The sequence below is a fragment of the Scomber scombrus genome, chromosome 11 (genome assembly GCF_963691925.1).
Source record: "Scomber scombrus chromosome 11, fScoSco1.1, whole genome shotgun sequence".
In the NCBI taxonomy this organism is placed as follows: domain Eukaryota; kingdom Metazoa; phylum Chordata; class Actinopteri; order Scombriformes; family Scombridae; genus Scomber; species Scomber scombrus.
The window spans coordinates 13,441,399-13,585,577 of NC_084980.1; the positions used below are offsets into that span (position 1 = coordinate 13,441,399).

The window sequence follows — 144,179 nt, forward strand, 5'->3', positions numbered from 1 at the left end:
CAGCTCGTGTTCCTCAAGGAGGAACATAGTGTGTATATATGATGTGTGTGTGCTTGTAGGTTCAGTGGTGCTTGGTCTGCTCGAGGGGGAGAGATGGGGAGGGGGTGAGTGACTCAGCACGTTGATTCATTTGTAATTCGAGGCAGTGCTTCAAGAGCACACGCACATATGCGCACACACACATTTCTTAAGGGTGGGTGCCCTTGTCAGAGATGATGGGACTGATTGAGTGAGCCTGATCATTAAGATCTGCTGCCTGCTAAAGAGGCAGAGAGGGAGAAAGAGAAAGAGAGGGAGATGGAGGAGGAGAAATCACAGCATGTGGACTGAGAAAGATCAATTGAACTAAACAGAGGCAGAACAAATGAGGAGTCATTGCACTTAAGCATGCTCGCTTCAACATTATGTACAAGTGCTGGAGGCATGCAGGGAGGCAGTGCATTAAGTAAAAGAAGGGTACCAGTTGGTAAAACACATGCATGTTTCTGCCCTAAATAGTGAGCTTGAGGAAGCACCTGGTACCATGTGGGGGAAGCAGGTCGGATCTTCCCCCCACAGCCTCAATCTCTTTTGCTGACTGATGACAACATGTGAAATCCCTGGCCCTGGCCTGAACCTTCTGCATGAATCGAGTGCTATGCTTGTTGACAGCTGGAGGTTGAAGTTTATTGGGCGGGAGGAGCTTTGTGTGCCATCCTTGGGGGAATTACTTTGGGATACAGTGGCAGATTTACAATCTCTAGTACATTGTGTAACCTTTCACATTTTGGAATTTTAAAGCCTGACTTTGGAACCGTGTTTCAGTAAATATGAAAAAAAAACTCACAATTAGAGAAAAGCTAATTACTAGCACTTGTCTGATCAAATGTGACCCTCTCATCTTGGTTAAATTCGTTGATTAGACTGTTGCATAGATTATGGAAATTGACATTTGAGTTGTTTTTATTCCTTTAAAAATGTTGGCTGCATGTTTTCTAACAGAAATGCTCTCTGAACTCAGTAACATGTTTTACAGAGGGGTATATATATGGGCCAAATTTCTGTGGGCAGCCAGACCTCACAGCCAGCCAACAGGCAGGACCTCACTTTGACTCTGCAGCCGCTCCTCATCTTATCCCTGCAGGAAATCCAAGAGCCTTTCCAATGCTACTGATCTCAAGAGTGTCAGCTGGTCCGAGTTGTTAAAACAGGTTTGGTCCAATAATAGGCTTTCTGTCAGTGCATTATTTTAGCTTTTTTTGAGACATCATATGCTGTGTAGACAGATGTAGCACAGGCTGTGACAAAAAGAAAGCAGTGAAGAATTGCATAATTTAGCTAATGTAGAAATAATGGTGGTGCTGTCCTTGGTGCTGAAATTATCTGATATACTGTATATATATTTCTGTTTATTTTGTGTATTTTTTAGGAAGTCTATGATGTATAAATACATCATGTAAAATGAATTAGGTTTGTTTTTATGTGTATGTTTATGTTCTTATTATACATGGTAGATATTCATAATGTATAGACTAAATGAAAGAGTTAATTATTTTAGTGTTTCCAGGTTTTTGGACTACTTTATGACTTTTGGGTCAATCTTTAAAAAAAACCATAGATCCTGTATTTCCCATAATGCACTGAATTACTTTGTTTTTTTTTAGATTCTTTCTGGCTGGTAAAGGCCTGCATCTTTCCTCACTCCTTGTCTTTTTTGCCACAGATGATTATACAACTGTTTTACAGGATGAATAGTAGTAAATTGACCTTTATGGTGTGTGCATAATCAGTGGACTGTCCCTTTAATGTCCCTGCATGATATGATTTAAATGTTATCAGCTTAACTCTCATCTTATTTTATCCTTTCATGTCTCATCTTATAAAATAGATAATAACTGCAGTCTTCGTCCCAGACCCTTTCAGTTATAGTCACGATACTGTGCTACAATGCTAAGAAATGCTTGTTTATGACACTTGCTGCTCTAATGATCCTACAGTGAATCATGGAAGGAGGGAAATAACACCCCGTAATGCAACTATAATGTGCTATACTAAAAAAATATGATGCTGAGGTACATATTCATTTAATTAGACACAGCATATCAGTTATGGTTTTATATACTGAGGTAAAAGTCTACATATCCAAGCCTCAGACCTGCTGCAATCCTCCTCCACTAAAGCAATTACATCTCTCGCCTGTTGATGTCACTCTTGCTCCTCTACCACTCGGAGTCCCCTGCCACACACACACACACACACACACACACACACACACACACACACACACACACACACACACACACACACACACACACACACACACACACACACACACACACACACGCGCGCGCCTCAAACCCGGATGGATGACTTCACCGTTCTGCCTGGGTTTCCTTTATGATCCCGGGATCTCCCACTTCCCTCACCAGACATCAGCCAGCAGCACAGGCGAACACAACTCTCTCTCTCTCTCTCTCTCTCTGTCTCTCTCTCTGTCACACACACAAACACACGCACACTCACGCTCTCTCCCTGCAGCTGCAACGCATCCAGAGACCACAGAGAGACCTCACTAGCTCCTGGACTTTAGACACTGGCCCCTTATCCACATCTACACCCTGAGTTATATATTCTGAAAAGGATCCCAGCAGGAGAAACACACCAACCACCGCAACTTGTGCACAAGGCGGGATCTACGGCTGTATTGAAGATATAGCCACTGAGGAAAACTTTTATCTACTTTTTAAAAACCTCCAGACGCTGGTGTTACTCTAAACCCCGTCGTGCCACAATGTCCGAGGTGCTGCCATACAACGAGGGGAAAATGAGCGGCTATGGGGCGGACAGCGAGGTCAGTCAGATGTCCTTTAGCTGTGGACTGCAGGACACAAGCGCCTTTTTCGCTGCGTCGCAGGCGAAAAGACCCCCAAAGCTTGGACAGATCGGCAGAGCCAAACGAGGTAAATGATGGTTATATATATATATTTTTTTAAACAAAAAAACCCGTCACTATTACATGACCAGAATTGTTTAAACTGTCCACAAATATATACATTTTACAAGCCTGTAGTGTATCCAGGGATTTGACTGCACTCTTAGTATGAGTTCAGTGATTTTACTGTAATCAATGAATTCTCTTTTCATTTATTGTGTCGTCTCTTTAATACTCCTGATATTTGTTGCTTTGAAAAATGCACCACAGGATTAAAATACTTCTTTATTGCATGGCTCTGTGGTTATCGACGACATATAAACTGTTGACATGCAAGCACGAGAAATTATCCTGATGCAAGGACACACCCCATGCTGCACCCGTCAAACATGAGAGTTACACATACTGTACAGGAGAAAGCCTGGCTCGTCGCCATTGACGGGAAATGTGTTGTTTTCGCCAAGTGCGCGCGCGTCGAGGTTGAGCATTTGCAATGGTCCTTTTAATTAATTAATTTATTCACCTGCAACTGCGCTCCACTCGCACTTCCCTCACTGTCTTTGGTTATGAAGTGCGCCATATCCCCCTGTACAGCAGGCCATCAATAATAGTTAATTATGGAGCATCACTGAAATGTGCAATACGTCGTGAGCTGTAAATTAAACACAATAAACCCCAATAGGGATGTTCGGGAAATCTCATCATGTGTCTGAGCTGTCATGGCTTCAGTAAACATCCCCCCCCCCTTTCTTTTTTGTCTCCACAGTGGTCATCGAGGACGACCGAATAGATGAGGTCCTGAAGGGGATGACAGACAAGTCTTCACCTGGCGTGTAAATCATGAAGGATGCCTTGCAGACTTTTTTAATTTAATGATCACCGATTTGAAGCACTTGTCGGCTGTGCATGTTCGAGGATTGCGGGAGAAAACGACGGCACGAAGTGAGGCTGTGGATGAGAAAAGGAAAAGATGAAAAGGCAAAGAAAGGGGGTGTGTGAACGGAGAAGGCTGAAGAAAGAGGTGTAAAGGAAGAGAGAGAGACTCTGGAAAAGACCAAGATTTATCATGGGATTGCTGGCAATTCTCCAAACGAATCCCGATTTTAACTACTGCTGCGCAGCAAGATGTTGAGATGGCGGACACTGCTCTGTATCTCAACCTCTGCTGACTTTAATGATGGATGAACTTGTCATTACTTCACGCTCATCTTTCTTTTTTTTCCTTTCCAAAAGCGCTGTAAGCAACAAAATACTGCAACTGGAGGCTGAAGCTAAATCCCAGCCCTATTTCAATAAGTTGTACAGTAGATAGGCTAAGCTTTCAGACACCCCCCCTCCTTTCTCCTCCTCCTCCCCTCTCCTCCTCTTCCTCCCCTCTTTCCTGTAGGCTTTGCTTTGTTGATTCAGTCAGCGATGGTGCATTCAAGGGAGCTGTCCTTTCAGCACTGGTCCAATGCATTCCTGTTGCTGCTATCGCTTTTTAAAGACAGACCAACCAAACTCTCGAGTCTACTGAATAGAGGAGACCCATTGTATGTAAAAAACAAAAAACTAAATACAAAAAACAAAAAACCATATATCCGAGGACGGTGCAATGTTAATATTTTCTGTATTAGAACCCCTATTTGTTTTGGCCCTACATTTTAAACAGCATTTAGGCTGAACTGAACCACAGGTTACATTCTTCTTGCATTACTCATCAGTGGTTAAAGGTGCAGGTTGGCGCCTTCATGTAGCTGATTTACACCTGCACATATCTTTTTTCCCCCCTTTCTTTTTGTTTTGTTTTGCATTTTTAAATGCTTAAATATCTACAGAGGCCAGCAGAGATGTGGAGATTATAGTAAATATTTAAAATAATAGTCATGAAATTGATGGGAAAAAATATTCTTTCTATGATTTGGGTATTTTAATTTTTTGCGATTATTCGTGTTTCGTCTTCTATACATTTGAAGTTTTTTCTCCATCTATTTGCATGAATTTTCACTCTGGTGCCAACACAGGTGCCACCACTCTTACCCAGGCACGCTTCTTTTTAACAAAAGTCATATTTGTATTTTTATATCTAAATATTTGTTATTTAAATGATATGCTAGTCAATCGTCTTACAATTCATCAACAAAAATATTTCTACTTCAGAGAGGATATACAGAGTGAGACTAAGCTTCATGGAGGAGAACCTAAGATTTTAGTGGACTGGTCTCATTCTATATCAGAGGATGGACGTTTTTTAAAGACTAACTGAATGTGTCTGGGGTTTTTGCACACATCAATGTTAAACTATTATTAAGAAATCGTATACTGTGACTTGAGCTTCGTTGATGAATTTGTTAGAAAATGGCAGTTTTAGAGTATATTGCACTGTTTACGAGTATCCTCAAATAACAAGTTGTTATTTGACTGATTTTGGACATTACAGTTTTGTTTTTTTAATTTTGTTTATTTTGTACCATTATTTTAAAGAAACTGGATATGGTTTGTTGTGCATGAAACCTTAATATTTTCAATAACGAAACATCGTTTTATGAAGCAAAAAAGCAACAAAAATGTCATGACATTCTAAGAATGAGTCATTGTATATTATGATGCCATTTTCACTGTATTTGGTGAATTAATAAATGGTGAAAGAAAACGGAAATGTGATTCTTTGGTATGGCTTTTGTCCCAAGACATTCTTACTAAGCATTCAGTGGAAAATGACAAAGAAAAGTTCAAGTTGTTCTTTATTGAAACATAAGAGCACATGCTCTCACCACATTAACTATGAAACGTAAACTTCAGATCTTATGAAGAGGAGTGCCCTGAGTGGTCACAGTGCATGCTACATGACTGTAACGTTTAGCCTAGTTTGACCCTGGCTTGAGACCCTCGTTGCATGTCATATCCCCCCATCTCTCTCTCCTTCTTTCCTGTATGCCTCTAAGCCTTTATACATTAAAGGCAAAAAATTCCCAAAGACATATCTTTAAGATTTTTTTGGAGAAACAGAATGTTAACATGGCTGCAGTATTGGAAAGCAAAAGGCCTCCTGTGTATTACAGCTTTGGCTGGACTACACTTCCACAGCCTTCACCTCTTTGACAGTAAATACTGATCCTTAATTAAAGAGAGGGGAAAGAACAGTGATACATCTGTTAAGCTGTTTAACAGCTCTGTGCTGGCCTAGAATAGTGAATCCATTAAACCGCAGACCCTTGGGGAGCCACAACTGGCCACATGATCATCTATCAGATTCTGGGCTTATAGTACAGAGGCTCTCACACAAAGTCTAAAACAACATTGCTACAGTTGCTGCTACAAGAAAAACCTAAATCTGTGAAATAAGGTGAAACATTCAGTAAAAGGGGAAGAACACTGTACTACATTGTTTGCAAACATGTCAGTCAGGAAATTGTGTCAGTTGATATCACCCCTTTCTACAGATGTATAGATAGTGGACAGCCTCGATAACTCAGACAAATGACTTGTAATTATGCTACGAATCTTCCTGTAAATCCCGCTGCAGAAGTGACACATTTTTCTCTCTCATTTGTTGTAGCATTTGTAAAAAAAAAAAAACATCTAGAGTACCAGGCTGCGTCTATAAAAAGCCATATGTTCTGACAACAATACATGAACACTGATCCTCACTCTGAGTTGCACTTCACTCTAATAACGAAACATCAACAAAGTGTCATCAGTGTAAGCGACCACATTCCCATCAGTGAGATTATTGACTGTCAGCACATCAGCACTGTGCTGAATGAACACATAGTGCTATCGATCACATTGTTGTTGTTGATGTCGTGTGTGTGTATGTGAGCGTGTGTGTGGCTGTCTGAGGCCATGGACAATTACACTTTTCACAGTAATGTGTATCTCAGGAAGGCCGGAACCGGATTGACATATTTGGGCAGATGTTTTATTGTGTGGGCCCTGCCACACGCCCCCCTCTCTCTGTTATGAGTGTGACTGTGGCTTTTATAGTAATTCATTAAAGTCCAACTAATAAGGTGGCACTATTGTTCTCTTTTTAGTGTTATATACATTTTATGCATTTTTGAGGTTGAAAAATCCTCCAAATATTTTAAGCCTAAATATTTCTGAACTATTTGAGAGACAGTAGACTTAAAGGCTAACACTGATTTTTGGATATAAAAACCAACAATGACTTTATCCCAAAAAACAGTATAGTCTGTGTAACCAAAGTGTGTCTGTGCCATTGTCATCCAAAAACCATTTAAAATTCACAAAATATTGTAGGAATCAGTAGATATTAGTTTATTGCAGATATATCGTCTCTGCTGATACTGTTAGTTGGCTGTAAGTAACATGAAATTGGAGTTCAGAAGTGCCATCGATATGTTTGAGGTAACTTACAAACATCTATTACAGTTTGTCCACCTGAGAGAATGACAAGTTAATTTTTCATCTTAAAATATCCTGCTCAGTTCTTTAACAACCACTGAGGAAAGATTTATATCAAAATTGTTATATTATGCTTTTGTAGAAAAAGTGAAAATCGCAAAAATGAAAACTCTAAAATGTTGATATTGGTTTCTGCCTCAAAATGACAGCATTGGTTTGGCTCTATCTCAATTAAATCCCATCAGTGCATTCTCTGAAGAGTGACTTCTTGGCAGGCTCACCTTTGAGTATGTTCAAGAGCAGAGTTGTATGTTAACACTTTTTTTCCAGTATTTGAAGAGTTATGAAAAAATAAACACTGGCAACAGATGGGTGATATAAATTAGAAGATTAGCAGATTCTCATCTTCTCTTAATTCTTGCTGGGGGAATGAGAGACCATTCTTCTAAAAAGATGTTTCCTGGTTTGGTGTTTTTATTACGGTGGTTGATGTAGTGCTCAGTTGGGTGAGATCTAGTGACAGCAAAGGCCACAGAATATGATTAACATCATTATTCATCCTCCTCACCAAACCCTTCCTGACTGAAAATATCTGCAATTATTTTGTTTCTACACTCATGTATTCAGGCTTGTCTTTTATTTTTCATCTATCAGTACATCAGGCTTTGGCAAGAGACAATTCCTTTTTAGTAGGATGAAATTATTGTTGGTTTAGTCTTTTAATAGGATTTGTTGATAATAATAAAAAGAACACAATGCCAGATTTATCCCTTGAATTGTAAAGTAGGACATCTAAAGCAACAACTAATGAGCTGCTCCCTCTGATGAGGTTTAATTGTAGTCATCATATTTTAGCTGTGAGGGTCAGGGGTTATTTGACTGATAGTTGGAGCAGTAGATGTAACACAGGGTCTTTGTGGCTCCTGTGTCTTGACCTGGCAGATGGGCCGGGAGTTCAGGACATGTTGGGGTCAACACATACATGCTCCAGATGCCTTCCCAATGGACAGACACTGGAAATACAAGCATAACAAACATGCAGACGTTTGAATGTACATAACAAACACAATGCTAAAGCAGCAGCACATGAAGACCACTGTACATTTTGAGTGCCATTGTACCCTCTGTTGCTATCTCACACACAGCTAAGAGCAATTCTGTTTTAGGCTCAAACTGAGCGTGTACTCAGTTTGGACAGAGAGCTTTGATCTGATTCTACTTTTGCCCCATCCTGAGAGGACGTCCATTAATATTGCTCCTCCAGTTACATAAGCCTGCCATACAGTATATTATGCCATTATGCTGCCCCAGGGAAGATGGGCAGATATACAGTGCTGTTGAAAGTAGCAACAGTGCACTCTCTTTGTCCACACTGCATGCAGATTGGTTTCCATTGGTGGTTCCCTCAATCTTATCTACACAAGTCTAAAATGACTGGTTATAATGGCTGTGTTTGGGAAATTCCAGTTTATTACAACTTATCTTCATCTTTATTGTCTTGGTCATAATTATTATCTGTTACAATAAAATTGTACTCACCAAAATAACTCTTGAAACAAAAAAGTCTGACAGGGTAAGAAACATCACGCTGTATCCCTTCTAAGATTGTTTCACTTGAATAACTTTTGGAGGTTTTACAGGATAAAAGATAGTCAATAGGAAAAAGGCAAGTATTAGAAAAAAAATATGATTATAATGTTGTTTTTAAAAAATACATTTGAAATGTTGGTAATAAAACCTCATTACACAGAAAACTGTGTGCGTTCATAGTTTCAGGAGGAATTTTATGGAACTAAATGGAAGTGAAAAAATAAAGAAACACTGCAGATTAATTAGCATTTTCTCTTTGCTGTAGAGTGTTACAAATCTTTCACAGACAGTGGTAGTGTTATGTTCTTCAACACTGATTATGTTCATACAATATAAGCGCACTACCAAGTCTCTAATTTTAGGAATGTTTAGAATGGACAGTTTGGGTTATAATTTAACTATTTACATTTGTTGTATTTTCCAAAGTTTAACTAACTTATTTTTACTCTACCTGACTTGTTTTTAGGGATGCTGCCATATTTCTAGATTTAAGTGGTTAATTTAGTGATTGCAACATTATCATGTAGTTGGAATGATGACCATAATCATCTAAAATTTCCCCTTTAATAATCACCAAAAAAGCTCTGAATTTCAGCTGCATATATTCAGTTCAAACAGGCAGTAGTCCTACAGTGTGTCGTGATTCAGTTGAAACACAAACAGACAAACCGGCAGAGAAAAATCAGAGATGTTTGGTAAAGCATGCAATAGACCTTTTGACTTGCATGAGTTATATCACACACACACACACACACACACACACACCAAAAGCACTCAAGTCAATCTATGCAGGAAGAGAGGGCGGCCTATGCAGACAGAGAGGGCGGTGTGGTGAGAAGAAGAGTGATTGAGAGAGTGAAAGGGAGAGGCAGACAGAGAGACAAGAGAAAGAGAAAAAGGCATTGAGCATGCAGTAGATTAGTGTTGTTGCTGCCCTTGGGCAACAGAGCATGGAGGACAATTAGCAGCAGGAGAGAGAAAAAATTCTGGCTCTTCTATTGTGCACACACATACACACATAAACACAAAGCACTTCATATTAAATCATACCTCAGGTACTTTGATAACAGGTGATCAGCTGAAGAAACGGGACAAAAATTCACAGAAGAGGAAAAGGTTTTGTGTTTAGGAGAAAATGATGACTAAAATTCTCCTGTGTGGGGCCTGTGACCTGCTCTGTGGTTATATAACTTAAGTCCAGTCAAGTTAAATCTCACTGTCGGGGCCTCTGCCATTGCATATCAGTCAGTCCAACAAAGGGAGCAGGGGAAAAAAGTGCTGAATTTCAATATTGACAGAATAGATATTGAAGGCAGAAAGTGTTGGAAATTGCATCACACTTTGGGGGGCGGGGGGCAGAAACCCTGAATGTCTGCATGTTGCAACACATACATCCATCTACACAGACAGCTGAATCCATCAAATGTTGGATATCCCAATGCTGCAGTGTAGCTGACCTCCCGCAACACTGATTGTCAATATCAAACCGACTGCCACTTAAGACTTACATAAGCACCCTCCTGTCATCCTGCCAGGCCGAATAGGTTTTTTAAAAAAAACCCTCCTATTCGGATGGTCAGGGAATTGCACCCATTTCGTCACCACGGAAACCAGACAATAGCCAAACTCTCCAATGGGGTTTACACAGAGACAATACATTGTTGTGATGGAAGATAAAGAGTGTGTGAGATTAAGACCATCGTTGTCTGATAATGATGCATCTTAACATGTGACTGTGCATAACATGAGAATAGGCCAATGTAATTTAAGGGAATGAGAGTGTAGTCATGTCACATTATTGTTTTGTTAGTAGGCAGCTCAAGAATAAAGGACACAAAAAGACTAAAATTCAGAGGATTTTATTCCTTCCAAACACAGAACAAGGGACTCAAGTGCAACCAAAATAACTGTGAATTTTGAGATTGAAATGAAAGTCTTCACCTGAAAAACTATAGTCGACAAAACTTTTTTAAATGGTCGGCACAGAGATCTAGTAAAAGAGATACTCAGAATTTAAAGATTGTGGAGGGCGGTGTCTCTATTATCTTTTCTTTCCAAGAAAAGCATAACAACAAAAGTGTAAGTATTGGATTAGATTAAATTAAATTAAATGTTTATCTGTGCTACCTATGTATGTAGTATTTTTTGTCTGTGTGGGAGCAGGATGCTGTCAGGGTTTAATGATAACATTTGTTTTGACTGGGGGAAGTTTACACTCCAGCAAACCTCAAAAAACGTTATCCAAATTAGCGTTACATTTGCCAAACACATCAGTCAGTCCTCATCCTGAAGGTTTTTTGTCTTCAAATGTTAGTCAAAGATACTTTTTGAAAATATGAACAAGTATGTAGTAAAGCTAAGCAGCCAAACATGGTTTTTAATAAAACAAAAAGACAAGTCTGATCTTACATTTCTCCTTGTCATACTTCTACTATGTAATGCTAGTCCTAATTGGCTCTATAATGCCATAAAAAAGAAGTTTTGTCTTATTGAAGTTTGTTTTATTTCCCTGTGTTTGTCATCACTCAACTGATGAGAATCCTGAATGCCTTCATGTGTATATATATATATCATGTGCATATGAGCCCCTTTTAAGTTTAAGTTTCTTTTTTTAAAACAAGTCAGCTGGGAACATTAAAAAGTCAATAGGAGACAGACATTTCAACCAACTCATGAAGGTAACATTAGCTGAATTATCTAACTAGAGCACTGGTTGCCAAAGTGGAGTGTGGGCACACCCAGGGGTCCTTGGGAGAGTTAAAGGGGGTCCCCACAAAAAAGGAGTTTCATTTATTTTCACTGTAATTGCATACATAAGTAACACAGTGACAGTAGTATGAATATTTTGGTAATGGGTTTCTTATGCTTTCTGTAATAAAACATCTAAAAGCAAAAAATCTCATCAGATGGGGGTCTGTGGTCTACTTGTGTCAGTTTAGGGGTCCTTGACATGAAAAAGTTTGAGAACCAAAGACCACTGGCTGTTGTTATTTCAACCAACAAAATCACAGTTCATCAGCTAGACGTCTGCTTTCGTCTTATTCAGTCTGAAATCAAGAACACTTCGCTGTTTAAAAGATTTCAGTTTTGAGAGATATTTGGCACTATTAACACTGTAAACTGTACAGGAAAGGAAAGACTGAAAGGCATAACAACAGTAACTATGGGGGGGGGGGGGGGGTGATTTTCACACCAGCAGAAAATCATGGAGAAGAAAGAAGAGCCATCTGAAAAATCACACACCTTTTTTCTCCCCCCCAAGTCTTAAAAATAGGCGGTAATTAGATCTCAGTGGAGAATTAAAAATAAATGATTTCTACTTTATTAATGTGGTCCCCCCTCCAGTCACCAGCCTTCCTGCCTGTCTGCACGGCTGAATCGTTCTCCCTTTCTGGTCTATATTTAAGCAGCAGAGAGCACAGCACCCAAGACTCATCTCGTTTCCTCAACAAATAACACGCAGGGTAAACTGCTACTTCTGTGTACGTGTGTATGTGCCCACATGCAGCGTCAGTGTGCTTGACAGGTGTGTCCAACGCAGCATACCTCCATTAGCAGCTTTTGTCTGCAGACATGGGAAAGATGCAGACAAAACCAACAGAAGGGGAGACTGACTGACATTTTAATAGACTTGACACTGACTTCACATGCAGGCCAGAGCTGCTGTTATGTATAGTGTCTAGACATGCTGGTTTGTCTTGCAAATTGCACAACACTGACAGGCTTGTGCTGCACTACAGAGTGAGACACTGCACAATCTTTTTAATATATAGTGAGACAGAAGCGTTAAGGACACTGCAATATATAATTGTCTTATTACTGATAAAAGTTTCTATCAGGAACTAAACAAGATAAAAAGAAAAAGAGCATCATGGCACAGCAACAAATCATAACACTGGCCATCAGAATACACAGAGACAGTAAAATCTATTAAGTCACAAATATTTAAAACATCACATATATAAAAAGTTTTATAAAAATGTCCATTATATAAGGTGATATGGCAACATATATTGTAAATACTGTGGCTGTAGGCAATGCAGGCAAAATGGTTTCTCATTTGAGTTTCTCAAAAGGTTTTTAAGTACAGCCTCATTATTTTCACATCTCTTCATCGTCAGGGGTAGGATAAGATAAAGATGTGTTGTAATTGTGTTCAACACAATAATTGCCAACTGAGGGGTCAGGCCCCTCAAATGAAACAATCCTCTATACAAAAAAAATAAATGTGCTGTAATACAAAATGTAAGTCTTTCTGTTTTTCTTGATCATACTTCATGCATAAAATGACACCTGAAACAAATAATTATGCCAGCCATAGACACTGTAAATATAACCATGTTGCTAAAATACCTCATCTTACAAGTTAATATTAGACAAGAAGTCTTCCTTATCTTCTGTCTGTGTTGTGGTGATTCTTGGAGGTTGGGATTTGCTGTCCTCCAGTAACTTCTTCTCCAGAGCTGCATCTTCTGGGCTCAGCTTCTCTCCTTTGGTCAACACATACACAAAGTATTCAAAGCCTTCACCATAACTGTACTGTTTAATAGACCAGTTGTACTCAGCGCGAGCATAGAGACATTTCCTGAAGAAAGGCTGGGCAAAGGTAACGGAAACAAACAGTCCACCAGGTTTCAAGCAGCGGCTGATCTGAGAGAAAAACAAATAAATTAAAGAAAAGTATTACAAAACATTACTAAGGACCCACATCATTACAATTCCTACAACCACCATCATTACCTGCAACCTGAGCAGCCAAAATCAGTGAAACATTTGATACTAAGCGTTGTGAAGCTATATTTTGGGAACCAAAACTGCTTCATTATAATTTGAGTTTTAGCATTTGTGGCTGTATTGGCTCTGTCGGTTATGATAAAATTGTTCTTATGGAGTTAATTGCTGACATCTCGAAATGTGGCAACAATATTAAGAACAGGCCTAACGGGGCAACAAGCACCAACAGTCAAGACTATTATTATTATTATTATTATTATTAAGGTTTGGAAGAGCAGACTAAGACCAACCTAGGGGTTTGTTTAAAACCTATATAACAGAATGACCATGCTTTTATGCTCCATCTGTTATGAAACAGATGGGGTTACTTAGGAAAGTAAATTATCATAACCAAAGAAAAAGTTGTGATTAATCTTAGTTTTCCCTAAAGAAAGGCAATTTTGTCTGGGAAGCTTCTAAAATAAATCCAAATCCGAGTCACAAAAAAAAAGTCGTTTTTCATTAAATACCTTTAGATTAAATTCCATTTACGTCATAGCTGGACATTTGTGTTCATCTGTCAAAAACCTAAATCCCACAACTCTGCATCTCTACACACAGGCACATATGCATGGCATTGCTGTTAGTTGGAGCAGACCATAAGCACCAAGCTTTTCAGTCCACAGTACTGTCTGTTCATCCATGCAGTCTGCTAACATGGTGTGACAGCACGAAAACGCTGAGGCTCCCTCCATATGAATAATTGTTGTCCTGGGTCCATCAACATGCATAGTGTGTTGATTGTTTGTGTGAGATACAGAACATCAAGCAAACAAGAGTACACACACACACACACACACACACACACACACACACACACACACACACACACACACACACACACACACACACACACACACACACACACACACACACACACGAGAATTGAAACAAATACAGGCATGAACAGACACATTCTGGCCACACAGACGTGTGGGAGTGAAGAGAGATTCTGCAGAAGTGAGCAGTGAGCAACAAACCTTTTGACTCTTTGATACAACAAGCATGAAACGGGGTCAACACACATTGTACGAATACATTACTAGATAGTAATTACAAGGATACAGTAGATTAAAGGGAAGAAGTTGGTATAAACATGCTAATAACTCATTTTTAGAGGTGTGGACTTGAGTCACATGACATAGAATTATGTCAGCCTCAAAGCAAGCATCTGGTGACTTTAGAAAAATATTTGAAATTTGACTTCAACACTGATTTTGACATCACTTGAGGACCTGATATCCTTGATGCCAAAATATTAAAAATAATTTTATAGAGCTGCAATGATTAGTCGATTAATCAATTAGTTGCCAACTATTCAATTAAACACAATCGATTAATTGTTTTAATTATTTTTTTAGAAAACAAGTCAAGGAACAAGTCCAGAACAAATAAATAAATAAACTGAACATTTTCAGGTTTCTGTAATCCTCTGTGAAGACATTTGAAGATGTCACCTTGGGCTTTGGAAAACAGTGATCAACATTTTTCACCATTTTCACTGTATAGACCAAATAACTAGTCTGTTGTCCAATGACCAATGGCATGCTGTGTACAAAAAACTTCTTCAACAACTTCTTCTGACATTTGAGGAACAGTAAATTGAAACTAATGATGTTCTTTGACAGCTGTGGATTAAGCTAACATAAGCTACAAGCTAAAATGTTAAGCCATTCACTGATGAAGACCATTAGCATGTTAGCTCTTGAAAAAGCTTGAAGAATAATAATTTAAATTAAAATAACCAAGTATACTAAGTATATAAATAATCAAGTATTTTAAGGCATTTTAAGGCAACTATAAACATTTACAAAACTGATCTCGAGACATACAGAATTGACAAAATCATTATTAATGTAATACTCTTTCGCTTGGCTGATTCATGAAGCTGTATGTCATTTACCATATATAAACACAGTACATGGATGCACAGTGAGAAGCTTTTGCATGGTCTCTGTGGATGGATCCATGCCCTGGATTTGAAGGCATATAGGAGCTAATGCAGGCTCACGTGTGACTGTGGTGAAAGCTTGGATGGTAATGTCATGCAGCCAGGCCGGAGTAGTTGTGGTCTCTAAAGTAAGCTGTGACAGAACACTGTGGCTCCCCCCTCACACTGTCCTGGGGTCCTTGGAGAGAAGAGTCGCTCTGAGAAGAGCACGTGTATCCTGCTCTTCTAACATGATTCATCTCCACCAGCAAGCAGCCTGAACATGAATTATTCACTCTCCACTGTGACATGGAGAAAAAGCGAGAGGAAGGCTGGATGGGTCGTTCCATATGGGTTCAAATTAGTGATATAATGCAGAGATAAGAGAGCGAGAAGGGAAAGGGGGACGTAGTTTAGGAAGGACCTGATAGAAAATGTCAGAGAGGACACATTAAAGACACAGGAGAATATTTTTTTTTCAAAACCTTGCTTTTTTAAATGTTGTATGTACAGTATATACTGTACTGTACATACAACATGAACAAACTGATTCCTGCATTTGCCCGTCTTGGATGCTGTGTGAAAACAAACAGTTACTGGGAAGAAATGTAATATTAAATACTGTATTTCTTCAGACCAACATTGCTTATGTACATGTGATGAGTGCAGAAGTACATTTGCAAATCGGCTATTTTATGGATCACTCAATATGCTAAGACGACATATTTCCAAAAATACTGAAGATGTTGTGTCCAGTGCAGAGATTCAGTCCACAATATGTTTGCAGGCAAATGTCCCGTGCTACATGGGACTCTGTAGTACCACTGGGTAAGACTGCAAAGGCGTGCAATCTTTCTCAAAATATTACAATGTTCATAAAAGCTGCATACATTTTCCCTGGCTTGTAAAGCTGTTACAGCAACCAGCAGACATGGAGCGACATTATCATTCATTTGGAAGCGTGTTTCTGGCCACCTGATGAAAGTACACCCAGGAATCACTCTGTTAGTTCTGGTTAGGTCTAAACAATTTCTTGAGAAAAATGTTGGAGTCTTACGGTGCTAGTCACTCCACATTTTCCATCAGCGACTTGCTAATGTCATCTGCCAGTCCTGTGCCACTCCCCAGTAAATATGTGAAGCGAAGCAGAGATGGGTCTTAATTCTCTGTTATTTCTGTGCTATACGTGTTAAGGTAATATCAAAAATATTGGCTGGTGCAGGTTAGAAACTAGCATAGCAATTATGTAAAAGGTGACATATTCTGTACCAGTCAGATTACTGGAACTGAAAGTTGAAGTTCAGGTGAAGCCCTCCAGAGCCTTTAGAGGATGAGTCAACTTCCTGACCTCACCCCTTCAGCCATTATTCATGACACTGAGATGTATGGGTGCACACCCTGTGCCTCAGCTGTGTAACCCCAGAGCCTTATGTCACAGGTGACTGGAGGACTGACGTCATTGCAACCCAAGACGACATTCAACTACTGTATAGCAAATGAGTCACTTATAACCATGACTCGCTTGACACCTTTGTTGGCAGTTGGAGGATGGGTTGAATGATAAATAAATTCAGAGATGTTTTGGGTCATTTTATACAAATCGACACATAATCACACATCGTATTACCCCCACCCACTGTATGTGTTTAGAGGATACATTACTGACCCAGATTATCACACTCAGCATGGGGATGTTTGCATAGACAGGAAATCCTTATGAGGAGGAGGATGATATAGTGAGTATGGTGAGTCATATTTTTACACATTCTGTACGTATAACAACACGTGCACAATGACAACCACTCTGGCAGTATACGCTGTAAATCATCCACCCACACATCAGTAGTGGTATTATTATGATAAAGGCTCAACAGTGGCAGGTCTGTTCAGATGTGATGTGGTGCTCAGGACTCTACAGATAAACAAGTGTATTAGTTAAAAAATACAGACGTCATTTATCAGGACATGCAGACATGCTGCAATACAGCCACACATAATACAGTCACATTATGTTTGTGGTTATCTTCTGAAGCAACAGGTGGGTGAGAGCTCACTCACTGGATGTTACACCCAAACACTGGAGTAAGGAACCAGCATCCTTGAAAACACTGAGTCAGTTTTCAGCCCAACCAGTCGCAGTCAGACATCTGTAAGCTGATCCTAAGTGGGCCAGAGGGCTTCTCCAGGAAGAGAGAGGAAACCACTCTCTTGGCACCCATCTTCGCACTCTATCTCAACTGAAACGATTCCCCAACATACACACACACACACACACACACACACACACACACACACACACACACACACACACACACACACACACACACACACACACACACACACACACACACACACACACACACACACACACACACACACACACACACACAGCATCACGGCCTCTCCTGAATTATTTAGTGTGATGGTAGAAGCTTGTGACACTGACCTGACCTGAGTGTAATGCAACAATGAGGTAATATGATGCCTGGAGTTAAATTCCCCATGAGGAATCCTATGTAAAGATGTTGTAACATCAATCATAATACAACTATTCAAGAATTATTATACTGGGGGAAATCTTTCTTTCCCTAATTTCTCTCTACAGGGAGATAAAGCAGCAGTCCAATATCAGATATACAGTTTTATCATTGGTTTCAGTGGCTTGTTCAAACAAAACTCCACAGGGTGAATGCACTGCTAACACAGAGACTTGAACCTGCGTCCCATGACTGACCAGTGTTCCTCCTTTCAATTTACTGTGTTCACCAGAAACACTGACTACACTGAAAATGTGTAATTTCACTCAACACATCAAATTTACAAGCTTTATGACAGACTGCATTTGGTATTTTTGGCTTTAAGTGCAGCTAAATAAACATGTAGAGTAGTGGTTCCTAACTTGTCTATCCTCATGGTCCAAATCTCCCTCAGACATTAGTTATTCACTTATTCAGTTAATGTCCATCGATCTATTCCACCTGCCACTGGATTCAAATTTAGGAAGAGGAGGAAACGGTGCCTACTGTGGCACCATTCAATTTTATTACACAAAATGAACATTTTTAAAAAGTGCAAAGGGGTCTTAAAAAAAACTAAAATTAGAAAACACTTTTTTGCACTTCCACTGAAGTTAATCTAGGCTTACTATTTATATTAAAACTCTGTTGGGAACCATTTATCTAAAGTTTTAACTTTTTACCTTTCTCCATGCAGCTTTTCTGAGAATGATCAGAACACTGTCTGGCCCTTATGTGATCACGTCAATAAGACTTAGTTTGGTAGACCTGCCCCAAACAATCTTGTCTGAACCTTTGAAATATTAACTTTGTATATGTCAATTCAGGTCCCTGCCTGACCTTTCCGCATTAGCCTGTGAGAAGATAAGCTGTCGATCCAAGAAGAATGACATTTCATCTACTGTGTAGCCTCCCTTTTGTCCAGGTGTGTATCCTCAATTTCTCCCATTCATTGCTTTGTCTTCCTGTCCTCACTGAGCCCCAATATTACAGCTCATCCTTTGTTATATCCATTCATTCCTTCATCTCTGAGCTCTGGGTTGCCTAAAGATACTGTACATGAGATAACGGATTCTCTGTGGTGGTCAGATGAGGACAGGGTGGCGTGTGGCCAGATCATCTGCCACTGTGATTTCACTCTGCAGGACCTTCAGGTTACATAATTGGGCTTCATCTGAGATTGAAAAGGTATGTCTGTGGCTCCTGAGGCACTGAGCACAATCACTGTCATCTTTATCAATTCTCTTATATCAAAACCAATCTGTCAGATGATTCATGATTGTTTTTCCACTGTCTTAGACAGTTTAGAGTTGAAATGTCCAAACTACAAAAACCCAATAAATGATGAATTATCTAAGTAGGAGAAACAAAACTGTAACAAAACCACAAACAAGGCACAGGAGTTGAGTTGTGTGTGGTTGCAGTTGTGAAATTATCTTTATCTTGTACCTCCTTGTCTGTTATAAGCAAACTTCACAACTATATTTGAGTTGCTTATTGTTATTTTATGATAAATCTAATTTTGTAGATTAAGGTATGTGTAGGAACGGATTGGAGGGTCAGCAATAATGTCACATAGGTGTATAATGGTCTCACTTATTGGCCAAGTTAAGCCAAGATGATCCCAGAAGCTGCAATTTAGTTACAAAAAGGCACAAATCTAGAGGACAAAAACAAATTACATTCAAACGCATCAGTTGATCAGACCACACAATATTAACCTAATCTGACACATCTCAAACAACAACAAAAAAAAGTATTGTGTAGTGTGATCCTGGCATTAAATGCAGTCAATCCAAAACTTGGTGGACACAAAAGGATCACCTACTAAAAAGTTTTAAATGTCTTTGTTTGTCTACTCTGAACTGATGAAGGAGGCTGTGGTACAGGGGAGGATTAGTGAGGGGCAAGCAGAGATGGATCCTCAGAGTGCATTTGTGTATCTATGTGTGTGTGTGTGTGTGTGTGCGTGTGTGTGCGTGTGTGTGTGTGTTTGCATGCACTCCCCTCTGTGGGTTAAGCACAGGTGATCAGTGGGTGAGACAACAACAGAGTACTATCTCTGGACAACAGACCTTCACGGACAAAACGCTACTGTCTCTTTTTGAGATACTGCAAGCACACACACACACAAACACAGACACACAGACAAAACATACATGCACCAACACTTCAGCATACAAATGGGCACGCATGGGAAGGTAGGTATGTCCATACAGCTCTCCATCGTGCACAGACACGTACATACTTGAACTGGGACAGAGAGAAAAGCAGGGAGGAGGTGCACGTTTTATTTAGGTCATATTTTCATATCATATTTTATAAATTCCCTCCCATCCTCTCTGTGGTTGTTTACTGGTCTCATGTAGCTCCGCAGACCCCCACCTTCCCTGAAGGAATGTGCATTTGAAATCCACAGCCTCTCTTCCTTTGCATTTTACCTCACCCATAGCCTGCAGCCAGGCATGTGGATGGCAAAAACGTGTAAACGACTTGAGGAAAAAAAAAGAGAGTGGGTATGAGGAATGTGGTGGGATAGAGGAGAGGGGAGAGAGAATAAAGATCGGGGGAGGGAGGGGGGTGAGCGAATGAGGTCTCAACGTTGGTCTCCTTACAAAGCAGATCTGCTCTTCCCTCCAGGGGTGCAACAGCCTGCTTTGTTGACTTCATCCTTCCATCCCTGTTTTATCTCCTGTCTTTCTTTTCTTATTTCTCGAAGCTTCTGCCTCGAAGAGCAAGACGCACAAGCTATAGGGCACCATCTGCCTTGAAGACGCTTGATTTTGTGCATGCGCAAGTATGAATTTGCCCTTAGTGACTGGGCTGTTGCTGCACAAGCGAGGCATCTTCCTCAGGATCAAGGGAAATTTAAAAGTGACACAAAAACTAAAATTTGTTCCAAAATTGATTTCAGATAATAGCAGGCTTTTTTATATGATGATGTGCACCATATGCAAAATAACAAAACAAAACCATATGCATGCATCATTTTGATAGCACATATTAATTTATTCAGACCCACAGTGATGGTTAATGGTGGGAACGTGAAAGGAGCGCAGTGCCTCCTCCACTCTGCCCACCCACCTTTCTCCCCCGAATTTCCTCTCCACTGCCCTCCTGTCCTCCCTTCTCCTCACCCAGCTCACACCCCATCTCCTCCGCCCACCCACTGCACGGATAAATTATACATCAGAGACCTTCCCTCCTTTTCTCTCTGCTCCCTCAACATCTATGCACCCTTGCTTTTCTAGGACAAAAATATTGCTTGTACGTGTGTGTGTGTGTACATGTAGATTGTGATCATCTCTGCATTGCTAAAAAGCTGACACTGATTTTAAAAATCAAGATTTCTAGTCTCCTTCCCATTTGTTCTGATGTAAATCTGAGTGCAACTTATGTAAGCTTTTCTGTAATGTGTGCTGTGAAAGAATCGGGTAGCTGTGGGAAGACAACAATATCCAGCCTTTCAAGTTGCATCTCTCCCTCTTGCACTGCATGTTGCCATGGAGACAAAAGTTAAGCAGTGGTCACGGTAACGTATGTAGGTCAGAACGGGACACCGCTCAAAACAAAAACACCAGGCAGCAGAGCAGTGAAACGTGTGCCTTTCTTTGGCAAGGAGACCCAAGAAAGTTTGCAACCAGCAATGCTGACGTGCAAAACAGCTCAAACAACACTGAATGTTCACAGTGCACTGGGATTTGAGGCTTTTTCAGTGTGGCCAGAGTGCCAGAAAAGTCTTTCTCAGCAGCCTAATTAATAGGTTGACTTGAGGTGAAGGTAAGAGTTCAGTGAAGAACATGAGTGACTACTTTTTGACATTAAATGCACCTCAGAAGTGCGTCACTGTGGATGCATTTACAAAGAGTTTTTTCCAACATAAAGAAAACTGAAAGCTTTGGCTTGGACATTTCCCTTAAAATGAGGGAAACTATTGTCTTGAGGCAAATTTTCAAAAGCGTGCCAATACTGTCAGAAGTAATGTTAGCATGTTAGTGTGTGTGCTGTGTGCCCATGCAAGTGCGTGAATCCCTGTCAAACCGATCAGCATCTTCGCATACAGCCACCACATTCTCCCCTCATGGCAATCTGGCACGCCGAGCTAAAATTAAAACCTCCCTTTCTTCTCTTTTCAACAAAAATAACCGTCTCTGGCTTTTATCTCTCCTTTCTTCTTTATCTTTCCACTCCCCCTTACTGCCTACTCACCCTCTCTGCCTTCCCTTTCCATTGGGGACCAGGGTGAGGTTTGCTTTAACTACTGAACTACTTTTCATACCAGCACAGAAAGACAGACACACTTCAGACATACACACCCGCCCACTGTCACGCTCCCAGAATCCCTGCACTGCCTTTCAAGCCTGTACTCCCAAGCATGTGTGTGTGTGTGTGTGTGTGTGTGTGTGTGTGTGTGTATGTGCGTTAATTCGTGTTTAATTCTGTAAAGAGTTCTCTAAATGTGTGTGCGTATCCATGGACAATACTTAATAGTAGTCAAAGACATAAACCAGTGTGCAACTTTGGTAAAAAAAAATGCAAAATGAATTAAGCTACATTTGCTATTCTTGATGCAGTATGATGAAAAAATGATGCAGTCTTTGTGAAAAACTTGGTTGGGAAGGCACAGAGTCAGCGAATGTGTAATTAATAAACTCATCTGGCGTTCAAAAAATCGTTAAAACTCAGAGGAATATAAGCCGTGGAGAAACTAGAGCAAAATGTGAGCGGCTGGTACAGTGACACGTTTGGCTTAGAAGCAGGCAGAATAAAAAGGAGGGACGGTGTTTCCCTCTTTGTGGCTCACACCCTTTCTCTCATTCTGAGCGTCTGTTTTCTCAGTCTGTAAATCTGACGCTACATTTTAAAGCCTGGGACACTTATTACACTTATCAAGCCCTCACTTGCACTTATATGTAATTATCCATTAAGTTCTTGTGGGTAGACTTGCATCAGCAGTGACTGGGTAATTAGTTTATTGTAGCCATTCTCTTTTTAGCAACACTTGCAGCTTATTATCTAAACAGCAGCTAATGTATTAGGTTACTACAGCATAAACTGTCACACATCTTCTCCTTTCTCCGTGGACATGAATTAAAAAGTAATCAATTTAGCACACCAATCAACAGAGAGAGATATCAAAAGCCAAAACAGAAACAACTACCTCAATTAGGTCTTATAATTTCAAGTGTGTTTCTGTCTTTTTAATGGTGAGCCACAGATAAAGAGTTTGGCAGCAACAGGAGAGGAAGGGAGACGCAGCAAGAGAGGCAGAAAAGTAAAATGGGCCAGTGTGTCTGGCTGCTGAAGGGGTCTCCCACAGGACAGGGAAGGGGGGGACAGGACAGCCCGGTGGAGGTTCCAGCAGCACAGTAACATAGTCCAGCCCGTTCAGTAGGCCAGTAGCACAGAAAAGCTATTAAAAAAGCGATTTAAAACAATTTTGGCACCCACAAACAACCAATGCTTACTCTGATGGTGCTTGATGGCCTATATTAATATCTCTTTAGCTTTTTAGCCTACACTTTGTTTTCTGCATCAGTAAACTATACATGAAAACTCCCACCCTTGTTATATTATTGATTCTAATGGCACCCAGGGCTTGAATAAAATTATAACTATACATGTTTCCACAGTGAAATGATCATTTCAACTTGGGGGCAAAAAATACATTGTTCTGTAAGCATCTGTTCAAATTAAACATTATCGTTCATCTGTTTGACAACCTTGTAAAACAAGTTTCAGTTTTCTATCCCTCCCGGTCACTTTGGTGCTACTTGGTGATAGAAAATGTATCAGCCAATATTCTTGGCCCTTAAAGGCTCTTCCCCCAAAGGTGTGACCCCACTAGAAAACTCTTAGTGAATCACCCTACCAAAAAGTAAAGTACATCTTTTTGCTTTTCCTCTCTGACTTGACTAATCAAAAAATAACTTAGAAGCTTTTGATCCAGTGTGGCATTATGGAGAAGCACATTTACTCATGAGTGCAGCCAATAAATTGTAGTTACATCTGATCAGGGGAGAGACTGGAAGAGCAATAGCTGACTCTGATCCAATGAGCACGCTGAGGGAAACCAATTCATTTAACATGGTGCTTGTCAGAGAAATAACAGTTATGGGTCAATTTATCTAGAGGACAGTGGTGCATTTACTCTGTCCTACACTGGTTCACGCACAGTACCGTTGTCATTTTAAACCTCACGGAGCACAATGTGAATCCTCAAGATGAAAAGAGAGAGTAGACAGATGGTTCGTTCTTTAGTGTCAGTTTGTTTGCTGTATGCAAGTTGTACAGTCAGTGATTGTACAGTCAGAAGCAATAGGTAGAAAACACTTGTGTACAGCACAGGAATGCTGCAGACATAGGCAGGCCGGTTTTCATAACAACCCAAAAAAAGAAAAGAAAAGAAATTAAATGATTTTAAAATATATACATGAAAAACCCTGACACAACTTTGTTCAATTTATTCTTGAAGTTTGGGAGTCTGCTCATGTCTTTGAGCTATTGATATACATAACACATATCTACAGCATAAGTTAATTGTTTCTAAAGCAGCAAGAAATGTTGCTAACTCTTGTCACTATCTGCATGTTCACACAATGACTTAAATTTGTTGCCTCTTCATCAGTACTGTTAAAGTAAAGAGTTTGTGGACAGCTCCTCCATTCACAAGTATAGTAACATCAGCTGTCTGCTACAAAATCAGGACCAAAGAAATAAACACTCAAACCTTTGACCACATTAATCTGGGTAGTTTGAGTCCTCTTTGGGAACTTAAACCCTAAATGTTTGGAGCAGACCCCAAATATTTTTTAACAGTGCATATTTCTGTGGCAGGGACCTGTGTGCGTTGGAAGACAGAAGGAGGCAATTAGTGTCAAGCTTTTCTTTGAACAGCACGGAGTCATTTGGGACTTACTGTACCACAGGCTCTATTCATAACATAATGATAAAGGCAGTGACCTGTGCAATTTTCTGTAAACTAAACTTTAAGAAATAAATGTTTCAGTGCTTGATGACTTGTTGTGTACAGAAAACTACATGACAAGAGATGGTCGTACTTACAAGGACTATTTGCTAGTGGCTGTGACTATTTTTCATGACATTTGACATTTACAGCAATGAGAACTTGACAAATTTTGATCAATAACTATAATTGAAGTAATTGTTTAAATATTTAAGCATTAAAACAAAAATCATTATCATTAATTGGTCATACAGGAAGAACCATATCTGTGGCTTTAATATGCCATAATAGCAGTTCAATTTCATGTGGGTTCGATTTCTGATGTTTTCCTTTACTGTTGCATGATAATGCAGCTGAAAGGGCAGACCGATTTTAAAAGTCTCAATTTGATTTTGATGCTGAACTGAAATAAATGGAAAGCAGTGATTACTTGAAGTGGAAAATACATTGTAACATCTAAAACACTACAATATAGTTGGCAAGACAGTTATGTAAAATATTCATGATTTATAGTGAGTAATTTAAAACAAGCAAGTCGCTGGTATCTCTCAGTTAAGGAAACATGTACATTCAATTGTTAACATTTAGCAATACCATAGAATATACCCTAACCTCCCAAACTGTACAACGGTCTGGGGTAAGTCTCAGGTTGTCTTTAAATCTTAAAATTGTCCCTGACACTGCAATAATGTCTCAACTCTGTGTGGACCAAGAAAAAGACAGCAGTGCTTTTTTAATGCAACAACTGACAAAATTATATTTAAAAAAAAAAACTTATTCTAGAGCTAGCAGCTCTTCACACAAAGCCAGACCAAGACTCATTAAATACCTGATCATAAGACTGTTCTTTAACTACGCTGCTACCATCTCATTATACAGTAAGAACACCAGGCAAGTGTTAGAGCCTTCACAGTCAGGCAGTCATAGCTGCAGACTCAGGGGAACAAGTGATGAGTTCGAGCCCAGTGTAGTGTGACTGTACTGTGTGTGAGGGAGGAGAGGAACTACTGGATCCACATTAAAGCTTTGATGACTGCAGAGGGAGGGAAGCAGAAAATGGTGGTTGGCATAGGTGGAGAGTTTTAACTGTGATGTGTGATTATGTTTTTGTGCTCGTCTGTTTAAGTGTATTTTTGTGTATGTTGGAAATAATCTTCTTTAAATGTAGAGCTGAAGAGATAGGGCCACTGATTATATCTTAAATGTTACTTTGCACTGCACCCACACAGTTGTTTCTATTTGTTCCCTCATTAGACCTCTTCCCTCTCTCTCTCTCGCCTTTTACTTCTTTTAAACTTGCTATGGCAGGACAACTGCTATATTATCATTCTTATTGGTATATGAGTTTTTTTGACATCACTTAATTGTCAGCAGAGTTCCACCCAACTTCAACCTATGTGGAGCTCTAATCAGTCAGCTGAAAATGGGTGTGTTATTTAATATTTCACTTATTTTCCTCACAGTGATTATTTCCTTGTAGTTTGTCCAAGTGAAAATAAACGTTTTGTTTACCACAGCATACGAACTACGCTATAAATCACGTTTCTTGTGTTCTCATATGAGAAAAAGAAGAAGTCCATTTTGGATGTCATGATGGTGCCCCTTAGTTTACATTATTTTGTTTAAATATTGTTCCGCAATCCACTGCAAGCGGGAGTCTTTATTTCAATACAGCAAATCAAATCTTGCATACAGCAATAACGTGGCATTTGTTAATAGGCAGAGCAGATGATCACACTGAGCCTGATAACATCCTGCTAACGCAAGAGCCAGAGACTCTGAACAACAACATAGATTAGTCTCATTCTTATCTAACCTACAACCATGAATGCCTGTCTTGTCCTGCATCTTAGCTTGTTGAATGAGCCACCAAACGAACATTCATCGGGGAAAAGTGTAGTGCTAACATCAGGCTAGATAGCTAGCACTTTATGTAACAGCAAATGTCACTTTGGTTCTATTAGATGCTGGTTTGGTCATTGCTCTTCAAAATCACTGTTAACAACACATCACCTGTCTTGTAGCCAAAACAGTTTGCTTAAATTGTTTCTGTTCTGTACAATGGTAGCCTGTCAGCTACCTGACATCTCCCATTCCTTTTTTTTTTCTTTTTATCATTATGATTGTTCAAAAATGTTAACAATGTCTTTAAAAACATTTTGATGTTATTTTTGACTGCAAACAAGAATGCTTATTATGTGATTTAAATTAGACTTTAAGATATGTACCCCATTTTACACACTAGTTCACAGGCTATAGAAATAGCCTGTGAACCCCCCCCCCCCCCCCCCCCCCCCCCCCCCCCCCCCCCCCCGGACAATACAAAAGCCAACAAAACCATATAATACCAATTAGCAGGTACTCTCTGTCAATACTTCCGTTGTAGTGAGATGTACTGTACCTGGCGTGTGGCCAATGAGCGAGTCAGCAAACAGCTTCTGCCCCGAGGCAAACAACATTTCCTGGAGGATGAGAGACTCCAAAAGAGAGTTGGCTCCATTCTGACACCTCTTACTGATAGCTCTCCTGGCAATGTCAAACCATACAGTACAACCCAAGTTCTTATGGTTCAAGGGACAGCGGGCAGCTTCAGTACAAATCACACTGTGCTGGTGTCATTGAAAAAGTCTGGGATGATTATTCATATCGTGCTATATCAAGCATGGCAGAGCGGGGTTGAATGCCTACACTGATCGACTGACAGACTGTTGGGCTATCACAGCTCTGAAGTGTTTTCTTACGTCCACCTGGTTTGACTGGACTCCCACAGTGAGGAGAGTAGCAGTAACTGTAGGAGTTGATGTTGAAGTGACTGAAGTGGGACTCAGTCACCAGCAATGAGGCTTTAATCCAAATTTAACAGAAAGAGGAATTCCTCAACTGTTGTTCAGCATCAGGACTGACGGTGCAAGATGTTGGTTGATTTGAGTTAGGTGCGCAATGTTTTTGAGAACAAGTATTCTGATTAGGTACAGGTGATGGGACTTGTCTCAGAGTATAATGTGATAACAGAGATTATATTGCATTAGCTCCCACCTCTACTACCATCTAATGACTACTTCTGTCTGTCTGGCCATCCAGTGTGTTACAGCTTATCTTGAAGTCAGCACTATGCAAACACTATCAAAAGATGTTTTGGTTTTAAATTTTGCAAATGTTAATAAAAGGGGCTGTATCATGCGCATTTCCACGTCTATATTTATAATCTGGGGCTCTACTGGTATATCTTTGCATGATTAACAGTTCAAAAAACAAATTACTTATCTTATACTAGTCCTTCATGCAGCCTCAGTCTGAAACAGGCTGTTTTAACATTTCAAACGAAGTGTTCAGATTGGGCTGAATCCCTGGATTTTTTACTCTCAGGGAGCATTTTTACATTTGTTCGGTACTTAAAATTTAGGAACTTTGGCCTAAAACTGACATAACAGAAAATCAAACGCATGTTTCTTTCTATATGTGAGGTTGATATTTGATTAATATGAATGGAATTGTGTCTAGAAAGTAAAACAATTAATGATATTACAGTTATATTACACTTTGAGGAACAGCATGAACATAAAGCATACATACACTGCAGTTAACGTGCTTAAACAAAACCACCAGTCAAATCTTTCAGGAGAAGAACGCTTGTATCATGTTGTCATATATATGGTTTTAGTACATTTGACTTCAGTAAAGTTGACTACACATTTTCAAAGTTTGTATGTTAGCCTGATTTCTATGGACAGTAATGACAAACAACATCAAGAGTGCTTTCCCCTGAGCTAATCCCAAAGGGGACTGAACAAATCCCATTGCATCTTGCCACCAGCATCAAACCTCGAGAGTGTAACGTTGCACATCAAAGCCTGTAACTAATCTAAAAATCATCAAGAGCTGACGTGCTGACTGTCTAAAAATGCCTCGAAAAACAAAATCCAACTAATTCTTTTGAGTGTTTCTGGCCCATCCAGTGAATGAACAGTCAAATGCTCACTGCTGTGACCTGCTTTGTCCAACCTTAAAATGTTACATCCAATTCAACTCAATTCAATAGTGTCCTGCATTGCGCTTATTACTGGTGAATGGTTGCTATTATTTGTGAGCTATTTTTGTGGCAGCAGTCGATCCTGCAGGCAGAATGTGCAGCTTTTAGACTGCAATAGCAGCGTCTAATCATGTGCTCCAAACCAGGTCGGCTACAGCATTGGAGTGGGCAGTAGCTCGCCCACTTAGGTCCCCTCAGTTCCTCAAATTAAGTACAACTTTAACTGGGAAAAATTAGATAAACTTTTCATGCTATGTCTTATGCAGTATTTTCATGCAGTTCTGACATGTGTTTGACTGAATAGTCAGGTGACTCATTTGTCAGGATTGGTGTGCAAAATTTTGCAAGATAGTATATTTAAATACATCAACATAAAAACATGATTTTGGTAGTAGCAGCGACTCGTACCACCTCAGCAGCAGGTGTAACATAGTCACTCCATCACTCTGTCACACCTTCTGTTTGCCGTTACTAGCTTATGTGTCATTCCTTCCACACTCTCCATTTCTCTTCATCTGATCGAGTGCTGGATGAGCACTCAAGAAGCTGTGATTGTTTTGTGAAAATTCAACGTGCCCCCAGGCTGTTGTTTTTCATAATTAAGTACTGAAGCAACAATCTGGCAACGAAATAAAACCCACAGACAGACAGAGAGGGACGCTCAAACTGCTGAGATGTTCCAAAATATGCCACATATTCATCTCCATACTGTATGGGACAGAACGAACTGACCACATACAGTATATACGTCCCTCCCTTTACACGTGAGTAGCTTCGTCTTCTGAGCACTCTGTTGTTATCTCTTTCTTCTCGTCTATTTCTAAATTTGAAACGACATAAAAGCCGGGTCCATTTTTTGCTGTTTCTGTATAATTGCATCATTTGGAAAGTGGTACAGTTATTTCAAGCCAGTTGGGGAGAATATCTCTTTGTACACAATGCAAAGGCTCAGGGGGATGTAAAATTGAAGATTTCATAGGATGGGAGAGAGAGACAGAGAGGAGGAAAAAATGAAAATATCAGATTATACACAAACACATCCTCCAAGTGGGTCAATATATAAAGTCAGATATTTGAGTTTCAGGTCAAGCAACACAACTAAATCACGTTACCACTAACACTGTTTTAATCCAGATTTAGGATGTATGTTAAAGCTGCTGCAACCTAAACATGTGAAGCCTCTTAGGAGGCTTCACATGGATGGACGATGGAGGCTGTTTAAAATGTCTGAAATACTCTGTTAAAGCTTACTCAAAAATTGCATGAAAGTAATTAATTAACATATTACACAAAGAGAATAGAGTTAAGTAAGTGGAGAAAGACAGACCAAAAAAAAAAAAAAAAAGCAACTTTCCCATCTCAAACACCTCTCTCCGGCGCTAGGAGGATGGGATGCACTGCACTGTCACCTAGTTTCCATGGTAACTTGTTGCTATGGAAACAGGCCCTGGAACAGACTCAGGAGTTAGGGTAGTGGAGATTTTGTTGCCGGAGAGGCAGAGGGAGGTGAGGATAGAAGGGAGAGGAGTAAAAAATTAAAAAACAGGGGGAAAGAAGAAAGAGAAAATATGAAGAAATTGGAGAGAAAGTAATCAAGAGGGGCTCGAATGTTATTCAAGTGTACCCCTCAAGTCTAAACTACCTCCTCTGATGCTGGCTGGTTAAAGCCTGTATTAAAAGTGTGGGATTTTTGGGCATTCAAGTGTGTTATAATAAAGATGATCATGAACACTGGAAAAAAGGAGGGATCCGCCTCATTGACATTCATCTTCCTTGTTTGTTGGCTGTATATAGCAAACATTACATAACAACTGTAATGGCTGACGGCTGGCACCACAGCCAAACACAGACTTACACTCCCTCTTTGTGTGTGTGCATGTTTTGATGTGTGAATCAAGTGTCAGTTCACAGGTTATATAAATCACCTTTTTCAAGAAAACAACCAATGGTCATTCAAACACAAACACGCACTCAGTCACAAATAATATGAGTAAGAGAAGAAAGTGGCAAACAACTTAATTTGTTTGTTACTGAGAAAATAACCAGGCAGCCCTGGCTGCCGGCAGGTTAATCCAAAGCCTGTAACACACTCATTTGCAGATGTCCGCTCAAAAAGCTGTTTCCCAGAAATTACAGGCTAGCCAGCCTTTGGACTATATTTTATTTCCCGTAATGTCTCCTCACGCACAACCACCCACCCCCTCCTCATCTCCATCTCAGCTCTCTAATCTTTCCCTGGCTGAAGTTGGACTGCAGCCTGCTGGGTTAGTCTATTTAACTGCTGTCACAGAGAGAGCCTTGGAGCATGTTGTGTACTACAGTCACTGACAGACAATATGGGCAGCAACTGGCAGGGAGCACTATAGGACAGATGGATACATGCACACATACACATTCAGATGTATACTTATTCAAAAAGACTCTGTTTTATTCACTTAAACACTCTGACAAACTGCACCACAGAGCTCAGTTAGACTTTCTACATTATGGCTGCTAAACAAACACAAGTGTTGGAAACATAAACAAAGCTGATCGGAAATATGTGCAAACAGGAAGCAAGTAATTCACTTTATACACACAAAGCAGAAACATACACCCCCTCACTTAAAAAACCCAACAAAAAACATTTAATGTTGCCTACTTCATTTTTGCACAGTTGCTATTCATTAAATTTGAAGCAACACATACATATTTAATGTTAAAGCAACAATGCCGTGAGGACAGTTACCTGATGTATCATATTCAAAGCTCATCATGGCAAGTTTATTGATCAATATATATGACTAACAAAAGTTCTGAATGACTGTATCTCAGATTCAATTTAGATCTGCTTTTGGTGCCAGAGAAACTAGACACACTTAAGTTTTTGGTGGCAGCCTAATTAATGTTTACAGCCCATAGATACAACCTGAAAAATGTGACACTGAACAGTTGCAGCCTTTTAACTTTGGAGTTCCTGATTCAGAATAACTGAAGTTTGCAAAATGTGAGATTCTCCTGACATTGACGTGATCAGCGCAGCTGTTTCACTATAGAATACTTATCATTCTGTTGGTCTTGGCCAAACCTGATGAGTAAAAGGGAAATGAGGCAAATGTACTCTATGAATTGTTAAAATTAGTTTTTTTGTAGAAAACTGGATAAAAGGTTTCCAATGACATCAGTCTGACGGTGCAGAAGGAGGCGATTTAATTAACTGATTGTGAGTATTACACAACTCAACTTCTGTTCCATGAAACACACAACCCACAACTACTGTACCCCTGAAACAGAAAACTGGAGTAATACTGAACATCTCTGTGAGCAGGTTATAGCAAACAGATCTATCTTCACCTTTGTGATCTGATGACACCGTGATTTTATACAGTATTCTTATCTACATTAAATGTCCATAAAAAGTTTCATAAAGTAGTGATAACCTCATTAAAGTGAAGTGATTTTTATGATGTAAAAGTGTAAGACAGACATCTGTACAAGGAGACATTGAGATGAGTTAATGACACCTTGGCATACAATAAATTTAAAATATGAAATTAATAGCAAAATAATTTGAATGACCAATACAGATACATCACTTTTCTTTATTCAAATGAAGACTGTTGATGATAGCAGACATTACAACATTTACGCATTTATTCACTGTTGGCAGACAGAAACTATAATAGCATTTTTTTCACATATACAATATGTGTGTGTGAAGTACAGTTTCTGCCAAAAGCCTGCTGACAGCCGCTGGCAGCCACCGTGTTAGGAGGTGTCAGTTAAATAAATGTATAATTATCTGGAGGTTGTCAGGAAGCAGTTTAGTGCAAAGCTGCACTGTCAGACTCAAAGACAAGCTCCTCAGACCAGAGTCCTTTCGACACAAAAAAAACCTGCGGGGACATCCAGCAAACAACTGTCTACACATCTGGAGCTGTGACCCTGGATTGCACAGGGTTACATCTGTGTCATGAGTGTGCCTGAATATGTTCATTTGTGTCTGTGCAATGTTTTAATGTATGTCTGATCAAGCACATGTGGATTTGTGTGCGTGTGTGTGTGTCTCCAGCAGTAGTAGCCAGCTGTTCAGTGGTGGGATGCCTGCACATCTGGCAGTGTGCTTTGGCCTGGAGTGGAGGGTACATGCCATACAGCAATGGTGAGGGAGATGGGAGAAAGAGAAGACAGAAGGGAAGATGGATAAGATTAAAGGCAAATGAGAGGTGATAGAAGGCTTCAAAAGAAGAAAAGATGATGGATTTAACCTCAATAAATGAGATGAAAAATGAAGATACACAGCGAGAAACCTGGGGATGAGCCATGAGCCATGTTTGAAACAGATGAGGAGAGAATTTGAATACACTAACAAGGTCTTGTAATTTTAGCCCACTAATGAGAATGTGGAAAAGTGAAGCAGGTGCTGCACTTATATTAGTAACAATGCCATCATCTGTGAGCAGGCAGTGTTTAGAGGTTAAAGGGTTCAGGTCGGATTATTGGGCCTAAAAGAGCAGAAATCAGTGACACGCTGCTGGAGTGTCGGTCTACACATTTAGGTGAAACAAAAACACATCAAAAGCTTTTCCTGTCTTGCCCAGATAGAGCAAAGGTGAAACAATATGATCATGCATTATATTTAGCCTCATCTTCCCATTGCCACTTCTCTTAAGGTATTAAAGTAGATGTGCACAAACCAATTCTTTTCCCCTTGTTCCCTGGAGCAGATTGCACAGTTTCAGGTTGTGCATACAGGTTGAGATGTAGATTCATAAGTAGAAAGTATAATAAAGATCATAATTCAGGATCCCATGAGGCAGTTCCTAGCACAAAAACAATGTTTTTGCCATATTCACAAAAACATCCTTATGCTAAAAGGAGCTCCTAACTGGCAGAGTCAGGAGAAACTCCTGAAAATAAGGAGTGTGTCAGCCCTGACTTTAGGATTTCTTGAGGAGGACTTTAGTGATAAAAGTAGCTCTTAAGTCTGAGAGAAGTTAGAGGTAGTTCAGAGGACGGCTCTGTAATGGCTTCAGTATTCACTGGAAAGGTTTCAGAGGCAGAGTGTCCGTTATTCAGCAGCCACATTCAGAACATAATTTAGACTTTTCCTGCCAACATTGTTTTTGGGCTCGTAAAGCACAAATACATGTTTATAGCTTGTTAAGATGTGGCGACAGATGTCTGTAACTAAATATGACAACCTTTTGTTGTCTCTAACAATCTCTGTGATTACTCATACTAAATGTCAATAAAGCCAATCGCGAAGCTGTATTCATTTTTATATTGTCTGACGATGTCATGATTGTAAATGATGCTTTTATAACTGCTCGTTGGCAGTATAACATTTGACAACAGAAGCAGAAAAAAAGGAATACATGAGAGCAACTATATTGCAAATTCAGTTGCATCAAAACACAGAGTAGGTGATTACAGAGAGTACGAGGGGCCAGAGGGTCTCTTCCTTGCCTTTCTCCTTCTCTCCTTCTCTCACTAACTACAAACATGAAAACATGAAGCTGGAGACCTGCCACTCTACCCAGACAACATATTTTGTGGATCAAATATCCCCCAAAAAGCCTCTGCAACACCTACTAAAAGAGATCCTGGTGCCCTTGAATGAAATGTGAATCAAAATTAACTCCACCTCCACAACCACACAACAAACCTAGAGGAAACATTATTCATCTAAGTTGAGAAAAACAACAACCTTGTATAACTAACAATATGTGATACCAGGAACAGTAATAAATGTAATAAGTCAGATATCAGAGCCTGGAGGGGATTTCTCCACGGCCTTGTCATGAGTTACATGATCTGTTTGTACCTACAGGAAGCAGGTCTATTTCTGGCAAGAGGGTTAAGCCTTGAGAGTCCAAATCAGCACCCTGTTCCTGCTTCATCTACTCTGTTAAGCAGCAGCAAATAGCTATTACCTTAGCTGTTTGCTCTGTCCATTAGATCGAAAGTGAGGAGGTCATTTTGGTCACTTGAGATGGAGATAGCTTTATGTTGTGTGGACTTTTGCCAGCAAAGAGAAGCTGTTTCTTACGAGTCTTAGGTATGTCTGTTGTGGGACTGGAGTGCGGAAGGATAGAAGATCACAAGTCTCAGTCATCCACCTGGAGCAGCTTTCAGTGGACAGGGAGAAAACTGTCAGTGCAGTAGGGGACAGAAAGTGACCCAACTGCAGGCTCGATTGATCTGCCGTGTGCAGGGAGGCTGATTTCACAATTGGCTGGGTTATCTGTCCAGAAACACAAAAACACAAACCCTAACCCTAACCCTCTGCCAGCACATGCATGAACACATGCTGATGCGCGAACACACACACACACACACACACACACACACACACACACACACACACACACACACACACACACACACACACACACACACACACACACACACACACACTCAGATTCAAATAATGTACAGAAAAAAAATCCAGGTCTGGGGTTGACCCTGTTATGTCAGACTGATGCTTTTCTCCCCCCCCTGGATAAAAATGACCTCCCCTCAACGCTGCCTCTACTATCCACTCAGCACTAATAGCACTTTCATGAGCATAAGCCTACATGTTTGCTTCAGTCGTTGATCTTTTAATGTACAATGCACGACAGAATACATTCTCCATAATGTGTAATTACAGACAAACGCAGTGCATGACACCCTGCATGCTGATACTGCAGATTAAACTGGTCACAGTTAGACAATGAGGCAGCACATACTTAACAGTAGGCAGATTTTGCAGGGGTGTGGACTTGACCTCCTCAACTCTCCCCAACTGGAATGATAACTTTAACAGTAACAGATAAACACGAAGCATTGCAGTTTACCTCCCTCCCTCTGCTCTGACTTTGAAAGGCCTTAATGAGAGAAAAGTGTCTGTATCGATTCTCCTGCATTCTAACACTGTGATGGAAGAACAAAAGCGAGGGAAGATACGGATGGAAGCAGAGAGGGAGAGAGTGTGTGCATCCATCGAAGAAGCTTCCAGATGCTGCAGCCAAACAGTGAAGAGAAACAGTGCACCCTGTATGAAGAATATAAATGAACTAATTTAAAAGTTTACAGCGTGGGCAGCTTTTTGTCTGTAAAATAGAGACAAATGTGGAAATAGTTGTGCATATTTGTGTATGCCACTGTGACTTTAACACTACTTAAACTTGAGGCTAAACAAACAACAGAGATGCACTTCACCTGAAACTTCCCCACAATCTTTCCTTATTTGCCTCATTTTCCCCTTTTTTTGGATGACCTCCAGGACTGCATGACAGAACAGAAACTTTAGGTTATTTACATAACCCCGGTTCTCTGAGTAATATGAGTGAGATGTCTCACTATGGGATGCACGCCTCGCTGCAGCCCTCAGAAGCATTTATCTCATTACGCCAATCCTGATTGGCTGGTGAACGTGTCCGTCCGCCACAGGTAGTCCCACCTACCTTAAATAGCTCATGCGGACGGCACCACCCTCATTCAAGATAAGCACCTCTTCTCACTCGCCCAAGCAAGAAGGGTAGTCTGGTGAGACATCTCACTCATATTACTCAGAGAACCGGGGTTATGTAAATAACCTAAAGTTCTCTTTCATAATATTTCGTTCGATGTCTCACTATGGGATATGGTTGCTCCCGTATTGCCAGACAAGCTTATCGAGCGTCCACCAACCCACAGGGAAAAGGTACTCTGTTCCAATCAGGACAGCAAAACCGCGCGTGCCACGCACGGAGCGGAGACGTCCAGCATATAAAAACGGACAAAAGTGAGAGGCGAGGACCAACTCGCTGCAGCACAGATGTCCTGAACAGAAACTCCCCCGAATAAGGCCCAGGATGCGGCCAAGCCCCGAGTCGAGTGCGCCCGCAGACCCGCAGGTGTCTGCAAACCCTGACTCGTATAAGCCAAAGCAATCGCCTCCACGACCCAGTGGGACAGGCGCTGCTTTGTGACAGGTTTCCCCTTATGAGGATTAGCCCAGGAGACAAACAGCTGATCGCTCCTCCTGAAACCCTTAGTCCTGTCCATGTAAGTGCGCACCGCACGGACTGGACATAACGCATGTGACCGCTGCTCTCCAGGCGAGGCAGCAAAGGCCACAAGGTCAATAGGAGAAAATGAGCCCACTACCTTAGGCACAAAGGCCGGGTTGGGCTTCAAAATCATCCTCACATCCCCCGGGAAAAGCTGAGTGCATGATGGATGCACCGAAAGCGCATGGATGTCACTAACCCGTTTAGCCGAAGCCAGAGCCAGTAACAACACTGTCTTGAGAGACAGGTGTTTCAAGCCTGCTCCCCCCAGCGGCTCAAAAGGAGGACCCTTGAGAAGGCTTTTCGTTTGTCAATCAGGTCCTGTAAGAATGACAATATCACACCTACTGGACACTGAAAAGGAACGTGGCCATTTCTGTGACACCAGTCCTCAAACACTCTCCACTTACAGTCATACAGAGACCTAGTGGAAGAGGCTCGAGCACTTTGTATAGTGGAAATCACACGCTGTGGGAGTCCCACAGCTGACAAATTGAACCACTCAGGGGCCAAACCCACAGCGCCAGGCGTTCTGGGTGCGGGTGGAAAACCGTCCCCCCCCCCTGTGATAACAGGTCCCTGCGCAGCGGGAGCTGCCAAGGTTGCGCGCACAGCAACCGATATATCCCCGCCTGCCAATGCATTGCAGGCCAATGCGGAGCTATCAGAATCAGCGCGTGGCCGTGGTCCCTCACTCTGGACAGAGTGGGGGGCATCAGGGCCAGGGGAGGGAACGCGTAAAGAAGCTCGTGCGGCCAGACGTGCGCTAGTGCGTCTATGCCGAGGGGAGCATCCAGGTTGCGCAGAGAGTAAAACAGCGCGCACTGCGCGTTTCCTCTTGACGCGAACAGATCCACCGCGGTCCGACCATAACGGGCCCATATCTGTTCCACAATCTGTGGGTGCAGAGTCCACTCCCCGTATACCGGCGCGCCCCTGGACAACAGGTCCGCGCCCGTGTTCAGAGCTCCCGGGACGTGCGTCGCCCTCAGGGAGAGGAGACGACCGCAGCTCCACAGGATCAGTCTGCGTGCCAGCATGTGCAACTGACGAGAGCGCAACCCCCCTTGGCGGTTGATGTACGCTACCGTCGTCGTATTGTCCGTCCTCACCAGGACATGATGGCCCATGAGAGACGGAAGGAAGTGTTTCAGGGAGAGGAACACCGCTGAAAGTTCCAGAAAATTTATGTGAGACCGCTGGAGGTCCACACTCCAGCGGCCCCTCACTGACCGGCCCTCGTGAATTCCGCCCCACCCTGTCAGGCTGGCGTCCGTAGTGACCACCTTCCTGGACAGGACAGAGCCCATGGGCACCCCGCGGGTCAGAAACGACGGGGCTCGCCAGTGGCGCAGTGCCCTGACGCACCCCGGCGTAACCAACACTCTCCGTGCGCCATGACGCACGGGATCCAGCCCGCATGAGGCCACCCAGAGCTGGAATTCCCTCATGTGGAGGCGACCGAGACGAACCACGAGAATGGCTGACGCCATCAGTCCGAGTAATCGAAGACACAATCTGAATTGAACAGATTTGCCTGGATGGAAAAGCGCGAGACATGCTCTGAAAGCTCTCACTCGCTCCGCCGAGAGGCGCGCCGTGAAAATCACTGAGTCCAGGGATAATCCCAGAAAGATTATGTCCTGTGTCGGGCACAGCATGCTCTTTTCCGCGTTTATCACAAAACCCAGGTCTAATAGGTGCCGTGTGAGAATAGGGCGAATACCACTCCCCCCCCGTTTTGGGACCAGAAAGTACCTGGAGTAAAAACCGCTCTGACACTGTGCGGGAGGAACGACACAGATTGCTCCTTTGTTTAACAGTGAGAGGATTTCCTCTTGCAAAACACGAGCTGACTCTCCCTGAGCCTGGGAGTGTATTATGCCGGCGAATCGAGGGGGAACAGCGGCAAACTGCAGCCTGTAACCCCTCAAAATCGTCTTCAACACCCAGGGCGAAGCTGCGAGCGCAGCCCACCTCTGCCACCTGCGGCAGAGAGGTGAGACGCGCTGCAGCTCTTCCACCATGAGAGGTCCCAACCGCGGTGCGGTGGCGCCCTCTCGTGGTGGAAAACTGACATGGCCTCTGGGCGGTGCTGTGCACTTTGGCCCGGGAGGACAACGCAGTGACGGGGACCTCACTGCCCTCACCCCGGGAAAAGCCGCGGCTTTCCCCGGGGGTGGGACAGCAGGTGCCGCCACTGCGCTGTTTATTTTTATAGTTTTGGCTTTTATTAGCTGCGCCCTCGGCACTCGGCCCGGATGCGACAGCGGGACACATTTTATTTTCTTTATGAAAACTTGTGTGTGTGTGCGTGCTTGTGGACATGGGAGAGGGGCAACCGCTGAACCCTCTGCTGTCAGATGTCCGTCTCTCCCGGTCTGCTCTGGCACGGTCCGTGGCAGCCGGGAGATGGGGGCGTGGGGGGCCCCGGAGTGCACGCTCGGAAGCCAAACAGGTGGAGCTGGAGAACGGGGAACTTCCAGCTGCATCACCGGTGACGAGAGGGGCGGTCAGGCCGCTCTCTTTTTCTTCCTGGCCTGGTGGCTGGTAGCTTGCGCGGGCTGTGCCGGCGGAGCTGTAGCTGGGGCCGAGGGCTTCTTGAACCAGCCGGGCCGACCGGGCACGGGCGGCGGGGCGGGCTGAGGCTTCGGATGTTTCGGTATTTTGAACTGCGAAACCTGGGAAGCAGCCTGCGCGAAGGATTTACGCTGCGCAGGTGGAGAGGGAGCTGGGGGCTTGCGAGGGAGGCAGAGCTTGAGAGCTTCGTCTTCCTTCTTTTTGGCTTCACACCGTTGTTGCATCGATGCTAGGGCGGAACCAAAAATCCCCTCCGGGACAATGGGCATGTCCAGGACGTCGTCCTTCTCTCTGTCTGACAGGCTGGTGAGGTTGAGCCACCGCGCTCGCTCCTGCAGAACCATGGTCCCCATCGCTCTTCCCGTGGCCTGGACCGCGCAGCGTTGGACACGGAGACACAGGTCGGTGATGACCGGTATCTCCTCCCACGCAGCTGAGTCCCGAGTTTGCACAACATCCTCGCACAACTCAGCCTGGTAAGCCGTGAGCAGCGAGAGGACATTGAGCGCTCTGGCCGAGAGCGCCGCCGCCTTGTACGCTTTCTCAGTCAGGGCTGACTGAAAACGGTCGGACTTGGACGGCAGGCTGGGGCTCCGGGAGGACACCGCTGACAGCTGGGGGTGAAGGTGAGCTGCAACAAGTGGCTCTATCGGAGGCATGCGGAGCAGACCCAGGCTCTCCATCGCCTCACAGTCGAGGGACGAGGCCCCGGGAACCGGGCTCCGGCTGCTGTAGGGGCGGTCTCTCCATGAGCGCGCCACCTCCTCCAGCAGCTCCGGGAAGACGGGGAGAAGTTGCTTCGTCGCGCTCTTGGCCAAGGGCAATTTCTTCCCCTCGTAGCGTGATCTGGTGGTCTCAGCTACGACAGCGGGCCAGGGGATGCCCAGCCGGGCAGCAGCGCGTTTGCACACGTCGAGCATGTCCGAGCTGGGGGAGGGACAAGCTGGTGTGCTACTCTCGTCTCCATCCCGAGAGTCGACGGAAGCCGCGGGCTTTGCAGCCCGAGCCGGCGTGATGAAGATGTCATCCTCTTCTTCATCCTCTGATATGAGGAGATCCAAGGCGCCACCATCATCTTCCCCATAGTCCAAATCCAGGACGTCTTCCTCCAGCGGGGGAACCGCGGCTAGCACGAGCTGGGAGCCCCAGCTGGCGCTAGCCTCCGGTGTCGCCACCGCAGCGACCCCCACCTCCTCTCCGCCCTCGACGGCGGCGCCGTCGGAAGAGAGATAGGGGTCATGTCCAGACAGGCTAGCCTGGCGGGCTAGTCGTCTGCGGAGACTCTTGATGGTGAACACCGCACAGTGTTGACACGAGCCGGGGACCTCGATAGCCGCCAGGGCGTGTTCCAGCCCAAGACAGCACGAGCAGACCTGGTGTGGATCCATGCTCGATATCTTATTCCCGCAGCGACAGAGTCTGGCTCCGGAGTCTCTGTGCCCTCTGGTGTGAGGGGTTTTAGCCTCCATTCCGTGCGAGCTGGTGTGCAGGCAGGGAGCCGAGGCAGTTAGCTGGTGTGCTAACCGTGAAGAAGCCGAGAATTAGCTGGTGTGCTAATGCCCGGTGCTCGAGTAGCCGTGGTGGGGCGTCGAGAGCAGTGCTGACCAAGCCGTGGAGGGCAGGAAAGCACTGAGTTCGATCTGGTGTGACCGACGAAGCAGAAAAAATGTCCTAAGCTAGTAGCGCCCAGCGACAGAAGCTAAATAAGATCCGTCTATGGACAGTTAAGCTAGCTAGCCCTGGACGCGAGATATGCTCCGAGTGAGAAGAGGTGTTTGAATGAGGGTGGTGCCGTCCGCATGAGCTATTTAAGGTAGGTGGGACTACCTGTGGCGGACGGACACGTTCACCAGCCAATCAGGATTGGCGTAATGAGATAAATGCTTCTGAGGGCTGCAGCGAGGCGTGCATCCCATAGTGAGACATCGAACGAAATATTATGAAAGAGAACTGCAGGTGCAGACAAAATAACAGGAACACTTGGCATGACAACTCATACTTTTTGAAGCCTAAAATGTTCAATTTTCATTAGTTGTGTGTCAAGATTATTATATCTGATTATGCTCCCGTCCATGTACTCCACTGTACAACATAAAAAGGTATAATACGAATATCCTTGAACACACAGTCACCCTCCATCCTGGGAAGTTTGTGTAGTCTACAATCTTTTTCAAGGGCTGCACTCCACTTTACTGAGGCAGACATTTATTTATTTATTTATTATTTCATACAGATTTCCCGCTTTTCACTCACTGCCAATTTGTGATTAACTGATGTCAACTGGATAAACAAATACAGACCTACTGTATGGGCAGCCACAATTAGCAGAAAGACAAAGAAAATGATACACTAAAAGGAAAAACTGATAAAGTAAAAACACTAAGATATATCCTCCTAATACTTTTTCCCCCCGAAATGTACGAGCTTTGTCTGTTGCAGGTCTTCTGACCACACCTTTGCTCAGCTCCACTTTCTCTCCTCATTATCCTACTCTCTGTCTCTTTCCCTGTCCCTTGTCTCTAGTCTTCCTCATCCCTCTCTCCTATACTGTGTTATTCCAATTAATGATCGTCCTCCTTTAGGCATCCGTTGTTTCCATAGGAACAGTGCTCTGTAGTCGATACCGGTTGTCTAGGCAACGGGGAGCTATGGGCAGGACATTCTGCGTGTGTGTGTGTGTTTCTGTCTGAGTGCGTGTGCGCATGTCACATGTTTACTTGATTTGGGCTTGCCCTCTTGCGACGACGCAGGTACATGAATATCATATGTTCAGTGTTTATGACTTTCTGTCAAATATGTTCAAACGTTCTTACATTATATGAGTATTTCTTTCTCATATTTTGGTTCATACTAAATTATATTTGACTAGCCTGCACCTTATTTACCTCACTTTCCTCCTCACTTCTGCTACAGTGTGGGTCATGTTGTTGCTGTCCAATTCTCCTTTAAACTATATCCCTCTGTATTGTTCACATATGTACCGTGCCATCATGTTCTAAATCTCTCTGGTATTATTGGTTACACACACACACACACACACACACACACACACACACACACACACACACACACACACACACACACACACACACACACACACACACACACACACACACACACACACACACACACACACACACACACACACACACACACACAAACGCACACACACACACACAAGGGCAGACACACACAAGGGCAGTCCCTGTAGATTATAATCTCTGTCCTGGCTACAGATTCTATTGTATGTGTTGTGAAAGGAGGGAGAAAATCTGTGACACTGCAATCAGGTGCACAGGCGACACATAGAAGTGTGTGTGTGTGTGTGTGTGTGTGTGTGTGTGTGTCTATGCACTAAATGTGTGTGTATGCATGATGTGTGTATTAATGCATGAGATCTGTGCATTAAAGCATGCAGCCACATTTACGAGATTTAGCAATGACTCATGTTTAACACAAAAGCATCTGCCAACCCATGTCAGGACATCACTGGACAATTTATGTCCATGTGGACAGTTTTGAAACTTGAAACTGTGTGTGTGTGTGTTTGTGTGTGTGTCTGATTAATGGAGTGACAGTAAGCAAGAGGGATTGAAAGCGAGTGGGGAGGAGGAGGGGGGTAAGTGTGTAAAAGGGAACAGAGGGATTGCGCTTGGCTCTGGGGGCATCCCCGTTCACAGCTGGGACAAACCTTAACGCTGGATTAACATAAGTATCCACAGACAGAAAGAGTGAGCACGAGTCCAAAGAAGACTCAAGGGATGAGACTGGGACAGAGGACAAGAACGAATGTGTAGACAAAGAGTAGTAGAAACCCTTTATTTGAAATACTACATTATTGATGCACATATCCTGAGATCAAAAGTACATCAGTTTTCCCTTGCAAATCCACTTTTCCTCATGAAAGTCTTCATTAACAGGTGAAAAATTAAATTGACTTTCACAAATGCCTTTTAAAAACAAACTGATGCATCATTTCACACCAGCCAAAAACAAAAAAAAAGCAGACTTGCTGAAGCTAACGACTTGAATTTTCAGATACTACTAGGGGAACATCAGCACACAGTAATGTTCGTACAACAACACTTTTTGCATAACTAATCTACGGTGAATGATATAAACTAAATTTAACAATATCAGTATAATAAATATTAAGTATGCATGTATGCATTACTGTGGTTGCGGTACAGTATGTGTGTGAGTGTGTGTGGCCGGCCAACAGCCAATGTGAGTGGGGAAGAGTATGTATGACTGAGCACGTGCAGAGAATCATGCCAGAGGCAGAGCTGTGTGGGAAATCTCTAGAGAGCCGGGAGGCCTCTGATCAGCAATCCATCCCCTGACACCCACATACACACATACACACACACACACACACATATGCATGTATGCATATACACAAAAAAACAAAAGACACATGCAGTGCATGTAAACACATGCACACACACACACAAAACACATCTGCATTTTGTAAGATCATAGGCGTGTTCAAGAGGTTCTTGAACACAAAAACATCACAAGAAGCAAATGTGCACATGAAAAATAAAAAGATGCTCAGAAAGCAAACACAGATGCACTCGCACACCCCGTCTTTGATCCCATCACCAAGTTCCTACACATGCGCAACTAGAGTTGCAATCACCCATGCTCCCTCTTCATCACGTGTGCTCCACTGCTCTACTTTTCCTCTGCTGGAGCAGGAGAGGAGAGGAGGCTCATCGGGCCAGCTCCCTCATGTGCACACACACACACACACAAAATAAACACAAAAGCATGCATGCACGGGACTATACACACAGCAGCATGACACACAGCCACACATACACAAATCTGCAGTTGGGGATACGCACACAAGGAAGCATACAAAATTAATCAGCATGTATTTGCACACACTCATAAAATCCCAGACAGGGAGGGAATGGCTAATAAAAGTAACCACAGACACATATGCACTAAAAAATATACTTCATCGAACAACATTAATCAGGTTTTAAAGTTTATTGACTCACTGGCTGCGTCACTTTGGCTGCTGGGATTGATGGCTTCTTCCTTCCGATACTTTCTCAGACAGACAATCCAAATAAAGTTGTATCCAATCAGTAAAGATATATTGGCATGTATTATTCTCTGATGTTAGTTTGTCACAGATATATTGGTATTACCATGGACGTTGGCCGATTAACAACAAGAAACTGCACAAAATAAGTACAAAAGATATGTTTAAGGCGTTTCAGAAACAGTGTTGATCAAATGTCAATTTGATATTCTCTTGTGTCTGCATGCTTCATCCTTTCATCCAGGAAATTTCTTTACAGCTTTTTTGGCCAAGGGGCAACTTTCATAGCAATGAGTGGGGCCCCTTCTGCAATGCTACAAATATACATTCTTCTCTCTGCTTTAATCTATGAGCGTGTGTCTTTTGGCAAGTAAACCAATGTGCGCATTATTCTAGTGTACTGAATTGTAGCCCTACATACATTTACAGGTATACTAAAGCGGGATTTAGGCAGATTGAACTGAATCCATGATAAAAATGTCAAAAGTTGAGTGGAAGGTTGAAAACTGCAACTTTTACAAGTAAGAAGGGGGTGAGAGAGAGAGAGAGAGAGAGAGAGAGCGAGAGAGAGAGCGTGTGAAAAGAGAGAGAATTAAGTGGATTGGTGTAATCCACTTTATCTTGGCACAAAAGGTTCAAACTGCAGTGAAAACATATCGACATGGAAATAAAGACACAGATAGACAAGAAGACAAAAACGCAGACATGCACACAAAGTGAATGTTCAATGTTATATCTGCAGTACAAGAAATAGAATAAAACATATCACAAACTCTGAGGAATAAATCTAAGCTTGTGTATGTACGTGTGTGTGATTGTTATGCCATCTATGTGTGTGTCTCAATATGAATGTTCTCCTGGGGTCGTCTTCCCGGCAGGCTTCCAAGCTTCCCAGTAATGGAGCTGGGGAGAACTCTCCACAGCAGGAGCCAGGGACAACCAATCAATGTCAATGATTGTCTCTCTTTCTCTGCATTAAACTAGCTCGAGATGATGTCATGACATGAGCCTCTCCACCATGATGGGTGGGTCGGTTCACAGTAATATGTTTTACAATACATTAGCTCAGTGGAGTGCATGAAGCTATATCTGGCCACTTTTCTTTTTTTTTTTTTTACAAACCCACTAACTGAAAGGTCTGCTACAGGTGCTCAAGTGCAATGACAGCAAAGTAAAACATGTCATATATTTAACATCAGAACAATCAGACATCAAGTATTTAAATCTAATCACTAAATATCTCACCTCAAATTCTCTCATTACTTCTCAGAAATCTAGTTTTAACAGATCTTCTTGCATTGAAATCTGTGTTTGTGTTTCTTAACATTCCCTTGTATCAACTGAGTGTAACAACAATGTTTACTGTTACTATACTATACTATCTTAACACGCCCTGTTGATAATGAAGTTTATGTTGAAAGTAGCATCCCCTCAACCATGATTTAAAGCCTGACGACTGATTTCAGACCACAAAGAATCTGAATTAGTCTGACAGGTCAGGTCACCATGAACAGTCAGCAGCCGGCTTATCTTAAAGTGGCGGACTGAAATATCTCTCATCCATTTACATTTTCCAAAACAAACAGTTAATACAACAAATCTGTTATTAATTCCTTACAAAACGTCTGCACCACAATGCTCATAATCCTCTTCCTCACAAAGTTTTAAATACCTAGCTTTATCTAATCAGGCAAAGTTATTCTTATACCTGTTGCCCACAATAATAGCTTGGCTTTAGTTCAAATGCTCTCATTAATATACTGTGCAGAATTACCATACTTGTAAACTAGGCTAAAATTCCAGACCTTGCATGATCACACATTTTCACTTCAATGCCCTTGAGCTAAAAAACTGAATCCCTACCTCCTCCAGGGAGACTGTTCATTAGCTGACTCTGCACTTTGACCACACAGTGGATGAGGGAAGAGATAAAATATCCATGTACATCCAAAAAAAAAATCACATTAACCAGCTTTTTGTATTTACTTCTTTAACCAGAACTGAAAATTAAGCTTTAACATTTATAAGATAATTAAAAAGTAGCCATTTCCTCTTTGAACAAGCATGCAGACTGATCTTTACCTCTTTAAATGCAGGATAGAGCAAAAGTTTTTTCAAGCTAAGTCTTATTCCCCATCTGCAATTTGTGAAAAATATTACATTTTATATTACTTGATACCTGCTAAACAAATACCACAATATGTAAATTATCAGATTTCAGCACCACTCCACAGATAACCATTGTTGCTGTTCTCTAATGCAGCCATCAAATTTAAATACTGCACCAATGCACCAATAGTGTTTTAAGTGGAGATACTTTTAAACAGCTTTCCTTTCCAGTTGCAATCCAATGTTCAATGTGTGAAATTAAACTGATACTTTTTCTTTTTTGCAAAGCTCGTCTGTTTTTACTCTTTTAAATAATCAACCATTTACAAACATTCATTTTATTTATCTTAATGTGATACCAAGAGAAAACAATGTTTTTGTCTTTAAAAAAGTCTCTAGACTCCTTTTCTCTTTTTCTACTTGGTAGTGAAGCCACATGCCTGAAGCTTGGCTACACCTGATACCTGTTTGAGGGTAAATATAGGGGAAGGCTAATTTCCAAGACATGAAACGATGATCCTATTCCGTAGGCCCTTTAAACGTTGCATTATGGGGTCAAAAAAAAAAACCTAGCTATGCGAGAGGTAGGGCTGTTATAATCAGAGGATGTGCTGTTGCCACAGAGGCTGTTACATGAAGCCTATAAAGTTCTCTGCAGCTGTTTCAATCACTGTGATGACAGGTAGGCTAAACGTGAATTTGCATAGGTTGCATGGTTTGCTGGCTAGGTTACAACAATCAATAGCACATTGCTTTTAGTAGCCTTCACCTGTTCTATTAATGAGAATCCATGAGTAGAGTCAATGGCTCTTGGTCATTTAACAGAAAACAATACAGATGTTTATGTTCATTTGTTTTCACTGACTGAACATTTAACAACAATTAATAATACAAATCTTACTGTTGTTATTTCATCGTGTGGAATTCCAAAGTTTGACCTGTCACTTCGAACTATTCTAACTAAGTTGAGCAACACTACTCCGTGCTGGTCTGTAAACAATCCCATTAACTAATGAATGTGATAATTTGCTTTTTTTTTTGCAAACAAGATGAATGAATGAACGGGAAATTCTCTCTCTCCCTCTATCTCTCTCTGTTTTTTCTCCTTGGATCTCCACTCATCTCAAAAATGGCCTCTATGGACTTCAAATGACCGAAATCTGTCGTAGCAACGGAGAACTTTAATCCCTGTGGGACTTAACGTTAGCAATTAAAAGTGTTAGTCTGAAATGATATCCAACTAAAGAGTCTCCATAGCAACAGTAAGAGTGATTCACAGCGCGTGTCAGGCTGTGAAATAAATTTCACATCTCAGTGCAGCAACGGCCTCGACTGTGAGATTTTGTTTGTGTGTGTGTGTGCGTGTGTGTGTGCATGTCAGCAACAATAATAAAACTGTATTTGTTGTTACCTATTGTACCATGATTCTATTAACAGCATGCGTGTCCTCGATAGAGACCAGCTACTGTATGTTTTTTAGCTGCATTCACTCTTTTGGATCAATATGCAGGTTGTTGCCTTTGAACCTTGTTGGCATACTAAAAATACATATGTGCAAAGTTTATCATCATGATATACTCATGTAATAAAAATCTACTGACATGAAGTGGCATTGATTGTTACAAGTATTGTTTTTTTTAAGCAGGATTGCTTCTGTTAGGAAAATCAGGTTTTTGATTAAAGTGTGCTCAATCTTTTCTCCTCCCTCTCCTCTCTTTCTTTTTCTTCTTCTCCTTTGCTACATTCTTTCCATCGGTCTCACACTGGCGCACTGCTCATTAGCTTTCTGTCAGTCTCGTTTTCTGTCTCCTCTTTTTTTCTTGCCTCTTTGCTGACTTGCCTCTTTGCTGTCATGCACTTTCCCCATTTCCCTCGCCCTCCTCATTTTCTCCTCCATCCCTCCTTCCTTGTGTGTGAGTTTAACAAAAGATGTGTCTTCAGGGATCTCCTCCCTTCTTATCACTCTCTCCTCCACTCCAGCCATTTTCCTGCATCTCCCGAGCAGTTCTCACCTTTCTTTCTCTTTTGTTATCTCTTTCTGTCTGCACCCCCCTTTTCATTTTGTTAAAACGTTTTTTTTTTTAAAGAAATGAAAGTGGGTTTTGAACCCACCTCCCACATTCCTGCAAAACACACACATACATATACTGAAATCGTGACTGCTGTTCCCGTACAAGCCACAGCGAGAGAGCAAAAATACACCAGCACAGAAGACTGGCTTCTCTGCTATCACATACGCCTCGTACATACATACCAGTATCTGTACAACACAAGCAGTCAAGAAAACATGAACACAGTCACACATTATCATCTCTGCACATCCCCAGGCATCGCGCAGGTGAGACAAACAAAAGTGGAAATGAGGGGAAAAGGAAGCGAGAGGAAGAAGTGAGAAGAAGGAATGGTGTGAAGTGAAGCAGGTGACAACAAGTGAGAAAGAACTCGACTCTCTTACTGTTATGGCTTTTGAACAGGCCTGCTTCGTGAGTTCTGCTTCACTTCTTCTTGAAGTGATGTCAAATCATCCCATTTGTCCCCCAAACACACTGATCCTTCTTTAATACTTTCGTCTGGTAGAGGAAAACACCCAAGTCTACTGTTCTGTGCGTGTTGCTTTTGTCCTCAGAACATGGCCAATACGATGCACAGTTTATATATTTGTTTACTTCCTGAGTCAAGCTTGTTCCTGGTTCATGGTTAGGCTTATAGCATTAAAACCTGAGTTTTTAGGGAAGATTAAAAGACACTTTAAATATGATTTTTCTTTCCCAGGCTTCAGCAATGACCATATGTCAGAATGAACCAAGTCATAAATGCATGCAATGTATCATCAGAAGGAAATCTATTTTGACTGCACAGTGATGTCTCAATAATGAAAATGATATTGATTATAGGGCTACAAAGAACAACATTTTCATTATTCATTAAAGGTACCTTGTGTTACTTGCATTGTGTGTATCCCTGAGCTGAATTTATTTTCTTCCTCATATTTTTTTAAAGATATAGAAGTTATGCATTGTTTACATTCATCATTGCTATCTTGCAGTCTTCTTCACATTGCTACGTTTCTTTGAGCGTTACCACCATAAACCATGAGCATCAGTGGAGTGACTTTAAACCTGTGGCAGGAATGTGTATCGTGTCTTGCACATGCATTTCCATCCATGTGTGCATGCATGAGATACACAAAACAGGACATACTCATAAATATTTCTCCAAAGCACTACTAGTGGTCAAAAACACAGGGTACCTTTAATCTCTTGATCAATTTTTGATTGAAAGAATAATTGTTTTGTCTCTAATACGTAAGAAAATAGTAAAAATACCACAATTTCCCAGATCCTAGGGATATTCATATTGCTTGTTTTGTCTGCCTAGCAGTCCAAAATCCAAATTTATTACTTACTTTTGTTTTGTTTTTTTCGTTTTTAAAGAGAAAAGTAGCAAATCATCACATTTTAGGAAAGAGAACCAAGATCTTTGCTTGATAAAAGTATTCATCAAAATAAATAGTTTCAGCACTAACTTACTTTGTTACTGAATGATCAATCAACATCTTCATCATAAAGATGAGGCTGGTAGCCTACTGATTTAACATTTTAGTGAGATATTGTACTGAAAACTACTATTGCATTTTCTGTTATGAACAATTTTAAAATGTCCAGTAAAAAGGCCATCATATTTTCTGTATAAATTTGCATTAATATTGTTGCACTTAGTCCTCTCTAGATGCTTCCATTAATATGATTCACACGTTCTGACCTTTTCCACTGTTGCATTGACTATAATTATATATTCGGTCTGTGTACCGGAGTTATTAAAATGCCTGGACTACACCTGTAATTACAAACTAAACTTTGAATCCTAAGTAATTTATCAGTGCCGCAGGAGTGCATGATGAGTAATTCTTTCCCATTCATAGCTCTGAATCACCTGCTGTACTTCAGTTGACAGTACTGTTCTCTTGTCTTAATGTGTCAAGGTCAAGCATGGCTAATGGCCAAAACATTGTCACTGTCACATTGACACAGAGGCGGTTAGTGCTGCAGTCAGCAGCTGAAGGGCACTCGACGTCGTTCAAGTCAACTGATTGGCTGTGGAGATGGAGTGGAAATGTAAAGTGCCACTATTACCAATTTCACTGTCAGTAAGAAGTCATTTACAGATAAACTCCTATTGTAACACATTCAAATCATCATGCTGTAGGTGTGTAGAATACTCTTGAATTGTACAGTACTGACAGGTAGACAGATCAGTGAAATTGATGCATTTCAAGTGGGTTTTTTGTAATGTGCAATACTACCACATAATAAAACAAAGCAAAAGAAAACCATCTTCAAAAAATGTGTGTCATATAAATGTTAACATGTTGACATGTTAAGAACTAGGTTGTTTTTTTAAAACCAGAGACTGTTGCAAATACTCTACAAAACTATGTCTGGAGGACATAGTAAAATATGATTGCCGTTTAAGGAATTGAAACATATTGGATACAATGCTTCCTGCAAATAGAAGGAATTTAACTAGTTATTGTCACCTACACAGATTTAAAACTGAACAAAACTGGGTTGAATTAACCGCATTTCTTTAGGAATTAGGTGCTATTTCCTTATGGCGCTTTTCCACTACATAGTTTCAGCACAACTCGCCTCGCCTCCACTCGCCTCGGCTCGCCTCGACACGGTTCCTTTTCCATTACAAAAAAGTACATACTCAACGTGGGCAGGGTCGTCATAGCACGGCTCCGCGAAACTGCCGTGACTTCGTTTTATACGCGACACAAAACACATAAACAATGGAGGACATTGAGGCAGTGGTGTACTTGCTGCTGTATTTGGCTTTTTGTCACACACAACGCAAGAAAATTGAGCCGTATGGCTGTAACTATGGTTGTAAGGCTGCTGCCGGTATTTAAAAATGCCGGGTTTGATTCTTATGTGGGACGGCTCATGACTCTTCCAGCGACAACTACCAATCAGCGGCCAGCAGTGTGTCGACGTCACATTTTAGTACCGGCTTGGCTCGCTTGGAACCTCACCAGAGCAGGTACTAAAAAAGTATCAGGTACCAGGTACTTTCCCTAGTGGAAACGCAAAAAGAACCGAGGCGAGTCGTGCTGGAACGGTGTAGTGGAAAAGCGCCATTAGTGTCCAAACTGACTATGACCCATCCATCTAAGCCTAATCACAGACCTGAGTTTGAATAGACCTGAGAGTTACTGGACAGATAAGGTTTAGATCAATGAAGATATACAATGTTAAATATTAGGTGGGAATCTCTCGGCACCTCATGATAAATGAATATAATAACATGAACTCTGAGGGCGGAGTGCAGTGCGGTTTGTTATCATGTCTCTAGCAGTGCAGAGCAGCCTCTCCACAGTCCACAGTAAACTTCACGGTTGTCTCACAAAAGGTAATTATTTTGTCATTTAATCACAAAATGCTACAGTCGCTTCTTTTTAAAGATGAACTACAGATGAACTCACATGTGTGCGCGTTATAAGACTGTCCGGCTGCTGCGCTGCCCTCACTGTTTGGTTCCGCCTTTGTTGTCCGTCAACATCAAGTTATTAACTAACGTTTAAATAATCGATTCTTGACTTTTGTTAATCGATGCAGGGTCGTCCACGTCCGCATCGCGATGCATCGTGTAATTGAGAAATTTCCCCACCCCTATTAAATATTGTATATAAAAATGTGAGGTAGAGTTAAGGGGAAGATTGGAGTTGAGTGTTTTTATGAGGGGCCGTACAAGCCATATTTCATTCTGGCCCTCTCACATACATACATTCTCCTTTCACATACATATATTTTCACTCTCACACACATACATTCTCCTTTCACATACATATATTTTCACTCTCACACACATACATTCTCCTTACACATACATATATTTTCACTCTCACACACATACATTCTCCTTACATATACATATATTTTCACTCTCACACACACATACATTCTCCTTTCACATACATATATTTTCACTCTCACACACATACATTCTCCTTTCACATACATATATTTTCACTCTCACACACATACATTCTCCTTGCACATACATATATTTTCACTCTCACACACATACATTCTCCTTGCACATACATATATTTTCACACACATACATATATTTTCACTCTCATATTTATACATTTTCATACTATAAGTAATATATGTATGTAAAAGGAAAATGTATGTATGTGAGAGTGAAAATATATGTATGTGAAAGGAGAATATATGTATGTGTGAGTGAAAGTATAGTGGAAACGGAAGGAGTATAGTGGAAACGGAAGGCAGCATTTATCGTCTACATACTCCGGTACAGTAGGTGGCGGTATACACTTAATAAGCAATGGTTGCAACCCGCCCCAGGGTCACGTAGTGTATGCAGTCGGAGCGAGAAACGCTGAGTCTGGTACAAACATAGTGGAGACGGAGAAGTGACCGAGAAACACCCAGAGAGGAGAAGGGTAGAAGAACAAAACATATAAAAGAAGGACTTTGACCAGACAAGGACCCGCGGACACATCGGTGTGGTTTTATAATGGCGGAGAGACAGACGGAGACCCGGTGTTTCGGTTTAACTGGTGACCGTGTTAACTGGTGACTTTCACGTCGACGTTCTCCTAAAAAGGACTTTATAGTTTAATAATTGTTCATCTGTCTTTAATATCTAAGTATCTAACCATTTGTGTAAGTTCAATTGTGGTCAATTTCTCGTAACGTATCTTAAAATGTGAGAAAGTCACCCGTTAACACGGTCACCAGTTAAACCGTAACACCGGCGGAGGACCGGAGAGTGAAGCCGGATGCTGCTGTACAAGACAGGTGAGTAACATCGGTGCTGCTTCACATAAAGTGTACCGTTACCTGCCGACATTCAGCTCACTGTTTAGTTAGTCAGGATATGTTGTTGTTGTTGTTGTGTTGTTATCTGTAAAGTAGCAGAGTTGTTACTACAGCTGTTTGACGCTCTGCACGTTAGCTTCGCAGCTGACAATGCACGTCCATGAACTTCGGGGGTTCATGGACACAGTTAGGTGTAACATTTATGTGAAAAGTATATATGTGAATGTGAAAGGAGAATGTATGTATGTGAGAGTGAACATATATGTATGTGAAAGGAGAATGTATGTATGTGTGTGAGAGTGAAAATATATGTATGTGTAAGGAGAATGTATGTATGTGTGTGAGAGAGAAAAATATATGTATGTGAAAGGAGAATGTATGTATGTGTGTGAGAGTGAAAATATATGTATGTGTAAGGAGAATGTATGTGTGTGAGAGTGAAAATATATGTATGTGTAAGGAGAATGTATGTGTGTGTGTGAGAGAGAAAATATATGTATGTGAAAGGAGAATGTATGTGTGTGAGAGTGAAAACATATGTATGTGAAAGGAGAATGTATGTGTCTGTGTGAGGGTGAAAATATATGTATGTGTAAGGAGAATGTATGTGTGTGAGAATGAAAATATATGTATATGTAAGGAGAATGTATGTGTGTGAGAGTGAAAATATATGTATGTGTAAGGAGAATGTATGTGTGTGAGAGTGAAAATATATGTATGTGAAAGGAGAATGTATGTGTGTGAAAGTGAAAATATATGTATGTGTAAGGAGAATGTATGTGTGTGAGAGGGCCAGAATGAATTATGGCTTGTACGGCCCCTCATATGTTTTCCCTTGATTCATTTTCTTGAAAAACATCAATCTTTGTCCACAATAAACAGGATTTATCACCATAAATTAAGTTTGATTTTATATAGACCAGCAAATCATTATGGATACATGGATCATTTTCACTTTTTTATATTTTATATCTATTAGGTCATATTTTTTGGTAAAAAACACAATTCGTCTAAAATTACACTATCTTTGAGGTGAAAGAAAACACAATGCTAACCATGCTCACCATATCTTCTTACCAGTTTTATAACATCTGATTTGTTATATGGGAGCTTATGACCGTGTTTTCAGTGCTACAGCAAACTTAGTTCATATAATAACTGTCATGTCTCATTGCCCCTTATTTATATATTTATTTATATTTTAAAGTATTCAAAGTATATTTTTTATGGGTATGAGTATGAACGTATATGTGGTCATGGGTATGGGTGAGATGTGTGTGTGCGTATTAGTGTTATGTGTATATATCTTATATTTTTATGCTGCAATTGGACTGCTCAAATGGAGTTTCATTGTACTTGCAATGACAATAAAGATCTATCTCATTACTGTGTATTGTGGCAGGGAGAGAAAATACTGTATGTCGCTTGCAACGGGTTGTGAGTGTTTTCAGTGGTTTGAGGCAGGGGATCACTGTTTGTTTTTTTAGGCTATCTTGTGCACATCTGTTGAATGTCACTCTGTACTCCACACCACCTGTGTAATTTTCATTTAGAGATCTGGTAATCTACTTTGCTCCCAGCTGAACTTCTTTGTAGCGTGAAAGCTAATTCCAAATACATTGCTACAGCTGAAACGTTGATCCACTTTAGTTACAGTTGAATTGTAGTGCAGACATGCACACATGTCCTCAAACTACACAGTTCCCGAAAGTATTTCTCCCAGGAAAAGGAATGGTAAATACAAGTATCTTAGTTTTTGTTATTCAACCCCAGTGAAGATACACAGATTTTTAACAGTACCTCTGTGAGAGCCTTGTGAACGAAAACGGCAGTCTCAGGGGACACCTCCCAGGGGGTTTTCTCTTCCACCATGATGGCATCCAGCGTGGCCTTCTCTAGGATGACATCAAAGGACGCATCAGGGAAGGAGAGCTGGCGCACGTCCATTTGATGCCAGGTCATACCTGGGCAGTCGCTGTGTCTGGCTCTCATGGCACTGATGCACACTGCGGAGTAATCTATGTTGGTGATGGAGCGGTAGCCAGCGCTGTACATGTCACCACTCATACTGCTGTTTCCACAACCTGGAAGAAAAAACAAAATAAGACAAAGAGAAGAGTGAGCTGATTCTAGAGCAGGAAAGGACAGGAGGGAAGTTGGGAGAGAGAAGAGGAGAAGATGAAGAAATAAGGGATTGGGGAAACAGGAGAACAAGAAGAACAGAGAGGATGGAATATGTTTCTGATGCCTTAAATCCCCAGTATGTTTTCTGATATGAGTAGGAGATGGTGTGATCAATACATGGTGTAGTTGCAGCTAGTTGCTATCGTGACAACAAAGACTGCTATGACTGGGACCACCTCCTGTGATTGATCACACACACACACACACACACACACACACACACACACACACACACACACACACACACACACACACACACACACACACACACACACACACACACACACACACACACACACACACACACACACACACACACACACACACATTGATCAAGCTAGTGTTCAATCATGAGCACCAAGCAAAGATGGACACCTCCCACTACAGATGACCATACGGGCCTCACACAAAGTATGCAGCCTATTCCCACATGATGCTAGACTGCAAAAAAGTCTGTCATGAGCAACAAGGTTTCAACTTGTAGCTTGTCACTGGGTGACAGGTGGACGATAGCCCAGACGGGGAAAAAAAAGAGGACAAAAATAAAGTGAAGATAGCCTCACATGTGGCAAGACAGGATGAAAATAATCTACTGAATGCAGAATCTCACCTTTCAGATCAGATGACTCATAGATTGTGTAGATGGAAGAGGAGGAGTGGGCCGAGGAGGAGGATGCCGACAGGGAAAAGAAAAGAGGGAAAGAGATGAGGAGGAGGAGGAGGAGGAGGAGGAAGGAGAGGGAGTCATATGCACGATCTTGATGCAAGAAGTAAAGTTCATGTATGTTAGTGCAAGGAATGGTCATATTATCTTGTACCTAAGTCAGCGTGTGTGCGTGTACATCTGTGTTTAACGGTAAAGGTATCCGCCAGGGGAAGGAGAGTATGTGATAGCTGGGGCTGTGACTTCCGGCAGCACGTTGGCATTGACACCTCTGCTGCAAATGTGTGGCTGGCGCTTGTTATCACCTCACTGCTTCCATAATTACCAGCCTCCATGTATGTGTGTGTCAGCGTGTAAGAGCTGCCTCACACACTAAACAACACGTTTGTAACCTGTTTGGATGCGTGCATGTGTGCATTTCATATTATGTTGCACAATCACAGCAGGCATTCATTCTCAGATGCAAAGGCAGCAGCTGTTAGATAAAGACAGAAAAATGATGAGGAGAGGAGAAAGCGTAGCCGCTTTTACATAAAAACATTATGCAAAAAGAAAACCATGTGCCAAATAAAGTGGTAGACTCCTTTTTTCCTAAATAAACTCTATTAGTGATATCTGTGTGTTAGCTGCTTGTGAATGTGTGTGTCAGACATAAGAGGACTGGAGCCGTACCGTCCCCCGATGGCTCTCCCCATAACGCTGGCTTCAAAACAAGGGAGGAAATATGTAAGTGCTGCTTGACACTCTCAAACTTTCTTTATGGATGGCTGGAATATGAGAGAAAGTGTCAGAGTTACATGACACTGGCTCAACAGGTTATTTTAGATATCTTTAAACTTCCATTATAGGTGCCAAAAACAAGTCGCAGCTTTGGAAATGTTGTACAGAGTGGAGGCAACTTGACAAAAAAGGCATGAATCATAGGAACACTGAAGATTCCTTCTATCTCAAAAGGGGTCAGAGACTTCATGAAAAATGATGGCATAACTGTTCAGTTTATGGTCAAAATGAGGGTCTGCAGCCGTGTTTCATGCCCACGTTTGGTGCTCTGCAGAGTGGGTTAAACCAGTGCTGCGCTCCCTTCTCAAATCCCCAAGCACGCCAGACATTGTTTCCGAAGGGTTCTCCCCGCTGACACAGCTATGTTTGAGAGTGTTTTCTTTTTCCATGCATTCGGCTCCGAGGAAAGAGTGTCACATGGTGGTTCATTCCTAGGGGTTGTCACTATAATTATAGTTGCCAGGCTGTCATCAAAGACACTACTCCATTTTTGTCTCTGTGACATCAGCTGGTGCCCCCCCCCCACTCCCCCCCCACTCCCGCAACCTCTGATCTTTATGCACACACCAACCTACCTGTGCACTCACACACACTGACAACGAAACAGGTCTACATTGCTGGGCCTCCTAAGCAGATAGAGTGTGCTTCGTGATTGCATGTGTGTGGGGAGGTTCCGGTGTGTATAAACCTTGTGTGTTTACGTGACTGAGGTTTATTCGGGATACCAGGCCAGTCCAGGCCAGTCTGGAGCCTGGAGTCTGTTTTTTTCCCCTCCAGCTGGAAACAGAGGAAGCTAAAAATTTCCTGATAGCCAGAGAGCACATCCTAACTGGATTATCCAGAGCGGCAGAGTAAAGTTAGAGGTGTCATATCACCTCGTTCTGTTGGCTGTGTGAGTGTGCGTGTGTTTATGTGTGTGATGGAAAATTTGAGTCCCGGTCTTAAAACGTATCCTACCACTCTGCCCCTCCTAGTCTTGTCCCTGGGATAAAGGATGAAGGGATCTTGGGTCTCTTACCTCGTCAGTTAAATCCTCCATAAGTAATCTAGGTGTCACTATGGGCCAGCCTCTGACCCAAACCAACATGTCAAGTGTCTGACTTCCTCTTGTTTTTTTGCAGCTGAGAAACAGTGCAAAGTTCAAGCCCATTGTGTCTAAAGTGGACATGTTAATTCATGCTTTTATCTCATCCCATCTTGACTACTGTAACTCCCTTTTCACCGGCCTCAGAAAAACATTCCTACAAGTGGTCCAACATGCTGCTGCTAATCTCATGTGACATAGATTCTGATTGCTCTTCACTGGCTCCCCATCAAATTCAGAACTAAATTTAAAGTTATTGTAATCCCCTATAGAGCTCTGCGTGGTCAGGCACCTGCCTACACTAGAGATCTAATGCAGCCCTATGTCATCAGCAGGTCTCTAACGTCTTCTGATCAGGGTTTGCTGGTTGTTCCTCGATCTAAGTTTAAAACTAAAGTAGTCTGTGCTTTTGAGGTTGTGGCTCCTCAATTTTGACACTCTCCCTTTGCACTTTAGATCTGTTAACACCTTTAAAAAGAAAACCCATTCGTTCAGACTTGCCTTTATGTATTTTTTCTATTTACTCAGTTTTTCTTTGTGTTTTATGTCTGTATGTTTGTTTATGCTTTCTTTCCTCTGAAGAACTTTATGACGTCCCTGCTCTCAAAAGGTGCTCAGAACAAATCAGCAGAGAGAGGACTGTTGGCCAAACATGGACATGGTTCCTTCCCGCTGTCTGAGAGATGCTTGATCCAACAATGGTATTAAGTTGCATGACTGAACTGATAAACCCTTTGATATTCAAGAAAAACCATGTGACTCTCACAGTGTGGAGACTTCTTACCCCACAGGAAAGGAAACCTCTGAGGTAATCCACTGGAATAACATGGCATTCCTCTGCTGCTACATGGTCAGCCTACCAAACCCCAGGGAAAAAGTAAGTCCTCCTGAATGACACTCAAGAGCAAACTCAAGAGTTTGTTCATAAAGTTTTAGTCGTACAAAGATGAAAATAGAAAAAAAATATTCAAGACAGTGTTGCAAATAGCAGAACTCCTAAGGGAAAAATCAGATCAGAGTTTTCAGAGTATAACTGACAACTGCTTTCCACAGTGAATACTGCCATTCAACAGTTTGCTGCAGTAAATCATCAAGCTGGCTGTCTACACGGGTGTTCACCTCATTTATAGCACAAGTGTATGGGGTTGTATTACTAGAGTCTGCACTAGTGAATGTTAAGTCACAACTGTACTGCTCATATGTTGATCATGATATAAAATTCTTGCATAATGTTATTTTCCATTAAGAAACTGCTACTCAAAATATCTGGATAACCATACTGTGTTCAAAAAGGTGTCCAAAATCAAATCTTGTATCCCAATTTAGAATGCAAAACCAGCCCATCTTCACACCAAAAATGCCAGGTGAGATTAAAGTTTCCTTTATGGTCATTTCATTACTTTACAGTCCAGTTCCGTGACTCTTACATTAACTGTTGAGGATTTGACCTTTGAGCTATCTAATGACCGTCCATCTATGGTCAGGAGGGGTGGTGGGTGGGGAACCCCTGCGGGTGAGCCAGCAGGGTGATATATAAAGGCTGCTATCTCTGAGGAGAGCCAGACGCAGCAGTGGAAACTCCATGATGTCAGAGGCATGCAGGGTATGCATTCATATCCCAGATTGATTTAGACACATTAAGGATGGGGACTGTGGCCAGTGCTGATGAAAGGTGATGTGTACATGGGCTCTAGCAACAGCCCCGAGGTCGCCGCCCCCCGCTCACCCCGCAAGCTCCGGGCTAGCCGGAAGTAACCTGATGCCACGGTGACACATCACAAAGTTCAGCGGCAACAACTGTAAATGTCAACAAATGAAAAGTGCCCAAGTAGAGCCGGGTTGTTTTTGTCTCTGTTTGTGTGTTTACATGCATTAATCATGTGGCTGTAAGTCAGAGTATGCTTGTATTGGTGAATGTGTTGACCTACACGTTACCTCTAAAAACTCCAAAAAAAATCAGTTTACTTCTATCGAGCTGCTACAAAAATGGCATAAACTTCACTAAAAATATCAGCCAAGCCCAAAGCAGACCATCATGTTTCTTCTAAGGGAAACTGAAGAATTTCTCCACGGATGTTGATGCATGGAAGTGTGATGAAGTCTGACTGTGAGTGGTTATCTCAGGTCACAGGAAGCTTGCACGTGTGTCTGTGTTTGCGTGTGCGCACCATGACAATGATGACAGGAGACAGTGTCATGCTGGGCCTTGTTTTAACCAATTACATCTTGTTATCTTCCCTTTAAGTTATAGAACCCTGTTATCTGATTAATTAAGCATAACTGTTACAAGACAAGCAACTGTTCATATTTACACAAAGCACACGCAAATTACATATTTGAAATGTATATGACCTATAGTATATGAAGTCTGTGGTGTGCTTAAAACAAGCAGATCACATCTTCCTGCAAAGTATATAAAGCAAAAGGTATATATAGCTGTTCCAAATGGCTACACTCAAAGACAAGGCGTTTGGGGAAGCACTCATCCCACTAAACTGGTTCCTATTTTTCGTCTTCAGAAACGAGCATTAAGAATCATTTACTGTGTAAATCAGACTAATTCGTCGTATCCTTTGTTTTAAAGATCAGGCATCCTCACCGTGTATCAAGTCAACCAATTACAGATTGCTTTATTTGTATACAATTCTCTGAACAAGACCCTTCCTCCATTTTATCAGGAACTGTATTCCTACTCTCACCAATTTCATAACAATTTCACCCGTAATAACTTTAAACTCTATTTGAAGGTTTTCATTTGAAGGATACTGACCCATTTATTGATCTGTTTAGGAACTTTCAGCTAAGTTTCCCATTAAAAATGCTCAATTGTGCACAGCGTAGTCATCTTAACACACAGACAAAGGAATGAGGGTGGGAGAGTACAGTAGATTAGAGGTGGAAGGGATGGAAGAAGATGAGGCAGTAGAGAGGACACACAGTGTAATAAAAAATAAGTAACAGGGAGGATTAAAAAGAAGTCATGAAAAGGGAAAGAGGTCAAAAAGTAATGGAGAGTCAAAGAAAGCAATAACAAAAGTGGCAAAAGGAAGAATAATTTGAGAACAGAACAAATGTGAACCAAAAAAAAAGAGGCAAAAAGACTGACAGGAGAGTAGACACACTATTAGAGACTGATAAGGGAATGAAAAGGGGAGATGAAGGAGAAAAGGAGGGAGAAAACCATGCCTTGCCTCCGTGCAGCTGAGAATCTCTTACTTCGATTTACACCAAACGCTTTCTCCTAATCTCAATATTTTTATATTTTGCACATATATCATCAACCAGCATCCACTTAAGATGAAGGTATGTATGTAAATACGCAAACCACTGTGTGTTTCAGTGTGCATTTTTCTCTCTCTGTCACCATCTTTACATCTACACTAGATAAAGATATTCGCTATTTTTATGTTTTTCAAGCAGTTTCAGATGCTCCGGTGAAGTTGCATCAGCAGCGAGGCCAGATAAAATTCTCTCAAAAGCTCAGCTCTTCCGGCAACTTCTCCTCACGAGTCTCTTCTCCCCCTCCACTCACAAAGCAACCTCAGTTACATAACCGGGTATACGAGATAATTAGTGACTGAATAATTAAGCGTGTGCCTGTGACAGTGTGACTGTTTGATGGAGTGTGAGCCTGTGTGCATATATGTGTGTGTGTGTGAGTGATGGAGGACTTTTGGAAGGACTCCATTGTATGAATCTGCCTCTTTATTGTGGCATCGAGCCTAAAGCTTCTCTCGCATCCAAAACACCAACAGGCACCAGGAACGGGGGCTTAGTAAACAGCAACGGTACGAGCGAGCCATCTTTTCTCTCTTTTTAGCCAGAACTAACAGTTATTGAAAGCCACCCACAACCCTCTTTATAATACTATTTATGCCTTGTTACCTTCCCTGCCAGATTTCATACAATACCACGAGTCAAGCATTTGCTGCACATATATGGAAAGAGGAGCGCTTCACACTTCAACCTCTGCTCAACAAAAATAAAAAAAAACACTCAACTATGGAAGCTGCAAAACTGATGTCTGTGTTTTAGCCCTCTCTATCCTCACCGAGGTCAATAAAGCACCAAAAAAACTATGGTGCTATGGTGAAAGTGTAGAGATCAAGTGCAATGGAAAGATCACTAAAAAGTGCTCAATCCATGAAGGGTGGGCAGCTGTCAGACTAAGTGGGTGAGTTCCTAAGAGTAGGAGAGAGTGAAACCGACAGAAGGAGTGTGTTGTGCAGAGCCCAAATTATGTTATTTAATCTGCCCTTGCTATGTAACTGAAGAACTAAGAGGGGCGTGCGCACACACACACACGCACACACACAGCACGAGTCAGGAGTGTCACTGCAGATCAGGCCCTTGTTGAGGATGCTGTGGGTTGCTGTAGTTCCAGGAACAATAACAACAGATGATCTCCTCTCTTACAATGATGAATTATGATATGATTTTAAAAAACAGATCAGTAACTGATCACAATTAACTATTTATACAGCACATGTAGGAGCCATTGTGCTCATCTCTCTCACTCCCAGTTTTCATCCCACTGAAGTGGCTGCACAAAACTGTCTTAGATCCATCAACACCAGACAAAGCATATCAAAGTACACTCCTCAAAACATCCTGGCATCCTCAGCCACAAATACAGATGGATGACAAACCAAAAACAAACATAACATAATGTGTCTTAGTAATGAAGGATTGACCAAGCCACGGGAGGATCGTATGGAGGAGGCTTTCAAGGGCAAGAGGAAGTAAGGTGTGGAGGCTTTGGAGGACAATCCCTCTGTAGGGCTTACAGTGCACTCAGCATCACAGGCAAGAGGAGGAGGAGGAGGGCCATGTACAACAACACGGAGGCTGCTCAGAAAGCCTCCAGGTGGCTGTGGATCAAGAGAGCGGGTCCGTGGGAAAGTGCTGCTAGAACACAAGCTGAGGTTTGATCCACCGCAGCTGGGTCGCCTGAGTGAGGGTGTCTGATGTTCGAAAGACCCAAAACACCCAATGAGTTGAGGATACATCAGTGAGGTTGTGCCCAAGCTTAGCATCAGTAGATCTACCATTATAACTGTAAGGTGTTGGGCTGACAGAACAGCCTCCATGCTTTTTGGCATTGAATCTCGCACCAAAACCTCCCGCAGGTAGTTTATCGAGTTACGATCTGGTCACAGATCTGTCATAGCATGATTCACATACTACTTACTCACCAAACCATTATGTCGCCTCTGATAAGAGATGTGACGAGAAACTGGTTCTCAAAGTACTGCCCCCTCTGTAAATCCCTGCTCTAATATCTTGCTTAATGACAGAAATATGGGAGTCTCCCAGATAATGTAACAGTACTATAGAATCTATAGTATAGGTTCTTGTTATGGCTGTGTGTTTGTTTTTTCTGTTAATTTGGCTTGGCAGGTTGATCAAAATACTACCATACCCATGGTTTTAGGCTTCTGGAGTGGATGTTTCTTAATGTAATGCATCTTGAGAGTTGAGCTTTTTTACTCATGTTTTTATGTGCACAGGGTTGTAACTTTGACTTTTTAATCAAAGAAACAGATATTTTCTAACACAGTTGCTCGTACTGCTGAATCAACCAGGACAGTTTCATGCCCATCCGAGCCTTGGAAGTGCTCCAACTTCTGGTTGTTTGCATTACTTCTCCAGTTATTCAGGTTTTTCTGTAATTTGTCTCATGTCTGTAGCTTAATTACAGCCTTTTATTACAGTATGGATGAACACACACCAATCATCCACCAACACATCACCAAGGAAACTGAAACTTTTCACCGTACCACACCCGTAATATGGAAAATCACCAGCAGCGTGCTCGCAGTTTCTCAGGGTAGGATGCAGCACACATACCCAAACTGTATGATAAATTTGGCACATGAGGGGTGCACATGATGAAAATAAACTGGTATTTCACCCCAAGGTCAAGCCCATTACCAGCTCCCTCAATCAGTTTCAATAACATGCTGTCTAATCACTTCAGTGGAAAAAATCTATATAGTCACAGCTCTATTCAGGTCATACTACCTACATGAGTTACAGAGCACTGGAGACGCGTGTCCGAGGCTGTTTGCTTGCACAGTTGTGTTAACAGCTGCGTCTGTCAACAGCTTTCCCCTCTCACTTGATATTCATTATAGCCACGCTGAGTCAGAAGCAGAGGTACCAATATTTATTTTTCCATCAGGCTATTCTAGCAAGAAAACATGTGCCTGTGAGTGTGTGTGTGTGTGTGTGTGTAATACCACACTCCTCATGTACGGTTTGTTCTCCTTGAATGGCAGTGTTTTAACCTGTCAGTCAGTCAGTGTTGTAGCAGCTGAGAGGAAGGTTGTGATTTAGCAAGAAACTGAAGTGTGTGCAATTAAGGAATCATTTCTCAGCTCCCTTTAATCTGTGATTAATCCACCATGTCTTACGCTGTCCACACATACAGTACATATCAAGTTAGGGAAAAAAGCGTCTCTCTTTTACACCCTACAGTAACACACTGTAAGAAGCTGTGGAAGGCGACCCAGAGACATCGCTGTCACTGTCTGATACTTCCTTGCAGCTGCATGGATTTAATGTAGACCACCTCAGCTTGAAAACACACAACATGATAACAGTATTTATTAAGAAAAGTCAGGGAGGCTGAGTATATGATAAATATATGATATAATATATAAATATATGATAACTAGCAGAATAAGAGATGTTAAAATGACTTTGTCCTGCCAGAAACCTCTCAGGAAAAACTATAAGGGCTTTTCTTACACAATAGTTTGAGGTAAGATTTAAATGAGACCAAAACTTGGCAAAATCTGTGTCTCAGTGAGTTTAATGTTGGTAGATAGTCTGACACATGCTGTGAACAAGAACACAAATAAACACGCACACAGACATGCACAAGTACAAGGTATTGTGTGGAGGAGAAAGAGAAGGTAACAGCAGTAGGCATTTTCAATTAGCCACCTACCAAGACCACGTCTGTGACAAGATGAAATGGCCGAAAAAGCACAGGTATTCTAAAGTTTCTCGCACGCACGCAGGCACGCACGCACGCAGGCACGCACGCACGCACGCACGCACGCACGCACGCACGCACGCACGCACGCACGCACGCACGCACGCACGCACACACACACACACACACACACACACACACACACACACACACACACACACACACACACACACACACACACACACACACACACACACACACACACACACACACACACACACACACACACACACACACTAGTGGTAAAAACTTGACTGGTTAATTTTCAAGCGAGTTTGTCAGTTCAAGGTGCCTGCGTCTATATGTAAATGGCTCTGTTGTCTGACCTTGGTGTGATTATGCAGTATGGATCCAGTTTTACAGATGAGGGCAGGCCCAATGTGGGAGCGTTATAGCTGACCAAGCATATTGATCCTTGCAGGAGGAAATGGCATGTCTCTCTGCAGTGTCATTGTGTCATAGTCTGATCGGTTTCTGAAGTCTGAATCAGAGGCGCTGCTAGAAATTCTGGGTCCTCTGACAAGAGCTCACATGTTTTCCTGAAACGCTCTGAGCCCCCTCAATCATTCAGCATCACTTTTAGTTTGTATAAGCTTTGAATTGATTCTAGATGGATGCGCTGTACATTATCATTAAATGATTTTGCTGGAATACAGTCAACTAAAGAGTAGACTGTAGTGTGGTACAGGAAGAACAACTTGAAGAAAATATACGTGATTTTTCTAACTGGTACTGTAAATGTGATTTAAATTGCATTTCTTGTTAATAATAAATATAAGTTATAGCCTAATGAAAAAAGTCACAGCTCTGGTCTTAGTTAAATTAATATATACAAACACTACTATAAAATCTAGTTATGGCTAAAATAATGTTAACACGCTACACTTTGTGATAGAGGGTGAAGACAGTGGCAAGGAAAACATTTGCACTGGAAATGCCTTTACTACATCATAATATAAATGTTGCTCATTGAAGATGCAGGTTTGCTTACTGATGAGGGTCAAATTCATAAAGTAAGCAGTCATCCCCCAACTCCACCAAGGCTCACCCCTCCTTGCATTACATTAGGATTTTCTGGCTCTAATAAATGCCAAAAACGGGGGCAAGCCATAAACCCAAATCCAAACTTCATAACGACATGGTCACACTGTGTTTCAGACTAACTTGCTGGCAGTAACAGGACACTGGGCTCTTGATCAATCAGCTGGTGAATACCAACTTTGGTAGGCTTGATAGTTTCCTATAATACAAATTTAACTGCAAAAAACATTTTATGCTAATGTTTTAACCGCCAGCTCCATTAAACACCACCTTTCTTGTTTACACAGTGTGTCAGTGCATAAGTCGTTAAATGACATTCATTGATAGCCTGTTAACATCTGTGCCAGCTAGCTAAATGGCTTCACCTGCTGTCTGCCTCTATATTGAAAAGGTGCCGGTGTTAACAATTTATGATACAACAATAAAACATGTCAATACAAATGTTTGTGTGTGGGAAATAACACTTTAAAACACAATGGAAACGCAGATTCCACACTGCCCTACATATGATATAAAACAAAGTCCTTTTAAAATTGTAGTTTTTCTGACTGTGTTTCCAGCAGGTGCTCCAAAATAGTTACTGCAGTTTGTACTGACACAATATTGTGGTTGTGGTCTGCTTTCAGGCCACCAGTGAGCCGCTGACAGCAGTGAAGTTGCTAATGAAGAGTGAGTCAGCCTCTGAGACGGACTGGTGGATCAAGATGGTGATTAATGCTACATGCTTCATCCTCTTCTCTGGTTTGCTACTCTCCATCTCTCTTTGACAGACAGTCTTCTAGCTCATCTGATACTTAATAAGGAAACTATTTGGTTATGGTTTGATTATGGAGGGCAGGGGAAGGTAGGTCGTGTTGCAAGCACCTGCTGTCCCAGTGACTGAGAACTGGACCGGATCCGACTGGACTCTGTAGTGTGAGATACACATTCGATGGTCTGTTCTCACTGAATCAGGACCACTTCCTGTTTGGCAGTAACTGGATGTTCTTCGTCCATGAGAAAAACCAGAAACAAGAAGTGGAGGAGGTGAGAAGGAGGACATGAGGAGAAGTCAGATTGTGTGTGAGTGACACAGAAGTTATGTGGTTGGTATCTCCCAACAGACTAAACACCATCTAATCTCTGTCTTTCAAGGGGGGAAAATTTCTGTGACCTTTCACTGGTGCCTCTTGCAACTGTTTAAGTCAGACCAACACTATGATGTCACTCACACAGAAAAGAGGAAGTACTTATATGGTCATAGGAACAGGAACTGCAAGGAGAAGCAGTGAATGTCACTGTACTAATATCCGCGATGCTCTCAGGCTACCTGCAGTGTGACGAGAGCTGCTGACACTCTGAACAACTCTTTCTGTGTTCCAGGCTGCAGGGGACTGAGAGAGGTATTATGACTTTCAAATTTTGGGAGAGTGAGGGATATGAATGGCTGGGCGAATGAATGAGGATAAGAGCGGAGAAATTTAATGGGTGGGCTAAAGAGTGAAAGGGAAGAGATCCGGAAGAAGAGCAGGCTGAGATAGACGAGCATGAAAAGGAGTAATTGCAATGATAAAGAGGAGAGAGGAGAGGCTGGAAGTGAGCCGCTGGTGTGACGTATTCAGAGTCTTTCTCTAACTCTCTCTTGCTTTCTCTATTAGGCATCTTTGCTGCAGCGTTGACTCCAACTGCATACTTCATGAGAGAGCCAGCACAGGTCCCAAATCTCCACACACACACGTTTGAGAGTGCTGATAAGGCAATGCCAGGCTAAGGCTAAGAACCTGGCACCGATCCTGAACCCACTGATACCACTGCCTAACTCTCTCTCCCTCTCTCACACACACACATACAAACACACACACACACACACACACACACACACACACACACACACACACACACACACACACACACACACACACACACACACACACACACACACACACACACACACACACACACACACACACACACACACACACACACGTGCATCGACACACACTCACAACCCAGGGACAGCAGGATGCAAGAGGAGTTCCACTGTTTTCAGGCTATGAAATATTTGCTGAACTATTGAATATGTGCTGTTAAAAAGAGGCACATTATTCCCAGTGCTTTGAGCTACATGCTCACCTGTTCACAATAATGCTACCATGGTGGTATTTAGCAGCTACACTTACCATGTTTACCAGTGTGCTAACATTTGCTAATTTGTACTAAACACCGAGTACAGCTGAGGCTAATGGGAATGTCACTAGTTTTGTCAGTATTAAGCCTAAAACTATGAACATTCAGAGATCATCAAAGTTATTAGGATTCTACTAATGTCTGTACCTAATCCATGCAATATTTGTTAAGATATTTCAGTCTGGACGAAAGACGTGGACAGACAATACCATCCCTAGAGAGACTTTGTCTGCCAATGTTGAACATTTTATATATATATATATGTTCCCCTTTAACTGAAATACAAATATGAATGCTCACTGGCCCTGAAAAGTCCAAAAAAAAGATAGAGGCTGGAGAGTCCGTAGATTAAAGAGCTTTGCTTTATAATAACCTGTCTCTTTCACAATAGAGCATAACAGCATTGCTTCCTCTTCTGTCCCATCCTGTCCTCAACAAGCTTGTAATACAAACACACTCACACACGCACACAAAAATGGATGCAGATTGCAGATTAAAACCAGCGTTTGTGGATAAACAGCTGAACAGCCACTCTTCTCTCTGCAATCAAACAGTCATTCATGAATACGTGGGCAAAGACTATGAGTTGCCAAGGCCGAGAGCTGTCTAGCAGTCAGTGACAATCAGATTCAAAGAGGGTGATGTCACACTGCTGTGTCCCTGTGTGGAGGTCAACACGCTGAGAGTCCTCTGATGACATGGGACCTCATTTCCTAGCTGATCTGTGACAGAGCTCACACCACTGCAGGAACTTTGTCAGGTTTAGGTTTAGAGTGCTGGGGGTAAGATTACAGTAGCGCAAAGGAGGGTGTTCACAGAGCAGTGTATGTGTTTCTTTGTGACGTTGCAGTGAATCAAAAAGTAGTACATAGTATATGATTTTGATATGGTCCAGTTTATTAAAGTACAGTATATACACCTTTCTCCCATTTTGGGCTTAATGGTTTCACTGTCAAGTATAAATCCAACATTTCATACATCATGTATAATTCATGCTTAATTGATGGGTGACTTGGAGACAAGTTCTTAAGATTAGTGTCAAAATACATCTCAGATCTCATTTGTGATATTCCACTTCAGCAGCAATTACAGCGTCCTGCAAACGGTCTCTTAAACTGTCAATCTTACACTGATCTTCAATTACAGTGGTACTTAGGACTCTGAGTGTCTTGCAACTACATCCTTGATAGTTAAGTAAAATAAAACATCTATAAAGGACTGGGCGAATTAAAAATACAATCAAATAATATTTTTGATCAAATACACAGAATTGATAAAGTATGGATTTCACCCAGCTAGAACTGTCAAATAAGTTCACAAAATTGGATCATTAAAAAACATTTAAGCTCCAGTATATCATAAAGCTACCATAATTCAAATCTCAGGAAAAAAGTACCCTGCTTTTATGATAAATATTATACATCTATCAGCTCCCAAGACACTTTATACATGTGATAAATTATATTTTTGATTAAATGTACAGGTTGAAAGTGGACAAATGTGCTCAAATTCAACAAACACCAATTACTACCAGGACTGCGACCAACTAGTTATTATTTTCACAATTTTTCACAATTACTTGATTTAGCAGTTTTTCTACAGCACATCAGAAAACAGTGAAAATGTCCACAGTGGTGTCGTCAAATGTTTTATTTTGTCAAACCAACAGTCATAAACCCCCAAATACCAACAAAGCAACAATTCTCACATTTGAGAACCTTGAAACAATGACAATTTGGCATTTTTGTCATTTGACTAATCATTGCAGTTCTAATTGCTACATCCCCAAACACACCTGGACGACAAAGTAAGAATAGGAGCTGCATTTGTTAAAAATCCAAAATTCATCCCGCCTCCAGCTACAAAGAAACTAGTCGAATGTCGAATGCGGGGGGGGGGGGGGGGGCTAAATGCCAGTAATCATCATTTCTTTTCTTATTAACAGGAGCAACATTCAGGTTCCACATGACTTCTCGCCACTGTTTTCTCTTCTTCTTCTTCTTTTATTTATTTATTTTTTAAAAGTCTTTTAGTTACATACCCGGAGCACCAAATCATCTGGGAACATTCCCAAATTCTCTACCCCCTTCAATCGCGTTCGCTCCTCCCCTCACCCCCATTGAAATGCATTAGACACAAGATTAAGTCCTTAAAAATGGTCAGAGAGTGAGACAGAGACAGAGAGGGGGCAGTTCTCAGAAAGAATATAATGCTGGTCGAGGGTAAAGTCTGCTGCCAAAAAGTAGTTACATCATCGCAGGTCAACGAGGCAAAGTGTAATCATGATAGAGATGAGATGATGAGGGGTTGAGAGAGGGAGGAGGAGAAGGGGGAGGAGAGGACGGGCAGTCCAGATGTCTGCTCCTGAAGATGAAAATAAGCCAGACCCACAGCAAAGGCTTCACGCTTACACAAACAGCACATGCCTTATGAGGGAGGAAAGATTAATCTGAACACCTACATAAAAGTAAGACAAATGTGGTAATAAAACAATAATAAAATAAAATATATAACCACAAAGTCCGAAGATACACATACAGATTTCCAAAATATAAAGAACCTGATTGTGTCATGTCAAGCATCAGTTGCTCAGACAGATGACAACATCAGGCTTCACAGTAGAGTTGCGGTGTATCTTCTTCCCCTCCTCTATCATCTCTTCCTTACTTCCACCCCCCCACTGCCCTCCTCCACCTCTCTCTATGCATTATGTAACCTGAGATACAGACTCCAGAGGAGCGGAGGGTGCCAGGTATAAAGAGCATAGACAGTGTGCTAAAGGTAGAAACAGAAAGACGTACATATAGACGGGCATAGAAACAGACCAGAGCATGCACAGGAAGCAGAGACAGAGTTGCGAGGTGTGAGAGTGGTTGCCATGATTCGTGACGAGCCTCTTAAAAGAAAAACAAGAAGGCAGGAGCAGAGAGTGCAAAGGAGAAAGAGTCAAAAAAGCAGTTTAAGGAAAGAGAAAAGCGAGACATTTTACGGGTAATTTAGAAAAGAAAGGAAGAGAGACGTGTACAACAAGATTACATACAAGAGTAAATTATCTACACGGAGGAGTAAAATGGAAGAGAACAAAGAATGCTGAGAACAATAAGAAAAACAAAGATTCAAAAGACGAGCGCTGACGTGGTGCATGTGTCAATGTTGCACAGTGTAAAAACCAGAGAGACTCTCAGATTCTCTCGTCATCAAATAGTCATGGACTGAGCACTCGTCAGCTTCATAAGCAGCATACCGTGACATGAACCACATTTATCATCCAAGCATAATGCACAGCACAGCAGTCAAATGGGACCTGGGCTCCTTAAACTAAGAGCTATATCTTGTTAAAGGGACTGTGGAAACCTCATCGTATGGGCACAACCTGAGGGAGAGTGTGACAGCATGCATCGCACTATCAGCCGGCTTGGGTTTATGTGTGATGGGTGACATAGTTTAAATAAGTGTATTCTCTCTCTCTGTGTGTGTGTGTGTGTGTGTGTGTGTGTGTGTGTGTGTGTGTGTGTGTGTGTGTGTGTGTGTGTGTGTGTGTGTGTGTGTGTGTGTGTGTGTGTGTGTGTGTGTGTGTGTGTGTGTGTGTGTTGGATTTAATCTGCATGGGAACACGCAGTCTGGAAGGTCTCCCAACAGTGGGATTTGTGAAAATCTGCAGCTCAACTCTCTTTTTTCTCCCAATCTTCCGTCTTTCCTTCCAGTCCTTCTTTTTTCTCTCTCTCTCTTTTTCATGAAGCCATTAGCAGGTAAACTGACAGTTCACTAAGCCCCTCCCCTGACAGTGACTGTCCAATTGTAGTTTAGCAACCGTAACTAGGCACGGCAGGCCTGTCAAGCTTTTCTCCACATGCCGAAGCTGTGTGCTCTAGTAAAAGCTCTGCATTCAAAGAGTTTGGAAGGTCCTGCCTGTTTTGGGGTTTTTTTTTGTCCAAAATCACAAAACCAAACATTTTAGCAATGAATTAAACTGTATTTTAATCTGCTAGCAGTTTGAGCTCTAACATAAGATGTAATCACTACGCCTAACTACATTACTTTACTTTCCTGATATTTTTTGGCTTTGAAGGATAAATTAAGTTTGATAAGTTGTAGTATAAGTTCACAGTCAGATGTCAGATTTCTTTTCTTGCTGTAATCATTCCTCCTGTTCATACTGACCCTTCCTAATACACTTTCAGTGTAAGTGATGGGGGACAGAAACCACAGCTCTCCTTGACATCAAGCAAAGATTTAAGACTCCTTTGACGAGAATCACTTTTGTAATGAGTCAGCTGGAAACATTTAAAGGTCAGCCGGAGGTAGAAATCACACTGATCCCCCACCCTAATTAGCTAGCCTTCTTCTGCTAACAAAATCTGCTAGCGACAGTCATTTCAGTTAACAAAGTTGACAGTCGCTGGCTAGAAATCTGATTTTGTCTGCTTGTGTCTGAAACACACAATATTTTTAATGACATACTGTATGCTGCAGTCTTTGCTGTCTCTCCAACTCATTAAGCTCACACACAGAAACAAGAGCACCACCTTCCTATTACAGCCCAACAGTTAAATGAATGCATAACAATGTGTTATTAAATAAATATTGTCTTGGGGAGCAGGTAGCCATGGCAACAGTCAGAGGAACTGACTCTGCAGTGGTGGTTTGGGTTTGTCTCCCAGTACTCTCAGCGACTCCAACATGATTTAATACAGTATGGGTGGGAGGGTTTGTCTTGAAAGAGTGTGTTGCATTAAACAAAACACTGGACTCAAATCTCGTGGGTTTGTTGTTCTCCATCTCAGACTCATCTCTGACTAACTACTTTTTCTTTGAGTGTCTTCCTTTTATTTATCCGTGTGAGTGTGTGAGTGTGTGTGTGTGTGAGTGTGTGTATGTGTGTGTGTGTGTGTGTGTGTGTGTGTGTGTGTGTGTGTGTGTGTGTGTGTGTGTGTGTGTGTGTGTGTGTGTGTGTGTGTGTTAGGGATGGCAGTGGGTATGCAGGCCCCAGTTCTCAGGTTAAGTGAACAGAGCATTACAAACCGTGGCAGAACCATCTGCTCTCTGATTCCCTGTACAGGCTAATATAGGCCATGCATGCACACATTTGTTTGTTATGCTCTAACGACACTAGTTAATCCTGGCACCATCGGACACGATAACCCCTCTATCCAAACCTGAGACTCTTCCTCAGAATACCTTTAAAGTCACTACCCTGTAATGCAGTTTGACCGTGACAGGCAGTGTGAGCGCCATTCCACATCCGCTTCGATTATTATGTTCCACTCCAACAGGGAAATGTCAATACTTCAAGCTCCAGTTATTAACTTTTGTTTATGTGTTGTCTGTGACTCTGACATGTAATTAAAGTGGTGAGACACTCCAACTGCAGCATGTCTACATTGCATAGGGCAGCAAGTAATGATCATTTTTACTATCAATTCATCTGAAATCATATTTTTGCAATCATATACACTAATAATTTAGCATATAACATGTCGATCCAATGCCAATCATGTTTTCCTAAAAGCTTACTTACTTACTAATTTGCCTGACCAAACCCAAAAAGTATGTCAGTATAACAGCATAATGTGGGGTTCAGTATTTGTATTTAGGGTTTGTAAAGTCAGCTTATTCTTTTTTTTTTTTTTTAAAGGCTGGAACTCAAATATGCTCAGAAAACTCTATTAAATAAGTATAACGTAGCCTTTTTTGTTGATGACAGCAACAACAGCGCACTGCGGGCCCAGTGGCACAGACACCAGAGGAGGCTCGGGCCAGTCGAAGTCAGTGATGTGCGGTGATGAAACTGGGGGGACAGGTGGCTTTCAGCGAGCTAGAGTACTGATTTGCTTCCCCCACTAATCCTCTCTCTCTCTCTCTCTCTCTCTCTCTCTCTCTCTCTCTCTCTCTCTCTCTCTCTCTCTCTCTCCTCTCTCTCTCTCTCTCTCTCTCTCTCTCTCTCTCTCTCTCTCTCTCTCTCTCTCTCTCTCTCTCTCTCTCTCTCTCTCTCTCTCTCTCTCTCTCTCTCTCTCTCTCTCTCTCTCTCTCACACACATGCACGCATACGTCCTTTAGCCCTTCCTGTACTCTTTGACTTGTCTCGCTGAACGCCCTCATTTGCTTTCTGGTCAGTTCATACAAGCACCCATAGTCACAGTAATATATACAGGCAATGCAGAGAAGCACTGAGAGCAAATTGTCCTCAAGAGAAAAGAATCAGAGGGATTAGTTTCATTGTTAGTCGTTCATGGATTCTTATCCAGCGTGGCATGGGTCACAGGTCAGTGCATCGCTGCATTTACATGAAGCCTACATAATGACTACATAATATAGTACATAATGACTAAAATTAATAACTGGGCAACTTTGAAGGAAATTCACTTATTAAAACAGTTTGAAAAATATAATACTTCCAATTACCCTACTATTTTTATTACATCTGTGCATGCCCACCAACATAATGTTAAGTAGGTTCTTGAAATGGAAGTAATTGACCTCTTTTTTAAATAACTGTAGGGTGAATGAAACTGTTAAATCAGTAGAAATCACAGCAGGAAACCAGAAACAGTGCCACAGCACTGTGATGGAATGTCAGATTGGTTGTTGCACAAATAGTAACACGATTTTCTTTCTGAGAACTGCCACTTTACCAGGTATCAGCATTCAGATTTCAGTGGGTAAAACTTTGGCTCACGTAGCTGAAGCCAGGTGTGTTTGATTGACCTTTGTCATGTTTGACAAGAAATTCCATATCATTTCTTAATCACAGACAGCATAAAATAGCAAGTACATGATATTCTGTTCCTCCACCAGTCACCCCAACTATCCTGCCATTAAAACTTTAAATGGCACCCATATTACTCTTGCTGAGTCATACAAATACTCTGGACAGCAGACTATGATTCAAGATTCACATTCAACATAAAAGTTGTCTTTTCTTCTCCTCCTTCCAACTTCATTCATGTCAGTCTGGAGATTTTGTGTATTGTCATGCTGGTGATTAGTTGGACTTCCTTACAGTAAAGAAGAAAAGTACATCTCATATTATTCATCTATGAAGCTCTACTGCTGAAGCTTCCAAACTACCTCACATCTCCTCTCACATTTACATCTAGAAACTACAGCATATGATCCAGCAACTACTTAACCTTAGATATCCCTCAGGTATACTCTTGTGTTGGCAGAACTGGTTTCAGGTATGATGCACCATGCAAAAATGGACTGAACTGCAAACTGCTCTCAAACTTTAATCTTGTTATGATTCTTTTAACGTTTTCTTAGCAATTCTTTGTTTATTGGGTAGTTGTATTGTTTCTGTCTGATTGAATTATCGTCTTATGAATATTTCTTGTTCTCAGATCTCTCTTGGAAAATATATTTTAATCTGAATAAGTTTATTAGATCAAATCAAGAAAAGCTGATATCTCATATTAGACTCGTTGGTTGGACATAGATTCCTCTCCGACTCCTCATGTCACTTTGGTGATCTAAGGATTTTCAAATGTGTGTGTCTCCTAAATGTATGTGTAAGGGCTGCACGATTAATTACAGAAAAAAAGGCCAATTATGATTCTTACTTTAATGGAATTTCATTCTTACGTGACAGTGATTCTGCAGTACTTGAATTAGCAGTAAGGTCCTTCGCTTTAAACCAAGTGCTCCTCTCACTCCTGAGTTGGGAGTGAGAGGAGTAAGGAAATACTAGACTAGGCTGTGTTTGCAAGATTATTACAAAACTGCACATCACCACAATTGTACAGTATACAAGCCCCTGAAAAGTCACCACATAATATAATATGTGCTATGAAAGCCACAAATATATAACCAGAAAATATCTGCTGTCAATCTATACAAACATAAAAAGGAACCTTAAATGGCATGTCAACACACCAGACAAGCTCTCATAAACCCACAGAGATTACAGAGGCAGTCATTTTATTAAAACCTGGGTTCTGTTAAAAATTGAGAGCGAATGGTAATCTAAATTCTACATGAATAAAATAGTGAATCCCTTTTTTTTTTATCCAGAACTGTGCATCCCTGATGTATGTGTGTGTTTCTTTGAAACAAAGAAGAGAGGAAAGGCAAATAGAGTATTACATAAGAATATCATAACCAAGCCGAACTAACTCTGTTATGCATGCTACAGTATATCAGAAATGAGAGATGGAGAGAAAAGATGAACAGCCAGCAAGAAAATGAGGCAAAGATTTAGGTTTGGACAGAGTTTGATCCACAAACAGACAGACGGAGACTCATAAAGACAGACAGAAAAAAATGTTGGCAGATATGTGGATGGATATTCAGACTACAATGTAGAGAGATGTACAGAAAGACAGACAGTCAGGCTGTGAGAGACAGACAAATACAGGCTGACATAAAGATGCAGAGGTGGAGCTGCAGGTCTGTTAGTCTGTGCCTGCAGCATTACAACCAGCATTACGTAAGAGTGTCTCATAAAAAGCCAGCACTCGCCTAAAAATCCTATTGGACACACACACACACAAACACAAACACACACGCGCGCACACACAAACACACACACAAAGAAAGAGGCATCAGTATTTATTGCTGCAAAAATGGTCTTACAGGGGAGGATGACAAGGGGGTTTGGAGGCATAATGTGGAAGATATGGAAGTGCAACAATAATGCAATCATGATTTAATGTAATGATTTCCCCTGTGTGTCTTCCTGCTACAGTACGACATGTGAAAATGCTGTTAATACCAGAGTCACTTCAAGAGGAGCAACTCACAGCTGAAAATAAATGAGTGGTGAGAAGGCTCCAGGAAACATTTAGAAAAAACTAAAAATGATGAATCATAACCTGTTTTAACAGATTTGTGGCTACTCGGGGGCAGCACAAACAAGCTGTTAAACATGATATTGAGATTTTATCACCGTTTAAGTTAATATAACAACTTGTCCATTATTTATGGATTCATCTGATATAGAGCAACAGTAGCATTAATTTAGAGTGGTGTGTGTGCCCACCTGTCTAAAGTAAGTCAATATTTACTCTCTCTTTTAGCTCGGTTTAGACTTGACTAACTCCTGAGGGAAAAATCTGCCTCTTAACTAGTTAAATCCTCCACAATGTTCAACAACTAGTTGTCAACTTTGTGTGTCAACAGTTGGGTGCTATGCAAGTAATGTAAAGTAGAGTAAGTACAGTAAAGCTGCAGACTATAAAACCAAAACACTGAACTGAAAGACAATAAAATGCTCAGCAGAGTTGGGCAGGACTGTAAAGTGGGGTGATAATTCTCTGTAGGGTCATCACTATGAGTGACACCTTTTACATACACAGAATCATGTGATCCATTGTTAATGTCAAATAGGGATGCTCGATATTGGCTTTTCTGCCGATATCCAATATTCCGATATTGTCCAACTCTTAATTTCCGATACCGATATCACCCGATACCGATATATGCAGGCTTTTTACACCAAAACTGTTAGGAAACAACATAACATATCTCCTACTGTTGAATTAACACATTATGCCTAATTGTATTGTGATGCCCCATTGGATGCATACATAAATGCAACATGGCTTTCCAAATGTAAATACTGTCTGTGCAAAATAAGCAAACAACTTCAACTTAAGTTATGGAAAAAAGTGCCAATATGGCACTGCCAAATTTATTATGCTTCTTTGCAGTCATTGCAAACTGCAAATTTACTACCTGTAGGACACACTTGGAAATAGTTCCAAACCACAGACATAAGCCCTGTTTCTGGAGGCGGGACCTTTACAAGAACGTCCTCTCACTCGGTCCTCTCAGCTGTTGTGTTTCCATAGCAGAGTAGGACCCAGATAAGACCCACCGGACTCTGATGGTGACGTCACAGAGGCGACTCACTGAAAACATAACAGCGAAAAATGACAACGAGGTGGTAAACCTCCTTTCTGATTTGTGTGTTCGTGTACATGGTGGTGGACGCTATGAACTTGTTAGCCACGGTTAGCGACCCATGAGTGTAGCGTGTTGTTGTTTTTATACGTCATCAAGCACGCGCCTGTAAACGTCCCATGCTGCGTTCATGCAGGCTCGAAAATGCTGAAGCCTACAGAACAAACATCGGTTATAAAAACCTGAACCCTGATACTTCCCGATATGACATTTTTAAGTAAATATCGGCCGATAATATCGGAGGGCAGATATTATTGGACATCCCTAATGTCAAACTATTGATTATAACTGCTTCAAGTATTTGGAAAAGCTACTTTCTTTCTCTTTTAAGTGTGGTGTCAGTATTATTCTTAAGTCAACACTTGATTAAAAAGGTTGTGTTATTTTCTGTTCGTACAAATTTCTTCGCATGTAGTACAAACTGTTAAGAAACAGTACAGTATGTGGCATGAAATTAAGAAACAGTGTTTGAAGTTTACTGTTTCAGCCAGCAGCAGACATCAAAATCAAGCATTGGTCTATTCAGTGCACGGTTTACATTTCAATGAACGCTCTGTAAATTAATTGAAACCAGTCACTGTGTCTCCAGTCTATTGGGGGGTTCACAATCGGACCTCAAAATATGCACATCACATCTCCCCACAGGCGGTGGAAGTACATCACTCTTCCTTACTACCGCAGGCTTGCAGCAACAGTGCGTCACTGCAGAGAGCTAAATGCACTGGGACATCAATGACGCACACAGTGTGCCATTACCTCGCTGACAGGGCTTTCCCTGCTCTTTCTCTCTGTGACACAAACAGGCACTAAAATCTTTGGATAAAAGCACTGCCTCTGTACAGTTCTACACATTAAGTTAACAGTATAAATGCCTGTGTGTGAGCATATTTGGTCAATTGTGTGTGTGTTCATGAGTATGCAGTATTACATTAGCACATATTTCTGAGGTTTATTCAGGTATATGCACCAGAGTTAGTTATGTACAAAGTTAACTAGTCCTTCAGGGTCAGGAGTGAATTTTATTCATATTACACTACAAATCTACACACATGCATCCATGACCACGTCTGAATAGGCTGAGCAATTGGATACAAGTGTGTCCTCATAACATTTTGTGCAATCTTGATTAGCCAATTATCAAATTGAGGAAGGGAAAAATATGCTGTTTTATACTCAAGGCATTGAAGATTGAAGTGGATCATTTGGATCCACTTTAAACTGAAACTGAAGCTATCAGGCTACATCACTCTTGGCTTAACAGGTCCATAAGTGCTCCAATATCCCTGCATCATGCATATTTGTATTGCTCATTTAGTCATTTGTAAACCCTGTATGAGCACCATGAAATCAGGTCACTCTCAAAGCTTCTTCAAGTCTTTACACAGTGTAATTGCCTTATTTTCACATCTTACATGATGATTGTTTAGGACAAAGTCTGTCGCAAGAATCACAGATCCAAATGTTCAAAGGTCACTGAAAAGTTTCTTTTTGTGCAGTGATTGTCGCAGCAAGGGAAGCTTGTCTCTTTGTATTCATGACATACCAGCAGTGCAACTCTGAATGCAATGACCCTTCTTTGAGGTCGACATAATTTCTTTGTGAGAAATGCACAGCGAGCTACAGGATGACACTTCAGCTCTTGAGAGCTGACTTTGGCTGCAGATGCACCTCTCACCAGCTACTCTTCCTTCCTACTACTCCTCCTCCGCCTCCTCTCTGCCGGGGACAGGGAGGAAGGGAGAAGAGGTGTTAGAGAGGGGAGGGAGGGTAATGTGATGCAGGAGGGTGCAGTGCAAACAGAGGTGGCTGTGTGAATTCAAATCACCAATATATTCCTTCGCCTCAACAGACACACACACACACACACACACACACACAGTTTTGTCACAATCTTGTGCTTATAACATAAAACAAATGGACTTTCCAAGAGATGACTTCCTTTCAGGTTTAGGCCTACATGACGATAATTCACTCACACGCCACACCAATGTAGAAGGTTTTTTTAAGTGTATTATATAGTTGTTGATGTGAGAGAGTGTCTATACACTAGGGGTGTAACGGTATTTGCATTCGTCCCGAACCGTCACGGTTCGGTGCACGCAGTCATACGACGAATACGTCTGAGTGAGTTTTTTAAAAAGTCGAGTCCTCACTTTAATTCAGGTGGCGGTAATGAGCCTAAAAGCTGCCAGAAACAGTCATTACAGAAGAAGAAGAAGTAGTTACAAAAAAGGACGAAGAAGAAAAGTGATGGAAAGTGCGGAGTTGGAGGAGCCGCCGGCTTCATTTAAATCAGCTGTATGGGAGCACTTTGGCTTCCCAGTACAATAAAATGGTGATGGCACGCGAGTGGTGCGATAGGTACGGAGGTGCGGAATGTCGCTGGCAACACCTCAAACATGCTAACCCACATAAGACGGCATCACCCCGACATATCTGTCACTGGTGCGAGGAAAAAAACGTCTTTGGTGCAACAACTTATCCCCGCTTATTTTAAGCCACCTCTTGACATTAACACAGACAGGGCCAAAAACATTTGGCATATACATATCAACATCTATGCACCCATATGCCGTAGTAGAGGAGCCCGGCTTCAAGTATTTATTAAAAGGTGCTTGAGCCACGCTACAGTGTCCCATCCCGTGCGCACATCAGCCAGTCTGTGGTCCCTGCCATTTACAAGCGTGCACGAGCAGTGTTGGAGCATGAGCCGTCTACTGCACAAGCTGTTGCCCTCACAACTGATGGGTGGACCTCCCGTTCCACTGAAAGCTACCTCACGGTTACCGCCCACTGAGTGGGAAATGAAAAATACAGTTTTATTAACGCACCCAGTGTATGAACGACACACCAGCACTCATTTAGCTGAGAAGCTACAAGAGGCAGTAACAGAGCGGAATCTTGAAAAGCCCAGAACCATTGCAGTAACCACAGACAATGCAAAAAACAGTGTTAATGCAGTTAATGAAGCAGGACTGGGGTCTGCGAGAGGTCCCTCAAGAACAAGGAAATAGCCAATCTTACTGATCAGGAGGTGAGCGTTGCAGAGTGTGTGGTTGAGATCATGAAGCCTGTAAAGACAATCACCACAATATTGAGCACTGAAATAGCACCATCAGTTTCTATGATCTTACCACTGAAAACAATGATCTTGAAATATATAGAACAAAATGATGAGGACATTCCTACTGTCAGGGAAATCAAGCATGCGATCAGAGAAAATCTGTAAAAAACGGTACTCTGAGCCTGGGCTTCAGGATTTCCTTCAAAAGTGCACTGCTTTGGATCCAAGGTTCAAAACACTTCCCCACCTGGAGCCTGCCTGCCAACAAAAAATCGATGAGGATCTTGTCACAGAAGTCCTGAGCAGAGCTGAACAGGTATGTATTGATTTCAACTTCATCACAGGCGATTTCATTTCCAGTGACGGCACAGTTTGAGGCAGCATCTTCCCCTCCACCAAAGAAGTCAGCCATGGCAGAACTTTTTAGCCCACTCTTTAGAACAGAGCAGAGTAACCAGCCTGATTGGAGGGGGGTGGAAGGCTCATGAGTCTCTTTATCCTAACTTAGCCATGTTGGCAAAGCATTACCTGACTGTATCTGCCACCTCAGTCCCCAGCGAGAGGGTTTTCTCGACTGCAGGGGATATAGTTACTGCCAGCAGATCTGCCCTCACTACAGACAATGTAGACAAACTAATTTTTTTGAAAGAAAATACTCAAAATTGAATGACACTTTAGGACCTTCTCAAGTGGTGCATAGCTGACCTAACAGCATCAGTTAATCACACATGTGATGCACTGCTCCTAAAGGCACAGATTTTATTTTCTCATATTTTGCATATTTATTTTGTATTTTCATCAGGAGATGCTATTCAGTTGTGTTTGTATTTTTTTTTTTTTTGACTTGTGCCAGTATAGTTTACATTTAGCTTTGTAATACAACACTGAAAATGTTTCTTATAATGATGTTACCAAAGTTGCCAGTTGGCAAGAAGTGCTACCTGACTACCTCAGTCTATCTATTTCTCTGTATTAACAGAATGAGAACCCTCCTAATACATTTGTCTTATGTTTTATTCTATTTATTTGTTACTTTTATAACAGGAGATGTTTTTTTATTTTGTAGTCAATTGCTGTCTGTTCAAAATAAATGAAAAAAAGCTAGTCTTTTACATGTGATTTTCTGTTGTTTTTTTCCCGTTGTACCGAATCGTGACCCCCATACCGAGATACGTACCGAACCGTGACTTGTGTGTACCGTTACACCCCTACTATACACACACACACACACACACACACACACACACACACACACACACACACACACACACACACACACACACACACAAACACACACATACACACAGACACACACACGTACACACAGCAACAGACACTCCAAACACATCTGCAGGCACTCATGCAATGGAAATGCGACTGTTGTATGTGGACTGGTTGGGGAAAGATGATGTGCACTCAGTTGTGGACTTAAGCTTTCAAATAATCAGATTAAAACTACTTAATGGGGACATTATTTCTGGAAAGGGATGTGGCTGTTAAAATCTTAAATACAATGTTTCAATGCTGTTAACTCAACAAACAAAATTCAAGAGCTGCAACAATTAGTTGATCAACGGGTGATTAATCACCTACTTTTTTGATCATCAATTAATCATTCCATACATTTTTAAAGAAAAATTGATAGATTTTTTTTGTTATCTTTGGGTTGTAGACTGTTGGTCAGGTCAGAAGACGACATTTGCGGATGTCATCTTAAGCTTTGGGAAACATTGGTCAACTTTTACCATAAATCGACAGATTAATTGATAATCAAAATAATTATTAGTTTAAGCCCCTACAAAAAACTCCATTAGGTAGGGTAGGTTTATAAAAATCCCCTCCATTCCAGTATAATGGAGGTAATTTTTTTAAAAACCTACCCCGTTAACACACACATTTGTATAGCTATCTTAGTGAGGACATTCATTGACATAATGCATTCCCTAGACCCGTTCCTAAACTATCATTACTAAATGCCTAACGCTGAAACTGATCCTAAACCCAAATCTAATCTCAACCTTAAAACTAAGTCTGAAGCCTCAAATAGTACACAGCTGTGTCAGAAAGTGAGGACCAGCCAAAATGTCCTCACTTCCCAGGTATAAAACTCTAATTGGTTCTCATGATGATAGTCACACAAGTACACACTAGTGTCTACTTACGGTATGTTCCAGTAGAAAATACATAACACTGTCTAAGGAATTCAAACCATAGCTCCATGGTGATGAATTAGTAATATTTTTTCACTGTTTATGATATGTTGACAAATACAAAACGTATCATTTAAAACATCGCTGCAAACTGCTCAAGCCATATTTACAGCACAATTTACTTCAGTGAGACACTTCCTGAAGCAGCTATGATTTGGTTAGATTGTGTTTTCTATGCGTGTCTCTTCTTATAAAAGCTAAAGCTTCACTGGAGTCTTTCCTGGCTAAACCCTTTACTGCCTTAACATCTTTTACATCTTTGATCTTCACCCTCACCCAAAGCATTAAACGCTTTCCAACAAACTGGGTTAATCTCACAACAACAGCAGTTGTGTAAAAACAAACAAAAAAACAAAAACTTAATTGCATGCAACACGCATGTAATCAAATCAAGCACTGGGTCAGACTCATTGGTTTGCTGTATAATTTGCACTCTGTGTGGGAGTGAGTTACGGCCACGCTGCCTCTCCCCTTCCAATGGCCATATTATTACAGTAAGTGAATGAGTCAGGGTAGTGCGTGTGGTATTGTGTGGTCACCCCCACAGTCCGCCTGCACTAGCCCTCTCACCAAGGGCGTTCAGTGTCATTGAAAAAAAAAAAAAAAAAAACCCTCCACGTCTACACACAAACTGCAAACACACCTCCAATGCTGCTAAGACAAATACACACATCCTGTAAGCCTGTGTGCAGCCTACACACAGACCCACACACACAAACACAAACACACACACACACCCTCACACTTATAATCACAGGTCGGAAGAGATTTGATAATAAGATATCTCCTAATTGTTCCAGAACAAAGAAACTCCCACTGCGACATCAGAAACCCTGTGACACACAGACACACACAAGCACTCTCGCTCTGTGCTCTGTTTATCAGGGCCAGGCCCATCGATCATCCTAGCCTGGTTGCCCGGGTAACCCCGTTATTATTCAAAGCACGGAGCACCAGCTTGCAGAGAAAGCTGTGTATATGTGTGTGCGAATGTGTGTGTTAGTTACGTAGTGGAGATTCCCATTGGCTCATAGGCAAAGCAGCCACCGGTGCAGGCATCCTCCCTGATCTGCATACCTATGAGGGTGGACATTATCACTCAGTCACACACACACACACACACAGAGTGATACCTCTGACGGGATACAGCAATTGGAGCGTGGATATCTCTCCAATAAAATTTCAAATCTTCTTCATTTCAATCCCCCCCACCACCACCACACCACCTCCCCTCCATTGCTCCCTCCCACCCTTGTGACTTTCATTCAGCATCCTTTCTCCATTTTTCTTCCCTGTTTTGCTGCATTTCATTCAGCCTGGACCCCTATCTGCTCACTCCCCCTCTTATTTTCCATTCACTTTCTGCGGCTCTGAGGCTCATTCATAAACAGCACCACTCCTTACAGCGGCAAAAAGTGGAGGGGGAACGGGAGGGGAGAGCCAGGAGGAGGAGCAGGCAGGATGCAAAGAGGGTTGCCCCTACTGACTTACTGACTGCCGCATGGTGAGGGCTCCCTGAAAAACTGAAAACAGCCAATCCGGATGCTGAAAAGAGGGGAGGGTAGGAAAAAGGCAGGAAGCGAGGAACAGAGTAGATTGGGGGGTTGATGGGGGGGGTATGGATCAATGTCCTTCAAACTACACCCACTTCCACGTCCTCTGTTCTTCTTTCTTTCATTCATTCACCCCTATAGCCATTCATTCATTCAACCCACCCTCCATACAACACACCTCATCTGCTGCAGTTTTGTATCTGCTGCAGATGTTTCAGCACATCTGGGTGAAGGCAGATGACTGCAGTGACTTGTGCGTGTGCATGGACACTGTGTGTGTGTGTGTGTGTGTGTGTGTGTGTGTGTGTGTGTGTGTGTGTGTGTGTGTGTGTGTGTGTAGGGCTAATTTCCCTCTAGTTGAGGCCAGAGGACACTGCAGACAAAACAACCTCTACTACCTTTGTTTGTTGAGCAGCTCCATTTATCACTGCATTACTGTGCTATGACAAACCATTTCATCTAAAAACAACACAACTACCTCCTCCCTTCTCATTATTTTGACTGGTGGCCGAACAATACATGCAGACCCTGCTGTATTATCAATGCAAGGACCTTATCTGACCGTTAAAACCAGGTAATTACTGTAGAATTAGGCCACTGTTAAATACATAAAACCAACAGATTGCTTAAACGCCACCGTGAATAAGTCGCCAGCACAAACTAGAGCAGTGACACAGGGAGGACAGATACAAGGCTATCTGATCAGACACGCTCCGCCTTCAGTCGCCACAGGAAGGAAGGGCTGCAATCAATAAGAGGAAGGGCAAGCGTGAAATGGCCGAGGCCCGTCTCTCAGTTCTATTATTCCTCTGAAAGCTGCCTGTACCTCACAATCTCGCTGCTGTTGTTACTCCAAGTGCGGGGAGGGAGGTGTGTGCATGAACGTGCTGGTCTGTGCAAAGAGTGAGAGGCATGAGGGAAGGAAAAAAATGAAATGTGAAACTAGAGGGGAGAATAAGTGAAGAAGATAAAATGGACAGTGAAGAGGGGGGAAAGGAGGGGGGGGAAACGAGGGAAGGTTAAAAATGGAAAAATGGAGAAACTCAAGTTTGGAAAGGAAAAACTTCCATGAGCAGCAGTGGATCTGATGTCAGCGGGATCTTCTGACAGCTGCTAAGACATATCTCCTGACTTCAAATCTTTCTCACTCACTACCTCCCCGTGTTGCCAGTGACTTTCCATCCCATCAGCATTTTGTATCTGAGTGTGTTTATGTGTGTGCACATTTCTAACACTGCGGAAAAATGGACGTGAGAGGATCATCACCTCTGATCTCCCTATAAACAGTGAAATCAAATCCCCTTACGTGACATGCACTGCACAGATTTCCACCCAACCAGTGGACAACCAGGTAAACTGACCTGCAAAACCATTTCAGGATTGATTTTATTCAGCAGCACAGCTGTCTAAATTACAATAGTTTTTCTCACATTGAAAAATAGCATAAAACATTACAGTATATTATATATATACACATGGAGTGTGAGAGAGAGACAGAGACAAATATGTATAGATATATATGTAGGTATATAAAGATCAAACAGCAGAAACTACAGATAGCTACTCAATAAAAGGTGCACTTCTCGAGTGAGATGCCAATATCTGAATGAGCCGTAGCTCAAGATATTTGCTCTCCAACAGCTAGTGAAAAGTGCAGATACTAAACACCTCTGCTCCAGCTATATATAACTGGACTGGCTCCGGGCACCCAGGTGGTCTTTAATATCAAATACTGACAAGCAAAGGGAGAGGGCAGAAGAGGCAAAAGTGAGGCAATGGATAATGAAGTAAAGGAGAGGTGAGACATCGAGGAGGAAATGGAGGAAGTGAGGGGGCATCATGAGGTGATAGAAGGATGCGATGGAGGGGGAGAGAAAAGCAGGTGTGTGAAGAATGAAAGAGCAAGACTGGGCGAGCTGACAGAGCGGGTGATGGAAGGAAGGCGTTAGAGGGGTTAAATTGTTGCCAGTATGCAGTAATGTTCTTTATAAAACACATAATGTCATTGTAGTCGAGACACTGGCCCATACATAGTTACAACAGCTGGCTGAACAGTCACACTGAGGGGCCTTTGCTATTCCTTCGCCAATAAACACTGCTTACATCACCCTCAGGAGACGAAGGAAGTGACAGGCCGATGTCGTCAGTGGGTGAGCTCAAAAGAGAGAGCAATGCAGGACATTTAGGGAGGGTCAAACATTCCCTAAAGCCTATTACTGTACATGCGCAGTAGGGATGCAATTAACTGTTATTTTCTTCATTGTTTAACCTGCAAATTATATTTCTGATTAATTAAGTATTTGTTTGGTCTATAATATGTCAGAAAATAGTGGAAACTACCAATCACAAGTTAACCAAGCTGACTTTTTCAAATTGCCTGTTTTGTCCAAAAATAAAACCGAAAGAAATTCATGTTGACAAAACTTACCTACTTACAATTTTTTCTGGAACTTTCAACTACATCTCACAGTCACCATGAGTAGATGAAGTTATCCTCTGCTACTGAAGACCATGAATTACAGTTAAGAGGCCCAGCAAAAACTAGTGAAGTCTTCCTTGAGTTGAGATTGTTTTTTTTTAAATAATTTCCAAGGTCAGAAATGATCCTTCACACTCAAAAATGTTACATTTTCTATCAAAAAACACAAGGTTAATCTGTAACCAGCAAAAAACATTACATGCTGTTGTATTTCAAAAAAGAACCTGTTGAGTCAAGTTGCAGTTTACATCCATGTCTGTCCAGACTCTGATGACTTTGAGGGAATATAATAAAAGGGTATTTAGTGTCTTGGGTTATGGCAAAAATGTGTTTTGTGAGGTCAGTGACCTTTGACCTTTGACCACTACATTTCTAATCAGTTAATCTTTGAGTCCAAGTTGACGTTTATGACACATTTTTTAAGAAATTCCTTCAGGGTGTTCCTGAGATATGACATTCAGAAGAATGGGAAGGACGTGAAATCACAGTGACCTTGACCTTTGACCACCAAAATGTAATGAGTTCATTCTTGGGTGCAAGTGGATGTTTGCGCCGCATTCAGGAGAATGGGGATAGATGGATCACCCGACAACACAACGCAGTTCGATGCAACGCAATCCAGTCACAGCTGTCACTCACACAGAGGCAGAAAAAGTCAGGTGTTCAAAGTCTTTCAAAGTTTTTCACCCTGCGCGTATCAACATTTTAGTGCAAGATTTCATGGCTATCCATTGAATAGTTGATGTTCAGACAGTATACAGACTGTCAGACAGATCAACTTTAACATCCATACACACACACCAATAGACAAGCTGTACAGATTAGTCTACCCCTGTGCAGCAAACCAATAACTTCAAATAAGGTCATCTACTGTTCAAGAGAAAATACAAATCAAAAAAAATATGCATGTGTTTTGTTCTGAGAAAGCTTCAGTAATAGCCATTTCCCTTTATTTATTATCGAGGACTTCAGATAAGTCTGCCATTACAGAAATATCAGCACTGATGCTACAACACATATATTTTAGCAGCCCTGAATGCTGAAGAACAAAGATATTCTTCATCTGTCTGTCCAGACTGTGTATCATGCTCTCAGGTGCACTGATGTTGACGTGTAAAAAAAACTCACTCATTCACACTCACACACACACACACATCTCTACCATACACACTGCAGGAGAACAGAGCCATTACATCATCACCCCATCGCCTTGGGGAGCGAGGCATGAGCGCTGACCACAGAGAGACATGGGGTCATTACATCATTGGCAGCAGCCCGGAGCAGACCATAAAAGAAGGAGCCGTATCTGTGTGGCAGGCAGGAACTGGACCGTGTGCGAGCTGATCATTGCTAATGCTCGGTAATGTTGCGAACACACATACAGGTCAGGTGGAGGGTCAGGGTCTGCTTGACGCAATGCTGTGACACACACCACCTCAGGCCTTTAGCTTACCATGCAGTCAGTCCAGCCAGTAAAGAGCACTTATCTCATATTATGGAGTCTTATTGGACACAAAGCGCCTTCAAATATTATATAACAATATTAATAATAGTTCAATTTTGTGTTAATTTCCACATGTTACAGTACTTTAATCTGTAAGTAAGAAGCAAAGTCAGCCTTAAATTCATTTTAAAGCTGAAACAACACTGACCTCATGTCTCAGTGGTTAAAGTGGTCGTCTGAGTAGGCAGCACTGCATCTATTGTGTATGACTTCACCACCTTATCACAAGGGACGGGAGGATCAATACTGTATATCCTTTTGAGAATTGATCCTCATATAAAAATACTGTTACGGTTTGTTTTTGTACTTTTTGTGAATGTAAGAAGGTGAACTGTAAAAGTCAAGAATTACACAACAAGATGAAGTGAACACAGCTACACTGCTGCTTTGTTATGATATGTATGTCCTGTTAGAAGTTAAGTTTAGTGATTATTTACATATTTTTAATTTAATTAAATTTTTTAATTACAATTTTTTTTTTCTTACTTAAAAGGAAATGCTGGACATACTGACTTACTAACCTGTCCACGGCACTCAGTACAGACTCCAAACAGGTCACAAATACATACTTGTTATAAAAGCCAAATCATTTCCTAAAAATAGCTGAATAACTGAAACCTGGGCTTTAGGTATCAGCTGATACAGAGTAACGATCCGATTCCAGTGTCTAATTAATAACCTGTATGCCTCCCTGTGTGCAAGAGACTGGGATCACTCTTGTGGTAGGCAACATCAGGCTGCTTTCTCACTCAAGACAAGTATTTATCAGATTTGCTGCTAAGCATCTAATGTTTACAACTACAAGATGATTCATCACCATGGAAGAAATCCATGAAGAAGTGCAGGAGACTCTGGACACGCTGACAAAAGATGACAACATGAAATTTTTCCAGGACTGGAAAATTGGAGGATTAGAAAGGTACTAATGAAATTCTATGTCCACCCTCGTATGTTGGGGGATACTTTCTACCATATTTTCTGATCTGCTAGTGAGTATATAAGCAGTATGATGCATGTGTATTTGACTTAAAATAAACTACAGTGCCAATGAGGGAACATTAAATATTTTGATGGTATAAGAAATAGAATATATATAAATATAAGAAAGAATATCACAGACATGAAAGGGGGGGGGGTGACTGACTACCTAAATATAGACCATCACTTGTCTTTTAAAGTAGTACAACTATGATCACGTGGCGCTGCTACTACACAGTTCACCCATCTCTATTGATCACATCCCTGATACCGTAGGGATGACACTAATGTTTGATCATGCATTATTGCATTATCCAGTTTGATTTGAGATTATTGCAAATCCGAAGTAAGACAGGTCTGTTCGTAACTTCAGTCTGGATGGAAGGATTAATGCTGCTGAGTGGGGGATCACGGCAAAGAAAGAGTGATATCTGAAGTCAGAACTAGGTTAGAAAGAAGTTGGGGAGGGAAAACAAGGTGATGGGGAAGCTGGTTGCTTCAAATGTTAGAAAAGCAGAATGGAAAGAAGTGTTGTGGGGGGAAAACACATGAAAATGTATGAAACGGCAGGACAAACTGAGATAGGAGAAAGAAAATGAAACTGTCATCAGCATGTAGCACAGTGTTCTGGTTCTCCTCATCCACACTTCCCTCCCTCATTTCTCTCTTCCTTTCTGTGCTGTACAGATGATCTTAATGGAAATGACCTCCATCTGAGACAATGAAGAAGCCCAAACCTGATTAGTTATTTACCTCTCTTCCATCTCCCTTCCCTGTATCCACTCATCACACACACAAAACAGCACTGTGGCGCTTCAAACCTCTCTCTACGTCTTCCCTCCTCTCCCATCTCCCTGCCAAGTTATGCCCCCCTCGCCCTATAGTGACAGTAATTCACTGTGTCATTTTATACGAGCCAATAGTCTCTCTGGATTTACAGACTTGACAAATGAGAGTAGCTGGGAAATGTGTGCGACCGTGGCAGGCATTTGTCCAAGCGTGATGATATTTAAGTGCTTTTAAGAGCGTTTCATGTCTGCAACACGTGAGGGTTCACACATCTTTACAGTAGGCTTCCCTATATAGCCCTATACAGCCATATCTGTGTGTTGTTGAAGAAGACCGCAACACGTGCGGGTGACAGAAACGTGTGATTCCATGATTTCATGAGTAGAGAGTGAGAGAGAGAGAGAGAGAGAGGGAGAGATGCCCTCTGAGATGAGAGCTCTCAAACAATATAATGGCTCTCCTTTGGATATAAATCAGTGTGCAGGAAGTGGTCTGCCCTGGTGTTGCCTTGCTGCAGTGTAATGCAGAGAGGATATTTCATATATCAGACTCCAGAGTCTCTGAGCCCACTCAAACCTCTGCTGTAAGTGTGCCTGTGACGCACATTAAAAAAAGTGAGGCTGCATACAATGTGCGCCCACCTGTCTGTCAGTGTCCTCGCTTACTGTAGGGACGTGATTCGAAGCCTACAGGCCACTGCACCATCGTCATCCACATGAAGGGAAAGACCTATATAATGAAGGTATAGGTCAGGTATAATGAAGCTGTGTGTATACTGGCATTGTAGTCTTGCAGGAATTAAGACAGCAGCGGAGAGCTTTCTGTTGGGCAAAGAATACCCAACTTCTGACAACCTTGCAAGTTCCCCTCCCACTTTTACCCCCACACAGACACACACACAGACACAGACACACACACACACACACACACACACACACACACACACACACACACACACACACACACACACACACACACACACACAGAAGAAAGCCCCTGTCACTCCCTGACACAAATTTAACAAACCCCCTGACACACACACAAACACACATGCACACACGCATACACACGGTGCATGCATAAACAAGGTTCGCATGAGAAAAAGATGTAGACCACCATAGCCCTCTAGGCTTCTGTGGAGGTATAACAGTCTAACAACATAAGACTTCACAGCAGACATTTCAGCCTACTATTCTGTCTAATGATGAACAAGATAACAAATCATTAAAACTACTTATTTACAACGTCATAAATCAGTCTTTGTCAAATATGCTTTGCGATTTGATCACAACCACCATGATAAAACAGTCCAATGAAGAAGCAGGGCTGTCTGTAATGCACAGGTCTCTAATATTGATTGGAAATGCAAATGATAAAACTGACAAAAAAAGTCTTAAAACAAGTAACAACCCAGGAGAGAGCATATTAGTGCTTTCAGTGAGAACACTTCCCCCAGTCATTCATTAATACCTTAAATGGCCTGCTTCATATTTTAATCAGCTTCAGTTCCTGTACAGACGTACTCAATGTTCAGCAGTCAGAACACCTTGTACATGCTTCAAATGTTTTTGTAGCGTGTTTTACAGAAGCTTCAGGGCATTGAAAAACAGGTACTGCAGGTAGTGTGAGAGTGCATGAGATGTGAATTTATTTTTAATGGAAAGGTGACATCTTGTGGACATTTGTGAAAGCTTCACTCTAAAGCAAAAGTGTTGCTTCTATCAATAATAAATGACAAACTCTATGTTATATTATTCACAGACAGAATACGCTATGTTTAGTATAAGTTTGTAACAGAAATAACACCAAACAGGGTTTTTCTTGGCTACATCTTGCACCTCAGTAAAGTGATGAAGATAGGGATGGTTATTGAACGTTTTTGGTATGGACTGAAATGTGTCTGTAACATACTGACAGAAAGTTGGCGATGATAGTTCCTGATTTAAATCACCATTAAGGGATTTACATTCATGGCTGTTTGTTGAATGAAAAGGATTTTTTTTTAAATCCTGTTCAGGCATGATATCAAACTCTGCATTGGTGCAGAAACTCGGTTATCATGATTGTACGCAGTGATAATAACGACAGGACTGACAACCAAGATGAACTTCTGACAGTTATGATGATAAATGGTGACAGCAGACAGTGAAGAGGTGACAGGACATGTGTGGTGAGAGAGAGTCCTAACAAAAGTCCCCAGCTGGACTCAAATATGTTCAGAGTGAAGCTGAATATTAAACTTTATGCAGCATTATGTGGCAACAAGATTAAAAGAAGAGGCCACCAGCCAAAATGCAGATTCGAAGTGGAATAGCTTCAAACTACTAACCGAGTACCAGAATGGAGTCTTGTTTCTTGATGTGTTCTTCTATAAGATGCTGGAATCTGGAGAAGCTGCCCAGCCAGTCGAAACACTTCTCCGTCTTGTATCTTTCGTCCCAGTAGTCAACATCTTTGTACCGACAGTTGTCATCTGGCAGGTGGTCCATATTCTGTGTGACATGTGGCAAATTATAAGTACAGAATCAAACATTTAAACTGCTTTCACAGTGATTATATTTTCAGAAGCTCTCATCCAGGATCAGCACAGTCAGTTCACATACACATTAATTCACTGAGCCTTAGGATAAATCAAATGAGAGGGGTCCTTTTTATGGTTTTCTTCTGGCATTTTAAAACTTGGGTCACTTGCTTTTATTGTCGGTGCTGCCAGAGTTGCATGCATCTGTACAATTTACATATTTTGCAGAATTCTTCATGCAGGGTTTCAACTATGCTTTCTCCAATTCAAACATCCTATAAAGCTTCAATCGAAACGGCATCACAACCGTAAAGTGCTTTCAATTGATGTAAATGTACATGATATCTATGCAGTCTTGGTTGGTTTAAAGTGTGCTTGTACATATTTTTACTGTATGCTCTACTGTTCTATTTATTTTATGTATCTTGTGTTTCAGGGATTGTTTCAATGCAAAGCAAATTTCCTCTCCTGCCATATTCAATTAGTATCTCTGTTTACATTGAGCTCTCTAAAAAATGTTTCTCTTTCTCTTTCTCAGGCTAATCAATTATGTTATTTTAATTACCTACATATACTACATAATATTTGTTGAAGTATTCACAGAACAGTAACACACATAACACCACATCTTAATGTATTTACGTGATAAATTAATTAACATTACATCATCAGTACTAAAAAGTAAATGTGTAATCCAAATTAATTAAAAGATTTAGCAGGGAACAAACTAAGAAGAACAAATAACAAACAAAGTATTGCAGGGTTAACAAAGAAAAATAACCACTATCAAAACATAAAAAACAAGTGTTTTTGGTGTTTAAATGTATCTCATCGACTGTATTTGAGAACTAATGTTCATCATTGAAAAAGAAAAAAAGATTTTTAGACTAGCTTTCAGGAATTTTAGTATATGGATTTAAAAAAACATTTGTAAATAATATGAGAAGGTTGACCACACATTATGCTATTTTTTTATTTATTGTTTTTTCTTTTGTAATACAACAATATTTTTTTGACATGATGCGTTCACTGTCGGTGACGGTGGCAGTTTACATCTGCTGACATGTGTAGCAATAGCTAACATTTAGACAGCACGTACTCAATTAGGGTAGCATTAAATTATATTTTAATTCATTTAAAACAGCCTGAAATTGAAATGTCTTGAAAGATCAAAGCTAAGTTATAATTCTGTTAAATAACTTAACAGGTGGGTTTACCTTTAAATGCCTGAAGCGGGTCCGAACTCTGATGCTTTATGAGTGAAGTTGTGCTAGAGGCCAGCACAGGGCATAGTCATGTTTACTTATCTACTCAGCTCAACACTGAAACTAGTTTTTAGGGTTACACTCTCTCACTTTATACAGCTTTATTCGATATACATGCCAGTTTGTGCGAGGTTTAACAAACTCGTAGGAGTCTACAGGGTAACCCTAGAAACCTTAACACAGATCTCGCGGGAGTAGTCATTTTAACCCAAATCATTATCTTTCCCTTCCCCTCACCAGTCGTTATTTGTGCCCAAACGTAACCAGTTATGAACATAGGTTAACATAGGTTATGAACCCCGGCGTTGTCACATCATAAAACAGTTTACAAATATTTGTAGTGGTAAACGATGCGCACACATCTCGCGAGACGTCAACAATCTAGGGTTACCACTAGTGATGGGCAAACCGGCTCTTTTCAAAGATTCGGCTTTTTGGCTCGGCTCCCTTAGAAGAGCCAGCTCTTACGGCTCCCAAACGGCTCTTCATTTAGTATCACTCTGAGCGTTCTATATTAGCCTGATTTAGTAAATATGAATGGTTTGTGTATTGGTAAGCAAGTTTTCATTCAGTCTTTTCATGAAAGCCTTATTTGTATGCATTTTTTCCATTACAAAAAAATACAGTAATGTATGTTTAACATTTTAATCAAACTGTTAAACACCTGAAAAACCTTGAACTGAACACAGAACAACTGAACACATTGTCTTGCTTGCACTCACATCCTCCTCTGTCTCTGCTGTGTGTATCTGGCCTGTACCACTACACTCACTGTCTTTGGAGCGTATGCCCCCCTTCCTTCTTTCACATAATGGTATGATCCTAGTCTGTCCTCGCATGTGATTGGCCGAATGGTGTGCCCATCAAAATAAACTCCCACCCCTGCCTGCATGGAGTCTCAGCAAACGGACTGCTGAACAGGAGGCTGAAGATTCGGCTCTCTCCGACGGGCATCGGCTCTTCTCGTTCACTACAAAGCATCGGCTCTTAGAGCCGGCTCGTTCGCGAACGACACATCACTAGTTACCACTGAGACAAGACCCTCTCCACTGCTAGTTCAATTCATTTCACACTAACATAAACACAGAATGAACTTTAAATCACATATTCTTTATTTGGATACTCACGTGTTCCCCGTTAAGGCCTGTGGCTCATGAATGTGTTGTTGCGGCTCTGCAGTGAGTGACAAGCTCGGAACTGTGAATCCACGTGTTGTAGTTTTACTGCATTAAAGCTGTAGTGCACCAGGCGTCGTGGGTACACATACAGGTACTGCAGATATAGCTACAACCGACCAGACAATCTTAATGGGAAAGCTAGTGAACCGCAATGTAACAGCTTAATGTATATTGACGGTTAACTTGTGGAGAGACATATTTCCTAAAAGCTCTCTCCTGTTCTTGTGGTCAATGTTTAGTCGAAGGCGGAGCAGTATAGTTATGCTGCTTTCAAGCACAGCTTGTAAAAACGACGACTCAATTGGCTTTTCAAGATCCCCTCCAGACATTTATTAAGACTTATAAAAAATACTGTTTGGAACAATAATGTGTGTCTGATATGGTTTTTCGACAAGAATGGTATAATAATCACATTAAATCTTTAAAATGTAATTTCCTCCTTCTCCCTCATTAAAAAAAAAACATATGTAGGTATATATCTCATTTCAGAAGTTTTCCTGCTGGACACGAGATGTCTCCTATTTCACTGTGAAGTTCATCCTCAGTGTATGTGCACTGGAGGCTTCAACTTTCCACATCACATTTACCTAAGTTGCATACTGGGTCAGGATTGGTTTACAAACTGGTTATGATGTCACAAATCATCATCATCCCTGAAATCTTTACACTTTCTGTTTTTATACAGCGCAACCATGAGTTACTATATAAAGAGCACAAAACGTATTGGACATGTTATTTGTAATTTATTCATTGATTAAGGACTGTTAATCGCATATCTTTGGATTCTGAATTGTGGAAAAAAAGACAAAATAATCAGAACAATTGAAAATGAAAATAGTTATCCTACTATAGTTTATGAAAAATGGTATAGATTTTCATATTAAGTGTGGATTCAAGGAAAACAACCTATAACAACAGTGAATCGTCACTGTAAAAAAAAAAGTCAAATTCACACATCTGGACAAGAATCTGCTTCCACCAACAACTATTAAATCAACATTGCTTTTTCAAACAAGTCAAACTCAAACCTTATTCAACAGGAACAGCTGTAGATCTATTCCTTTGTCTGCTGTGTCTCCAGAATGATGTCGCACTTTATTTTATTTCTTTATTTTTTAATGCAGTTTCATGAGCAGCTTGCTGGTGAAGATCCCAGCAACAAGGATGAGAACCATGAACAGCACAGTCATGCCACGACGTAACACCAGCTGCCTGATCAACAGAGGCCACGGTACTGGAGCACTGGTTATCCCGTAATGGCCTGGACCAGGCACCTGCAGGTTTGAGTTCTCCTCCTCAAAACTCAGATTAGATGAAACGATGAAAATCTGGGACTCTCTCACAGCAGCAAGCAAATGTCCTGATTAGAAAGTTGAGAGGGGTTAGTTGAGAAGGGAGAACTTATTTACCTTTGTTTTTCATTTCCAAAACTTCTGTCTCTTCTGCGGCCTGGACTCCTGCTCTCACCAGCGCCTGTTAATTAATGGCAGCTGTTTATAATGCTCATCAAAACCAAATACACACTGTTCATCTATAGGGACATGAACTACTATAATTAAACAAGTGCACACAGGATTGTGTCTTGTCACTGTAGAGGACAGAAAAGACCAGCGAGTTTGTGTCCAAGGTTTCTCATACTGGTGGTTTTGCAAGTTTTAGCCTAATTAACTACATATTGTGTTTATTTTACATTACTGTCTGCAAACCATTTCCAAAGCATACACCGTAGACATGCACCTTTGTCACTGAAACATCTATAATGATCAAATGGACAGCTATTTTGCTGTTTAAAAAAAAAAGTGATTTAAAAATGTTGGAACGTATATATTTTTTTAGTTTAAAGCTGGTGTTATTCTGTATTTTTCTTCACCCCTCTGGTCTATATATCCCTGCCTCTGCTGAGTTACTTTTAACTCCAGTGGGGACAAAAATGTATCCCCCTCATAGTGATTTATGCTTCCTCATTCACAGACCATATAGTAGAGGAACACATCTCCAAAAAGGCTTACGTTTTTGAGATACCCCCACCAAGGTAGTTGAGGGATAGCTGTAGAAAAATAATTTTACTACAAAATGTGTCTATTTGGTTGATGGTTGGTCTAATTGAATGAAAATAGTAAAATATGTGGCTTCTCCTAAAGGGACAGGGATGCCTTATCACATGTATGTCTGAAAGATCAGAATGTCACCAAATTTGGACTGGACATTCACAGGTTTGAATACAATAAAGCAAAGATTTCATCCTACCTTTGTCCATCTTTGAAATGTATACACTTAAACACACATTAATTATAGGTGAAAATTAGGAAATTAAAGATCCAAAAGGTACATATATGTACATATATGTCTATCATTATTAAAGTAAGAAGACTAATCACCAAAAAATGTGTGTTTATATGTACCATAGACTGTATATATGACATGATATATCCTATCCATGTCACTTATTGACCTTATTGTCATTTATATGATCACATCCCCATATGCCAACATGAGGAAAGGACAAGGCATGAACTTGACATCATATCACTGAGAGTAAAAGTATTATTGATGTATAGGATTATTTTTTAATGATTTAAATATTCCTGCAAATGCAGTGGTTAAGTTCAAGTTCTGTAATTGCTTTATTAAAGTTCATAATTATTTTATATATGTTAGGCTTCATATCCTGTACAGGCCCACTGGGGTTCTGATTTATTTTCATGAATAAAAAGCACACTCCATTTTTTCACATATCACACCCTGTGATTACAGTTAGAAAAAAGCTATCACACCTAGAGAGAACACAAAAACACAATGCAAAAGAATATTGTCTACATAGAACAATGGATTGAAAAACGAGACTAAGACTGTACCTGAGATATGAGTGTATCACAGGCCGCTGCCAAACCAGTGCCAACTGAAATACCTGTTAAATGAATAACCTGCATCCAAAAGCAAAAACACAAAGTCACCATTAGAGAAGATAAATATAGATAAATTACAAAACACAGATAAATGCATAAGTTCAGGGTTAAATAAATTGATTAAAAACTAGCTGCCAGTGCAAACAGGTGGTGTTTCTCACCGCAAATGCTAACGCCACACCTGCAAGCTGACTTTTCCCAAGGTGACCGCAGAACACTGTGCTGACGAAACTGATAAGAAAGATCATTAGCTGCAAAATGAACTGTAATACAGGGGGTGGGGCCACATTTTCTCTCTCTGTCTTCATCATAATAAATGAGAATTAAATCACAGCAAAATTAGTAAGTATCCAAACATGTAGCCTTCCTTTACAGTTGTGTAATTGAGAATGATTTGCCACACCTGTAAAACTTTGTCCACACTTCAAATCAGCTATTTTGTTTAGACAACTTCTCAAAAATAGTTTTAATTCTTAACCTGAACATCATTATATTAATGTTCTTGTTGTTTCAGTTGTCACCATCGCTATTTGGGACAACATAAAGCTCAAACCATACCCATTAAAAACCAAATGTAAACACAATAATACAATAGTCCATTGAATCCTCTTAGATCAAGAAAAAAGGATATGTTCTTAGTTTTGTTAGTACATGAATTACAGTATAAGAAAACATACTGTTAAATGTTCAACAAATGTTTTGCCAGTGTGGAGGATAAACCATAACAACACAAAAAAGTGGAATAATAAAGACTAGGAAGAAATAACCACAGGTCCTGCTAGTTTGAGCGAAGGAATTATTTCATTCCTGTACTCCACCGGGAGACAGTCCTTGATGCTCTTCAGACAATTTCTACCATAATCTTTGTAAATAACAGACACATAATCTGCTTGACTCTGTCTGTTTATTTCAATTTGATTGACAAACTTTAGTCCTAAATTTCCCATATCTAAAAAAAAAAAGTTTTTACAGTGGACAGGTAAAACTTTTTTTTTTTTTGGAACTTCAGGTCTGCTTCCCCTTGTCTTCCTTAGCTGAGTCCTCTTGTGATCTTTTGAGTCAAACAGCCTTGTCACCTGGGACGGCCCTGTTGAACTCACCTCCCCTTGCTGCAGCTGCTCTAAAGTTATACAGAAACCTATTTAGAATTCAGTTGATCCAATGAAAAACCTGAAGCCTGGTTATTGTGCATGTAGTAGACAACACTTCTATACTACCTTGGTTTTGCTGACCTTCAGTTGACTTGATGTAAAGATGCATAATTTTACTTTAGAGTGCAACTAAATAATAGCCAGGTGTTTTTTCTATGCCTGTGCTGTTATATGAGTCTCTTCAGTACTCCATACGCATATAAATAATGTATTTCAGCTCTATTTGTTTGATAAAGGTGTCACTTCCCATTCACCTACAGCATCATCGTCTACTTTATTGCAAACATACTGTAACCATAATGCGGGCTGATCACACTGCAAAACTCCAGCTTGCAAGGCAACTCTTAGTCTGAGTGGACCATGTCAGTCAGACACTTTCACAGAAACATGTTTCCATCCCCCACTTTTTCCTGAGGTGGTCACTAATGAAACCAAACTGAGTTCCTCATACATGAATACCAGTTAGTCAAGTTAATTTGATTGAATGGCCATCAGCCAATCACAGGCATTTACCTAGGGAAGAGTTGTTGTTTAAAAAAAAAAGACCTCCCTTTTTATAAAAATAAAAATACATACATATTACATCAGGCAAAAACATGTACACAATACAATATAGGAGAATTGATAACATCAATGCAATAAGAGAGGAATAAGTATTCTAAATAAATTGAAAATTAAATAATTGTAAGCTGAAGCAATGGTTACAACTATAGTGATAGAAAAAAATTGAAATGTATGGCATTCATTTTGATTTGACATGTTGACATGGAGAATGGGACAGAGACTGAAGTCAGAGGGTTGCAGGACTCATGCCCACCCCGTGAACTACCACACTTTAAAATTTGCTGCTTCACTCCTGATGTCAATAGATGATTCTTAGCAACTGGACTTTAATTACTTCCAGTTGTGCTCTTCCACTTAATCTCGGATCTAATGCAGCAACTATTTATTGAGGTTGTAGAGTCAGTGTTGGTCTCAGCTGTATAAACAAAATCACACCACAAAATCATAAATGTTTCTGTTTTTTGGGAGATAATCCAAAAGAAACAGGCACAACCCCAGACCATTTACATTAAAATATACACTCTGAAGTAGGGTGGTCTCATATTTCTCCAGCAGATGGTAGTGTCACACTGTTATTTTCAAAGGTTTCTACTTACTGGCAAATGCTCATTACCTGCTACAACAAATTCACTGCTAACCTAACAATGGTCAACTTATTTAATTTTTTGTTGTTGAAAAGTTAACTACAGCTATCCGTTTGGCTCACACTACACTGTTTGGCTTCACCATCTATCATTGGAAGTACAGTGATGAAGTAACTGCTGGTGTGATCAAGAGAAGAGGGAACCTGAACTTTTGGTTAAAATGATTTACAGGCAGCAGGCGCCTATTCATCTTTGTCAATGACAGTTGCCTTTTCTGTGTCAGACCCTCCTAGGTGCCTCATGCAAGAGACCAAGCTCTCCTTCTCTGAGAACAGCTCATCGAGATCAGATGTTATGCCTTCAGTGCATCAATTCCAACTCTGTCAAATGTATGTACAGATGGGTGACAAATTAAAGGAAAAACTTGGACAGGTCTGAATACTTGACCCCTACAGTGAGTGGATCTGGTGGCTCTGTTATGCTGTGGGGGGTATTTTTCTGGTATGGTTTGGGTCCACGTGTCCCCAAAGAGGGAAGGCTCTCTGCAAATCAATGCAAAGTTGTTCTAAGTAATCAATTTTATCCTATGATGAAACAATTCTATCCTGATGGAAGTGGTCTCTTTCAGGATGACAATGCCCCCCATCCATAGAGCATGAGGGGTCACGGAATAGTTTGATGAATATGAAACCAGTGTGAATCATATGCTGTGGCCTTCACAGTCACCAGATGTTAATCCAGTTGAACACCTATGGTAGATTTTGGATCGATGTGTTAGACAGCGCTCTCCACCACCATCATCAAAACACCAAATGAGTGAATATCGTTTAGAAGAATGATGTTCATCCTTTCAATAGAGTTCACAGACTGTAGAATCATTGCCAAGACACCTTGAAGCTGCTCTGGTGGCACTTGGTGGTTCAACACCTTACTAAGACACTTTGTTGTTTTTTCCTTCAATTTGTCACCCGTCTTGTATATCCTTCCATTTCATACTCACTAAACCATAATCAGCTGTAATTCTCTGTAACTTTACCATTAAGAGCTTTTCTCATTTACAGTCTCTTTGAGGCTTTCGTTTTTATTGCCAAACTACAATTATGGACAAACAATCAGTTACCTTAGAAGAAGCAGAGTACTTCAGAGTCTCTTTATCCACTTCTAATTCCACTTGAAGGGCAGACACCACTATGATGCTGTGGATGACGTTGTAGCTCAGTGATACAATGTGCTTATAGGAGTCTGCTATTCATATTCTCCTTTTGTGTCAGGATGTTGTTGACCAGGCACCGAGTGGGCTGAAACACAATGGGACCCAGAAGGGTTAATTGGGGCAAGCAAAGTGAGAACGTACCTGGCGTACACCTATCCACCGGGCTGAATTAGCCTGCAGTGCTGTCTGAAAACATATTGTAGGCCCTAACGAGGAATGTCACAGAGGACCTTATATGAGCAAACAGATCAAACAGAACAGGCCCACATGGGATTACTGTGAGTTTTTCCCTGCCCACATCATCTGCAATACACTGAGAGGGGGCCCTCAGGGGACCACAGATGGCCTGGGGACCTGCAGATCTTCAGCTTGTTACCTGTTGTGTTCAAGTGTCCCAGTAAACCATCACAGTGTGATAGTGAGCCAGCATGCACAACACAGGACTCTGAAACTGAAGCAGCTAAATGGGATTTAACCATCATTCATTTTAGTATTTACTACTCTTTTATTGTTTTCTTATGGTGACATTCATTCATTTTATAGAGATACTGTACCCTACTAGAAATTCTGCAGCAGGATGTAATATAAAACCAGTTGTGCTGTTTGATTTACAGTTTTAAAAAAGTATGTTTTTGAGAGCAAGTCGTTAAAGTATATTTTCTTTGAGCTTCATGGCCATAAAATGGTTGATGCAACAATTGGCAAACCTTGAGACATTTTTGTGGGCCATTTAAAAAAATATTCTGCACACGTTCTCCAGCTGGTTTTAACTAACTAGATTGTCTATGTTGTATAATGTGTACCAGCCTGCACTGTACATTTTGACGCTGCATCATAATTATGTAACCTCAGCATACCGGCAACAATTAAGGTGCGTTCATCTCACTGATGGCAAGTGGAAAAGCAATGACTCATCTCTGGCTCTAGATTTTTAATCGTACAAGTGGATGCGTTTGTTGAAGGGGTCAAAAAAATGAGGCTACTTAAATTTTGAATCCGATGAGAGTGATGCGGACTCCTGGGATCCGACTGGAGATGCGGAGAATCATTTGCCACAGATTCCTCTGCATAGTGGAGGCACTATCACAGACCACGTGAGAGGAATATTCAATGACGGTCCCCGACAGACCGGTTCATCTCTGCTAGTGCTCCTCTGCTGCTGACATGGACTCTGGGACTCTGTACACTCTCAGCTTCCCTCAAACGGACGCGGATTGAGGGCGACACTAAGTCTGAATGTAACCTTTGATCTTTTTTCTCTTCTTTTTGTTTGATTGTTTCTTTTCTTTCTTTCTTCTCCTCCACAAGTCAAACAGTGAGGGGGGGGGGGGGGGGGTATGGCTTGGCCGTGCATCAGCAGAGTGTGCTGCCTGGCTCGGTTTTGGAACCAGTTCGACAAATCGGACCTCTCAGTCCCGCTCACCATCCAGAACTACTCGGACATCGCCGAGCAGGAGGTGCGATCAGTGACCAAACAGGTCTCAACCCCGGAGCCGCGCGCTGCCGGCTCCCCTCAGGCGCCCGCAGATGGACCGGGGACCCGGGGATCTTTCAGGGTACGGAAAGAGCCCAGTTACAAGCCCCGGGAGGATTACCACCCGCCCGGCGTGCCTTTCCCCAGCGTCACTCAGTACAAGCAGGATTTCAAACCCTGGCCCATTCCCAGGAAGGATAATTTCCCTTGGATTAGTAACGGGGGGAGCAGGAGGGACAGTGTGTCGGACAGCCCGGCGAACAGTTACCACCACAGCCAGGCTCAGCAGGGGGAGAGCCGGGGGGAGAGAGAGGAGCGGGGCAGGGGGCAGAGATGGGGGGAGCAGCAGCAGGTGATGGAGGAGAGCAAAACCAGCTCCTACAGGTAAAACACATCAGAGATAGTCGACTGTTTCAGCACCTGTCGCTGTCCACTCCATCTGAACACAGGACTTGTGAGGAAAACTGGGGGGTGTCTGTGTGCTTTGATGCTTAATAGGATTTTATTAATAGTTTATTGACTTCCAGGGTCGACCTACCAAGCATCTATGAACATAGGGGTCATCAATAATTCTCTTACACATTTCACATTTATATATGGGAGGACTCAAATATGAAAAAAAAACAGCGGCGGAGATATCTGGACTTTAAGCCACTGGGTCAAGCTGTAAAAAAGACTGGATCCTATAGTTAATAATGCAACTTAATAGCATCTTTGATTAGATCCCATTGGCCTGGTAAATGCATTTGTCTTTCAAACTCTACATCCTTAGTTTAACACTGGCTGTGAAATCTGTAAAATGTCGCCCATCCAATCCAAGGTGTTATCATTGTTATTTTATCAGAATTTAAGAGACTCCCTCCAGAGACAAAGAAGACAGTATACAACTATTTTCAAAGGCGGAGTAGCACTTAACATGACAACTAAACTAATGTTCATGTGTAAAATTGGTGGAGTGCCCCTTTATGTTAGTCTTTGGTAATTGTGCATGCTTTAACAAAGTAGTCAACAAGTCAAGATCATCATTAGCATTAGTTTTGCATCCATATTTTCTCCAAAGCATCACTTCAAAACCAAACCTGGTGATAAAACATTATACTGTACTGACTGTTATCCCCTCTCCTCCCCCCATCTGCCCCAATCTGATGCATCTCTCTCCCTCCAGGCAAGAATACAGGCCATGGACAGGGGTGAGACCAGCCAAAAGTGCAAGAAGAAATCCACCGGCTCAATATTCCAGCCCTAGGACAGAGGCTACCCATTCCCACTGTGAGACCAGCTACCAGGCTGCCTACAGTGGGGAGGTCCACAGGTCTATAGGGCTGCATCAGGGAGAGAACGTAATCCCCTCTGCTAGCACCAACATACAGCCTGCCTCTGTCCCCCAGCCCATCCCTTCTGCCCTGCAAGCCGGCACTACACACAGCCTCTCGAGCCTCCAGCAGAGCATCCTGCCTGAGAGGACCGAACTCAGTGGAACAAGCAAGGGAGAGGTGAGTACAGACAGTGCCGTCATTTTGAATCTCCTATCACACTATTTTTTTTAAAAGCCTGAAGTGACAAACAGTGTCAAATAGTTCAGTGAAAGAGCTACAGGTCTGAATTGCAGCATGCTCCTCCTGAAAAGTCATATTCACTCATCTCCCAGGTGGCCTGTTGCTGTTGGGGCGCTTCAGAAAAGTGATACAGCATTCTGTCCTAAAACGGCTCAAAGTGACCCAGCTGTTTAAAACAGGCCACGTACTGTATTAGGTAACACTCTGCTGGTGCTACACTCATTACTTTGACCTGGATAGAAAAGGCTGGATGAGCCCAAAAAAGTAAATGGATAATTAATTAACTGTGGTACATTTTGGTCAGAAAACAAAAACAAACCTGTAGACAGATGTTTTTGAAAATGACACCACACATTTTTCATCTTTCATCAAACTCAATTCATGTGCTCCTCTGTCACATGACCATTTCAGTGGAAAAAAAGAGTACAAACCATAACAAACTCAGCTACAACAGTCATTTATCATACAACATGTGACCATGATATTGTCCAGCAGCAGAATGACAGCAGTTGAAACTGACCAAAATAGTCTGACAATTGTACATTTTGTCCCAGATTTGAGCTTCTAGACATATGGGACATAAAGACAAGCACACAAAGAGACAGATGTACACTCAGATTGACATTTGAAAACCAGGCGAAACTAACTAAATGCAACAAGACGAGAGGATTTGCCGTCATCAGTTCGGTCAGGTTGTTCCAGATTATTGTAGGATAAACTGGGTGAGGGGACATTTTCCTCTTCCCTCTCTCCGCTCTTTGGATGCTGTTGCTCGGGTCAGCTGCTGCGTGACAGTAAATGAGGCAGTTTTTGGGAATCTCCAGAGGTTTAGTGCCATCCCTCTTCTCCGCCACCACACACTCTGTGCCATCTGCCAGTGGAGAGCTGGGGTTGCTCTGAGCTGGGCCAGGTCAGGCTAGTTGTCTGATTGTGTGTAGCAACATAAAGCTACATGTAGAGCTATGTAGGGAATGACGATGTCTCCAACTTCACTGAAAAAGTTTGGAGGCTTTGTGTTTCCAGATCACATTTGTGTGAGTTGCTTAGTCAGTCCTGGACCAGGTTGACTTCCAAGCAAGTTGTGATGTCAAAAATCCTGTTCATATGCCCACCCCTAAAAATTGGATTTTCAATAAGCAGAGAAAATTCCCCCATTCAGCTGATGAATGTGAAAACAGCCTTCCAGTGTCAAACTCTGCACATGCATCATTCAGCACAGGGAAGCTCAAACATTCAACAGTAGGAACAAGAAACAGAAGGACATTCATTCTTTAATTTAAAAAACAAGACAAACTTCTGCTTATTTGCATACTTCTCTTAATAATGACTGCTCTATTAAGCTGTAATGTACCTCAGTGAGCTGTGTGATGGTGATTGAGGTCGAAATGAGAGATGTCAATTGCAGGACACAGACTATTAATATCACTGGCCCAGTTGGAGTGAGACATCACAGCACATGAAGAAGGGAGGCGCTGCTGGCATTACGTTTGACTGTGGGACTGCATTTACTATTATATGCACATACATACAGTACATGGTTTTTGTGCAGTTTCATCAGTCATACCCCAATCCGCCAGTATGACACAAACCAGCCTGGCAGCAAATCAAGTTGATCTTAGATAATCCACCCCCCACCCCCCAGTCACTGGCGGCCCACTCACTGCCAACTCATTATTGACTCACCGGCCCCCCTGCTGAGGTTTCTGACCAAGCATTACACATCCCACTCCAGCATGCATTACACTGGGTCATGGCACTTTGCTGGTATTTGTCTGTGAGGGCATGCTCAGTTTTTTGTTGCCATTCTGTAAAATATATCAACAAAACCAGCAGACAAAGTTTCCTCGTGTAGCGCGGTGCAAAAAAGATTAATCAAAAAGACAGACTGTATCTATTCATTAAAAGATTTAATGGTTAAGTCCCGAATAAGCAGCTGAAATCAAAATCAATCTGCTCTTGATGATGAAGGAGTCGGGCAGCCATGAAAACCTCATTATTGCTCAGATCAATTTGTCAAATTGTGTGCTCCCCCACCTATGACAGAGAAAATCCATTTTGATAGATAAAAGCCATCTCTAATTTTATGACATGCGGCAGACAATTGTCCGATTAGAACACGCTGATGCTTTTGGCGATGAGACAGACGTGTTTTCTTGAACTCACTGAACCTATTGCTTAAAAACATCCTGGCGAAAGGGTTATTGTGAGCTGTCAGATTAGAGAATAAACCTTTGTTAAACCTGAAGCCTGGCTTGTCCTGGCTTAAATGATTGAGGCAAACCGCAGCTCTGAACTCTCAGCAGAGCCTGGTGACGGACCGCAACACAAGGCAAACAGATTTGCGAGGATGGCCTGTATAATCCGCAGTGTGTGTCAGGGATGAGCGAGACAAAAAAACGTTGAACGGGGAGCACATTTAGCATGCAGAGTGGAAACCTCAGCAGGAGACTCTTGTTACGACAAATTCTTGGTTGTTTCATTGTCAGCTTAGCGGTTTGGGACTGTGCTCTTGGATAACCACGCTTTACGTCTCGGTACTATGTGTGAAACTGCCCTGTTTTCGTGAAGGCAGATTCCCAGTAGAGGAATAGAAATGCTGCTCACAAACGCTTTTGACTGCATAAAAAGCTTTAGACAGCCAGCAGGGACCATGCATCCTAAAAATTCACTTTCCTGTTGCCTCCTTTTTCACATTTCTCCTTCTCGTTTTGGTTGCCTCTTTCATTCTTTCACCCATTGTTTTGCTTTTCCCCTTTCCTCTTTCCTTCCCCCTTAAATCTACATCCCCCAAGCCAGACTTTCTCCCCGTTCCTTTCACTTGGACCTCTTCCCTTTTCCCACGCTGCCCAGGACTACAGAGGAGTGTCCTGTGCCAAACTGGCATGGCTCTGCCAGGGAGAAGCGGACTGCACTAATAGCAAGGGGGAAAGGAAGACGAAAGGTTTGGGTAAAGAGAGAAAGAAAGGGAGCCAGATGAGGACAGAGAGGAATGAGATACAGTGTGTGATTGACATTGTAGGTGAGCGAGAATGGGAGAGGGAGAGGGGTGGAGGAGGGGAGCTAGAGCACATCATTTGATGGATTATCTGTTAAAGTGCGATGTTGCACAGGGTTGCAGTCTTCTTTGGCACCAATCTAATTTAGTAGAGAGGCAGACCTGGCTGCTGCACAGAGCAGAAAAGATGGAGTTGTGTGTGTGTGTGTGTGTGTGTGTGTGTGTGTGTGTGTGTGTGTGTGTGTGTGTGTGTGTGTGTGTGTGTGTGTGTGTGTGTGTGGGAGAAGAGGGAGGGAAAGGGGAGGTGAATACACTTGTACAATTGCACACAACAATCTGACTTGCTGAACAACATGTACAGCCTTCCTTGCCACCCACGGTGCTGTATAGTCACACTCAAAGAGCTGCTGGGACAGCAAGCTTACACCCTCTCCAAAGACTTGCGCTCCTCTGATTGTCTGATGTAGGCTCCCATACTCCACAGCTATGCAGAGAAACTGAAATAGTCTGGCCCATTTTTAATGACAGAGTCATTGCATGAAAACTGTTAAGTTTGAGTCCCCAACATTTTAAGGTAAAAATAAGGCAGTATATAACTGTCAATATTGGTTTCAATGGCATAAGACACTAATTCATGTGTAGTTATTAGCAAATAAAGTACTAAAATTACTTATATTTATATTTTTAACTGTTTCCTGTCAAACTATAGTCATTTTGTCAAGTCCACTCTGACCATTTCTCACATTCATGTGTGGTAACAATCAAATCCCGGACCTTTTTGTTTTTAGGAGCATTGTTTCTCTCTTCAGGGGAAATGTATTGATCAAAATCTTTTAAAACGTTTAACTTAAAATAACATGATTTATGTATATCCATGAGTTTCATGTTCCGACCCATCACACCATGTATTTCTGCACTAAAATACTGTACTGTCTCTTTAAGTGAAATCACTAAAAGTTTGAAGATGGCGAGTTTTGAAGTTTTAGAAGTTTTGTTGGTACATTCTTCTTTCAAAACCTTCTCTGTTAGGCATAACAAATGCACCTCATCACTCAAAACACATGGATAAACATTTTTTAATGAAATGTTCAATATTAATTTGTATAAAACTTGATTTTTTTAATGTAGCTGTATGCCAAGTGTGGTGTTAGCTTTGACAACAGATCATTTCTGCAACATTACTTTGAATCTTTCCACCTGTCACATAGCATAATATGTTTTAGACTACAGGTCTAACATATTCTTCATGCTATAAAATATAGAATTGTACATTTGGTTATAATCAAAAATTTTAAAATTCTGAGGTCCAAACTTAACCGTTTCTAGGGAATGACCCACAAGCAATCATTGCAATGAGGATTTTTTGTTCAAAAGACACTTAAAAACTTAAAAGCTTTGGACACAATTAAAAATGTTCAAAACAGGATCAAAAAATGAGAGTTTTTTCACCAAGTATTTGAACAGATTTAGAAAACATTCCACTGTGATTTGCAATGCCAGCTTTCAACTGAGATATTTGGATGTGTTTTCTTAGTTAGGCTCCAAAATGACAATAGTCTATTATCTGCACATTGTAGAAGATGAAAAGTTCCATTGTGCATTTCCAAATACCGTATTTGGATTTGGCTCCACCTTTACCGAGTATCAACCAGTTTTCAACTACAAATCAAAGTTGAAATCCCAGTTGGAGCTTAATGCAACTATAATACCAGTGACTTCTCAGTGTCACAGGCCATTTATTTGGCATAGCCCGGTTAGACTCTGGTCATGGTTTTAGAAGAGCTGCCATCAGCAGAACAGAGAAGTGCTAAGCAGGAACCAGACATACAGTCTGGCTGCCAGTACTCTGACAGCAGGCCTGATGCTTTTTGACGGCACAGTCCAAGTAGTCTCCTCTCATTTCATGGGTCCAGTGTGAGCACCACAGCTGCTGCTCACTCTGGTTTCATCTCTGCGATCACCTTAAAAGCTCATCTTATACCCATCTCTTTCTGTCTTGTCTCAGGAACATCTGGTTAGGACCAAGCTCCCTCCAAACCCTTCTGCTGTCTTTCAAAGTGGATCGAGGGTCTTAAACATCTGACGAATGCTCGGATCACCACCAACCGTTTCACGTTGGCAGGTTCAGTTGAAGGAATCAACAGGGGAATGTTTTCCGTCCATTCCACAACACCAGAATCTATGCAAGGGAATGTATTATTGTGCCGTGGAGTTGCAGCATCAGTATCCCAAGTGGACATCCCAGAAGTCACATAGAGAGCCCCCACCCCCCACCTTTTACAACCCCTGTTGCTATGGAAATGAATATGCATGTAACAAAATAGTTTTAAAGCAAGCTTGTTTTGTTTTTGAGGTTATAGACACACAAGAAACTGGCTGCCGTGTATGTGAGTCATTTTATTGTTCATAATGTTGAGCCTGCTCCCAGAAGTGTGTAAGCTTAGAGTAATTTGTTGCCCTTTGGTGTTGCTAGACATTTGCTTGACTTTTATCGATCAAAAAATGAAAATAAGTTATTTATTTCTGCAGTATTGGATTAGTTTGGGAAAGTGTTGTTCAGTCTATTATTTTGTAAATCTATTGTTCAAGAAGAGAAAATATATCATGTAAGTGAAATGACAATAAAACAATATAACAATATATACGTTTTTAGCGCTTTCTCTCAGATGTCTCTCAGCCCTTTTTGGGAACTTTTCTGGATGTTATTCTACATTTATAGGATCGTACAATAGGAGCGATGACTGCAATTAACTGCCTTTATTCACTGGTAATGCAAAAGTGGGTTTTTGTATCATCCTTTTTTTCAGTTAGTTTTACTTAAAACCAGCTTGACAAATGTAATTAAGGTCATAACAAGAAACTTATGTTCTCTTTTTAAAGTCAGTGATTAATGGCTCAGTACACTCAAATTATGAGACAACAGCATTGAAAAGTCTCATTAAATAAGACTATAATCAACAGTCATGCGTGTAAAAGGTCCTCCATAGAACCAGTGATTTGATTGTATGTTCTGGGCTACTGCAGAAACATGGTGGGCCACACAGAAGATGACCCACTCCCTGTGTAGATATAAAGTGCTCTTTCTAAGGTAATGAAAACATTATTCTTATTTTCAGGTGATTATACAATAATTAAAACATACTTATGAATATTATATTCCATTTCTGCTAGGTCTGTTCCACTAGATGCCACCAAATTCTACACACTGCACATTTAAGCTAAAAGTTAATGTCAACATACTAACATGCTCACAATGTCACAGTTTAAAAATGCTCATGTTTACCATGTTCACCACCTTAGTTTAATTTGTTAGCATGCTAACATTCGTTAATTATCAGTAAACACAAAGTACAGCCGATGGGAATGTCAGTCTTGCAAGCATTTAGTCAGAAAAGTATTTGGACCTTATGTATATGTGCTAGATGAAAGAGTCAGGAGATCACCAAAGCTTATACAATTCATCCTGAGGGGAACATGAATATATGTACCAAACTTAATGGCAATCCATTAAATACTTGATGAAATATTTCACTAAAAACCAAACTCATGGTGGCACTAGAGGAAAAGTTTGAGGACTACTATAGTCAGTAGCATTCATCATCATCTAGGGACCATGACAAGTTGTAATAATTCTCATTGCAATACATCTAATAATTATTTCGATAATTTAGTCATAACCAAAGTGGTTGACCGAGTGGCCAACATAGGCATTACTAGAACCATGCAACTAGCATCATTAAAAATTCATCAGCAACATATTTTTCCAGAGAGGATGTTGCTGATTCTCAATTTCCCTGTCCATAACTTTTTCCTCATTTTGAGTTTTATCAAAAAACAAACCAATCATACTCAACAAGAGTGTGTGTGTGTGTGTGTGTGTGTGTGAGAAACTGACAACAGCTGAGAAAGGGACAGCTCTAATTCAACCAGACTTTTTTCTTTGTTTATTACAAGAATATTGATTATATTTTTGGTTTGCACTGAAACATGAAAATAAAATGTTGGGGTGTCTTTTACACTAATTTGGTTGAACTGGCATCACAACCACTCAGCCCAAACACATTCACTCATCCAGTAATCCACACATTAACATAATGCAAAACTCCACATTAAACAGAATTACCGACACATCAGCCGACAGAACACAAACAAGCATTCACATGTGACCAAGTTCATTAACTTGTGCGATGACTACATCCAGTATACACACAAATTAGTTCAAACACGCACATACACACACACACTACTGTAAGGGCATTTCCATGTTCAGGTATTGATATTGGATAAAAAAATAAAACAGGATTTGAAAACACCATCTGTTTCATATTGGTCATATACACTGTGAACATTACATGACACACATAATTGTTGTTCAACAGATCACTTAAAAGCACTTGCCGACTGGCTAACCTGGTTAATGAAGGAGAGAATATAAATATTGAAACTGGTGTCTTGAATTCTTGATGAAAAACTATGACTTCAGTATACTGAATACGTCTACCTGTATCTTATTATAGTTAGACACGGGCTCCCCCTCACTAGATTTGATGATCTGATCTGAAAGACTCAGGTTTGCAACGTATACATGATGCAAGATTAATTTTTTTTAATCCACAGGCCAAATGGTTTCTGAATGTTCACATTTTTACCAGCCTCTCAGTAGATTACCATTGTTTTTTGTTGTATTTTTTGGCTAGTGAGTGAAGCAAGCAGTCATTTGAATATTTTTTCAGCGTTTGGCTGGTGGCTGAAACTAATTTTGTGTCCTGAACTTAAAAATAGAAAACACAAATCAGTTTCCTTTTCTGAGGAGCCTTAGATAACAACAGCTACCTTCATGTTTTTGTCTGCCAGGTAAACTGAAATATGAGCATCAAAGGATGTTCATAATGATGGATCATTTTTGAAGGAATCTGAGTGTTAGCCAAAAGTACCCCCCAGACATTACTATCATCAAAGATGTTCGTTAGTGTTTCCCAAATCAGTGATTTATCTCTGCTGGTAAACTGAATCTTGTTCCCAGTTCAGGGGACGAGACAGCAGGATGAAGACTGGTGCAGTGGGACAGCTGTCTTTTGTTATTATTTAGCCCTGTAAGTCACTCAGGCTTCATTTCCCAAACGTCTAGCTGGCTGTCTGACAGGAAACACTCCATCATTAAAATAATCTTGTTATGAGGTAAGCGAGAGCACAACTGCGTCTCCAAATCAAATGATATGAGTCCCACAGTGCCGGTTCTCTCCATGCAGTAGGACTAAAATGTTACAATATACTCAGAGTATTAGAAACATTTGTTATTCCACTGCTGTGCGGCTGCTATCAGAAGCAAGCTGAGCCCTTCTATGATCAAGTTAATGAATACAGTACATTAGTAATAACTGCACATCCTGAGGCAACAAGACGACACCCTGGTGTGAGTGTTCACACAGATGAGATGTCAGTTCCAGTAGAGTTTCTCTCGTCATCTGTTGTCACAGCCAGGAGTTCAGACAGTTCTCAGCACTCTATGTGTGTCAGTTACCAGTCAAAGTCAGTCTTGGTCTGCCTCAGTTGTCCTTCGCTAGGTAACCCATGTTTGCGTTGGTGAGGAAGTCACAGGTGGGGACAATACACACCGCCTGGTGGATGTTCGTGGCTGTGATCTCTCTTGGAGCCCTGCAAACCCCACCAACATGTAACGGCATTAAGAAACTGAGGAAAGCTCGACACATGAGAAATATGTTTCAGACATCCTGGGACATCAGCGCCCTGCTGTCTTACATAGTGTAAATGGCCAAAACTACTTTACAGGGTAGGACTGCAGAGTTTACTCATTTCTAATTAGACAAAAGATGGTGATAAAGCTGACAGATGTTGCCAGTATTCCAGATGTGTTTGTAAAAAACAAAAGCTTTGGCCAATGCTTTTTACTGGGTATAATTAAAGCCGTTATAGCTGAACTTATAAACATAACATATCAAATGTATTTGGAAAGTAATCATGTTGGGGTTTATCACTCCAACAACAGGAAACACAGCATTTGTTGGGAACTATTTTCAGTGGCGGATTCATACACATTTATTGCTCTAAAGAGTACTTAGTGTATGTGAGCTTGACTCAAAGTAAACTACAGCATCTGTGTTAATGGTAATGAAGGAACATTGTTTTTAATATTTTTTGGGAAAACAATGGAGGTCTACAGCACAGAGGCATAAACTATATCAGGTTTTGAATATATTAACAATGTTTGTCAATTCATTGTTGGGTTTGGAGTTTTCAATGATAAAAAACAAACAAACAGTTTAAACACATATATTTAAAGCACCTAATTTGACAGACTATGTTCCATATGGTGTAAAAACATAAGAAACAATTAAATTAAATGAAAGACTTATTATAAAATAAATATTCAGTAAGTAGTTTATTGATGTTTTTGTTGTCCAGTATAAGATGAGTAGTTTAGATGAGTTCTAGATGTGACATATGAATGTAAAAATGGAGCACTAAGCAGGTTGCATGTCAGAGTGAAAAAAAACAAAAAAACAGAGGCTGACCTGTTCTGAGGGGATTTGGCGTAGGCCCCAGCCAGAGCTTCTCTCAGGATGTCACTGGCAAACTGCTCTGTAGCCTGCAGTACACACACAGACACACACACACCATTAGTCACAGAGAAACCCACTCTCTCCACTCTCACATACAGTACAAGGTGAAAAATGCAATAATGTGAGGGTGTTCATCTCATGCATACTGCATCTACTTTTTTCTTTTCTTTTCGGCCTGTATAGCGACTGACCTTCAGAATCATGGCTTCAACTACTGGAGCGAACAGATTCTTCTCCACCTCAACCGGTTGGAAGGTTACCCCGATCTGAAAGACACAAAGAAGTCGTCATTTAAAGCTGGAGAAAGTAGCGCAGCTTTCGTAGTTAATAAAAGCAGCATTCTAGACGTTTTTAGTTTGTTAAATTGATCAATGCTTTCTGTATTTACAGGATGTTTTCATACAGTAATGTAAAACAAACGTAATATACTAGTAATTACAACAATGAAGTTCATTCTTTAGACCTGCTGAGCTGTTTCACTGACAAACTGGGCGGACACGCAGGGACCCAGGAAGAACTTGGGCTCTGCGTCGGCCTCCTGCTCCTCCTCTTTGACCTTTAGTTTCTGGCAGGGTGGAGTCACAGTGATGATGTCCACTATTTCATCATTGGCCTCCTCTGGTTCAGTCTTCAGCAGAGCTTGCATCTGCTCCAGCCGCACCATCAGCTCATCGCAGCTACTCAGAGTTGACGGGCACTCTGTGGAAAGATTCACATGTACACTTAACACATCATTTCACACACAGCAGCAGCAGGAGCAGAAACAGTAACTGCAGCAGTATTTCACTCAAATTGAAAAAGCTGCGTGATATGTGGTTGTGTGTTTAAAGGAGATTACTTTGGTACAATGTTGGCTCATTTTACCAGTTCCAATAATCTGACAAATATAAATCAAGATATTTGTGTGAGAGGGAGGGAGACGAGAATACAAACACAACACAAATTATTATATATTATTGTCTGGCTCAGGCAAGTGTGTGACTCATTCAGCTAAGCAGCTTTGTCTCTCACCCTTTACAGACAAAAGACTGAATTAATGAGAACTCCCTGTAAATAACATGGTTGAACAAAAACACAGAGGCTGCGCACTAGCTGCCCTCACACACTGGTGGACGGCAAACACATAACTTGACCAACTGGTAACTGTAGAAGCACTACACCCACACTGCACAGCCTGGAACACTGAAGGCAAAATATTGATTCATTTTGAGCTGCTGAAAACAGAAAAGAGTCGACAGTGAAATCGCAAAAACAAGCTTATGTAAATGATGCCCCTGCAGCAGTAACGTACCAAAATGCGCACAGAAACTCACCAGGCTCGTTGTCAATCTGTGTGAGAATGTCCTCAATAGACTCATCGTCATTCTTGCGTTGGGGTTCGGGATCAGGTGGCGTGTAGCCCCTCTGTCGGCACCACTGCACCACCTCTCTGGTCTTTGGGGGAGTAAGGGCCTGCAGGCGAGGCGAGTGGTCCAACACATCCTGGACAAGCCGCTTCACTGCCACCGCTCGCTGAAGCTAAACAGTACATAACATTTTGTGACTGGAAAGCTTCGATCAACACACACACACACACACACACACACACACATATATATATATATAGATAGATAGATAGATTTAATTTATTAATCCCAGAGGGGAAATTTAAAATGTCCAAGCAGCAATACCGCAATAGTGCACAAACATGGCACAAAGACAACAAACATAGAAATCACACAAAATACCATACATATATATATATATATGTAACACACGCACACACACATATATATATATATATATTTATGTGTGTGTGTGTACATATATATATACATATATATATACATATATATATACATATATATATATACACACAGACACACACACACACACACACACACATACACAATCTCTGTACAGTGCAGTTTAAGCTACCAAGCAGTCGACCTTCCTTCCAGTCCTGCTCCATAATTAAAGTACTGACCCACACCTGTGCTCGTCTGAGAGCCTTTTATAGCAGTAGAGAAAGAGATCAACGCATTAGGAAGAGATGAAAGGAAACGACCGGGAAGAGATACACATTTGACCAGATAGATAGGACGACATGAGGCAAGCAGAAAGCTCGCTGAGTCAGGGGTCCAGCACTGAGCCCCAAGAAAGATTAGACAGACAACGAAACTGCAAACAATGCAAATTATCACTGACATTACAGAGGCCCTCACCCTGGAACCGGGAGTGTAAGAACTTGTTAGCAGGTCCTCTCACTCTGAGATATGAATGGGATTAAATTAAACCTTTATCTCAGGAAACAGTACTTAAATGTGTTCAATATAACACTTTATCCTGGGACAATACAAGACTCTGCTTTTTCTTTTTGTCAGCACAGTAAAGACACAAGTTAATGTGTGCATCACAATATTTGGATGATATGGTGAGAAACTGTAAAGCTATTTGAACTAGGGAGGGCATTTGAATAAATTTCCTTGATCGATCATCAGGAAAATTAACGATCAATTATCGATTAATCATTATTTTTTTACCTTAAAAATGCCATGAATACACAAAATACACATTTCTCCTCAATGAAATCTTTATTCCAATAACTTTTAGTCCAACAACAATCGTCTTAGACACGGCAGTTAAAGTTCAACTGTTTAACAAAAAATATACGTGGCGCTTGTAAAAGCAGCTGAGTCCGAGGCTCCGAGCCAAACCTCTTCTCATATCAATCGCTACGGCGCTCTTAAACACAATTGAGCCTCTCTTAGAAACACTTCCAAAAAACAATTAAATCTTATAAAAACTTAATCAAAAAACAGAATATTACTCCAGACTGACAGTTTTTGCCAAAATATAATGTTGAACGATTCCAAAATGCACCCAGCCGAGCCAAGAGAGAAAGAGGGAGAGTGAGTGAGAGAGATAGTGTTACTTCACAATCCTGCTTATTTATCTAGAGCCTCATAAAACAACCAGAGTAACTCACCTAAAGGCCACAGTGGAGACTGTCCACTCTTAACAAAGAAACTCCATCCTACTGATTCTTGTTGAGGAAGATTAGCATGATAGCATTTTAGCATGCTCAGGGATTGTTGCGCTTACTTGGCCAGCCTGGGTAGCCTGGCTACGGTGCAGGGTTAACAATGAACTCCATCATTTTTTAGTTTGAAAAGGTCCCACACCAAAGTTGGCCTTGACCTTTTCATGTTTACGTTTGGTATCTACCGCAGCTCGTAGGTAGCTGAGCCGTTATCCGTGTCAAATATTGTCCTCGTTGGTAAGATATCTCATTGCTGCCACATAGTGAAATTCACTCTGCATTGCTTCAAGACTCACACTATGCAACACAACCTCTATTCGATACCAGCGTTTGATCGATAAAAAATTCACGTTATCAACAAAATTCTTAACGATCAATTATCGATTAATCATGCCCATCCCTAATTTGAACCATTAAAGAGCTAATTACCCAACAAAATAATTTCCACAACTAATTAGATTTCCACTGTTTTGGCTGTATATACAGTGCTGTGAAAAAGTATTTGCCCCCTTACGGATTACCTATTTTTTTGCACATTTGGCACACTTAAATGTTCCAGATCATCAAACAAATTCTAATATCAGACAAAGACAACCCAAGTAAAAACAAAATGCAGTTTTTAAATGATGATTTCATTTATTAAGGGAAAAAAACTATCCAAATCAACCTGGGCCTATGTGAAAAAGTAATTGCCCCCCCTTGTCAAATCATGAATTAACTGTGATTAACCACATTTTTTGGAAAGCTGAGTTCAATTTCACTAGCCACACCCAGGCCTGATTACTGCCAGACCTGTACAATCAAGAAATCACTTAAATAGAACCTGTCTGACAACATGAAGTAGGCTAAAAGATCTCAAAAAGCCACATATCATGCCGCGATCTAAAGAAATCAAAATGAGAAACAAAGTAATTGACATTTATCAGTCTGAAAAGGGTTACAAAGCCATTTCTAAGGCTTTGGCACTCCAGCGAACCACTGTGAGAGCCATTATCCACAAATGGAGAAAACATGGAACAGTGGCGAACCTTCCCAGGAGTGGCCGGCCTACCAAAATTACTCCAAGAGCGCATCGACGACTCATCCAGGATTCACAAAAGAACCCAGAACAACATCTAAAGAACTGCAGGCCTCACTTGCCTCAGTTAAGGTCAGTGTTCATGATTCTACCGTAAGAAAGAGACTGGGCAGAAATGGCATCCATGGTAGAGTTCCAAGGTGAAAACCACTGCTGACCAAAAAGAACACAAAGGCTCGTCTGGAAGGTGTGTGTCCCGTTACATCTGGCGCTAAACTAACACAGTATTTGATATAAAGAACATGATACCAACAGTCAAACATGGTGGTGGTAGTGCGATGGTCTGGGGCTGCTTTACTGCTTCAGGGCCTGGACAACTTGCTGTGACTAATGCTCTCTATCAAAAAATCTTGAAGGAGAATGTCCGGCCATCAGTTCGTGACTTGAAGCTCAAGCGCACTTGGGTTATGCAGCAGGACAATGATCCGAAGCACACCAGCAAGCCCACCTCTGAATGGCTAAAAAAAAAAAAAAAAAAATTAAGGTTTTGGAGTGGCCTAGTCAAAGTCCGGACCTGAATCCAATCGAGATGTTGTGGCATGACCTTAAACGGGCTGTTCATGCTCGAAAACACTCCAATGATGCTGGATTAAAGCAGTTCTGCAAAGAAGAATGGGCCAAAATTCCTCCACAGCGATGTGAAAGACTCATTGCTAGTTATCGCAAACGCTTGATTGCAGTTGTTGCAGCAATAGGTGGCCCAACCAGTTATTAAGTTAAGGGGGCAATTACTTTTTCACATTGGTGATATAGGTTTTGAATAATTATTTACTTTAAATAAATGGAATGATCATTTAAAAGCTCCATTTTATGTTCACTCTTATTGTCTTTTTCTTAAATTAAAGTTTCTTTGATGATGTGAAACATGTAAGTGTGACAAAAAAGCAAAAACAGAAGAAATTCGGTAGGGGGCAAATACTTTTTCACAGCACTGTATATCTGTGTCTCTCTGTCACACACACAGACACAGACACAGACACACACACACAACACACACACACACACACACAGCAAGAAGTTACCTCTGATGCCCTGCGCTTTCCAATAGTCCAGGAATAATACTGTTCTGTCGAAGTGGCGCAGAATGGATGAGAGTCTTCAGCTACACAAACAAACAAAACAAAACAAACATTAAACAGCTTGACAAATTCAGCCCATTTGCTTTCACTTCGTTTTTATATATGGAGTTGTTTGTTAAAACTTGGAAAAAAACGTTGGAAAAACTCACTCTTATCTGGCACAATTAGAGGGAACTTCTTCACCACAGCTGTCAGCAGCTGCATCATGGTCTCTATGTGCTCCGTGCTGAGGAGAAAGCAATTCATATTCAAGTGTTTATGAGATGGCTTTAATAAATTAATCTCCACTAATTATCAGAGAGAAGTTAGTTCAGCAAGTTAAAAATGGAGACGTTAGCACTGAAGTAGTGTTAAAAAAAAAAAAAAAGTGTCTCTGCACTTGCACTTTTCCTCCTAACAGACAATATGTTATTTTTCTATCTGGGAATCAATCAACGCAAGTCAAAGGAGCATTATTACTCATCCATACTTGATGAGGTCATGTGATGAATTATCTGCCCCTTGCTCCTGCTTGACTATGGTAGCTGCAGTAGGAACATGGACAGACGTGGGGACAGGAGCAGTCACTGGGGGTGATGGACCAGCTGTGACAGCTGTGCCAGCACCTGGCTCTGTCTTCACTGAGGCAGCAGAGAGAGAAACAGCAGAAAACCAAGTGTGAGAGAAAGATTAATTTCATTTAAGCAAGATTATTAGTTTGTGGTGAAGAAGTACTGGTAATGGTACTGTATAAAAAGGAGTTAGCAAAATAAGGTACTGATTCAATTACAAAACATAGGTATCATATTGGCACCGAGTGACAAAATTGACTTTTTCCTTTATCTTTATTGTTTTCAATACCCAACCCTGAATATGACAGAATGAAAGAAAACTGAGATTGTGAATAAAAGATTGAAGGAATCAGAGAAGGTGGGAGACTGGGTGGAGTGGGGATGGACCCCTCTCACCTTGTGCCAGAGGCAGGGCAAGGGAGGGGGAGGCCTGGCTGGCAGGACTTGGAGAGGCTCCAGCTCCAGCTGCTCCAGGAGTGGTGGAGGAGGAGGAGGAGGAGGAAGGAGTACTGGAGACTGGGCCTTTAGACACCACTTCACATAGAAAAAAACACACATGCACAATATGGATCAATAGCCCATTAGATAACTGGGCTTTATAGTTGGATGAAATATGAGAAGGAAGAAGATGAGCCTTACTGAAACTGTTGACTACAGAAAGAGAGAGAGATCGGTGTGTTTCAGTACCTCTGTAGTCACATGTATTGTCAAAATGAACTGTGTACAAGGACAAACTGAGTAAAGCCGCTGTTGCGCTACTATACGCTAACACTGTTAGAATTATTTGAGAGATCATTTGGGAGAACAATGTGTTTCGTTTTTACATTTGTTCTTCAGAAACTTGCTATACAAAATATAACACACCAACAAAGTGAATCCGTCTCAGTGCAGATTCATGTTTTATTCAAATATCACTGCTGCTGCTTTTATCCACTTTGAGAACTGATTCATATTTTGAGGGTGAGCACCCAGGTTTTCTATCTGGAGTGCACACGTTGTCTTTTTTTTGTCACAAAAGATACCTTACCTTTCCCAACAGGCATTAGTATGGTCTGCAGCCCTCCAGACCCGGTGCCAACCCCCAGCTGCTTGAGCTGGTTGGCAGGGATAGTCAAGACTGTCTGCTGAGAGCTGGAACCTCCAGAGTGGATCTTCAGCATACCTGGACAAAGGCAGGATGGAAGGCAGTTTTGGCAGGACCTATACTATATTTCTTCAAATAATTCAACTTGTACATAATTTCAAACCAACTAACATATGCAGTTGCTTTCTCTCTGCCTACCTGAGAGAGTTGCACCTGTCTTCCCTCCTCCTGCTGCCATCCCGCTGACCAGTGAGGCTGCAGTGACCAATGACGTGCCACTGCTTTTGGGCACACCCACCACAGTCCCCACCCCTGCACCCTTGGACATGCTGAGGACCGGCATGTTGGTGATGCCTTTGGAAACTGTTACTACAGCGCCAGCTGAGGCAGCAGCACTTTTTGTCATTGTGGCAGAGTTACCAGCACCCTTGACCAAGGTGGCCACAGCAGTCTTAGACAGGCTGCCGCCGGCAGCAGCACTGGCATTCTTTGCTGCACTGATTACTGCTGCTTGGTTGGCTGCCACCAGGAGCGAGTGGTGCTGAGAGGCAGACTTCCCGCCATCAGCAGCCTGCATGAACAAATAAAAACCCAGCTGTTAATGAGGAAATAAACAGGATCATATAATATGTGTAGTATAATTAGATGTGCCTTCAACTTTTACAGCTGGGTGTAATATCTGGATAACATTTTGCATAATGAGTAGGTCAGTCAACTACAAAAGTCAGCATGGAGTCCTAATCTGTGATACTACTCTGATAAAAAACTGCTACTATAGTGTGTATATCATTTTTTCATGTACCATCACCAGTGATCAAGTAAAAAATGTCTGAATGTGCAAATTAATTAAAAAACAATTTATGGTTGACAACTATTTTTCTCTACCAATTATTTTCCTCTTATACACTTTGTGAAGGCGAGACACTGAAAAACGTTTTATGGTGCTGCACATCTCACCTCCTCTTCCTCACATATGGACACATCAATTATTTATGTGACAACAGTATTTACAAATTCACCCTGGTGCTTAGAAGTGAGAGAGGGGGGTGCTGCTAAATGAAATTCTCAGTAATTGGACTTTGTTCACTCTTTGCTCTGCTCATGTTTGTTTTCCAGTGTCGTGCAACTCCCAGAGAGAGCTGTGCCGATCAGGTCACTGGTTTTATGGAATTCTCAAAGACAAAGAGTCCATTTCTATTCAAATGAAGTCCTCATAATTCAATTAACAATCTAGAAAAAGCAGTTTTTCTGAAACAAGAAAAGCCACTATGTCTTGCTCTTTTATGTTCTCCAAATCAGTGAGTTTGTTTTTCTCAGTTTGTTACATACTGTACATATTAGTTTTTGTGTGTTGGAAGCCTTCTTGTGTTTTTGTTCCATTTCTCAAGTTAATTAGCCCCTCGCCATTAACTCTGAAACTGTAATCACCCCAACCCAGACCACTGCTGATGGACTGCTCAGGGCTCTTCACACACAATTTAAATTCTGCTCTTTCTGACAAATAAACCAGTGGTGTTGCTACTGCACTCACACTAAATTCATCAGTCCAGCCTCAATGTATTTAAACTGCGACAGCAAATTCTGCATCATAGGGAACATTTAAATGTACAATGAAAATTCAACCAAGATTATTCCTTATTCAAAAGCATTGTGCAATTTGTCATGTCAAGGCCTGTTGAACTGTATGTACTTCATTTCACAATAAAAACAATAATTAAATGACACAAAGTATTAATTCTAACTGGAGAATCAGATTTTTTTTTAAACAGTATTTACTGAATTTGGTAGAAATCTGAATAGTTTGGAAACTTGGGATGCTTGAACACAGTTTCCAAGAAATATTTTAAATCAGTTACTAGATAACTGCTGCTTGACATGGCAGCTGTCAGGCAGAATAAAGGAGAAAAATATGAGGGCTGTAAAACTGGCCTGCTGCTGGCCGGCTGCAGTCGCAGTGATGACAGAACTGGGGGTGGAGCTAGCGGCAGTGATGACTCCTCCTGTCATCCTCAATGTGGTTGTCCCTGGCTTGGACAAGTGTCCGGCTGCCGCTGCTGTTACTGTCTTGACAGAGCCATCAGACAACTTAACTTGTGCACCCTGGGAGCCTCCCACCACCTGTCAATCATAGACAAAGAGCATCTAGACATGAACAAACTAAAACTGTTAGAAAATCAAAGCACAGTGAATCAACACCAAATTCTAATTTTATTTTTATATCCAGAGTCCAGACATTGACAACCTGTTGTGCACTACACTCCAAAGATTTCCCACATAAAACAAATTTCAAGGTCTGCCTATTTTCATCTGCGTAACATTTCAAAAATCAGACATATTCTGTCTCAAAATGATGCTGAAAAACTAATCCATGCATTTGTTACTTCAAGGCTGGATTATTGTAATTCATTATTATCAGGCTGTCCTAATAAATCTCTAAAGACTCTCCAACTGGTCCAGAATGCAGCTGCACGCGTTCTGCCAAAAACTAGAAAGAGAAGTCACATTACTCCTATTTTAGCTTCACTGCATTGGCTTCCCGTAAAATCAAGAATAGAATTTAAAATCCTTCTCCTCACTTTTAAAGCTCTTAATGGTCAGGCTCCATCATATCTTAAAGAGCTTATAGTACCTTATGTACCTACCAGAACACTGCGCTCCCATAACGCAGGCCTACTTGTGGTTCCTAGTATCTCTAAAAGTAGAATGGGAGGCAGAGCCTTCAGTTATCAGGCTCCTCTCCTGTGGAACCATCTCCCAGATTCGGTCCGGAGGGCAGACACCCTCTCTACTTTTAAGAGTAGGCTTAAAACTTTCCTTTTTGATAGAGCTTATAGTTAGCCAGCTCCTAGTTTATGCTGCTATAGGCTTAGACTGCCGGGGGACTCCTACCTCCATGATGCACTGAGCTCCTCTCTCCTCCTCTCTCTTTCTCTATCCATCCATCTATATCCAATAACATTCATGTACTATTAATGCATTCAGTAACCTACACTTCTTCCCCGGCGTTGTCTGTGCTTTCTCGTCTCACAGGCAATCTGGGCCTGTAGACGTCCGGATGACAGATTCCAGTCCCGGACCTTCTAGCTTCAATGTTTATTTTCTATGTGCTTCTCTCTCTCTCCTATTCTTGCTCTCTCTCCCCTCTACCCCAACCGGTCGAGGCAGATGGCCGCCCACTTTGAGCCTGGTTCTGCCTGAGGTTTCTTCCTGTTAAAAGGGAGTTTTTTCTTGCCATTGTCGCTAAGTGCTTGCTCATGTGGGAATGTTGGGTCTCTTTAAAATTAAAACCTGAAGAGTTCGGTTTAGAACCTGCTCTATGTGTAAAGTGCCTTGAGATAACTTTGTTGTGATTTGGCGCTATACAAATAAAGATTGATTGATTGATTGAAAGACCTGCCAGTTAATATCAAACAAGGCTTGCAGCTCTTGACTCTATCAAACCTGGGCTAGTGAAACCGTAAAGAGTGGTAAACACTTCCGCATCCACTAGTATCAGGCACTGCAGAGGTCACAGTAAACTTATGCCCTCAGTCTTGTTTCCTATACTGACCTGAGCCAGAATAGCCGCCTTCTGTCCAGCTGTCACCCGGATGGCCTGCTGGGTAACAGTTGCTTGAGATGATGCTGCATGACCTGTCGAACTAGAACCCCCCTGCTTCCCTGAGCCCTGCGCTGGCTGGCCAACCAGAAAGGTGCCCTGGGTAAAATGGACAGAAGGGTTAGAGCCTGGGATCAGGATCCCACAAAACATTACAGTGATAAAATTAATGGAGATGTCATCCTTTAAATCCAGCTCAATTGGAAGCAGGGTGCAGCTCTGAGCTTGATTTCAAGCTCTGAGCTAAGATGATCATAAAACCTGTATAATGCAGTGCTCTACATTAGGATTCCTTTTATAATGTACACGGTGTGGTAATTTTATTGTGTCAAGTGTTTCATCTCTTTACATAAGCATACAGAATATTTAATCAGTCTTCTTAAAAAATTAAGCTATTAGGGTGATGAACTAGTTTAAGAGCGTTCTTAGTAGTCACACTTGGAGAAAACTTTAAAGATTGATCGTTATTAGGAAACAAGGCCCAGATAGTTACATTAAATGTAGGAGGAAACTTCTTGAGCCAGCTTTCATTATATGCTGCTGGCAAAATGCACAGACATCACTGGTCTAAAACGTGCTGCAGAATCAATGCTGCTGTAATTAATGTGTCTAATTAAGGACATGCCAAGCTCTAGCTGTGTACTAGAATACAAAAATCTGAGATCTACCCAGGAAAGAAATCCTATTTGTAACCATGCATACAAGTCCTATAATGCTGTAAGGGCATAAAATCCAAAAGGAGGTTTTAAATTAATTGTGGCCATGAAAACTGGATGGTTGATGTGCAGAGCATCTAAGTTTCCCCACAGACTTTGATGAAAATACTTCAAACACTCCTTAAAACTTGCAATGGCAACCAAATAGTGATGCTCTAACAAGCAAAAATGAGAATCCACACAAAACACAAAAGACATAAGAAAGGACCATACTACACTAAAGTATTTCTGTGAGGTTTGTATTATGATCTAAATGTGTTTCTACCCACCTGCGGGGTCTGTTTAAGGATATAGGATGTGTAGGAGAGGTTGGAAGGCAGACTGCTTGAAGAGGAAGAGGAGGAGGTCTGAGATCCCCCAGCGCCTGCTGACGAGCTGCTCTGAGACTGCTGACCTAAATTACAGACAGCCACATACACATCAGTCTCAAATCTGATCAACAACTTTGTTATTCTCTCTTCCAAATTACAGATTATCTCTCATGCACTCATTTCAGTAATTTCAAATAAACACAAGCATATTCTACTTAGACAAATGGTTTTTGAAGCAGAATAATACTGTTTTTTCTCTTACCTACAGTGCTATTTCTACATCTACATTACTTTGGTGTGACTTGCGGAGCTTTGGAGATTTTGTTCAAAGAGATGTGTGTGTTCTCCTGAAGACAACCAAACTGGATGGCACTTGGTTTGTGAAGCTCAAAGTACAAAAAAGATAAATTTGAAAAACAGCAATGTCTCTTTCCAAAAACCATGACCTGGTTACTCAAGATAATCAGCATACCTTGTGAGCAGTTTCATGTTGGAACTATTTTCTTTCTACCAAACATCTCACCATGCAGAAGGAAGCATGCATCTACTTTACTCAATTGGTGTAGTTTGGTGTAAAGAAAATAGTTCTTACATGTAACTGCTCACAACAAGTTCCATCCAGTTTTATTGTATTTGAGAGAAGGCAGACATTTCTATGGCTGATATCGCCAATACCCGGCAACCAGAGGTAAAATATGTATTTTTATTTTGTGGGGTGAACTGTCCCTTGAAGCTCAATACAGTCGGACAGGAAATGTGCAGTGATGTGGGATTCTAGCTCGCAGTGCGCTGCAAGTATGATGACTGACTCATTGTCCATAAGATAGAGTAGCAGTCACAATCTCTAACTATATGCCTTTGAGTCAGAGTCACTTCAGAAGTGGGTTTTATAAAGTTGCTGTTTCTAAACGTTAGCAGGGAGCAAAAACATTTTTAATACAACTGTCTTTAACTTGAGGGGAGGAGGAAAATGTCAGGGCAAAAGGCTTTCAGCTGGGACACTAACCCTGGATTCTGAGTCACCTACACAATCATGTACTAGTTTTACTTTATACCAAAACAGTTCCCAAAGCTACCAATCTCAAACTTCCACAAAAGAGATCATTTCCACACTTAAGACCATATAGTCTTAAATTAAAGAGTATGTTTTTTCTAGAAAATTGGATTTTTACATTTCTGTATCCACAACAGCAGATGAATGCTTGAATTGAACGAGTAGCTGTCATTGTTACAGGACTGTCTGTAATCTTAATGTAGCTAAACTACTACCTTTCTGTCTGTAGCATGAGAGGACGTGAGCCCAACTCACCCTGTAGGAACAGCACATGCACAACAGTTTACATGCTTTACTGTTACAGAGGAAATTGTCTTGTGACTTTACTGCAAAATCAAACTCATCATCAACTGCCGAAAGACAGAGATGTACAATGTCACATAGTGTCCTATTAAAAGTTCTTGTCTTCCAAGAAGACTTGAGATTGAGAAACAGAATGAATGAAAGAAGAAAGGGGGCATGGCTAAATTCCTATTAAATGAGACACTGAGTCTCAGATCTTTTTCCAGTGTTTCAAATGGAGTAAATGATCCTCAACATGTCTTACCTGCACTGGAGGCTCTGAGGATTGCTCCCTGTGGGATGAGAAGCAGCTTGCCCTTCCCTGAGGGGTTCTTACTGTTGGTGGTCAGGTAGAGCTTGGTGCCCGGAGGCAAGTTGGCCAGATTAGCCAGGTTGTTGGCAGGCAGCTGTAGTGTAGCCATCACTAACAAAATAAACAGAAAGAAAAAATAATTATTCATCCACACCTGAAAATGTACTGCAAATGTTGGCGGAAAAAACTGTTTTTGATATAAAAGAGTGATATTTTTTCTTGCCGGGACCTTAGTGTAGAGTAGTAGTATTAAAAGCTTATGTATTCTACAAGCTATAAGCCTTTTAATCAGACAATAATGGCCTCATGCAAGAACTACTCGAACAAGGTGATTGGCTCTTTAATCGCACTTACAAGTGATTTCACAGAATTTATGGCATCATCAATTTTTCTCAAACTCCGAATTTCAGTAATTAACTATATAATTCAGTATAAGAATGTGAGAACATTTTCACTTCATTTGCATGAGACCCAATCACTTTTTCAAATAATAAAGTAAATATTAAAATAAGTGTGTGTGTATGTGTGTGTGAACCCTGACCTCCACTCTTGCCACTTGAACCACCAGCCGCCTTGGCAGCAGCCTGCTGACCAGAGATGCTGCTGGCTCCACTGACGATAGCTTTTGCAACTCCCTGAGCCAAAACCTGTTTCCCACCCATCACCTTAGAGGTGGAGGGGTTGCCCTTGGCGACCAGAATCTGTCCACTGCTGATAGCCACCTGTTTGACTGCAGACTGAAGTGTTGAGCTGACCGGGATACCCAACATCTAGAAATAGGAACAGTTCCAATACAGTGTTTGAATGAGTAATGTTTGACAATACACTTGTATCACTACTGACGTGTAACAGACTGATGTGCTTCTGTGCAAGTGTGTGTTTATTTGCAGGTGACCTTGCTAGTTGTGGCCCCTGCGGCCCCTCCTGCCTGTTTCTGGGCCGACATGGAAATCATGTGACCTCCCTTCACTGCGACAAACTGGTGTGATGCTGTCGCGGCAGGTTGCTGCTGGTTGGTTACTGTGGAAACCATCTGCTGCTGCTGTGTTGAAACTTCCCCCGGCTCCTGCTTGATAATAACCTGCACAAGAAATGAGTGCACATGAGGAGAAATATGGTAACAGAAAGGCCACAGTGCCTTGAAATCTCAACAGGTTGTAGATACTGCAGCTGTTTGTATTTGGTGTAAATGTTACTCTCTCTGATTACTATGATACATCTTGACTCTAAAACAATATACCTTATTCATTTTCGGTCATGCTATAGATAGCAGGGAAGTGTTAAGTGATTTGTTGCTTAAAACAGATTTTTGAAGTCAGCATCATCATTTATTAATCAAGGAAATGCTTTTATATTCCCCATCTGTCTCCTCTGCCCCAGCTTTTAGTACAACAGCAGATGCCAGCCGGCTGCAACAGAGAAAACTGTAGAATATAAGCCAATGACGTGTGTCACTGTGATAAAACAGAGATTTTAAGTGAAGCTGTATCTAATTCTTTGTGGATGCTGATGAGATGATGAGCATGTGGTAGTAGGAGGATATTACAGCAGTGTATTGACACTTTGTGTGCAAGAGTGAAACAGAACCATGCAATTCTCGCTGCAATTCTCGCTGCAAAGCCCCCCCCCCCCCCCCCATCTTCAGAGTGTTGTCCTATTTAAACAGCTTGCCAATGTACTCACAACTGCTGAAGATAGCACCCAGGCCTACTATTAATATCACACTGCTTTGTTAAAGACACAGATACTACAGGGACAGACTATCTTCACATTGAGGGTGAAAGATCAGTAAAAAGAAATGTTTTAATTCATATGAATTCATTTTTTTAGTGACACCATCAAGACTCTATTAACTCACCTTCACCCCTGATGAGAGGAAGGTTCCCGTGTGAACTTTGGGGGCTGGGGATCGAGTGCCTTGAGCAGCAGACTGTTTGGCTGAGGGGCTTCCTGTGGAGTAATATGCACATAAACACACACACAATCAGTCATGGAAGAGAGGACTGCATTGGTGATGGTTCACTGCAGCTCCTGTTATCTTTTCAAAAAACATCAAGGCCACTGTGGTGAGAGGAGCAGTTTCTTGTCAGGGTTACTCCATCTATGTGTTAAAACTGCCCTGCATTTCCTCTGCACTGCTCGCCTCCTCACAGAGCCGAGCAGTGCTACAGTTTTGTTCTTTACTTACTGCATCAAAATTTGTTTTAACCCAAAATTGGCAAATCAGCCACGACACCCACATCAACCTCATCCAGCTTGATAAAACATTACTTAGCAGCATTCCAACTTTGCTGCCAGATCTGGTTGAGCTGTGCATTTGTGGAAGAAGTGTGGGAGTAGCGGAGTGGGCGAGAAAGTGTGAGCAATCTTGGGGAAAGAGCACCGAAGTGTAATTTGAATTGACGCTGCTGATGCGAGGAAGTAAACGCAACAGCCTTGGTGATGTGAGATGACGCTGCTGCTCCATGTTGGGGAGATGCTGACTAAAAAGGGTGCAAACTTGCTCTGACTGACAGTTAAATATCATCTTGGCAGAAAATGGCACACTTTGATGTGAGTATGGGGTCTCAGCCAATTTCCACCATCCTCCTAATCTGGCCATGAAACACCGCAGCTCAGTCGCCATGGCAACCTCACATCCAGCAACCATCCTGCTGGCTCACCACACGTCATACTTTATGAGTGCAAAACAGGGACAAGAGAGAGACAACGGGATAGAAAAAAATACAGACAGAAGTGAGGGAGTGCAATGAGCTAGATAAGAAAGTACAAGGGGTAAAAGGAGGACAAACAAGAAAAAAAGTACAAAAAAAGAGAGAGGGAGAAAGGGGGAGTCTAGGGAGTGTTGTTCATCATCTGTTCTGCTATAGACTACATTCTTCACAGCCATTTTTATATTCTATGTGGGCGGCTCAGACACTGCTTCTCGATTTCACTGCAGGTCCACTTCCGATTTCAAGCACCACTTTGACAGTAAGTAGGAGATGTGTACCTGTGGAGGCGGTGGATGAGGAAGCCATGCCAATCACCTGGCCTGGCTTGTCAACAATGATATAAGGGTTGTTAAGCACTGAGGAAGAGCTCTGCTTGCTGTGGACGGGGGTGGAGGTGGTGGGTGTGCGAGGAAGCGGTGAGTGGCTTGGGGTAGAGATGGGTGACCCTGTGGGGAGAAAAAAAAGTACATGGGCTCAGCTGTTAGATGAATAATTCTCTTTAAAGCTGTAATATGCAACTATATGGCATTAAAATGTCTAACACAACTAGACCAACGTTACATATTTTGTTCAGTTGTGTACGTACTTTATCCCAAATGTTTTCAACAATTTTCAAACTCAAATTTTAATCAAGGTAACAGTCCATTTGTTCGCCTGTCAATGGTGTCATACCACCTCTTCCAAAGAGCATACATGTACAAGATAAAACATCAGCTTTGTGGTTGTCAGCCAAAAACTGCCATAAATGCATTCTGTTTAAAGTCACATTTTTATGATGAACTTTTAGATCTTGGTCGTTGATGAGTATCTCTTTTAACCAGATGAAGGATTTCAGTCATTGGATGTCAGAGAAAGTTATCAGAGAAACAAGCTGAGCAAATAGTAGCAACACTTGGGCTCCTGTGTCCATCAGACAGACTAGTAGAAACACTGAATTTTAACGTGAAACTGCTTTATTCAGTGTTTTTAATGGCTTTAATCTCTGTGTATGTATATTTTGGAGATACATTTCAGGCATCCTGTGTCTGCAAAACAGAGTCAAAGAAACACAGATTTTTAACCTCTGGGGATAATTCAGCTAAAAAGTGAAAACCTCATGAAAGATGACCACTAACGTAATCCTAACTAAGAGGTGGTTGTTAAACAGTGAAGACAACAACTCACATTATCCCATGCTACTTCATAACATCATCAAACTACTACTACTACTTGTTTTGACTGAGAGACCCAACAATTTTTACACACACACATTATATTTATATATATATATATATATATATATAAAAATATACACACACACACACACACACCTGACCAATGATGCCACACGCATCATTGCTGGTCAAGTAGATCTTCACTAAATTTACTGGAGGTTCTATTTTTGGTGATTTGGCCCAAATTAAACCATCCATAAAGAAAATGTGTGCAATTCTGCTCATTTCATCACTCCTAAAGCACATGTTTCTGAAAATGACTGCGTTCCAAATAACCGAAGCCAGTAAAGAATAAGCATCAGAGCGAGGGAACAAACGAATGAGACAGAACAACAGAACAAGTATTCCAACTATGGTAAAGTTTAATATCAAGACAGTTACTTATTCAATCACCAACTTATTCAATATGATTTCATAAAATATCTTATTATGCCTGAGGAAAGAATAACAAGTAATGACAAGAAAAATGTCCAATAAACGCTGTGACATGGCCACTGGGTGAAGACAATTACCTGAAACTATTTTACAGCTCATGGTGATTGGTTGGAACGATTTCCCAGGAGACTCAGCAGGGCTGGGTGGCTGTCCTTGGGGAACAATCTTGCAGCTCGCTGTGATAGGCTGAAAGGCAGAGTTGCCATGGGAACCCAGAGTGATTCTGTCACTGGCTTTAGGTCTGGTTGGGGTGCGTTCACCAGCGGTGAGGCCTGAGCTATGACCCCCTGCAGACCTCCCCATCTCTGCTTTGATGAAACCTGGAAGGAGATAGTGAGAGTATAAATCACCAGTAATCAGTTTCAACCTAATCTGGAGTTGAGATTCACATTTTGTCACACAGAATACAATTCTAACTTTCAGCAAAAAGCTTTTAAATCCAGAAAAACTGCAAAACAACTGAAAACGGAGCCCGATTTAGTTTCAGGAGTAGAAAAATAGCAACTGTTGAATTCTTAGCACAATAACTCCTGGGGTTCTTCACAGGACCACTCTGTTCTGAAGAACCAAGACCTGATCCAGGATCTGAGTCAGACCTGGTCCAAATTATACTCCATCTAATCAGATTGGGTAGGATCTTGTTTTACTGCCACAGGTCTCTGGTCCATGTGTCCAACACACGAGTGGATTCAATTTAATCCCAGTATACTCTGTGTCAGGTCTGATCATGTGATACTTCATACTCATGGCAGTGGAAAATATTTAAGAGAAATCAAAAGCCTAATGTAAATAAAAAAGCTATGCTATCAAATAACAATTATTATTTGGAATTTGATTCATATTAAATTGGTTAAAATAGTTATCTTCAGTCTGTCGCCCAAGTATTACATTTTCTACTATTTCTATAATTGTGTCTTTGAAGCATGTAAACAATTTATTTTTGGATTAATTAACTAGTTTCTATGACTTTACATCAGTACTCAGGGCATTATCACCCTGCTGCTCTTATTCAACCGCGACTGCTTGTTAATTGTTAGCACATCATGCTTCTGTAAGTGTTGGTGTTCTCTCCCTATTAGGGTCTGTTCTGTCCTTCCACACTTTGGATTGGGCCTAATTATCCTTGAATCTATTTGGATCTGGACTCTCTTTTGTGAAAATAAATTTATGGGGAGGTTTTTCATTAGTCTGTTTCAAATGGACTCGTGGACCTGTGAAGACTTCTACTAGAAACCTCATTATCTTCTTCTTTGGAATCTTAGGAATTATTCTTCACTGTTTCTGAATTAAAACTCAGTATTAAAGGGTTATCTTCATGAATATGATACCTGCCTACAAAAGCCCCCTTTCAATCAACTGGTTTTGTAAATCACTACCCTGCTTATCATCCACTAATTATTCAAATATTATAACTGAGGAAGCAGCTCCTCACCAGTCCAATATATACACCAACAGGGAGGTGTTTTGCCAAAATGCCTACAACATAAATATATTTTGTAATGATTGTATTTGAAATGACACATGTTGTGTGTGTGTGTGTGTGTGTGTGTGTGTGTGTGTGTGTGTGTGTGTGTGTGTGTGTGTGTGTGTGTGTGTGTGTGTGTGTGTGTGTGTGTGTGTGTGTGTGTGTGTGTGTACCTTTTTCTAAACCAGAATCATGTGAGATGGGAGAACTGGAGCATCCATAAGTCTGGGCCAGGGAGGCAGACATGGGGCTGGCTGCTCTGTGAGTCACCTTGGATGAGGAGGGCTGAGGGATGTAGTCATCCCCTAGAGAGTTCCTATGGAGCTCCACATCCACCACCTGGAACAAATATAGCTCATCATCAGACCAAAGCTCTGTTAAGTTGTTACTGCAGGATAAAGAGTGGGCAAACATATAACTTACAGTTTCTGCCCCCAGTGTCTGCAGCCCAGTGTATGTTCTGTCCAGCTGTAGCAAAAGAAAGGAGAGGTCAAAATAAAGAGTTTAATGAACTTACTTGAGGTAGTGAACTGAATAAATGTGTTAAGAACACCATTAATATTTGTTAAGTGCAATAAACCATAAATGCTAACTATTTGGGCTTTTAATATACATTTGTACTTTCTTGTCGTGTGCTTTATTTTTGTTATACAACATCTTCATATATGATCCTATAACATTCTTTCTTTTCTGGATCCTGTGTTGATTAACTTTACTATAATGTGTCCGTACTAATTAAGTAGGTCAACGTCCTCTTGTGCACATATTTTACAGGAAAACTGAAAGGGACATAAATAATTCAAAATTCATAGTATCACAAAAGTAACCGCAAACACAAAATATATCATATACACATCAGGACATCTATAAGAGGCTTGTTGAAAACTGCATGTGGAAAAATACAGTGTCATTCTCAAGAGGGAAACAAGCTGAGTGATGATGTGGTCTGACCTTTAGCTGATGGATGATGTCAATACGTTTGTTGCGAGGGTCTTTGAAGTGGATCTGGATCCTCACAGGAAACTCACCCCAACCACGACGTGTTAAATGAAAGGGAGGCTCGCTGAAAATGGACACAAAAAGCCTTATGTAACTTCATTAAAATACAAATCTGGAGAAAAGAAATGTATAGAGGAGGCATCACAATGACTTTGGAGAAAATACTAAGCTCCCACCCTGGTTTCTGACTCAGACTGAGCTAATAATCTCTTAAAATCAATGACTAGAAGGCTCCTCTCTCATCTTCTCCTCCTTTGAAGCTTGAGGTCTTTATTCCCTCACAAGAGACACTGATCTGACTGTCTGCACCTACAAGAGTGCGTTTATGTGAATGCACATTATGTGTCTATTCAAGTGTACTCTATGAGTGGCACATTTGCTTTTTCTTACTTTCAACCATTCCTACATCAACATTCTGGATGTGTCGAGAGTCAGCAGAGAGCAGCAGGTCTGTGTTGAGTTCACTGGGAATGAAGACTTGAGTCAGTCAGTGGGGAGCTTATGTGCTGGTGCCGCAGCAATGTAAGCGCCTTGTCGGCTAAAACAGCCAGGAGGCTATGGCTCAGGATAAGGATTGCTGACTGATGAAAGAGATCATTTATTTAAAAGCCATGGGCAAACTTAAATCCTCTGCCACTTTTACAGGATAAACTGAGACATCTTAACCAAAGAACATTAGTCCAAAAAGCTCTATGCCTTCTATATGACTCCTAAATTACCTGTGCAACACCAACTATGCACCTGAGTGCTTAGGGTGCTTATGTTTTTCTGAGCATCTACGCAGTGTGTATGATTTAGGTGTGCCCACTATTAAACATGTTGATGTTGACCTCTAGTCTGACTCATTATGTGCTAAAAGAGGTCACAGACCCCACCTAATAATGTCTGTGCACAGTCTGCATAATGAATATCTCTTTTCTATGTTTGTATAAATACTAACCACTTGCTGGATTTAGCTTGACTAAGTATCACTCAAAGTGACAAACATTGTTTTTCACTTTCAGCTATGATTAATAGGGACCACACTGGAGGATCATTAAATAACCACAAGGTGGCAGTGTTTAGTAGAGGATTTCCGTAGTCTGTTTAATGCTGAATATGACAGTATGTTGCACAATATGAGTGACAGCAGAAAGGTTTTGCGCAACAACATTGATCTGAATGTTGTCCTAAAATTCAACATATCAACACATCATGGTTTTATTATCCAACATTTTTTCCGTGCTTCTTTACTACCTTCAGTTTGGCAAGCAATGTGTGGAAAAAGGTGGGGCAAACTGCTGGCCTAGAATAATAATAAGACGTTAGAAGTAAACATTGTGTCTATGGGCAACATAACAGCGTGACAGCAAATCTTATTGGAACAAGTTTGTCCTTGTCTGTCTAACTTCTATTGTTGCCTGAGGTTAGCAGATAAAACAGCACCCGAGTGCTAGTTGTTTTTTTTTAAAGCGAAGAGCTGTACCTATATCAGAAAACAGGCATTGACAGAGTGCATACTGACGACGCATCTGTCTCAAATGTGCAGAACACCAGACTGGTACAAACCTGACTTCCACTAGGTCATTGGGTTTGTAGCTGGGATGCAAGAAGAACCAGATTTTCTTCACAAAGTGCTTTATACTGGGTTCCCTCCTGGAGCCTCTGACGTACACCATCCATTTGTGAGTTGACTGGTCATTCTCTTCCCGTTTATCTGGGGGAATATACCTAAGGTTGAGAGACAAAAAGAAAGAAAAGGCAGAGAGACTAAAGAATTAACAACAGTAAACATACGAATAATGTACTAGGACTTAGTGGTTTAAGAAAAAAAAAAGTTTTAAAAAATCTCTTCACAAGGCTATGTGTGATATGGGGGTAGGAGGCAAAACAGTAAACAACAGGTATTTTTTTCTTTATACTTCACTAAAACATATTTGAAGGGGAAAAATGAGAAAAATCACAAAAGAAAAAACATACATCAACATTCATTACAAACAATTCAAGTTCTTTTGGCAGTCAATGTGAACTTAAACTTATCTAATCACCTTTATTTTGCATTAACTGTTCATGACTGCAACTGTGTTAAGTTTAAAGCCTTCTTTTTATGTATAACGATGCATTGCAAAACACGATAAATTACTTTCCCATTAAGCCCTCAGACATATTTGGTGTGCACGAGATACATGGACCATGTCAACCAAGCTTCCTGGAAATAAGGTTATTTGTAGTACACCGAATGAAGCGGTCTCAAAGAATGTGTCAGTTATCCTGATGAACTCAGGCAAAGAAGAAAATAAATTAGGTAAAAAGTCATTTTCAATCTGCATCAAGACTGGGCTTGTTGCATACCCCAATTACAGCTCAGCTCTTCATTGCAGAGTCATGCAAAAACATGCCAAAGTCTACTGGGAGGCTCGGCTTTAAAAACACTGAGACACACAGGTGCAAAACTTTTGAGGGAGGGACCTACCCGTTCTGGAGAAGCTTTGACTCAAAACAACAATAACAAATCTTGTTCAAAGTTCACATATAGTTTTGTAGGTAACCTTTTCTTCTTGTAATTTATCAGTTATTATTGTGCAAATGTGCAATTCTGTCACGGTATTGCATAATGGTTGTGCAGATGTGCAACTTTACTTTTATTTTTACTTTCTTTGTTCTTTTTAACTATGGCGGCAGCTGTCTCAGCACTCAGAGTCCAAGACAAATTTCCCTTCAGGGAGAGTAAAGTATATATTGATTGATTGATATTGAATTTGATTGACTTCAGGCAATATACTGAACAACCACTTTGAGCTTGAGTAATTTATGTGCGATACTTCTTATGTCAAAAGAGTTTTGATGGCGCACAGGTGGTCAAGTGGTTAGAGCGCATGCCGGTTGGAATCCCGATCGGAGGTCCTTTGCTGCATGTCACACCCCTCTCTCTCCCATGTTTCCTGTCAGTCAACTGATAAATAAAGGCGTCTATGCCAACAAATTCTTTAAAAAAAAAAAAAGAGTTTTGATGATTCAAGTGATTTGGCTGTGAAGATAAAAATAAATTTGGCTGTGAGGACACAGACACAGAAGTAAGCTGCCAAGTTTCATTTACAACTACAACAACACTAGGGCAACTATAGCTGCCCAGAGATCACATCATTCTGTGGCTTACAACTCATTAGCCCTGTTTACACGTGAAATTAACACGTGTCTTGGGTGATGCGATCACAAGTGGACAGCTCTTTGTACATCTATTCACACCTGGCATGAGAATACATCAAGTAACCACTTGTGATTGGATCTCACTTTCCTGCTCTATAGGAAAATAAACACACATTATGTCCATTTGCAAAGACAATGTGTCGTAGTTTTCAACCAGCGAGAGGACCAGGTCTGTGCATCGTCCATCTAAAGCTGTGTTCAACTTATTTGCCCCCTCACTAAAGTCAAATGCCCATCTTTATGGTTTCCTCTAGCACTAAGTCTGGACAAAAAAATAAATATAGGCTAATGTTACATGCAGCAATCCCCCCCACAGCTGAGTGTCCCCTTTGAGAGAGAGAGAAACACTTTGTTACATTTACGCATGAGGCACAGCAGGATCGTTCAGGATCTAGAGTTAATTAATGTTCTTTCAGTTGTTCTACACATCCAAAAGGTCAGCTGTTACACACGCAAGTAGATTTCATTTTTTCTAATTCACACAAAATGTTATATCTTTTTCTTTGGTGTCATGGTTCGGCCACACATCCTTAAAAAGGAAAGAATGCCCTTAACCAGATAGTTTAGTGGTCTTCTCGACTGATTGGCGAGTCACAGCTTCATTTGGCCTCACTGTATACCAGACAGTTGCAGAGGATTGCTTCTTCTATTTTAAACAATGATTCCCACCCCTTACACAGCGAGTTCCAGCTTCTTCCCTCCTAAAGGAAAAACCAGACACTATAGAAACAGCTTTGTTCCTGCTGCTGTTACTGAACTGAACAAGAGGTAGCGACACGTTGCACATAAAAAGATACAAATTACACAGCAACTTTATACATTTACTGATCTTTTTTTTGGTTTTAAACTTGCTTTACCTCGGTTTTAGTAAGAGAGCTCTTATTTATTTTATTGAGAGTTTCCCAGCATTGATGCCTTTCTTCTTTTCTGTGTCCTGATTGGTGGTGCTTTGGGTACATCTTGGTTAAATTTGTTGTCTCTACTGTACACTTGTTGTTTATTGTATAAATGGAGGACATCATCTCACTGCGAAACAAATTTACCTACGGGTATCAATAAAATAACCTGAACCTGACCTGAATCTGAAAAACAGAAGAACAAAATAACGCATTTTTTATTCTGCTATAAAACAAGTTGAACACAGATTTGGATGGAGGGTACACAGAGGCAGTAATGCACTTCCCGTGCCTAGTCTGCTGGAAAACAGAGGATGCCAGTTGAGTAGGCGGTCGTTCAGTGTAGCCCAGGACACATTCGTGTACACACTGCTAAAAGAATGTGACCATATGTGGCCCAGACCACCTCCAAATGTGGTCACAGGAATCTGATATCAATGTGACCTCAATGTGTCTTGGATGCATAACGCATTTAATACCATCAGACCTCATATCATGATGGAGAGATTACTGCAGTCAGGCGTAAGTGGTCATCATCAGAAAGATAGATGCCTTATTGAGTAACCGATCACAGTGTGTTAAGAGTAAATCGGGCAATGTCTTCTCCTTTTATTACTAACACTGGGGTTACACAGGGAAGCACTATTTCCCCAGTTTTATTTACTCTCTACACAACTGAATGTAGAAGCAACACATCTGATCATGTCATGATGCAGAAACCATGGGTTTGATCCATTAGGATGATGCTACCAGCTGTGGGTAGATCCGTTTGTTGGTTGGTTTTCTTCATTGGAACAGAAGAAAACTAAAGAAATCATTTTTTAATTTTAGGAATGGTGACAACACCCACCAAAAAACGACTATTGATGGGGCGATTATTGAAGTGGTCAAAAACAATAGTACAAATAGTGAGGAATAATATTAGATGCTAAGCCGTCATGGAATTCTAACACAGATGTTATCTATAGGAAGGGTCTGCAGCATCTATATTTTATGTGTACACTGAGACAGTTAAGAGTGAATAGAGATAGACAGATGTATCACATCCGCTATTTATAGTATATGAGCTGTTAGCATTGGGCAATCGGAATCGCAAATCATTCGTGCCAATCAGTGCTGCACTGCCGAACAAAATGTGAAAAATAACTGATAACTAAATGTCTCTGTGGATGAGGATGCTGCACCTTGAATATGTAGAGCACTTTGGTGATATGTTGTGTATAGGTCTGTAATTAAGTGGAGGTGCTCTGTTGTTTTTTTTGTTGGTCGCAGCAGTCTGTTTGTTTGTCTGACAATTGCTGTATGGCACATGATAAATCCCCAAAAAGGACTAATATCTATGTTTTCTTCTATTTCATAAACAGTCTCATGACTTCCTGAGAGGCTCCAATGAAATTTTAAAAGAGACTCTTGACCTCTAAACTGGAAATAACTGCTCTACATTATAACAATTTAATCCAATGACTGGGCAAGTATGTAAAATTTTAGACTGAGAAGTCACATACTTGGACACATTCCCCACGACGATTGTCTTTTTAGCATAGAGTCTGGATGCTTCGTCCCCTGTGGTGTGGTAGGTCACCCTCTGCTCCGCTCCTAAGATCGATGGCACACCAAATGTGTCCTATGACAAATAATGAAGATTATAAAAAGCTTTATGAAAGACACCCACTTCCCACTGATCAAATAATCAACAACCCTGTCATCTTTGTCAATTGAACTCACTTTCCCTGTGTTGCGTCCAGGTCTACGTTCCTGCCCGCTGCTGTCCTCCCTCCATGCACCCTCTCCATCCCTCTCAGCTCCTTCCCCATGCTGTGACAGGGACTCGGGCTCTGAGTGGGCCAGAGAAGGAGTTTCAGAGCCATGGTTGAGAGGGGAAGAGGAGCGGGATGGGGACTCCAGAAATCGCCGGATAGCTGGATGGTTCAGTACTGCAGGGTCACTTTTGGACGCCTGCTGGGACACACATCAAAAGTGGTTGCTGCTACCTACTAAACCAAACCAATGACTTAGAGCTGTCTTGAGTATGAATATATGGAAATTACCTCTGGGAGCTTAGAGAACCCAGCATTGGCATAGTAATTGGCCACTATGCATGCCCTCAACTTGTCCATCATCCTCCGAGCTTCATTGAGTCGCTGCAAAACAACAAGAGAAACAATAAACCAAATTGCTCTACGTTGTTACCTCTTTTATTAAGTTTGATAATAGGTTATGTATATTCCATGTCACAACATTACTGCATTACTAATACAATAAAAGTGAAACATAATATGATGAAAACTTGATTAGAAAAAAGAATTATCCACTTACCTGACTTATCACATCTATCTCATGCTCTTTGTTCTTCATCTCCAAAGAAAACTGCTCTCTGATGATGGTTTCTATCTTCTGTACGGCTGCATCGCGGGCTGTTAAAGGTAGAGACCCAGGAGAAACACATATTACAGACTACTTGAGCGCAGTCACAACATGCAAAGCAGGTGTAGTGTTTCAGGCTGCAGAGCGTGAACTTACCATTATGTTCATCTGCTTTGTTTCTCTTACTATTTTGGACCAGCGAAATGTCCTCATAGTCGGGATCACTGCCTTCTATTTTCCTTTTAATTCCTGACATGGTTGCCTACAAGGAAGAAAAATATAGTAGCAAAGTGTAAATGAAAACAGGCTAGGTAACCAACACCTATGCTAGTACTGCCCAGTTGGGATGGTACTTAGCATTGAATTAGCCGGCTGGCATAGTAGCTAATACCCATCGCTAGTTAGGCTAATGTCGGATAGCAGACTGTCTAAAACCCTAGCACTGTTTCATACTGCTAGCCCAATGTTTAAGAAAATGAAAGCATTCAGTGAAGCTAACTTAACGACACATACTAAAGCTTATCCCCGACTATTGTGTCTCACAGACGCTTGTCGTTCATGCAGCCGGCGGCAGCACTTTAACGTTAGCAACCGCTAGCCTGCCCTGCTAAGTTAGCTAACGTTAGCACACATTTCCAAACACCGACTCAAGTCTATTTTGAAATACAGACTTACTGGAGAGCCCTGTGATGTGGAGCAACGTTTCTTTGTGATGCGTGTGTTTTAATTCACTGACAGCATGTCCGTTGCATTATGCTATTTTCATTTTACACACTCGTGTTTAGTAAATTGCTAAATCTCGAGGTGGATAAGTAAGCTAAATTGTGGATAGTTGGACTTGCATTTTAGTAAAACAACCAGCAGGGGCCGCTATTTTGCAAATATAGATGATGCCATTCAGGAGCACCATTTAAACAACAGCCTACATCTTTGTTTGGTTTAGTTCTTTGGAATCAGGATATATTGTTACTTATAAAAAATGGCAACCAGTTTCACAAGAATTTAAAAAATAGCACCCTGTCCAAAATATCACCTCATTCAACCTGCATGTAAACAAGTAGATTTTCAGGAGTCTCCTCCATCAAAACTTCTTAAGAGGTTTTTAATTCATTGGAAATCCCTAGAGGCATCACATGAGTATGACAGAATATTGACAATTGACATTGGTCTGGTCTACAATGTAGGCTACACACTGCAAAAACTCTGAATGACACAAATTATTCTGTGAACTGGTGAAATTTGATCATTTCAAGCCATAAAACCTGCCAATTTGGCACAAAAAATTACTAAAGTTTTCTTGAAACTAGCATAAACGATCTAGCCTACCTAACACGATCCAGCTTTAAGATTATTACAATTAATAGGCTGATGCGGAATATGTGTCCACAGAATTCTGGTGACGCTTCTGCAGATTTTCCACAAATTTTCCCCCAATTAAGATGCAGCTTGTAAAACTCAAAATGTTAAGTTACCCAGTGAAATGAAAATTACTTTCCCCCCATTTTTAATCCTGTGTCCCTGTGTTAATTGCTTATCTCTTGTTATATGCCAAATATGTCATTAAAAAGTTTTACATGACATCTTTTCCTGTAAAATTGTTTCAAATGTTTGCTCATAATGTGCTCAGAGGCATTTACAAGAGTTCACCCAATCAAACGTGACTTTGTGTAAGTAGCTGGCTACATTGGACATATACAACCACACGTCTATTTGTGAGTCATGGTAGCTAACAGAGTAGTATGGAGAGAGAGAGGAAGAGATGTGTTTTGATATCAGTGGGCAAAAACTTTGTTTTCATTCCCAGAACAATGTGGCTGAGCTCTCATACACTGGAAACAGTCTTTCTCATCTTAAATGAATATTGTCTATCACATTACAAGCAAAAATAACATCCCCCAGATTTTCATTCTGGATCACCACTGAAAACTCTGAAAAAGTCTGCAGATTCTGTTTGGGTCTGCTTATAAGTAATTAGATTGATAAAAAACTATTATTTGTCTTTAAAGTCACCTCAGTTTATTATCAGTTGTGGCATATATCTTAACCAGTAGGCTACCAGGGCCTACCTTTCAAATTGGCTCACTTCAGGAATCTTCAAACACTAGTTGTGATGTGGTATTTGAGATAAGCAAAGCAATCTTGTTTTTTCATCATAGAGTGGAAGGACGAATGAAGGACGATAACTGTGCAATCTACTTTTCAGACTTGTTTCTTGTCAACTAGCTGAAAACAGATTGAATACCTTACTAAGACAAATTAAGACCAGTTACCTTGAAACACATCTAATAACCTGCATAAGGTGTTTGACAGGAGTTCATGATAAGAGAAAAAAAGGTTTAAGCATCCTGAAATAAGATGTCTTTCTTGAATTTCCTTTTTTGCAGTGTATATGCTTGCTTTCAAAACTACATTATTGTCATCTGTGAAAATAAATAATTTGAACCTGTTTTTCAGTATTGTCTGTTACTTCAGACAATACTCCTATTGTATGTCTTAAAACCCAAAAGTATTATGAGTTTGATCTTGACATGACAGGAACTAACATCATCGAGATCATTGGGTCAGATAGTAAACCACGAACCAAAGCCAACATGAGACAAGCAGTGGAACAAGTTTCTGATTAGAATGCGTTAGATGATCAGGAATGGGATCAGTCTCTCATGCCTTAACGTCATCTAGGTTTCTTATATCTTCACAGTTCATCAGGCTTCAGCTCTGCTCCAAACAAATCCATATTAACAGCAGTTGAC

At 41.2% G+C, this 144,179-nt stretch overlaps 4 protein-coding genes across 6 annotated transcripts; 2 read left to right on the plus strand and 2 right to left on the minus strand.

The window, feature by feature from the left end:
* The first annotated feature begins 2,770 nt into the window (after nt 1-2,770).
* camk2n1a (calcium/calmodulin-dependent protein kinase II inhibitor 1a) lies at nt 2,771-3,915 on the plus strand. The gene is made up of 2 exons (XM_062429022.1): nt 2,771-2,939; nt 3,678-3,915. The coding sequence occupies exons 1-2, from the start codon at nt 2,771-2,773 to the stop codon at nt 3,746-3,748; spliced, it is 240 nt and encodes a 79-aa protein (XP_062285006.1). The 3' UTR covers nt 3,749-3,915.
* A 9,010-nt stretch (nt 3,916-12,925) lies between these two features.
* On the minus strand, nt 12,926-96,242 carry ece2a (endothelin converting enzyme 2a). Its single transcript, XM_062429018.1, has 4 exons — nt 95,994-96,242; nt 93,410-93,572; nt 55,482-55,765; nt 12,926-13,498 (listed from the first exon to the last, which is right to left on the minus strand). The coding sequence occupies exons 2-4, from the start codon at nt 93,567-93,569 to the stop codon at nt 13,208-13,210; spliced, it is 735 nt and encodes a 244-aa protein (XP_062285002.1). The 5' UTR covers nt 93,570-93,572; nt 95,994-96,242; the 3' UTR covers nt 12,926-13,207.
* Nucleotides 96,243-103,799: 7,557 nt separating this feature from the next.
* Nucleotides 103,800-110,570, plus strand: map6d1 (MAP6 domain containing 1). The gene is made up of 3 exons (XM_062429239.1): nt 103,800-104,320; nt 105,102-105,429; nt 110,493-110,570. Exons 1-3 carry the CDS (start codon nt 103,800-103,802, stop codon nt 110,568-110,570), a joined length of 927 nt encoding a protein of 308 aa, XP_062285223.1.
* Nucleotides 110,571-112,424: 1,854 nt separating this feature from the next.
* On the minus strand, nt 112,425-142,211 carry yeats2 (YEATS domain containing 2). Of its 3 annotated transcripts, none has more exons than XM_062429007.1 (30): nt 142,105-142,211; nt 141,586-141,691; nt 141,382-141,479; nt 141,114-141,206; nt 140,791-141,021; nt 140,571-140,689; nt 136,532-136,693; nt 134,936-135,047; nt 134,408-134,452; nt 134,158-134,323; nt 132,597-132,839; nt 131,149-131,316; nt 130,015-130,106; nt 129,052-129,237; nt 128,698-128,926; nt 128,109-128,267; nt 126,466-126,590; nt 125,433-125,579; nt 123,812-124,000; nt 122,081-122,453; nt 121,826-121,960; nt 121,195-121,332; nt 120,717-120,867; nt 120,397-120,473; nt 120,191-120,270; nt 116,382-116,586; nt 115,532-115,767; nt 115,260-115,334; nt 115,021-115,094; nt 112,425-114,142 (listed from the first exon to the last, which is right to left on the minus strand). In XM_062429007.1, exons 2-30 carry the CDS (start codon nt 141,683-141,685, stop codon nt 114,034-114,036), a joined length of 4,317 nt encoding a protein of 1,438 aa, XP_062284991.1. In that variant the 5' UTR covers nt 141,686-141,691; nt 142,105-142,211; the 3' UTR covers nt 112,425-114,033. The 3 variants fall into 3 exon arrangements, 2 of the variants coding, with proteins under 2 accessions (XP_062284991.1, XP_062284990.1); XM_062429006.1 differs by having other exon boundaries at nt 140,791-141,024; XR_009926968.1 differs by lacking the exons at nt 112,425-114,142; nt 115,021-115,094; nt 115,260-115,334; nt 115,532-115,767 and having other exon boundaries at nt 116,530-116,586; nt 120,397-120,459; nt 140,791-141,024.
* Between the last annotated feature and the right edge of the window lie 1,968 nt (nt 142,212-144,179).

What these genes read in the sequence shown, in the direction of transcription:
- camk2n1a (XM_062429022.1), top strand. Translation starts at nt 2,771, where the DNA reads ATGTCCGAGGTGCTGCCATACAACGAGGGGAAAATGAGCGGCTATGGG. An exon ending in GATCGGCAGAGCCAAACGAG is followed by an intron (nt 2,940 to 3,677) that starts GTAAATGATGGT and finishes TTGTCTCCACAG; the next exon opens with TGGTCATCGAGGACGACCGA.
- ece2a (XM_062429018.1), bottom strand. Translation starts at nt 93,569, where the DNA reads ATGGACCACCTGCCAGATGACAACTGTCGGTACAAAGATGTTGACTAC. An exon ending in AGACTCCATTCTGGTACTCG is followed by an intron (nt 55,766 to 93,409) that starts GTTAGTAGTTTG and finishes TTTTTCTTCCAG; the next exon opens with GTTGTGGAAACAGCAGTATG. An exon ending in TTCACAAGGCTCTCACAGAG is followed by an intron (nt 13,499 to 55,481) that starts GTACTGTTAAAA and finishes TTTTTCTCTCAG; the next exon opens with ATCAGCCGCTGCTTGAAACC.
- map6d1 (XM_062429239.1), top strand. Translation starts at nt 103,800, where the DNA reads ATGGCTTGGCCGTGCATCAGCAGAGTGTGCTGCCTGGCTCGGTTTTGG. An exon ending in AGCAAAACCAGCTCCTACAG is followed by an intron (nt 104,321 to 105,101) that starts GTAAAACACATC and finishes CTCTCCCTCCAG; the next exon opens with GCAAGAATACAGGCCATGGA. An exon ending in GTGGAACAAGCAAGGGAGAG is followed by an intron (nt 105,430 to 110,492) that starts GTGAGTACAGAC and finishes GTCTTGTCTCAG; the next exon opens with GAACATCTGGTTAGGACCAA.
- yeats2 (XM_062429006.1), bottom strand. Translation starts at nt 141,685, where the DNA reads ATGTCAGGAATTAAAAGGAAAATAGAAGGCAGTGATCCCGACTATGAG. An exon ending in CTCATCCACCGCCTCCACAG is followed by an intron (nt 130,107 to 131,148) that starts GTACACATCTCC and finishes ATTACTCCACAG; the next exon opens with GAAGCCCCTCAGCCAAACAG. An exon ending in GCCAAATCCCCTCAGAACAG is followed by an intron (nt 114,143 to 115,020) that starts GTCAGCCTCTGT and finishes TGGGGTTTGCAG; the next exon opens with GGCTCCAAGAGAGATCACAG.